The 144,179-nt window shown below is 35.7% G+C and overlaps 3 protein-coding genes across 4 annotated transcripts; 1 reads left to right on the top strand and 2 right to left on the bottom strand.

Annotated features, from left to right (window-relative positions):
- Positions 1-40,648: 40,648 nt before the first annotated feature.
- LOC149816941 (uncharacterized) lies at positions 40,649-88,779 on the bottom strand. 2 transcript variants are annotated; one of them, XR_016427578.1, is made up of 3 exons: positions 86,415-88,779; positions 85,217-85,339; positions 40,649-40,859 (listed from the first exon to the last, which is right to left on the bottom strand). XR_016427578.1 is itself a non-coding variant. In XM_089986753.1 (2 exons), the coding sequence occupies exons 1-2, from the start codon at positions 88,172-88,174 to the stop codon at positions 85,333-85,335; spliced, it is 1,767 nt and encodes a 588-aa protein (XP_089842879.1). In that variant the 5' UTR covers positions 88,175-88,773; the 3' UTR covers positions 84,536-85,332. The 2 variants fall into 2 exon arrangements, 1 of the variants encoding a protein (XP_089842879.1); XM_089986753.1 differs by lacking the exon at positions 40,649-40,859 and having other exon boundaries at positions 84,536-85,339; positions 86,415-88,773.
- LOC149816942 (uncharacterized) lies at positions 55,102-67,189 on the top strand. Its single transcript, XM_089986988.1, has 6 exons — positions 55,102-55,390; positions 63,363-63,643; positions 63,764-64,633; positions 64,721-64,805; positions 65,484-66,482; positions 66,624-67,189. Exons 1-6 carry the CDS (start codon positions 55,102-55,104, stop codon positions 67,187-67,189), a joined length of 3,090 nt encoding a protein of 1,029 aa, XP_089843114.1.
- A 20,310-nt stretch (positions 88,780-109,089) lies between the features above and the next one.
- LOC149816940 (protein trichome birefringence-like 36) lies at positions 109,090-114,308 on the bottom strand. The gene is made up of 5 exons (XM_089986987.1): positions 113,914-114,308; positions 113,159-113,330; positions 112,670-112,851; positions 110,911-111,060; positions 109,090-109,396 (listed from the first exon to the last, which is right to left on the bottom strand). Exons 1-5 carry the CDS (start codon positions 114,306-114,308, stop codon positions 109,090-109,092), a joined length of 1,206 nt encoding a protein of 401 aa, XP_089843113.1.
- Between the last annotated feature and the right edge of the window lie 29,871 nt (positions 114,309-144,179).

Below are 144,179 nucleotides of genomic sequence, written 5' to 3'. Positions count from 1 at the left end.
AATAAAAGGAAAAGAATTGGGAAGATACCTCATGACCAGCTACAAGCTTCTCTATACAAAGATACTAGAGGACTAGCTCACCCTCTTCAGTCTCGCCTATAGGTCAAACTTGTCTCCCTAGAAAGGTAGAAGGAGGCCCCTCGATCACTAATGTTGTTGCTATGCATTTCTTGGGCTTTGCCTTTCCCAAAATCTCAAACACTATATCAACATATGCCTCCTACTTGCCATCCTTATCACCCATCATGCCTCCCTCACTGGTCGACATGTTGCCCTCTAGTCCACCTCCAAATAAGCCATCTGCTTCTAGGGCATCCATGGGGTTCACTACCCTGACTTGAGATCTTAAATGACCTAGGTAGATGCAAGCATACCAGTCGAGGTACTCTCCATTGTGTTGAGCTCCATGTTGTTGATCTCCTTTGATAACCCTGTCAACTCACTTTCTCCACTTCATCATAGGCGTCTTTAACTTTTTGTCCATTGATCCGATAGGGATTGCTAGTGAACCTCTACCTCTCCAAGTTAGGAGGAGCCATAATCTGAGGATGTAACCAAAACTACCGTAATACTCGATCGAGACAGTAATACTTCACATGACGATCAAACATGATCACTGTAGGTGTAACACCCTCAATTTGTGAGCCTTAGACTTCTTGCATTTTTTTCTCATATTTTTTGAGTTTCGTGTTGGTTTTGGTGTGTTGGGGTTCTTTGAATCTTGAGCAGATCCAAAACCCATGCAATTTGGGTTTGTATAAGTATTTGGATCATGTTTGAATCAAGATCCAGATTCGGATCCGTGTGTGAGGGCATTGTTTTGACTTGGGCCGGTGAGAAGGGTAGTTTGGAGATGAAAAGGGCATAAGAGATATTCTTTTTTGTTGTAAGGCTAGAGTTGGTAGTTTGCATGGAAAGGAGACAATGAGGGCTGCCACATGTCTAGCCACCCCTCTCCTCTTCTTGCCACCTCACCCCTTGCAGTGTTACCCCCCTCTTTTCCCTCCTTTTTTCCTTTCTCTCTTTCTCCACCTCATCCAACACCCTCCTCTTTCTTCTCTCATTTCACTTTTACTCCCTTTGTCCCCTCACACTCCTCTTATTCTCACTCTCCTTATCTTCTCACTTGTCTCCCTACAACTCTCATCCCTACCTACTTCACTCTAACTTATCATTATTGGAGCCTCTTTTGGTGGAGCTTTGTACACGTTGGTTTCTTGTATTTTGATGCAGCTACGTATTTGGAGTGGCATAATTAGTTTATTGTGGATTTTAACTTTTACATAAGGTATGTACTCTATGGCTTAGCTTGGATCATTGCATGAACATGTGTAGAAAAAATGATTTTTGTATATATGCATGCATGTGATTTTGGTATGTATGTATGCATGTATGTTATTAGGAGATTTATATGATTAAATCATGATAAATTGATTTTTTATATGTATACATGCATGTGATTTCAGTATGTATGTATGTATGCATGCATGTAATTATGATATTTGTATGATTAAATCATGATAAAATGATTTTTGCATGTATGTATGTTTGTATATGATTTTAGTATGTATATATGCTTGTATGTCATTTATAGAATTTGTATGATTAAATCATGATAAAATAAAAAAAAATTTATGTATGTATTCTTGCATGTGATTTTGATATGTATGTATGAATGCATGTCATGATGTGATTTATATGATTAAATCATGATAAAAATAAATTTTTGTATGTATGTATGTATGCATGCATATCATTATGGAATTTATACGATTAAATAATGATAAAATGTTTTTTTGTATGTATGTATGAATGCATGTGATTTTACTATGTATTTATGTACGCATGTCATTATGAGATTTGTATGATTAAATCATTATAAAATAATGTTTGTATATATGTATGCATGCATGTGATTTTGGTATATATGCATATATGTCATTTATGAGATTTGTATGATAAATCATGATAAAATGATTTTTTGTATGCATGTATGGCATTTATGAGATTTATACAATTAAATCATGATAAAATGATTTTTTATGTATGTATGCATGCATCTGATTTCAATATGTATGTATGCACGCATGTGATTATGAGATTTGTATGATTAAATCATGATAAAATGATTTTTTTATGTATGTATGCATGTATGTAATTTTGGTATGTTATGAGATTTGTACGATAAAATCATGATAACAAGATTTTTTGTATGTATGTATGTATGTATGCATGCATGTGATTTTGGTATGTATGCATGTTATTTATGAAATTTATATGATTAAATCGTGATAAAATGGTTTTTTGTATGTATGTATGCATGCATGTGATTTTTGGTTGAATATATATGCATGCTTAATCTCCAATTTAAATTGGGCATATACATATATTTTGTTTGATTAAAAAATAACCAAATATGAAATTTAGTTTTAACATGTGTCTATACATACATGAATCAATTCAATATATAAACCAGTTCTGTATATATATGAATCATTTCGGTTGTATTAACCTATTCATGTGTATGAACCAATTTTTGAACCAGTTTTTTTGTTTTGCATAAACCAGTTCATTGATTTTATGAAATTAATTTCAGGTTTAAAAAAAAATGGGTTTGGTATAAATCCTAACATCTATATATATATAGAGGTATAGGTTAGGTTTCAATTTTTGTTTTGGTTAAATCATTTATATGGTTTATTTATAAAAATAAAAATTAGATTTGAAACATGTATGTGTGTGGTGTTTTTATAGTAGATAAAAATTCAGATTTGAAAAATAAGTATGCATGAGGTTTTTATAGTTTCTTAAATAAGATTTCTTTTGAGTTATAAGTATGGATGAAATCATAATATACAAGTTTGATGTTTTTGTAGTTCATCTTTGAATTTTCGGTATGCATGGACTCATAATATTAAATATGATATTTTAAGATCAATTTTGGAAATTCTGATATATATACATAGTATCAAGGTATGTAAACTAGATTTTTGGAATTTGATATATACATGTCACAACATGTAATATGATAGTGTTATGATCTGAATTTTTGAAATACATGAAACTATATCATATTAAATTTGATTTCTCTATGATTCTTAAAGAAGACTAGTTTTATAACATGTACCCTTGTGTAGATTAAATTCAATTACACAATGGCATGTTGATATTGAAAATTTGATTTTAGAATTGTGATAATGTTGTGGAACATGATATAGTATCATATGGAACCTAGAAATGAAATTTTGGTTATGACTCACCTAAGAGTGAAGCCGTAACATGATCATTTTGAGTTCATGCTTACAACCAACTTTGAGAACCATGAATGAAGGATGTTATATGATATTTGGTGGCCCTGAGGTTTGGCACACACATACACACACACACACACACACACACATATATATATATATATATATTATGGAGGATGTTATATGATATATTTGGTGGCCTTGAGTTATTTGGCATGGGACCAATGGTCCCATTTGTGCAAACTAGGCAATATTTGCCTATGGAATGTGATGTATTATGTAAATTTTATTATGTGAAAAAAATATGGTTGATAGGGTGATGTACCCTAATTGCTTGATCATGTTTTTGGGTATGGACCCGAAAGTACCAATAAGGTACGATGACAACATATATGAATACACTTAATTAATTGTATTCATATATGTTGCCCTGAGTTATTTGGCATGGGACCAATGGTCCCATGCCCTGAGTTATTTGGCATGGGACCAATGGTCCCATTTGTGCAAACTAGGCAATATTTGCCTATGGAATGTGATGCATTATGTGAATTTTATTATGTGAAAAAAATATGGTTGATAGGGTGATGTACCCTAATTGCTTGATCATGTTTTTGGGTATGGACCCGAAAGTACCCATAAGGTACGATGGCAACATATATGAATACACTTAATTAATTGTCACACTCTAAAAGATAAGGTGTCTGCACCAACCTTGGGGATCTGTTTTAGACAGTTGACTAGTAGTTAGAGCATCCTGTCGCTTTGTATTTGAGGAAGTTGTCCCTGACCTTGGTGGCTTAGGAGACATCCCATAGATTTGTGTTTCTTTTAAGAGTCAAATGTGAACCCTGTTCCCAACCACGGGCATTAGGGGCAACTCCGTTGGATCTAAGGGTGGTTGACTTGCAAGTAGAAGTAGTCTCATCATTTTGTTTCAGTTGTGAACATGTTTCCTACCACAGATGAGAGGTGATCATCCTATAGATCTGTTAGTTACTTTTAAATCGAGGACCTTGTCTATGACCATGGGTATTAGAGGACCACACCTTGTAGATCTATGTTTCCTCCTCGAGTTTGAGGAACCTTGTCCCCGACCATAGTGGCTTACAAGACCACAACTTTGGTCAGTAGTTTGGATAGTGCACTACAATATTCTAGGGAGAGGGATTCCTTAACAAAGGATCCTGAACTCTAGTTCCAACCTAGGGTAAAGTGAACAAGTATGTCTGAATGAAGCTTCCTTGTGTGACCTGAGGTGTTCATAGTTAGCCATGAGGTTGGTGCCCCTTGTGGTGAGTAATCATAATAGAAATTAAAGTTGTATGAACATATTTCATTTAAATATTTTATTTAAAGCAATAATAATTAAATAAAAATATTTAATAAAATACTCATGCATAAAGTAGATCATGCATAGAGTTGTCTTTTCTTAGAATGTGACCTAAGGGCTTGATTTCTCGTTTGTTGATATGCTTTTTCTGGATGGACCTATAAGGCCGACTCTTGTGTGAAGAGGGTCAGCCTTTGCGATGTGTATCATGGATACACTAGAAGGCAATATGACTATTCTTGTATTATTTTGTCATTTTCTTTTTGTGTCCTCTGCCTTACGAGGCTTCTTGGATGTTGACTTGTATTTTTGGCCTTGTGGGTCTGACTTATTGCTAGGAGCAGAGTTTGGTCTTTGAGGGACATGTAGTAGTCTCATTCTTGAGTGTTTTATATTTTTTAGGTGTGGCCTTGGCGGATCGGCGAGGTGCACTAAGCTTAGCAGATTTTTGACCACAGATCTAGAGTTGCTTCGAAGTTTTTGAATTTTTGTGTATTGATTCATATCAGATATCATTTTATAATTATGTTGGACTTGTGGTCCATAATTCAAAAACTCTATAAACTCTTTTGAGAATGATATTGAATGAATGAATCATGTTTTGTTAAAGTGATCTTCGAAATTCTTGTCCCTTAATTTTATTGTTAAAGACTTCTATTGTCCATTGCGCACTTGAATCAATAAGAATCACTCTTGAACAATGTTCAAAATTTTGAAAGAATGAGAAAAATGGGCCCTGAAGGCTTTTTATGTTGTTTCAGCACTAACGACAAGTCGACGAGAGAGAGGTTGTCATCAACATCCTTTAGTTTGTTGTCAACATGTTGTCCTCATCATCAACATATAAATATATATTTTAATTATTTTTGAATTAGCATCATCACAACATTAATTGTCATCAACACACTATGAATTGTTGTTACTATGCATTTGAATTGTCATCATGGTTACATGAATTAGTGTTGGGGTTGGGCTGACTTGTTGTCAACATGGTTCTTTACTTAGAGTACTCCAGACCTTTTTCCAAGCACTCAAAATTGGTTTTCTTATATATTCGACCATCATAATTGCATCGAGAACATTCATCTATGAATTCATTCGTATATTTCATGAACTTATTCACATTCTGGAGGTCGGTTTAGTGAGGATCATGAAAACATAAGCTTCAACGTGTGCCATTATTGCATATGTTTTAGGCACATGAAGAATTCTTGCCATGTGGTCAAGAAGAAAGGTGAAGCAAAGGTCATCTTTACTGAGGAAAAGAACTTCAAAACTAAAGACTGGCCCTTCAGATCTGAATAACATTGGTTCTCACATTAGAGTATCTTCTATGTAAAGTCCTATTGAGCTTGAGAGTAGTACTCAATAGTAGTTATTAGAGCAGATGTAGCAAATGCACTAGTAGATTCAACAACTCCAGCGCAATCTGCTACTCTCCCCTCTACCTCTGGCCAATCTAAAGCCAAGGTAAGAGTGAAGAAAGAAATATCAAGCATCAGTGTAGGAAACAAAGTAAGGCCGATTTTTCTTCCACCAAACTTGATACTAAGGAGTGACAATAGGCTTATCACAACAGATAAAAGTGGCCATACGCTCCCAAGAGCTGATCACCATATCCAAATCTACAACCCATTGTATGGTTCCTAATTCAAACTCCTGCAGGTCATCATTCCGAAGGCGGTTGCAAGGCATACCTTGGATTTGGAAAAATGGTTGATAACAACAATCCTGGTGGTATGTAATTGGTAAAATGGTCTAGCTAGCCAAAGATTGGTCTCACAAAGAAGCGCCTTGGTAAACTTCACTCTTTGATAATGTGGAAAATGCAAGATTCCCCATGTCATATCCTTCGGTTCCATGTTTTCAAACTAGAATTGATAGAACTAAAAGTTGTCTTGATTAGTGTCACCTTCGAAGTTGCTATAGCAGTGATGAAGGCAGTGGTCTATGAGAATTTGACCCGTCCTCAACAAGGGAATGCACTCATAAAACCAAATCTTCAGAGGAACTTTTAACCCGAGAAAGTAAGAATCCCTCCTATATGCGAAATGACTAAACCCTTTATATAGGCACACCAACACCACCATACCAAGGGAGAGATGCTTTTCTTGATTAAACCATGGCTGCAACAAGTTTATGAGCCTCAAATCCATCAACTTATGAGATTCTCCAAATACAATTAAAGAAAGATTGTAAAGCATGAAACTCCCATGAAACTTCTTCTTTTGGCGATCAGAGAGATGAGCATTTGTGGGGTATACTTAAACTTCACCCATAGATCCCTCAAATAGATGCATGTGGCAACTTAGTGAGTTAATTGCTTCTAATTGGATTTGTTGGTAAGACTCCTTAGGGTTTCTTTGGGATCATAGGGTCCCATATTGAGGAGGAATTATTTATTGATTCACTTATCCCAAGGAGGAGAAATGAGATCAAGAATCTCAATGGTCTTATCAAGCATGATTATCAACAACCAAAAAGTATTCATTCTTAGGTTTCATTTCTCTCACAAAGCAGTAATTAAGTCACCTTTCACTCCAAAATCCTTTAACAAAACAACACTATGAAGATGGAAATCCTTTAAATATTCATGAGAGAAAAGCATGAACTCTTATGTTCATACATGATACCAATCTCATAAGGGAGAACAATCCATGATGCACCTCAAGTTCTAACAACAAAAAAGTGCTTCAAGATCCAAGAAAAGATGTTAAGAAGAAAGAATTTCAAAAGAAAACAGGAAGAAAAACTTACTCAAGAGCCAAATCAAATTCGATAGAACTCGTGGATGCGATTGAAAGCTCACAAAGAGGAGGAAACTTGATCTCTCAAGATTAGTTCCATGACTGATCACTAATGGAAGGAGGCCATTCAGGAAGGAGGAAGGAAGGTTTTCAACAAAAAACACAATGCTTCAGGCTTAAATACTGAGATCCATGCTCACAACAAGTGGGTTGTTGTCATGAAGTGTTTAGGTTGTCGTCAACAACAATCAAATCAAAAGCTTTCAAATGGACTATTGTCAGAACTGTCTTGTGGACAAGTCAATTATCGTTAAGATTCCATGAAGACAAGTAGGTTGTTTTCAAGATGATAACACAATTTTTGTCAATATTGGTCTGAATCTTGATATATCCTTTCATCTTCTCATGCATAATGTGCATTCCCCATAGCATTCTCATACATTTACATGCATTCTTTTGCATATTCTAACTTGTTTTTTTATAGGAACTCATTTAACCCAATAGTAAAAGCCTACCCTGTCATATCTTAGGATCATCCTATAGATAAGTCCATAGGTTAAACTACAAATTGATAGAGCAATATGATACCCAATTAACGAGCGTGTTAACCATCCTTATCTCTTAGTATGTCTGAACCAAGTCACACTCAGGATGTCTTTGTCTTGTGCTCAATGCTTTTTGCCCAAAATCCTTGTCTTTGTCCGTGTCTATGTATTTTTAAAAAAGTTTTATATTTTAAAAAAACTTCTCAGCTATCTTCTATGCACTCCTACGCGATAGGTCACTTGTTTCTTCCTTCTAACTTTGCCCAACGAAGACTTCTCACTAATCACATTCAATTCAAGAAAAAACCCTCATGTGAAATAAGATACTGGCTTAGTCTTTGATCCAACCTCGTTTGGCAAGACCTTTCTACTTATTCAGATAAGCGCCTACAAAGAGACCCTCATGTTGAGTTGTGTGCATGCCCTCATCTATGGAAAACACAATTAGTTGTCTTTGTCTTTCACATGATTTTCTTCTTTCAAAAGGCTTAGTAATAAAGCCAATCTTTTGTCTTCAAAAATCAATGTCTACTTTTGTTGGCTATCGATTGAGATTCACACACTCGACAATAAAGAGGAAAAATATATAGACACCCTATTTTGACCTAGTCATTTTATAACAATATAAATTCACTTTCAGCTATAAAATGGCATCCTAAGTTTTTGGCCAAGAAATAAGGACTGTAGCTTTCAAAGGAACCAAAAATCAATTCAATTTGATATTCCCATCAAGAGTAATGACCAAACCAAGGTAACTAGATCAGTCAAAACCATGTTTTTGGTCCTATTTAACTTAAAGTATATTTGTTGCCCTCAAAATTGAATTTGGGTTTTTGTCCAAAAGATGAATTAAAGTTCAGGAAGTTAGCTTTCCATCACACCAAAATCATATCAAACAATCATCTAGTTAAATAGTCATAACCAAAACAAATGGCCAAATCATCTCAGTAGTTAGAAGGGTTGTCAACATTCTTTGAATTGTTGTAACACTGAACTTATTGACTCAATTGTTGTCAGAGATGGATCCCTTCATGCAATTGTCGTCAGAATGACACTTGTCATCACCATCTTATCATTTGAATGACTTGTCATTAGCATTGTTCCACCACCATTTGGTCTCGGTTCACATGTCAATTAGAGATAAACCTTTGGAAAATTCCTATTTCTACCCCAGAAGCCCCAAAACTAAATTCATCAAACCTGACCTTTATTCCAAAACCCCAGAAAAGCCTATAATATATCTCCTTAGCCCAGTACCTTAGCTCCCAAAGTTTGGGAATTCACACTCTCTCAACCCTAAAATCCTAATGCCATGAATGTCAGGTTGAGATCTACATCTAGGCTTACAAAGTAGGAGGAGAGAATCCACAAATTCCTCAAACTTGGTGATCTTGCTCAGATTAGGGATTCCAAAATCAACGCTTGTTTTTACCATCTCTGAACCTCCAAGAAACTTGATCTGTCCCCCAACCCTCTTTCCCATACGATTTCTTCTCCACATCCAACATGTCTCCACCAATGATTTTCCTTGGTTCCCCTCTTCTCGAATTTTCATCTCTCAATGTCCACAAATGAAGAAGCTTCTTTCCATCTAGTAAGGTTTTGTGTGCTTGCCAAGATCGTCATCCTTTATCCCATAGTCGTCAATGTAACACTCCAAATATTTAACTTGAAAATTTTAGAATAAATTTTTTTTTCTAAACAACTGCGGAAAAACTTTATTAAATCCTTAGTCAAATTATTTGGGCAGGTTACAAGTAATAACACAGACTCCAGGCATTAAGTAAAATAAACTCTTGCATTGATATACCACAAGTTTTAAATTACAACTTAATTAATTGTTACAAGTCAGAATTCTTTTGGACATCCGAAGAAGATATGGTCACATGGCACTATCCGCAGCGACGACCGCAATTGCTCGCCATTCTGTTTCCTGAAAAAAAAATATTAATCCAGAAGGAGTCAGACTACCACGTCTGAGTAAGAAGCATAATATCCACATGAATGTGCACGGTGTCATGTGTACAAGTATATGTGCAACATGTTTAGATAGAACTAATAACCATTTAACAATTGATAAATGTACAGGTCACTAAAGTCAAGCATTTCATGATATATTCCATCAACATCAAAGCACGATCCATCATATGTATAAACCATATTCATATAAGTAATAACAACTTTGAAACTAATGTGCATGTACACCTGACTTAACTAAAGCATTTCATATAAGGTGTGCATAAAGCACAAACACCAAACATATCGTTCATAAGTTATCACAATTTTCATGTAAAGGAAAACTGATTTGTATCATGCTCTACAAGAGTTACAACTTACTCCAACAATTTCAACATCGAGCAGTATGCAACCACCTGAAGATCTTTCTTAATGCACTAACTTTATGTTTCATCTTGTTAATTACCCTGTGGGTACGCACAGGCATTCGACATCGTAGCGGACCGAGACCACACGAGGGTCTATTATTTTATAACCCGTGTGACTAGCCGTGCGGATATCCAAAGAGGATGATTCACGACCGAGAGAGTATTCCTAAATGGCTAGAACTAGAATTAGGATGCACCATGTACTTATGCAGAAGACTTGGATCTACCACCTAGGACACATTGGTAGTCCTGCCCCCTAACTCTGTGAACTGGGAATCGGGTGAGATGCCTAGCACTCACAAAAAACAAGAACGTTCATGAAGCTTGTACCACCTACCCTCTCTAAGGTAGACCATGGGTCCAGTAACATACACCATCTTTCAGGTGTACTCAGAGCCCTGAGAAACCAGTAACATATACCGTTGTCAGGTATACCCAGTATCCCGGGAAACCAATAACATATATCATCTTTCAGGTATACCCAGAATCCCACATTAAGGTTATGTGTTCATACATTATATTTTTCGTTTGTTTCTTTGTGCTAGTCATTGCACCACAAGGGATTTCCAAAATCCCAACCCACACTCGGGGTGATCTCAGTGTATGCACATTACTCATTGAATGCCCAATAGGCACCAACCAAAATTTCTCAAAATTTTGGCTCAACTCTGAGTCGAGTACTTAATTATACTTTCAACATCTTACAGTTTTATTTTTGAGCTCAGTTGTATGTTTCGTACCCCACTGATCATGCACTCATAAGTCATGTCTCAAGTATAACTTTTCATAAGTGCTCGTATGGCACTATAATGGTCTCGCAAGACCGCAAGCTCAAGCTTAGGCCTTCACATGATCATGACATGACAAATGCTCTTTATTAGGCGAATATTTGCAGAATAAGCATATATCAATCGACACAGGACATGTCATAACCTTTACATGAAATCACAATTCAATTATATGTAATTCACTTAGTATCTTATGTGCCCATTTGACACCACAAAGATTTGTCATGCTCAGTTTCAATTTGTATTATCGTGCCTTCATAGTATTTCTCAATTGTGCAATTATAACAAAATATGTATTTACCAATAAGTCACATACAAAACCATAGGCAATGTGAATACCTCATTGTTATCTTGTTAAATCCTCAATACATACATTTTTCTTCATAAACAGATAATAAAGCAATTTGTCATACTATTTAATCATGAACACTATGGTGACTTTGCCATGACTAATGTAGGTGGACCATGAGGAGTTTTGACCAACTCATGGCATGTATACTATAGTGAATTGCCAATGCAATACAAATGTATGTATAAAGTGAATTCCCTTCTTTCTTTCTTTTTCAGACATAACTACCGTAGGAGATTTAGATACACGGGTGTAGCACAATCACAAGTAGAGTGACAATCTATATTCATAATAGGTTTGGATTTGTCGATGTATGACACCTGTTAATGCGATGACTACTTTATGCCTCCAATAGATTTGCATATGTTGGAGTATGACATTTACGAATGAAATTTACAAAATTCCAAGAGTAATTAAGTTGTATATGGCAAGCGTAGCACCACCTTTAAGTTGCTGTAAGCAGTAGATGATTGTAGTACTGTAAACAAATAATGGTGCCTATATGACGGAGATGTTAGAAAATGACCTAGCAATGCATCCAAGTACAAACACGACCCATATATGTTGAGTGCAGGGTTTGCGCTAACCGCACACTACGCAATTGAGGTGCTACTCAAGAGGTAATTAAGGGCTATTTAACTTCGTTCAAATCAATATTTGAAAACAACAAATCAGCAATCAAATACCCTATCAAATCAAGTTACAAACAATATATTCATATCATTAGAGCATTTCACCAAACAGTTGGTGAGCACTACCCAAGCAACGCACGAACATTGTGTGGGTTGTCTGGGCACAACATGCAAATTTGTGAAACAATATTCTTTCCCAAACATCAATATATATCTGATTGTTTAACTCGAGAATTATTCAGATTCATATATATTTCAGAATTCATGTTAAAATCAAATGAAATGGAACCCATTTGATGCCCGAATAACTTATTGTCCAAACAGAATTTTCATAGATTCAGATAGAACACAATATCACAAGAACTAGATCATGTTCTACTCAAATTCAACAGTTTTGATCAAGCACAAAAATCAGCATGTGGACAGATTTTATTTGGCGTCAAATCAGATTTAGACCTAGTTTAAGAAATACAAAACGTCTTTGCACACAATATAGAAATATGTGACATTTTAACACGTGAAATCCATATCCAATGGGCGATAAATAATCAGATCTCTAGCACATATAAGCTTAAGCAAATGACATGGTTATCAACAATAGCAATAGAAGAAAGAGATATCAAAGGACCAAAAGTTTGGAACCAAGTGTGATTCACGGGGCCGTTGGGATGTTCCACCAGACACTTGGTAGGCGTCCCTCAGCTTGCCTAGAAACTGCACTTTGGGTGGTGTTACATCACATGAAAAAAACTCGTGAATGAAACATGTCCTAATCAGCAATTACATCTAGATAATCCTCCAAATAAAGCTAATTGAAAATTTTAGATTTAACCTATCGAACAATTGATAAACAACAAATTGCATCAATAGTGGGCTTTCACATTCATGACAGTTCATTATTGTCCAACATGCATAGGGAATCAACTTCAAAGTAGGAGGGAATATACGCAACCAGAACAGGGGAGATATTGGCAGACTTTGAGCTAAGAGACTATACTTTTCTGTGTTTTCAATGACCACAACGTTGGTTTATACTACCCAGACATTACTGCAGTGTGCCATATTGATCTGATCAGCAACTTGAGTTGTTATTGTTGTAGCTGTGCAACACAAACTATGTAGAAATTCTTTGATGCTCAAGTGGAGGATCACAACTCATAATCATGGTCTTAAACCTACTCACATGAACCAATATATATTCCAGCACATACATGTGTTTCATAACAAAATGCACAAACACACAGAGATTTTGCCCTTACTTCGTTGAAGATTGAATCCGGAGTTTTGCGAGAGGGCTTCCTCTTGCTCCACATGTCTCCTTTCATCGTTTGGTTCAACGTCAATAAGAAGCGGAGATAGAAAGATGGTGATGGCCATGGCTGGAATGAGGAAGACGTGAAAGAGGGAGGAAGGAAGAAGATCACACGGTTGAGAAAGGAAAAATGAGAGAGAAAGGGAAAGAGTCTCCATGAAGCTCGGTTTTTTGTAAACCTCTCTCTGTTTTCATTTTTTTTCTTGTAACCCCCCACCTCCACTTTTCCTGATTTCGAAAATATGGGAAAGTGGATCTTTCCAAAGGGGAAAATAGTTGGATTTTCTCTTTTGGAAACCGCCCAGCCGTCCCCTTTGATGGTCCAACGTTTCCTCATTTAAACCCTTCTTAAATGAAGAGGTTTCCAAATCATTTTGAATTTCAAAAGGCACAATTTTTTTTCAAAGTCATTTTTAGCAAAAAGGCTCTTTGGCGCACAAGGGATTCGAACTGGGGTCCTCTTTTGTAAGGGGTAACGAGCCCCACCAGTGTGCCATACACAATTTCATTGCATATCTTTCCAACGAAATTTTATTTAACCACTTTTAGACGTTTGGTGGATTTTTTTCCAAAAACGACATCTTATGTATTTATTTCTTTTTCTCTTAGTAACCGACCTCCTTAATTGAGGTCTTGAAACTCCCCCACCCAAATTTCGAAATTTGGGTGGCTCATTATTTCCTTTGTTTTGAGACCTCCCCCATTAAGGTCTTCTTAATGGAGGAGTTATTACACAACTTGAATCTTTTTTTTTTTACAAAAACTATCTTTAATAAAAAGATAACGGCGCACAGGGGAATTTGAACATGGGTTCTCTTTTCTAAGGGGTAACGAGCTCCACCAATGCACCATACTCAATTTCGTTGCATATCTTTGCAACAAAATTTTACTTAACCTCTATTAACATTTTTGACACGTTTGGCCAAAATAACATTTTTTTTGGCAAAACCATTTGGCGCACAAGGGAATTTGAACATGGGTTGCCTCATAACTAGGCAAGACATCTTGCCTTTACACCATATCACCTTTTGTTGCATGATAGGTCTTTATTAATTCATATGTATACAGATTTGGTTCATAACGAATCTCAAATACGAGTTGGATAAAAATTATATTTTAGATCTTTTGAACCTTCTAACTAGTTTTTTGGATCTTGTTCGCAATTCAACCTTATTTGGATCTATTAAGATCCAACTGGATTCTAATTGGGTTTCGAATTCATCCAGGATCCAAATCCGTTCGTCGTACCCGAATTCAGATACTGGATCTAGTTGATCTAGTTTGGATTTCAAGATCCATTTGGATCGACTCTATATCATTTTATCATATCCATTTCCAAGAATTATAACATTTATTTATTCTAATAATTATTAAAATTTTATGGGTTTTACAGCCAATGGCTTGGTCTCGAAATTGTTCAATACTGATATAGTTGTTGTCCATTGCAAATATTTTTGAGGGGTTTTATTATTTTGATTTGTTCAATAGAAGTGGAGAATCATATGCTATAATACATTATAGAATTTTAGAAATTTAAGCAAACCATAATGAAATGAAAGTTTTGCCTCAGTGATCTTTTCTTCTTTTTGTGTGTGTGTGTATATATATATATATATATATATATATATATATATATATATATATATATATATTGGTGATCTAATTGAGATAACATTTTATGCAGTGTGGGTTCTTGCTGGTTTCAATCGTTTGCCTAAAGATTGGAAAATGGTCTGTTGTTTATCAATAGTTGAATTAGACATGTAGAGATGTATTGCGAGGAGATCACTGCCGTGTTTCAAATTTTCTTTCTCTTTTTCTGGTTTTAGTCTGTTGTAGTCCCCATAGTTTTTCATTTTTTTTAGTTAGTCATATCTAAGATTAAAGCCTAAACAACTATCTCACTGGTGCCTTTTATGGAGGCTTTGCTTGCTTATTATTTTCTTTTGAGATTTGACATAAAGTATCATGTTGACATTGATGTTTTTATATCTTGTTTGTGGTTGACTAAATAATGTTGCATATAACAATTTTTGGGAGGAAATAATAGTCTGATTCAGTCAGAATTATGCCTACTATTTAGCTATTTAGAATCACCAATATGCAAGATTTAATTTTTATTTTTTAGTTTCATACTTTTAATTTGTTGTGCTTTGTTTTAATTGTTTTTGGTGCTTTAAATTTGGAAAGAAAAATCTACTAATGACATCAATAACTATTTGTTAATGTCTTGTTCGTGGTTTATCACATAATGCAGTGTATATTATCGGGTTAGCCTTCTCTTTTTCTATTTTTTTTGCAAGGGATGCATCTTCATTTGAATTGTAGGGTTAGCCTTGCTAAATTTCTTGGATGTTTGTATTGATAGTATGTGTGTGGCTTTGTGTGTGTGTGTGTGTGTGTTCTTGTGGCTTCGTGTTCTTGTGGCTTCTATTTGATGTTAGCATGCTCACCAAGATTTTTTTTATCTCAAATGGTGCTTTGAAATATCATAGAGGTACTTATTGGCTATTGATGCAACTTTTCTTAAAAGTATTTTTAAAAGAGATTTTCAATAAAAACTGTGAGTGTAAACCATGCATCAAATTCTAAATTAATTGGTTCACACTAGTGATGAAGTCTGGGTCGAACTCAGGGAACGGGTTTAGAACCTCATACTCCAAACAAAATTATCTTTATTGCCATGAATAAAATGTAAACAAATCGTATTAACCCTATTACACTTGTCCGAGTAGAAATGAAATTATTACAACCTAATTAAATAAATAGCCTAAAGCCCCCAAAATTTAAAAATTAAAGAAAATTAAAAATGGTAGGGCTCTGTTTGCTCACGATCTGCACATGCATGGCCCTTGTTGTCGTGTTGCAATGAAAATCTAAAAGCTCATACCCACCTGTAAAACTCAAAACCAAAACAAAATGAAGACAACTAGACTACCTAATCTAATTATGGTTAGCTGCAATAAAATAATAATTAAATCTAAAAACCAAAAATCTAAATGTATCTCATTCTAAAGAAAAAAAAATCTAAAAATTAAATTTAATGCACTAATACCTAGCACTAAACTAATGAAAATAAAATAAAAAAAGACACACAAACCTAATGCAATTGTGCCCTGCTAGGATCTGATCATAGATCGGTCTGGCAAATTAAGTGGGGCTGGTAGATCGAAATCAGACCAGTTGAACACAGATTGGACTGGTATGCTGGCCATTCGGTAGACCTGATAAGATCTAGCTTGGTTTCTGTGTTGAATCAAATCTTAACAAGTAAAAAATTCATGCACTCAGATAAACTGTCAGATCTGACAAGCAAATCTAGGCTAGCCAATCAAAAAACTGATCAGTTGTAGATCAGCAGCCCTGTCACGCTGACCTGATCAAGCCTGCATTGGTCAGACCTGAGCTGGTCTGACCAACTAAGTTGGATCGGCAGATCAGAACGACCTGCTCGGCTGACAATTTTGATCAGCCAGTCTATTGATCTAAATCAAGATGGACGCAGATCGAGTCTTCAGATTAGTATGGTTCAACCGATCAGCTTTAAGTGGCCCAAATCTGTGTAACATATTTGGGCTGGCAGATTTAAATGGGCTGAATATGTTGGCAGACCAAAGATGGCCAAATCTGAGAAATCAGATTTGGTTGGCTGGACTGGCAGGTCTAACCAGACTCGATCTACTGGGCTGATTAATAGACCTGATCGGATCTGGCATACTGCCTGTCAGATCCAATGAAAGCCAATATTTCTCATAAAGCAACTATATAAGAAAAGCTTGTTATAAATAGGAGATATAAAAATTTAGGCCGGACTGTGATCGACTCGATAGATTGGGGTGGGTGATCAGACTTAGGTGGCCTGATCTGGCCTGACAGAACTACAGGTTAGATCAGGGCTGCCGATCTCAAGTCGAGCCCACTGCTAACAACATATCAGGTTTGTCGTTGATGGCAGATTTGATTTCAATATTAAAAATTTTTTCTTTATGGTTTTCAATTAAAAAAAATAAGAACATAAACTATCCTACTAAAATAACGAATAAGAACAACTAGCCTACACAAACTATATGCAGAGATTAAAGAAAACTATCTATCTACAACAAACTAAATTAAATGAAAGTATAGAAAAAAGGGGGAGCAGAAGCTTACTTGGGGTTCACCTCCAACAAACTGAGGAGAGCAGAGTGGACTTCCCTTTTCTATACTACGTATCACACACCTCTAATCAAAGAGAGGAGAAAGAAGAAGGAGAAGAGGAAGAAGAAGAAAGGAAGAAGAAGGGGGAAAGAAGAAAGAGGGGGGGGGGGCATTATTTTCAAGGAGAGAAGACGCTCCCCTAGCCTCAAAAAATCTATTTATGATAATGATTAGGGTTGAGAGGGCTGTTTTAGAAATTTTCAAAAAAGATATTCTAATTTCCAAGAATTTCAAAAAGCCTCTTTTTAAAAAAATAATTTCTGAAACCTGTAAGAAAAACTAAAATTTTCTAAAATGCAAGTTGGCCAATCTGGAGTTTAATATTTATCTGATCCATTCACTCCAAATTGCTTCTTTTTCACTTTAATTATGATAAAACACGACATACTCTCTCTTACAGAGCAATACATAAAAATCGACAAAACACAGGTTTTAAACACTGAATGTATGCCATATCATGCATAAAACCTATATAAAATTATAAATAAAATATGCATAATCAGCTATGATGCTGGTGGTGTGGATGGTGGTGAAGGTAATGGTAGTAGTTGTTAGATGTGGACCTTGTCAAATATTTTGGAGACTTTTGTCCTCAAATATTTGATTATCAATGATTGGGATATGATTTTGGTTATACTTATGTACCCTCATCTTTGAAAGAAGCTTATTGATTGGATTAAGTTTTTCACACTTTGTCTACAACATCAAAATAAGCTTCAATGGCATTGGCAAGTCAAGGGATTTGTCTTCCCAAGTAAGAGCCTTGTTGTCTTTTATTTTTAATAAATTATTGATTGTTATTATGTGAATTGCCTTTTAAAAGTAAAAATTTTTTATTATAAAGAATGGTTTTTAATGAGGCATGTGACTAATTTTTGTATGCTTTGATAAAAAATGCAGATTAGATATCGACCATGAAGAATTGATCAATTGGATAACTTATGGTCGAAAGTGATGGATGTTAGATGTCAGATGGTTGTGGCTATTTTAAATGGTGTAATGAAAGCAAATATTGGGACAAAGAAGACAATAATGACAACTTTTTACTAAAGTTAGTTAATAGTGCTCAAGACATTGAAAGTAATGCTGACATTAATCATATGATATCCTGGGTTGATGGGATAAACACAAATACTACTCTCAATATGAATTATAGGGGTATTTTTTCTTGACATATCTTGTAAAACACAAACACCACTTTATTGATCTTGTTGCAAAATGAATGTAGTAGAACTTTTTATTTCATATGTCATAGTGAATACTTGGTACACAGAAGATGGTGGTTGCAATTATGAAGGCGGTATACAAAGGAATGATGCAGTTGATGATGTTCTTTTTGTCATTAAAATCACTTGGCCAAGCATTTTTAGTTGGTGTCTCTTTTATAGGTTTTTCAAATTCAAGAGTAATTCAGATGGTGGTTTTGGACCATTCACATTAAATGATTGTGTCCATGGCCGATCATGTTTAATTTATGATACTGCCATGAGGGATAAGCAATGGGTTTTTGTGACATTATTATGCTTGCCGCATAAGTTCTAACATACACATATTTGCATATTTGCATATGTACTTCATTATATTGTGTTTACCTACAAGATTCCCATTGGACCTGAAGAATAGCTATACTAAAGCATGCTAGACCGAGTTGATTGGAAAATGTATGAACTCTGGGCACGAACCAGCTTGAGCATCCACTAAATACTAGGTTTGAATGTGCTGAAGCTCCAATTTTGTTACCAGAATTAGGGTATTTGCTTACCACTATCAAAGATGACATTTATGTAATCTTTGTGGTGGTTCCACCCTTTTATTTAGTGTTAAGATAACATGTCCTGATCCAAACTCGGAGTCCAACATGATCTTAGATGTTAAGACTCCCAATGTGATTCCATCTCCCAAGACTCCTAATGTGACACCATATCTCTCACCTCCCAATGTGAAGAAGTCATCCATAGTGAGGACTCCTCCCAATGTGAAGACGTCTCCCACTATGAGGGCTCCTCCCAATGATAAATCAAATATAGAAGGCCCAATCAACATGGACTCGAAAATAGAAGGAAATTGTAGAGTCCTTTCTACAACTGGATATATCTTTGAGAGGCCCAATTGTATTAGCAACCTCTCTCATACAGGCCTTGTAAATTATTATAAATATAAAGAGAGACCTCTCTTCTCTGTCGTGTGAAAGAGAGACAATGGATGTAGATCATTGTTGGACCGAACCACTTTAAAATTTCCATGCATTTTTTTCCTGTTTGTGTGTGCATGTGTTTACGTTCTCAAGTGAGTTTTGCACCTTTACATGGTATCAGAGCCTATTGGCTCCATCGAGTTAGGTTGTCCAATTGGTGTCATTCGGTGGTGATGGCATCAAGCTCGACCACCCTCATTCCCAATCCATCAACACAATCGAATACATTTTCTTTCCTAGGATCAATTAAATTGGATAGAAACAATTACTTGTTATGGTGTTTTACAAATAGAATCAATTATGTATAATCGAAATCTCATTAAGTACATTAATGGATCATACTCGGTGCCAACTGAGTATGTAATAGAAGGTGAGCTCCTTAAAACTAATCAAGTATATTGTTTGGAAGGGGGGTGATTTTAGTGATTTTTTTAATCTCTTAATCAAGAGAAGAAACTCCAAATATTGAATCCTAAACCTCATCAACAAGCTGAAACATCTACGATAACCTTCTTATATCAGAAAGGGCATAGTTGAGGTTGTGGTGGCCATAGGGTAAACAAGTTGAGCCTAAACATGGTGTGTTAAGTTCATTTAGCTCGTTTACCAGCCCTACTCTCTCTCGAGATGAAATGAACTTCATCCATGCCTTACGTCAAAATACCTACTTTTTGGATGTTGAATAAACTGTTTAGGGCATGTTTAAAACATATGACGAACGGGGGCTCCGCTTGTCTGGTAGGAGCAACTAGTGCATGTCACCTTGTGTTGGGGTATTGCAAGTTTGAATCTCAATCCATCTACACAAATAGGGGTGCACACGAGCCGAGTTTGAACCAAAACTAAGTTGTTTGAACTCAACTCGCTCAGAAACACCCCATTCAAGCCCAAAGTCGAGCCGAGCTTGATCTGAGTTTTAAAAAGTTTTTTTGATCCCCAACCTCTCCAAAATGAACTAACTGTGTCACCGTTAGGCCAAAATGCCAATGTTTTTATTTTTATTCACTTTTATCCATGCAGATAGGAGAGGGTGGTATGTGTTCTCCCCGAAACACAAATTTGCATGTTCCTGTGTGTACGGAGGAATATCTTGGGACCCACGATAATTCATATGCCAATGTTGCCCACGATGACTTTATAATAAAATAACATATAAAAAAGATAGATATGCTTTTGACGAAAATGTCCTCCCGTAAGATAGATATGCGTTGGATGAAAATGTCCTCCCATAAGATAGATATGTGTTGGATGAAAATGTTCTCCCACTCTCCGTAAATAGATTTGCACATTTTGCCTTTGTTTTTAGCTTGTGTTACAACACATGGCTACCTTCTTGTTCTCGCCTGATAAGTTATAGAGCCTGATTCATAGTTTTTTTCCTTACAGAAAGGGGTCTGAGGGTTCCCCTCAGCGTGGGTCCCGTTGTGCAGTCAGCGAGCGGGGGTCCAGGGGGGTCGTGGGGGGCAGCACCCCCTGAAACAATTTTTTTTGGGCTTATATTTGAGACTCTGTTTCTTATGGATCAGACCCAACTCGTTTAGGTTTAGGGTTGTCGCCCTTGCCTCGTATAAATTCTTTCTCTCTTGTAACTGTTGACAAGAACAATAAGATTTCTCTCTGAGCAGCTATGTTTTTTTTTATTCTCTCTCTGTTGAAAAGAGCGATTTACAATAGAAATCAAATCAGAGAGTAGCGATTTACAGTAGAAATCAAATCAGAGAGTAGCGATTTACAATGAAAATCAGATCAGAGAGTAGTGATTTATAGTAGAAATCAAATTAGAGAGTAGCGATTTACAATAGAAATCAGATCAAAGAGTAGCGATTTACAGTAAAAATCAGATCAGAGAGTAGCGATTTATAATAGAAATCAGATCAGAGAGTAACGATTTACAATAGAAATCATATCAGAGAGTAGCGATTTACAGTAGAAATCGGATCGTCATTCGATTTGCAACATCCTTCAGCAAATCGTTGTTTGATTTGCAGTGTCCTTTAGCAAATCGTTATTCAACTTGCTACTTTCTTTAGCAAATCGCTATTTTGATTTATGGTGTCCTTCGACAAATCACCATTGTGATTTGTAGTCCTCTTTAGCAAATCGTCATTCGGTTTGTGACATTCTTCGATAAATTACAATTGCGATTTATGATTTTATTTAGTAAATCACAATTGCAATTTACAGTGTCTCTTAGTAAATCGTTGTGCGATTTATAATTGTTTTCAGTAAATCACTATTGCGATTTACAGTGTTTTCAGTAAATCGCTATTGCAATTTACAGTATCTACAACAAATCGCAATTGCGATTTATGGTGTTATTCAGGAAATCGCTATTCAAATAAGGGCCAACTTGTCGGAGGCGTATCTCCCTAACTGAAGATCGTATTTACGATCCATAAAAAGTGATATCTTTGTGATTGAATCTAGTTTATTTATATCAATTTGTAGTGATTTTTATGGTAATTTCATGCCCCCATTTTGATTAAAAACTAGACCCCTATCATTCTACATTATTTATATTGCACATATTTTAGTCTATTTTCCCAGAGTTATGTCTCCCCAATGGAAGATTATTTTCCAGATCTGTAAAAAGAGTTGTATTTTTTTATGTGTCTAGTTTATTATTGTTATTTTTTATAAATTTTTATATCTATTTGTTATTTTAATTTTGTTAAAATTTGGAACTGGTTACAAAACTTCAGGTTTTGTAATAGGCGCATTTCCTGAAACAGAATGGTGACTTCCTAAAGTCACCATTTCTAAACCAGAACTGATTTCCCCATTTTGTAACTTGAAAAAGTTTACTAATCATGTTAGAAAACATTTTCCATAAATTTGGTATAATTTGAATTCGTATGGCCTTTGAAATGTCTAAATTATAGAAGTTTGTTCACTTTTTTTCAAATTCCTGTTTTTGACAAAAGGCCTTCAATTTTGAATTTTCCTTCCATGATTTCTCAAAAATATTCAATCTTAAGTGGGTTTAAGATAAATTCAGAGTCTTCATAACAATTATGAGTATTTTGATACATCATTTATTTCATTTTGCTTAATTTTTCTTATTTTGGAGCTTGAAAGGGCTATTTTGGATGATTTCCTTCATTTTTCCAATATTAAAGGAAAATCCGACTAAGCCTACATTTATTACTAATATGTTTGCTCAATTTTGCAGGTATTTTATTTTCTTTGTTATTTTTCTTTTTAGTTGTTGTATTCAATTCGAGGGTTGTAATTAAATACTCAATGAGAATTTTTACTTTATGCTTAGTTTAGGAATGAATGAGCATTTAGTTTAAGCTTAATTTCATGATTACATTATTCTATTTCTTTTTATTTTATTTCAAATACACAATGGAAAAACATGAATGACATTTGCATCATTCTAATAAGAGGTAAATAACCCTAAGTAAATGATTCACATTGATGGCCATAGTCAAAATGTGAATAATACTTAGGATTTTTATCTTTTATGGGATAAAATTTGACCTTCACTTTAGGTTCCTTTTTTAAAATCATCATACTTCTCTAAAATAAATTTCTGTTTCTTCCTCTATCAGAATTTAAGATATAAATAAATTTGAGATATATTTGTGGCCATAGTCATGAATATATTGAAAATTAATTTTGTTTTAAACCTATAAAGGTCCAAAAATTTATTTTATTCTTTGTTAGAATTCAAATGAAGATTAGACTAAAATATATTTGTGACCCTCATGAATATATTGAAATTCAATCTTTGTTTTTAATTCTATTATAGAATGAAATTTGCTTTTAATTTCAAATTTAAATAAATTCTTTTAATGCATTCATCAATTAAGATAGAATCACAACATTATTTTTCATCTTTTTCAAATTATTTCAAGTTATTTTCAAATTTCAAAGTGATTTTTGAAATAAATTTTAAAAAATAATTTTTATTTCTAAATTCAAAGTCATTTTTTATTTCCAATTATAAATTCAAATTTATCTTTTTATTTTATTTTTTAATTTTATTTTCAATTTCATTCAAATTTAAATCTTATAAAGGCCCAAAAAATTATTTTATTCTTTGTTAAAATTCAAATGAATATTGAACTAGAATATATTTGTGACTATAGTCATGAATATATTGAAATTTAATCTTTGTTTTTAATTCTATTAAAGAATAAAATTTGCTTTTAATTCTAACTTTAAATAAATTTCTTTTAATGCATTCATCAATTAAGATAGAATTGCATCATTATTTTTCATCCTTTTCAAATTATTTCAAGTTATTTTTAAATTTTCAAGTGATTTTTGAAATAAGTTTTCAAAAACAATTTTCATTTCTAAATTCAAAGTCATTTTTTATTTCCAATTATAAATTCAAATTTATCTTTTTATTTCATTTTTCAATTTCATTCAATTTTAAATCCCGTCTCTCCATTTAGGACTTAGAATAATCACTTAGATAAATTTAGGCAAAGCAAAGGCATAAATTCGATCCTTGGTTCAATTACCTCTGGTAAAGGCACCAAGAACGGTTGAGCCTCATACCGACGAGCGAATCCCGCCTCTCTTTTTTTTTCCGCAAAATTTCAAAATGGAGGTGAGTAATTCCAAAACATCTTTTTCAAAATGTCAAGTGCGACCTTGCAAAGAGTTTCTCTTCTCTCTTCTGTTTTTTTCCCTAAAAAGGAAGAAAGGGAAAAGATAAAAATTTTGCAACGATCACAACCCCATCCATGTTAGGGCAGTAAACTCATACCGGGAGAACCCTAACAGACCGGTTCGAATGCATCCTCTACTTGCAGTAGTTGGGTTCAATCCTTAGATCTTAAGGATAATCATGACCTCAAACCCCTTGAGTGGCCGAGGTCCCATTGAACTCTGTCAGGTTTATAATCAAATACATGTCACTCGGGTTGTACCATCACCGTCTGCCACGATGAGCGTTAGTCCTGAAGGGGTCCGTTGGTCTAACCGTTACTTGTTAGATATGTTCTTGCCATTCGGACAAGCCAGTGCATCTCACACTGAGGATATATGTACCCAACCCCATTCACTAATCACCCCTAACATGGCCATCTGTCATGGGGTTCATTAGACATTTAAGTCTGATTCATATGCATGCTTTACTGAGCTCTCGGCACTACGGCCATCACGAGCACCTCACCTCCTTTGGGTGAACAACGTACTCTGGCACAACGGTCCTTACGAGTCTAGTTGTATAACAGTATCCATGAGCATGCATATAACTCAATCTTAATGGATCGAATACTCGGCGTGAATCATCGTCACAAGTGAAAGTGCAGTAGGATCGAGGCAACGAGCACTAGAGGGGGGGGGGGAGGTGAATAGTGCTTTTAAAAATTGTCTGCGGAATATAAACGTATTTTGCAATTTGAAAAGCAATCACACAAAGGAACATAAGATTTTATCCTGGTTCGGTCTTTCCCGACCTACATCCAATCCCCAAGCAAAACCCGCTTGAGATTTTCACTATCAACCTTGTATAACTACAAGATCATACAGACCAAATCCGGTCCCACTTCCAGTAACACTCCTACTGAAAGCAAACAACTCCTTTAAACCAAGGAGTCCTTCCTTTTACAGAAAATAAGTAACAACTTACAATACAACCTATGAGCCCTTCTTTTGAATGCAAATAAGATGCAATTGGCTTTTGAGGTTGTTGAAATACTCTACTCATGAAGTCACTATCTCTCAAAGGATTTTGAGTGAAAAACTGAAGTGAAAATATCACGTGAGTGAGAAAATGAATATGAGTGAAAAGCAAAAAGAAATTGATTCAAATTGATTGAATTGAAGTGCTTTTGAGTGTAAAATACACTCATATTTATAGTTGAAAGTTTCCATACGTTGAGGGTATGAAAGGGTGTCAAAACAGTCCATTTTGAACGATCAAAACGTTTGAAAAACGAAAAGACACACCTTTTTGAAGTTTCAGGAAAAACGGCAAAATTAGTCGACTGAAACAGTAGTTAGTCGACTAATAGTTAGTTATTAGTAGACTGACAGTTATCGTCGGTCGACTGATATGTTTATCGAACCATTTGAAAATCTTAACATTTGAAACTTAGTCGACTAGAGATAAAATTAGTCGACTGATAATATCATCAGTAGACTGAAAAACCTTTCAGTCGACTGCTGCTAAAATCTACTGAAAAACATTCATTCTGTCTGGTCGACTGATAAAGCCTTCGATCGACTAATTTGACAAAAATGACTTTTTAGAAAATATGGCGCGAAAGGATTAGTTGACTGGTAAGTCTATTGGTCGACTAATAAACACGAAAATTTAAGAAAAGAGTTTTCTAAAAAGATTTTCAAGAGAGGTTCTTTTAGAAAAGTTTTTCTAAAGACTTTTTAGGTAAAATGCAACCTAAATATGCACTCTAAGTAAGGCTCTTACAAGAATCTAAGACTTTTAATGAATTTAACATTTGCACACTAGTCTTCAAAGATTCTTCATCGAATTCTTCAATGTCTTCATTGCCTTAGCTGAAATGCAGTTGATTTCACTTGCTCATCATCAAAACCTTGTACTTGAAGTATCATGTATGACTTCATTGTCGTAACAATCTCCCCCTTTTTTATGATGACAAACTTAATCAAAGATGAAGCATTTAGATGCATAGATGGGATTTTACTCCCCCTATCAATATGCTGCAAAACATTAAAAGGTAGCACATTTAAAGCACATATATCACATATTGATTGGTTTGCATTTCCATGCTTTCTTTTTCTCTTAATTTCGCAATTCTAATGCAAGAATAAGGGCAGAAATGCTATCTTTTATCTTTTTCCCCCCCTTTGTCATAATAAAAAAGAATAAGGGCAGAAATAGCATAAGCAAAATGGAGATACAAGTTTAAAATATTACAACCCATAAAGTATCAAAGTTTAGTAAAGACAGATCATAAAGATCAGAAAAGTTGGTTGAGCAAATCCTTAATTGCAGTCACATCTTTGTGAATCGAAGAAAGTTGTTGAGTCACATCTTCACGAAAAGTGTGTTGATGCAGCTTCAATGCTTCCAGTCGCTGCAAAACTTCATCATTGTCTTGACTTGTAGAAAATTTCTTTCTTTTTGCATGAGATGAAGGTGTCACAGAAGGTGAAGGTTCAAAAATTGATGGTTCAGTAGGATCAGATGGTTCAGTTTGATCAACATTTAAAGGAGGCAGATATTTAATTTTCATTCTTTTAAAAATAGTTTGATCAAAGAACTCTTTTTGCTCAATATATTTTTCATTTGTTAAAGGAACTTTGAAATGTCTAAAAATACGAGTTAGAAGACATCCATAAGGAAGAAATGGTTTTTGTTTCCACAAATTTGTAAAATACACATTGGCCCAATTTACATAAATATTTCCAAATAAAACATAAAGAGCCGTAGAAAGATCTGTGGAATAGTAATCAAAAGAATCAGTTTTAGGTAGAACATTGTGGGCAAGGATTCGTCCAGCAATGCGTGCACGAGTTTGAAGATTAGTATTTTTGAAAGGAGGGCAGTGAGGTGCACCTGGAAGAAGAATTTGTTCAAAAATTCTCTCATCATTCAGTTCAAGAGTATTGAAAAGAGTGTCTGAAGATGGAATTTCTAGGATTTTTCCAAGTAGTTTTGAATCAAACTCGATTTCAACATCACGAACAAGAGAAGACAAAACTCCAATTTCATGATCAATATGTAAATTCGTATAAAACAAGTGAATCAGAAAAGGATAGTGAAGGGTATCTGCACAAGCATAAAAAAGATGTGAAATTCCTGGAAATAATTCTCTTATTTTATAACGAGAAAACAAGTGAAACAGTACATTTCGGCCTGGTAGAATAGGTAGGGCAGAAATTGATCCAAATGTATCATATAAGAGAGGATTTCAAAGTAATCTGAGTGAAAATCCATGTCTTGAAGAAGGTGTAGGAGGAGGAGAACCTAAACCTTTTGCAGATGCAGACTTCGAACGAGGCATGGTTAAAAAACAAAACAGATTTACCAAAAAAAAATGTCGGCTTCCAAACGATGTCTGACAGAAAGAAAAAGTTGTTCAGCGTTGTGAAACAGAAACAAAGGAAGATACGGTGGCTGACGGCGAGTGTGAAGGCTGCCACAAGGGGATTCCGGCGATGGCTGAAAATACACCGTCACAGCAAGAGGGTTCCGGCGAGTTTTGAAGATGCGCCAGTTACTGCAAGAGGATTCCGACGTTTCCCGATCACGGCCAGAAGATTCCGGCGTCTCTCTGTCACGGCAAGAAAATCTCGACGAGGATAGGATCGAACGGTACTCCGAGGGTTTTTCGGAAGAAAGAGAGGAAAGAGAGAGAAAGAGGGTTTTCGTTTTAAGGGTTTCGTTTTTAAGAAAAACGAAAAGGTGTGAAAATAAAATGAAACGATGCCTTTTTTTTTAAAAAAAACGGGTGTTAAAAAAAAATCCAAGGGGTATCGGGTCCGTTCAGTTAAAATTTAAAAAAAAAATTTAGTCGATTAAAACTTTATCGGTCGACTAAGAATGTGCGACTCATTCTAAACATCAGTCGACTAGAAATATATCGGTCGACTAATATGGTGCGATTCATTCTAAAATTTTAAAGCATCAGTCGACTAAGATTTTATCGGTTGACTAATATAGTGCAATTTTGAGATTTTGTTCAAAAATCAGCATTTTTATAAATCCAAAAAAGAGCAAATACCTAGTTCTCTCCTAATTCTCATAAAATCTTCATTTTTAAGAGGTTTAGTGAAGATATCAGCATGTTGTTCTTTAGTGAAAATAAAATTTAATGAAATATCTCCTTTTAACACATGATCTCTTAAAAAATGATGTCTAACTTCAATATGCTTAGTTTTTGAGTTCTGAACAGGATTTTTCGAAAGATTTATAGCACTAGTGTTATCACAATAAATAGTTGTTGTGGAGTAATTCAAACCAAAATCTTTTAAGGTTTGTTTCATCCATAGTACTTGTGAACACGCTAAACTAGCTGCTATATATTCTGCTTCAGTTGTTGAGAGTGACACTGAATTTTGCTTTTTACTAAACCAAGAGACTAAGAAATTTTCTAAGAAATGACAAGTTCCACTAGTACTCTTGTGATCAGATTTACTTCCTGCAAAATCTGCATCACTATATGAAACTAAATCAGAAGAAGATGAATTTGGGTAAAACAAACCGAAATCTAAAGTATCTTTCAAATAACGAAGAATTTGTTTTACTGCAGTTAAATGAGATTCCTTTGGATTAGCTTGAAATCTTGCACACATACAAACACTAAACATAATATCAGGTCGACTAGCAGTTAAGTATAATAGACATCCGATCATACCTCTGTAGAGCTTAGTATCTACACTTTTACCATTTTCATCTTTATCAAGAGAAGTAGTTGTACTCATAGGATTCCTTCTTGATTTCGATGAGTCTATTCCAAATCTCTTGAGAAGTTCTTCTGTATACTTAGGCCGATTGATGAAGATTCCTTCTTCAGTTTGCTTTATTTGAAGTCCAAGGAAGTAGTTTAATTCGCCCATTAAACTCATTTCAAACTCTTCCTGCATAGCTTTAGCAAATTCTTTACAAAGAGAATCATTAGTAGAACCAAATATTATGTCATCAACATAAATTTGCACAATAAGAATATCTGAATTAAGATTTTTAATAAATAAAGTAGAGTCTACCCGACCAATGGAAAAACCAGATTGTTCTAGAAAATTTTGTAGTCTTTCATACCACGCTCTTGGTGCTTGTTTAAGTCCGTACAAAGCTCTTTTTAATTTGTAGACTTTTTCTGAATATTTCTCATTTTCAAAGCCTGGAGGTTGCTCTACATAAACTTCTTCATTGATGTGTTCATTTAAGAATGCACTCTTAACATCAGTTTGATATAACTTGAAGTTCATGTAACTAGCAAAAACAAGTATCATTCGAATTTACTCTAATCGAGCCATTGGTGCATAGGTTTCATCAAAATATATGCCTTCTTCTTCATTATAGCCTTGTGCTACTAGCCTTGCTTTGTTTCGAATGACTTCACCATTTTCGTCCAGCTTATTTCGGAAGACCCATCTTGTTCCAATTACTGGATGATCCTTTAGTCTATCAACTAGATCCCAAACATCATTCCTAGTAAATTGGTTAAGTTCTTCAGACATGGCCAAAAGCCAAAATTCATCACCACAAGCCTCATTGATATTCCTTGGTTCTATTTTAGATATGAAAGCAACATTTGCAATATATTTTTCTAATTGCCTTATAGTTTGAACACCACTTTTTATTTCTCCAATAACTTGTTCATGTGGATGATTAGGAACTTCTTTCCAAACAGGTTGAAGAGGAATATTTTCTTGAGAAGTATTCTCTATCAAGGGTTCTTCTTGAAGTCTTTCTTCTTCTCCTTCGCTTAGAGGTATAATCTGCTCACAATTCTCATCAAATGCAACATGTAAAGATTCTTCAATGCAAGATGTTCTTTTATTGAAAATACGATAAGCTTTACTACTAGAAGAATATCCAAGAAATATTGATTCATCTGATTTTGAATCAAACTTATCAAGATTATCTTTGGTATTTAACAAGAACCATTTACTACCAAAAATTTTGAAATATGAGATCTTTGGTATACAATCATAATACAATTCAAAACATGTTTTATGTAAGATTGGTTGAATAAGAACATGGTTTAAAACATAACATGTTGTATTTCTTGCTTCAGCCCAAAAGTATTTTGGTAAATTTTTATCTTGAAGCATGGTTCTAGCACATTCTTGCAAAGTTCTATTCTTTCTTTCAACAACTCCATTTTGTGGAGCCGCTCTAGGAAAAGCAAAGTTGTGAGATATACCATGTAAATGACAAAACTTTAGAAAAGATTCATTTTCAAATTCACCACCATGATCACTACGAATTTTAATTATAGATATAGATTTTTCATTTGTAATTCTTCTACAAAGTTTAGAAAATTCTGAAAAAGCATCATTTTTACTTTTTAGAAAAATCACCTACGTAAATCAAGAATAATCATCTACTATAACAAAAGCATACTTGCTACCATTCAAACTTTGAATTTTAGATGGTCCAAATAGATCTAAATGTAAAAGTTCAAGAGGACGTTTTGTTGAAACTATATCTTTTGCTTTAAAAGAACTCTTGATTTGTTTACCCCTTTGGCAAGCATCACATAAGTGATTTTTCTTATATGGTATTCTAGGTAGGCCTTTTACAAGATCATTCTTGGATAACTTGGAAATAATTTTAAAGTTAACATGTCCAAGTCTCTCGTGCCATAACTATTGAATTTCATTTGAAACAATAAGACATTTTTCATTAAAAATGGGTAACTCATCTAGATATAGTTCATACACATTGTTCCTTCTTTTACCTTTAAAAATGATCTTTTTAGATTGAAAATCAGAAATTAAGCATAAATCATTTTCAAAAGAAACATGAAAACCTTTATCACATAATTGACTAATAGAAAATAAATTATGCATTAAACCATCTACTAAAAGAACATTTTCTATCAAGAGAAATTTTGGATTACCAATATTACCAATACCTATTACTTTTCCCTTGTTATTGTCACTAAAGGTGACGGTTCCTCCATCCTTACTTTGGAGGGTGGAAAATAACTTCGGCCTTCCTGTCATATGTTTGGAACAACCGCTGTCCAATATCCATTTGCTCTTTATTTTGTGTACCTACAATAAAATTAGAAGACAAAGCATTTGACCCCTTTCTATTTTCGGGTCCATGAGAGTTAGTCTTAGGAACCCATATCCATTTGGATTTTGGTTTCCTTTGATAATAAATATTCTTTCTATAAAAAGATTTAGCATTTCTAGAGTAATCATGTCTAGCATTATAAGCTTTATAAGTTCCATGATTAGATGCATTTCTAGAAAATTTAGCTCTTTGAACAAATGGTTGAAAATATTGTCTTTGATTTTTCACCACATAGTTTGGTCTATTTTGAGTATCAAAGAAATTATATCCCAATCCAGTTTTATTAACCGTGCATCTTTGAGAACCAAGAAGTCTTTCTAGATTATCTTTTCCATTTGTGAATTTGGTTACAATAGAAAGAAGATCATTTGATTTTTCTTTTAGACTAATTATTTCTTTTTGTAAGAGATTGGTTCTAATTCCAATTTATTTTGTCTCAAATGCTTGGCAAGAGTTTTCCTTCTTGAGATCTTCTATCTCTTGAAGTAACACTTTGTTTTGAGAGTCAAGAGTTAAATTTGCAGTTTTTAACTCCTTGTTTTTAGAACTTAGACTTTTAAATTTAGCATATAAATCATTAAATGTTTCTAATAACTCATCATAGTCGAATTGACTTACCGAATCTTCTTGTGCTACAAAACACATGTTGGCGTCTTCTTCATTTGATTCTTCATCGGAAGAGGAGTCACTATCATCCCAACACGCTTGAAATGCCTTTTTCTTCTTAAATTGGTCCTTGGGCTTGATTTTGAGAAGAGGACAATCTTTCTTGATATGTCCTGCCTTTTTGCAGTTAAAGCACTTGACTTCATTTGGATTGGAAGAATCCACTTTCTTTACCTTTCTTTGAATTCTTCCCTTTTTGATGAATCTTCTGAATTGCCTTATAATGAATGCAATATTTTCATCTTCTTCTGAATTTTCTGAGTCAGAAGTAGCCTTAAAAGCAAGAGATTTCTTCTTAGGCTCTTCTTCTTGTCTGTTTTGAAGTTGGACTTCATATGCCATAAGGTTACCAACCAAATCTTCAAAAGTGAGAGTGTTAAGATCATTTGCCTCTTCAATAACAGTGGTTTTTATCTCCCATTCAGGAGTTAAACACCTTAGGATCTTTTTGACTAAATCCACTTGTGAATATTCTTTTCCAAGGGATTTCAGAGTGTTCGTTATATCGGTCATTCTTGTTACCATGTCCGATATAGATTCATTTTGCTTCATTTTAAACAATTCAAATTTATGAACTAAAGAAGTAATTTTGGATTCCTTTACCTTTGACGTACCTTCGTGAGTCACGAAAAGAGTATGTCAGATTTCATTTGTTGTAGAGCATTGAGAGATGCGATTGAACTCTACCTTGTCAACGGCACAATACAATGCATTCATTGCCTTGGCATTAAGTGAAGCAGTCTTCTTTTTTTTATCGGTCCATTGGTTGAAATCAGTTGATGGAGTTTGGTATTTCTCTGAAACAACTCTCCAAATATCGAGATCCATGGATTGCAAGAATATTGTCATTCTCACTTTCCAGTATCCATAGTTTGTTCCGTCGAAGAGAGGAGGACGAACAGAGGAGCTTCCTTCTTTGTGCTGAGATGTTGTAGTTGTCATGCTAGATGATGATCAAATAAAAAAATAGCAAACCTGCTCTGATACCAATTGAAAGTGCAGTATGATCGAGGCAACGAGCACTAGAGGGGGGGGTGTGAATAGTGCTTTTAAAAATTGTCTGCGGAATATAAATGTATTTTGCAATTTGAAAAGCAATCACACAAAGGAACACAAGATTTTATCCTGGTTTGGTCTTTCCCGACCTACATCCAATCCCCAAGCAAAACCCGCTTGAGATTTCCACTATCAACCTTGTGTAACTACAAGATCATACAGACCAAATCCGGTCCCACTTTCAGTAACACTCCTACTGAAAGCAAACAACTCCTTTAAACCAAGGATTCCTTCCTTTTACAGAAAATAAGTAATAACTTACAATACAACCTATGAGCCCTTCTTTTGAATGCAAATAAGATGCAATTGGCTTTTGAGGTTGTTGAAATACTCTACTCACGAATTCACTATCTCTCAAACGATTTTGAGTGAAAAACTGAAGTGAAAATATCACGTGAGTGAGAAAATGAATATGAGTGAAAAGCAAAGTTAAATTTATTCAAATTGAGTGAATTGAAGTGCTTTTGAGTGTAAAATGCACTCATATTTATAGTTGAAAGTTTCCATACATTGAGGGTATGAAAGTGTGTCAAAACAGTCCATTTTGAACGATCAAAACGTTTAAAAAACGAAAAGACACGCATTTTTGAAGTTTCAGGAAAAATGACAAAATTAGTCGACTGAAACAGTAGTTAGTCGACTAATAGTTAGTTATTAGTAGACTGACAGTTATCGTCGGTCGACTGATCTGTTTATTGAGCTGTTTGAAAATCTAAACTTTTGAAACTTAGTCGACTAGAGATAAAATTAGTCGACTGATAATATCATCAGTAGATTGAAAAACTTTTTAGTCGACTGCTGCTAAAATCTACTGAAAAACATACATTCTATCCGGTCGACTGATAAAACCTTCGATCGACTAATTTGACAAAAATGAGTTTTTAGAAAATATGGCGCGAAAGGATTAGTCGACTGGTAAGTCTATTGGTCGACTAATAAACACAAAAATTTAAGAAAAGAGTTTTCTAAAAAGATTTTCAAGAGAGGTTCTTTTAGAAAAGTTTTTCTAAAGACTTTTTAGGTAAAATGCAACCTAAATATGCACTCTAAGTAAGGCTCTTACAAGAATCTAAGACTTTTAATGAATTTAACATTTGCACACTAGTCTTCAAAGATTCTTCATCGAATTCTTCAATGTCTTCATTGCCTTAGCTGAAATGCAGTTGATTTCACTTTCTCATCATCAAAACCTTGTACTTGAAGTATCATGTATGACTTCATTGTCGTAACAACAAGCACTTGGCCTATTCATGGTACAACAACTGCTCTGGCTCTGCGGCTCTTACGAGCAATGGCCTAGTCAAGGTGCAACAACTACTCTGGCTCTGCGGCCCTTACAAGAAAAGTGCCCTTACAGGTGAAACATAGAAACGGGCCATTCTGGTAGCGTTCCAACAACATGGCATCCTTGTGCCATTCAACTGGTTCCGACAGCTTTTCTGCCAACCATTTTGACAACACTTCCCCTGCTTCAACGACATGAGTAAGTCAAATCTTTCTACGTTGTAGAAAGTACTTGACGGAATATGGGCAACACGTCATCTATATGATAGAGTAACATGCTACGCTCTTTTCGAGCTTGGTTGAGCTTCTTCAGAATTTTCTGCAGCACTTCCTCTTTTTATCTGAAGAAGTGTGTGTTTCCTTTAAGCTGATGAATATTTTTTCAGAATTCCAGCAGCACTTTCCCTCTTTGACGGAGAAATCACTATGCTTTAACTCAGGAATGGATGTGCACCGTTGTACGTACTTTGCATTCATCAAGGTTCGATAGAACCTTGGGCCATATCCAGACCAAGCACAAGTGACTTAGTTCTTACGAAAAAGCAGTTTTGCGCAAAGGCGAAGCCTTTTCAATAGGGGCTTTAAATTGAATAAATTTGAAAATGAAATTGAAAATGAAATAAAAAGATAAATTTGAATTTATAATTGAAAATAAAAAATGACTTTGAATTTAGAAATGAAAATTGTTTTTGAAAACTTATTTCGAAAATCACTTAAAAAATTGAAAATAACTTGAAATAATTTGAAAAAGATGAAAAATAATGATGCAATTCTATCTTAATTGATGAATACACAATGTTTTTCCATTGTGCATTTGAAATAAAATAAAAAAATAGAACAAGGTAATCATGAAATTAAGCTTAAACTAAATGCTTATTCATTCCTAAACTAAGCATAAAGTTAAAATTCACATTGAGTATTTAATTACAACCCTCGAATTGAATAGAACAACTCAAAAGGAAAATAATAAAGAAAATTAAATTTCTGCAAAATTGAGCAAACATTTTAGTAATAAATGTAAGCTTAGTCAAATTTTCCTTCAATATTAGAAAATTGAAGGAAATCATCCAAAATAGGCCTTTCAAGCTCCAAAATAAGAAAAAATAAGCAAAATAAAATAAATGATGTATCAAAATACTCATAATCGTTATGAAGACTCTGAACTTATCTTAAAACCATTTAAGATTGAAGATTTTTGAAAAATCATGGAAGAAAAATTCGAAATTGAAGGTCTTTTATCAAAAACAAGAATTTGAGAAAAAGTGAACAAAAATATGTAATTTAGATATTTTAGAGGCCATACGAATTCAAATTGTACCAAATTTGTGAGAAAAGTTTTCTAACATGATTAGAAAACTTTACCAAGTTACAGAATGAGAAAATCAGTTCTGGTTTAGAAATGGTGACTTCGGAAAGTCACCATTATGTTTTAGGAAATGAACCTATTACAGAATATGAAGTTATGTAACCAATTCCAAATTTTAACAGAATTAAAATAACAAATAGATATAAAAATTGACAAAAAATAAACTAGACACATAAAGAAAAACAACTCTTTTTACAGATTTGGAAAATGATCTCCCATTAGGGAGATATGACTCTAGGAAAATAGACTAAAATCTGTGCAATATAAATAATGCAGAATGATAAGGGTCTGGTTTTTAATCAAAATAAAGCATGAAATGATCATAGAAATCACTACAAATTGGCAAAAATAAACTATATTCAATCACAAAGATGCCTTTTTTACGGATCGAAAATACGATCTCCGGTTAGGGAGATACGCCTTCGCCAAGTTGGCCCTGATTTGAATAACGATTTGCTGAATAACACCATAAATCGCAATAGCGATTTGCTGAAGACACTGTAAATCGCAATAGCAATTTACTGAAGACACTGTAAATCGCAATAGCGATTTACTGAAGACAATTGTAAATCGCACAACGATTTACTAAGAGACACTGTAAATCGCAATTGCGATTTACTAAATAAAATTATAAATCGTAATTGTGATTTATTGTAGAATATTGCAAATTGAATGGCGATTTGCTAAAGAGGACTACAAATCGCAGTGGTGATTTGTCGAAGGACATCACAAATTGAAATAGCGATTTGCTAAAGAAAGTAGCAAGTTGAATGACGATTTGTTGAAGGACACTAGAAATCGAACAACGGTTTGCTGAAGGATGTTGCAAATCGAATGTCGATCTGATTTCTACTGTAAATCGCTACTCTCTGATCTGATTTCTACTGTAAATCGCTACTCTCTGATCTGATTTCTACTGTAAATCCCTACTCTCTGATTTGATTTCTATTGTAAATCGTTACTCTACTCAGTTTGACGTTGCCACCATTATCTCTGTTGTAAATCATTATTCTCTGTCTACTTAGTTCGATGTTTGCACTTTGGTATCATGATGAACAATAGACAAAATACTGATTTTTCTGGTAGTTTAACGAACATACGACGACAAAGGGTGCTTCGGCAATAATAGACGACGACGACGACGATAAAAGGTGCTCCGACGATAGCAGACGACGACAAAGGGTACTCTGACGACAGTAGACAACGACAAAGGGTGCTCTGGCGGTAGCAGACGACGGCAAAGGGTGCATCGTCAATTGAAGCTTCTGTTACAATAGATGGTGCATCGTCAAAGGGTGATCTGGAATGTTTAGGGTGACATATTGCGAGGAGCTCCTGTTAAAGCAGAGGAGTTTACTCCTTAGGGTGAAAACGATGATGATTTTAACTCTTTCTGGCGGGAGGACATTTTTGTAATTTCCTCAAAACATCATTTTATGACGCTAATAGTGGGAAAGGGTACTTAAGTCTTTGCAAATGCACCAAACTCCGATGCTAAGTGATGCCGACACACACAGGGAAATGAGCCCCATGTGATTACATACGTGGCACTCATTCAGACCCAAGAACATGCACCTACGTGTTCCGAGGGAGAACATATAACCTGCTTCGATGCAGATAGGGGGTGCACATGAGCCGAGTTCGAACCAAGCCTAAGTTGTTCGAACTTGGCTCGCTTAGAAACACCCCTGTTCAAGCCCAGAATCGAGCCGAGTTGAGATTGATCTGAGTTTTAAATTTTTTTTTGATCCCCAACCTCTCCAAAAAAAACTAACTGCATCACTGTTGGGCCAAAATGCCATTTTGATTACTTTGGTGATAAAAAATGCAGGTACTCTAAAACAACGAGCTACATGAAAAGTCTTAAAAGGAGATTGGGACTCGCTACTTTCGTGGAGATGTCCAAAACATTTACTCATTAGAGAAACAATTAACTTTTGTTTTTTTTCTTGCAAACATATTTATATATAGTAGTTTTACAAGCTTTATCGAATTTACAGCCCAAAAACTCGAAAGTAGGCGCCTGTGAAACTTAGAAGCCTATTGCAAGTGAAATGGGGTTTTCAGGATGTTTTTCATAAATCTGACCCCATGGATGCGTTTGGCATGGTCGATTTGCTAGAATAAAATTTGGATCATGCTTTTCATTGAAAAAATAAAAATTTCAGCTTGAATAATTATGAATTTTGTAGACTGTCAATCTTCAAACACTACAAAAACTTACCCACATGTCAGAATTGAACCATCAGAGAGTCCATTTTTATAAAATCAAGTCGCATCTATACAGACATAATTGAGAAAAATGTGAAAAACGCACCTTCAGAAGGTCGGTAGGCACATATCAGAGCAAGCAACGACCCCCCTACTCTTGTATCGTCCGACATGCAAGTAAGGTTTTATAAGGTTCAAAAATCGATGGTGTAATTTTTTTATAAATAATTAAGGTTTAAAAATCAATTTTTTATAAAAAAGTATTATCCAAATGTCATTTTCTAGCATATCAACCATGTCAAACACATCTACAGAATCATATTTGCCAAAACAACCTGAAAGTGTTTGCTCTCTGCCACTTTTCACACACACACACACACACACACATATATATATATATATATAAAGTCACAAGGACACATTATTTTTGTTCAATTTTCTTTTAAAAATAGTATACAAAGGGACACACATGAGGGCGTAAAAGAATCCCTGTAACATATATATATATATATATATATATATATATATATATATATAGAGAGAGAGAGAGAGAGAGAGTATATACATATAGAGAGAGGTGGTAGTTGCTAAACTAACCGCCCTGATAACTGGGCTTTTGATTTATGTTTTTCTTAAATTTGACCATACTGATGCGTTCTACATGGTTGATTTTATAGGAAACGACTCTTGGGTCATCCGATTCCAATACTACATTAGGTTTTTATAAGGTTTCAAAAATTGATGGTCTAATTTCCTAAAAATGTTGTTTTTCATAAAAAAAATAATCCAAGTGTCATTTTCCAGTAAATTGAGTGTGCACGTGTACGGTCATATTTAATTAATACATAGAAAAACCCTTCAAAAGCTCGGTTAACACGATGGTTAGTAGCTACCAGCTTCTCTCTCTCTCTCTCTCTATCTATATATATATATATATTGAGGAGTAAGCTCCCCTTTGTCTGGTAGAAGCAGCTAGTGCACGTCACATTGTGTTGAGAAGTTGCAAGTTCGAATCCCAATGGTAAAAAAGTTGGGAGCTTATAACAAGCAAATGGGGTTTTTGAGGTATTTTTCGCAAATCTATCCCTGCTGATGCATTCAGCATTGTCGATTTGCCAGAAAATAACACTTGGATGATGTTTTTTCGATTAAAAGTTGTGAGCTTTTCAGCTTGAATATTTATGCAATTTATAGATGGTCGATTCTTATATAAAAATCTATTCATGTATTGGAATAGGATGATCCAAGCGTCCATTCCTCAAGCATCTAGAATACATCTATGCATTCAGATTTGAGAAAAGCATGAAAAAGACCTTTCAAAAGCCCAGCAAGCTGACAATAGTCATAGATCGGAGTAAGCAGACATCCCCATCTGGCCTACCATAGCCAATGAGCGTGCGGCGTCCATCATACCTGCGATGCACAGAGGCTGTGTCCATCATCTGCAATGTACAGCCCTGGTGTGTTGGCCCGCGTAGTAGTGTGTGTGTTTCTTGACTTTATTCTATAAAGTTAAAACGGAATTAAATCCACCCATGCTATCCCCTTTTTTCTGCCATTTTTTTCATCCTGTAAAACTTATTAATTATGTATTTATTAAACATTTTTTTTCTGCAGGACAGGGTGTTCCCACATGGACCCCACAGTGCATATCAAACACAGGACAACCACGCCCCACCAATGCTTGAGTCCCATTTCAGCGGGGCAAAAAGATTGACACCCCTTCTTTTGCCAAGACACACTCGTCCCATGTGTCCCACGTATCAAACGTGGCCCCCATGTCGTTGGGTATTGTTTTCCCCTGAATTTTATGCATTGCATACCCATATTTCCCTGAAAGATGTAGAAAGGGCATCCCTAAAATTTAAACCAAGAATACCGCTTCAGATATGAGATGAAATATGAATTTAGTGCTGGTAAACTAGTCGAATGAGAGCACAGCTGAGCATCACTTTACAAAAAAACTGAACAAGCCTAAGCTTGAATGAGTTGTTATGAACATGAGCTGGCTCATTTGAAGGGGAAAAACAATAGACAAGAAGAAAGATTAAACCTTATGGCTTGTTAATACAAATGTGGGCTTTTTGAAAGAATGATAAAAAGTGAAGAAGCGAAGTCCCAACCTCTTTGTATCTATAGACATGCCTGGCAACAAATTGCAAAATATAGAAAGTGATCTTCACATGCTGAACCGAGCTGAATAGCCCATGTTCAAACTTGGCTCATTTATCTAACAAATATCATATTGGATTACGAGTTTTATTTTACAAACCCAAACAAGAACATTGCTAAACTCAACTGAGCTGAATTACAAGCAGATTAGTTAATTTACCGGCCGGCCCATCCCGCAATTATGGTTACTGTAGGTGAAACAGAATTCTCCATTCCAAGTAATGGGCTTTCAAAACCAAAAGCCAAACACGCTGCAAGTGTGCTTTCTCCGGACTACGTCTAGGCATGTATGTCCTGAGCTTTAAGACACTGTTACCAAATACTCAGTCTGTGCCATAAGCTATTTTGATGCAGCAAGATCAGTAAGGACTCCTTCATTGGGCCAAACTTGTCGACTAGGCAGACTGGAGGTTTCGACCATGCAACCACAGTGGATTTGAAGAACAAAACAGTCTTTTGATCATTTTTATGTATATTGTTTTCAGCTTAGTGAACTGTTACAAACATGATGGCAGACAAAAAAATCTTCGATAATATAAGTTACAAAAATCTGCGCAATACAATCACCTTGTACTTTCTCCCCATGAAGATGACTTGAATGAAGAAGGTAAATAACACAATTTCAGCTCATTATATTGCAATCCAGTGAATCCCATATCCCTTTTCACATGAATCTGAAGCATAAGAAATGATCAAGCTAATGTCAGTAAAGTTCTTGAACATGGTTCTTTTATAACTAGCATGGCATTAGACCTTGCAACTGAGAATAGCCTGACAGATTTAACCTAGTACCTTGGAATACTGTGGAGAAAAAAAAAACTAATTTATTGCCAACATCCAATCAATCAGACCGCTCCCTCACATAATCTCATAAAATTATCTATGGAATAAATGAAATATTGCGATTTGTCCTTCATTGCTTTGAGATGGAATACAACGTTCCAAGTTAGGAAGCTCAAGACTGACAACGCCAGACTGGACATGTGGTTTCTGAAGCCTTATAGTTTTGTTCCCTATCATGGTTGGCATTTTCAGAACTTGGTATTAAACAGAGTTGCCAGTCGAGGAAGCGATACGGAAAGCGGAAGCAGGAAGAGAGGCACTTTCAAAATTTTAGGAAGCAGAAGCGTGGGACGACTTAGAAGTGAACCAAGAGTCGTCTCGGAACCGACCCAGAAAGCGAACCAGAAGCGAGGGGGAAGCAAAAAAGAGAAAAAAATAAAAATAAAAATACAAAAAAAAATGAAAAAAGGAGGAAGCGCGCTTCCCCAAAATGAAAAGTGTAACAACAACAACAACAACAACAACTACGCCTTCATCCTAAAACAATTGGGGTCAGCGATATGAACCAAAAAAGAAATTCATTTTGGGTCTTCCACATGAATCCTTTTCCTCCAATCATTTCTATCCAACGCCATGTCCTCGGTGAGGTTCAAAGCATTCATATCCTTTCCTATCATCTCCATCCAAGTCTTCCTAGGCCTACCCCGACCTCTTTTAACTAATATATTTTCCCATTTCACCAACCTTCTAACTGGAGCATCATTAGGCCTTCGCCGAATATGTCCAAACCACCGTAAACGATTCTCTCGCATCTTATTTTCAATGGGTGCAACACCTACCTTCTTACGTATCTCTTCGTTCCGAATCTTATCTTTTATTGTATTTCCACACATCCATCTAAGCATCCGCATCTCAGCTACACTCATTTTTTGAATATGATGTCTCTTGGCAACCCAACATTCCGTACCATATAGTAAAGCGGGTCTAATAGTCGTCCTATAAAACTTTCCCTTCAACCGCAATGGCATTCTACGATCGCACAGCACTCCAGTAGCACTTTTCCATTTCATCCACCCAACCTTTATCCTATGATTTACATCTCCATCAATTTCTCCATACTTTTGAATGATGGATCCCAAATATTTGAAATAATCATTCACCGGTATATCTTGCTCACCAAGCTTCACTACACTCCCATCACTACTTCGTTGCTTACTAAACCGACATTCCATATATTCAGTCTTACTCTTACTCAACTTAAAACCTCTAGCTTCCAATGTCTGTCTCCATAATTCTAACTTAGCATTAACCCCAGCTCTAGACTCATCAATCAAAACAATATCATCAGCAAACAACATACACCACGGTACATTTTCTTGAATTGATCTCGTAAGCTCATCCATCACTATCGCAAATAGGAAAGGGCTTAAAGCAGATCCTTGATGTAACCCAACCGTTATCGGAAAATTGGTTGTCACCCCTCCACAAGTGCGGACATTGGTTACTACTCCTTCATACATATCTTTAATTATACTAATGTACTTGAGAGAAACACCTTTCTTCATCATTGTCCACCAGAGAACGTCCCTAGGTACTCTATCGTATGCCTTCTCTAAATCAATAAAAACCATATGCAAATCTTTGTTCCTCTCTCTATATCTTTCAATAAGTTGTCTAAGAAGATGTATAGCTTCCAAAATGAAAAGTGTGCTTCCCCTAAATTGGAAAGCATGATTTCCATTTTTTAGGTGCGCTTCCCAACACGTTTCACACTTCCAAAACGCGTTTCGAAGAAGCGCGCTTCCAGTAACCTTGGTATTAAATGAGCCACACCCAACTTGGTGACTCGGGCAAGTCAAGGCTCTTCATTTAATTTATTTATGTATATAATACATTATATATAATACATGCACACACACACACACACACACATATATATATATATATATTAAAGCAAGATATTTGAATATTTTAGTATCTCCTAAGATTTTTCACACAAGTATATATGAGGTCAAAATTGCAAAGAAAACATAGGAAAATCTGAAAACTCATTTAGCATGATACACACATATATGTTAAATATTCTAATTTTCTCATATTTATATTATATATATATTATGTATGTATATACTTATAGTAATAGTAGAATGTATTTAGGGCTTAATGTATTTTTTATTTTTTCTTGTTTTCTTTTTTTTTTTGTTTTTTGTATTTCAATTGCAAGGACAGACTTGGCCCTTGTGTATATAAAATGGGATCTCCCCATTCTCTCTTTTATGCATTATTCTTGATGAACTTTAAGTTGATAAAATAATTATTTTTTAAGTGCTCTCTCTCTCTCTCTCTCTCTCTCTCTCTTTTGTGATTCTTGTGAGTGCTTTGTTGCAGTTGTATTCTTGCCCATAAGAGGCATTTGAGCTCCTATCTTTGTACACCATATCAAAGTCTTGAGCTCTTGATCCTTGGTGACATTGGTGGTCGTGCTTGTGTGTTTGTGGGCTAGTTGAGATTGAATCTCTCTCTATATATACCAAGGATGACAAGAAAGTTGTGGACTTCCTCTTTTATAAACTCAACTCATTCAACCATGTGATGTGGATCAACTCCATGAAACATCAGATATATGTAAGGTTTGTGGGGATTGGTTGAAGGTTCTGAAAAAGAACCTCAATTAATCCTTACATAAATAGAGAATGAGAAAACCGTGGAGCTCCAAGGGGATAAAAAGACTAAAGTCATTGCAGAATATGAGATAAAGTGAAAGGAATGGAAGATGTGTCATTCAAAGGTTATGATATGGCCCATTAATAGCATGGACATCATGGTGTGTTCCAATCTTGCCAAATTTGATTATTCCAAACAAGCATGGGACTTTATCAAAAGGATGTTCTCCATGTGAGATATTTCCCATATATATCTATAAAACAAGGTTCGGTCCATGCAACAAGGAAGAATGACCATAAGGGGAATACTATAGGGCATGTTTGGAAGCAAGAAAAACTCATAGGAAAAGAAAATTCTCCTATGAGAAGTTTTGATATGATAATTTTTCTAAATGAATTTTTTTCACTTGTTTAGAAAAATAAAGGGAAAAATGAAGGGAAGAAAAAGAAGAGGAATTGGTGGTGGTGGTTCTTCTTCGCCTTCTTATCCTCTCGCCTTCTTTCTTCCTTCTTTCCTTTGCAAATTCCAACGCCATCATCGCTGGAATGATGACTGTCTGAGCGTGGTTCTCTCAGACCTGCAGTCGGGATGAGCAGCGTGTTTCTCTGCTGCCTGACTCCCTTTGCAGCAGCCAACGTTCTCTGCAATTGACGTCTGCTGCTGAATTCTGGCCAATTCAGTAGGCCAGAATTCCCTGCTGGATCACCCTCTGTTAAGAGCGCCCAACTCGGTTTGAGGGAAGGCCTGGGTCACTGATCAGAATGTGGGATTCCTCCGCCTGCAATCGGTATAGAATCTTATCATCTCTCTCAATTGAATTCTGTAATTTAGCTGACCTGCAAATTCAGATTTTTATCTCCGCTACTATATTTTTGGGGGCTTCGATAATTTGCCCAGGTCAGCAGGTCAAGCTCCACCCGGAGTTCCCTGCTAGTCGGGTCATTCAAACCTCCAAGGCCGCCAAAATTCTTGGTTGTGATTCTTCCTTTTAGTTCTCTATTGGTTTAAGCCCTGGGTAATCACGTCTGCCTGCGTGGCTAACGCTGGTTCTCTTGCCGAGTTGAGCAGTCTGGGGGGTCGCCGGCAGATCCCCTTGTCGGTGCACTCCAGCGTCGCTCCAACATTACCATCCTTGTGTATATTCAGACGTCCTGTAGCCGCTGCCGGCTGTTGCTCGCCGACAGTCAGAGCACGATCAGGATCTGATCTCTGTCAGATTCAGTTCTGTCTTCTCTCCTCTGCTAATTCCGGCATTCAAGCCGGAATTCTCTTGATCGTGAACTTTGATAGGTGGTGATGGTTAGATGGTGGGTGGTGGTAGTGAGATGCGGTGAGATGAGTAGTGGGGAGTGTAAATCACCATTTTCCCTTGGTAGAAAACATTCTTCCACCCTGGAGGAATGTTTCCTATAAAAAAATGCACATTTTAGAAAAACTCTTAGAGAAAATTTCTCTCGTTTGGAAAGATAGGAAAATCCGTACATTTTTCCTTCCTACCTTCACTTTTCCTAAATCTTTCTCACTTTCAAACATGCCCATAGTATTTTTACCCAACTTTGGGACGAGCTTGCGATGTTGGAGCCTAAGTGGCATTGCTTACTTGATGTAGAGCTTCGCTAAAAGAAAATTAAGGCGAAGCAATTCTTTTAATTCATCATTGGCCTTCGATTTGAGTATGATCAAGTGAAGGCCTCTTTATTACATAGAGGGAACATTCCATCCATCGATGAGACGTTGGAGGAGAATATATTAAAAAAATTTAGATCTTCCAGCAGTGGAGGAGATTCTGTTCTAACGGTATCTAGGTGCGGCTCCAACACCAAAACCTTCTAAGTCCCCTCACTTCTTCAAGCAAGGCAATGAGTATGAACCCAAAAAGAAAATTGTGTTTCACCATTGCAATGAACCGGGGCATATTAAACCATATTGACCCAAATTGAGTAAGAAAGTAGAAAAAATGGTTATGGTAGAAACTTTTTAATAGTCAAAGGCGAGAGAAGAAAGTAAAGCAAATATGTCAATTAGGAACATGTCTTCTCACCATCTTGTAGTTTTTCAACCTTTACTCAAAATATCTTCCTTTACTGGGTGTAAACACCCTAAAATTTGCAGGTCCGTTCCGGACATCTCTTTTCGCAGATGCCAAACCCCTGCAGGGCAGTGTCGAGTCTCACCCCTAGGTTTACCCCAGTCTAGAGATCAGTCTACCCTCAATTTGTCAATAAAATTATCATTTTACCCCAGAGTCACCCTTAGCCTTTCTGTCAGTCAGACCTAGCCAAGCTCATTTTAAGTTCAGAATTGTTAGAATGTCTGTCATTTCTAGCTCTCTTGAGCTCACGATGAGCGAACCTTGATCATTTCTGACCATTTCAGCTAAAATTAATTTATTTCTCAAGAAATGGGCTCATTTTTAGCTCAAAATTTAACCAAACTGTCCCCAAGTCAGTTAAACCCAGAAGATCTTATTCCCATGAGTCTAATATGAGTTCATCAAGACTTTAAATGGTCCGGTTCTAGTTCAAAATGACTTTCTGCATTCTCAGACCTTCATTTTAGCTCATTTTAGCTCGTTTGAGCTCAATTCAGTCCAAATTGAGCTAACCTCAGTCAGTTGAGGTAGTGTTTTAGCTCTGAATTTAGTTCACCTGAGTATAATTGACTTTCAATTTAGTTTATTTTGATTTTATCCAATTCAAATTAGTTCAGACCAGTACTGCACCGTATTTCTACCCCTGCAGGGCAAAAAAAATATCCGAGATCCAATCCATTTCAATTCGGATATCGGATCCAATGCTGGATCTGGTGTCCAACTTTCATCCCGGACCTGGATTTCTCATCTGATTTATTTTATAATCCATATCCAGAGTCCAATCTATTCATTGAACCTGAAATATCCCATCAGATATCCAGGATTCAATTAATCATTTCAAATCCATTTTCATCTGAATCCACCTTCCTATCCATTCAGAACGATAATTGAATCAATTTCTGAGTTTTGAACTCAGACTCAGATCCACTTCATCATCTGACATCTGAAATCTATGTTTATTTCTTGGATTCTAATCCAGATTCAATTCCATCCACTGAGTTTGATCCAAGATCCAAAATCCAAATCCCAATTTTCATCGTGAATTTGGGGTTTTCATTTCAATTTTCAAAAATCCATATTCAGGGTTCGATTGCCATTTCAGATCAATTTCCTTCTATCAAGATCCATATCCAATTTTTATTCAAATCCTTAGATCCAGATATTTTTCAAAATTCAATTTTTATCCTAATTTCAAAATCAATTTTTGAATTTCAAATTCAAATCCATCTTTTGAAAAATACCCTAGATTTTGAAATATCAAAATGGATCCAGATCCAAATTCAACATCCAATTTTTATTCAAAATCAATTCTTGGATTTCAAATTCAAAATTCAATTTTTATCTCAATTTCAAAAATAATCTTTGAATTTCAAATCCAAATTCAATATTTTTGCAAAATTTCTCAAAATTCAATCTGGATCCAATTTTAACTCAATTTGGATTTCGAAAATCAAAATTGAATCTTAAATCCAATTGAAATCCGTTATTTTCAAATTCCCCTTTTATTTCTCATCTTTTTCACTTGTATTTTTAAACCTTTCATCTTAATTTTAAAATAAAAAAGAAAAAATACATTTTTCAAAGAAGGGGGTGCCACTTGGCATTTTCAAAATTAAATCAAATTTGTTTTTAAATCTACTTTTAAAACCCCCCCTTTTTGCTTTTAAAAACACACATGGGCATCACTTGCAAAGTGATGTCATGTGTCAAGGTTTTAATCAACTGCCCATTTTACCCATTTATGAAACTTGGAAAAGACCCACATGGGCACCCACTTGCAAAGGGGTGCCATGTGTCAAAATTTTCCAAAGTGGCAATTTTTCCCATTTAAAAAAATGAAAATGCCCCACATGGGGTTGGCGCCAATCTTGAGATATTTTCTAAGTTTTTGATGCCCAAAAATACCCCCAAGTTGGGCTATAAATAAGACCCCTTGAGGGTCTCTTTCCATAACTTGAAAGAAATTGAGAACTCCCTTGAAAGTAGTAGTTCTCTTTCTTTCTCTCCTCTCTCTCCCCTCTCTCCTTGGAGTTGGCGCCACCCTTGGAGCTTCTCCTCTCCTTCTTCCTCATTTGGTGCAAGGTAATCCTCTTCTCCTTCTTTGTTTGATTTGATTTATATTTTGTAGTTTCTATTTTCTTTTGCTTTTTTTTTAAGCCATCAAGAAGATGGAATTTGATCTTCCATAGATCAAATTCTCCTTCAATTGGCAATATCAAATAGATCTAATGCATTGTTTTATTTAATTTTTACATTAGATGATGTTTCTTTTTCAAAATTATATCATCCATGAATGTAATTTGCTTTGATCATGTTCAATTACCTTCAATCCATATTTTCAATGTTGGCCTATTCAATCTGAGTTGATTTGACCCCTTTTAAAAATCGGTATAGATTTGAGCCATAAATAGGCCCTTTATCTTCAAATTTTCATGAGTATTCACTTTGTCAAGGGACAACAACTAAGCAAAAATCCTTGTTGCAGGAGATGGTCTCCAACCCTATAAATCATTTTTTAGCAAGAAAGCCATACCAAGTTCAAGAAGGTAACAAACAGGTCCAATAGAAAGTCTGAGTAACATTATCATCTTGGTCACTCGTTTAGAAGTGAGAAACCGGATCTATGAGTGCCATGCATTCATTAATTTCATCTTCTTTAGATTCCCTCAAAAGGTGGCACTGCAACCTGCTCTATATTCTACCATTGGCTAACCATGAAGCTTGAATCTCTAGCACTTCTCAAAAGGCTTGGAAATTTTATCAAGAAAGGTATTTATCACACCATTAGTCCCTCCAAAAAACTAGTTCACTCTACCATCCTAATTTGACTCACACACGCTACTAGAACTCAGCTAAGGCACCTAGCAAACATTTCCAAAGCCCAAAACTTCTCTTCCAATCACCATATGTTTCCCTTTCCATGACCTATCTCCTACAACATATTTCCTCCTTATGAGTTGAACAAAAAGATGACAAATAAAAGGTAATTGAACACGATCAAAGCAAATTACATTCATGGATGATATTTTTCAAAAGATGGTTTCTATAGATCTCATCGAAGTCATTTTTATCTGAAAATTGTATTGTATCTTCATGCATATGTTTTTAGGATCTCCACAAAAAATCAGATCAATCTGACTTGATTTGACCCCTTTTAAAAATCAGGATTCGGACCCTGTCATTCTGGACCGTCCAGATTTTACCTGAAATTAGACCAACTTGCGAGAGTGATTTCTCATTAACGAGAGATGATCTCTCTGATCCGTAAAAAGTTGTGTCTCCAGCATTGAATTTAGTTTGTTCATGCCAATTTTTAGCAATTTCTAAAGTGTTTTCATACCTGATTTTGGTCAAAAACCATGACCCTATCACATTATATCATTTTAATGACTCAGATTTTAGTCATTTTGTCAGAGTCAAATCTCCCTAATGGGAGATCATTTTCGAGATCGGTAAAAAAGATCTTTATATGCATGTCTAATTCATCTATGTAAAATTTCAACAATTTTTATGGTGATTTCTATTTCTTTTGCATTTAAAACCGAGACCCTATCTGTTTGCAATCTCAGGCATTGTTCAGACCTAGGATTGATTTGCTGCAATCATATCTCCCTAATGGGAGATCATTTTCCAGATCTATAAAAAGGAGTTTCTCCCTTACAATGTTTAGTTTATACATGCTAATTTTCATAAATTTTTATTTTCTTTTCATCTACCATTTAGATAAAAAATCAGAACCCTGTCATTTTTTTTTTGTCAGGCTTTACACAGGTTTTAGGCCAACTTGATTGGATTGAATCTCTCCAATGGAATATTTTTAAGATCTGTAAAAAGGATTTTTCTCCTTTGCATGTCTAATTTACCTTTGTAAATTTTTATCAATTTCTATGGATATTTCATATTTGATTCTAATCGAAAATCAGAACCCTATCATTTTGCCTCATTAAGCATTACTTAAATCTTATCTCATTTTGTTTAGATTAGCTCTCTCTAATGAAAAATCATTTTCAAAATTTGTAAAAAGGGTTTTTCTCCATTTTGTGTCTAGTTTATCCATCTTAAATTTCATAAACTTTCATATTCATTTAATATTCCAATTCTGCTAAAAACCAAGACTGGTTACAGAACTTCAAGTTTTGTAACAAGACCATTTCTTGAAATAGAACAGTGGCTTCTCGAAGTCACCATTTCCAAACCAGTATTGATTTTTCATTTCTGTAAATTAGAGTTGTTGCTTGGTTGAATTGAGCAGCTTTTCCCACAAATTTGGGAGAAATTGAGTCGGTTTAACCTCTGAAACACTCAAATTACAGAAACTTGTCTGCTAAAATCTAATTCTTTATTTCTAAAATTAATTCTCTACAATTTCAATTTCAATTTCAACTTCAACTTCAACTTCAACTTCAACTTCAACTTCAACTTCAACTTCAACTTCAACTTCAACTTCAACTTCAACTTCAACTTCAACTTCAACTTCAACTTCAACTTCAGTTTGGATTCTAAATCTCAATTTCAATTCTAAACTTCAATTTGAACTTTCAATTCCAAATCTCAATTTCAGGTTGATTTCGAAAACCATTTCTATCTTCAAAGTTATTTCAAGTTATTATTTTTTTTTAAAGTTGACCCAATTTCGAAGTATTTTCAAGAATATTTCATTTTTTTAAGTACTTTTCAAGTTAATTTGTCAATCATTTCTGAATTATTTTAGTTTAATATCAAGTCATTTTTAAAATTCAATTTTGAAGTATTTTCAATAATTACTTCATTCAATTTTCATACAATTTTCAAATTCATTTCCAATCATTTTTTTCAAGTTATTTTCAATTCAATTTTCAAAGCAATTTCAGAATTCAGAGTAATTTTTCGAATTCATTTCAAAATGATTTCGAAAATTTCTAAAGCATTTCATTCACAAAGGTTTTCTAAATATTTTCTAAACCAATTTCGAAATTCACTTGAAACAAAATTTCGAAACATTTTTCTAAGTATTTTCAAAACAAAACAATTTTCCAAAGCATGCATAGTATTTTTCAAAGTTAAATTCATAGCACAAGCATGATTCTATATGCATTTAGGACTTAGAATAATCTCTTAGGCAAATTTGGGCAAAGCAAAGGCATAAATTCGATTCTTGGTTCAATTACCCCTGGTAAAAGTGCTAGGAACGGTTGAATCTCGTACCGACGAGCGAGCCCCGTCTCCCAGTTTTCTCGCATTTTCAAAAAATCGTGGCAAGTTATTTTCAAAAATCTTTTTCCAAAGGTCAAGTGGACCTTGCGAGAATTCTCCTTCCCTAAAAAGCAGAGAATTTTTTGCAATGATCACACTGGGGCAGCTATTTTTTCTTCATTTCCTCCAGGTATGTCTTCTTGGCTTTTAGATTCCAATACTTCTTTTCATATGACTCCAAACATTAATTTTCTTTACGAATGTTATATTGATTCAAAAGCTTAACTGATGAAACTTGCCTTAATATTAAAGGGATAGAAAATTTTGAAAATACAAATTAGATTTATTCTAAAATTAAACCTAAATCTTATTTTCGTTTCTCAAATCACTGACCATGATTGTAAGAACACATTCTCATCACATGATTGTTACATGCATGATCGCCAGTCGAAGGGGCTGATTGAGGAAGGCCTCTACATCATAGATTTTCTTCATTTACCAAAGAATGCATTTTGTTGTAATGTCCAAAATTTTGATGTAAACTTGCGGCATAAACTTTTAGGACATCCAAGTGTATCAAAACTTTCTCAATTTTCAAATTTGGGAAATTTTTGTAATGTTGAAGTTTTTCATTGTATTGATTACATCCTTGGTAAAATGAAAAGTTTACATTTTAGACAAAAAACGTGTATCTTCTAAGCGTTTTGAATTAATACATTCAGATGTTTGGGGTCCCACACCAATTACTATGTTATCTTTGTGAATGACTTTTCAAGATATACTTAGATTTATTTTCTTAGGCATAAATCGAATGTGTTTAACACTTTCAAAACCTTTCATAATCTTGTAAAGAATATGTTAGAAAACGTTATTTGTATCTTTCGCTAGGATTCAAGGAGAAAAATTTTATCAATTGAATTTAAAAATTATTTAGACACAAATGGGATTACTCACCAAAGATCTTGACCACACACACCTCAATTAAATGGACTTGCAGAACGAAAACATAGACATATCATTGAGATCACAAGGACATTACTTATTTCAAACAATTTACCAAAAAAAAATTGGGTCGAAGTTGTGTTAACCATTGTTTACCTAATTAATAAGATGCCTTCAATTTCTCTAAAAAATATTTCACCTATTGAAAAGCTTTTTAAAATAACCCCATATTACAATAGGTTTAGAACCCTTGGTTGCAAATGTTTTGTCTTGAATGACAGGTGACAAACTCTCCCCTAATGATTTCTTGGGCTATGTTGAAAATCAAAAGGGGTATAGATGTTTTGATCCCAAAACTGATAAATTATGTCTCAAGAAATGTTACTTTCATTGAAAAGGCATCTTATTATGATTTGTAAAAGCCTAAGAAAGAAACTGTGTACTCTTTCTTGTTTGATTTTCTGTTTAAAAATATAGATTGTGATGTTAGTAATGAATAGACATTGATAATGTTGATGATTCTATTGTGGAGAATATCAATAATGATGAAGTCAATATTGAAGAATCTCAATATAAGTGCTAGATGTGGTCACGAGAAGCCTCAATGTGCTTTAAAAAAATATATGAACCAATCTATGGAAGCTACCAGTGTTAGATGATCTACTGGGGTCACTAGATCACCTACAAAATTTGTTATGAATCCTTCTCACCCAAATATAGAGTTTGCTTTGCCTTAATTCACTCGTACATTGAACCAAACACATACTATCAAGATAAAGAGTACCCAAAATGGATTGAGGCCATGAAAACTAAGTTAAATGCTTTAGAAAGGGCAAAGACATGGGATATTCAAGACTTACCTCTAGGCAAAAAACATATAGGATGTAGGTGGGTGTACAAAGTTAAAACCAGGAGTGACGGAATCCTAGAAAGATATAAAACTAGGCTAGTGGCTAAGAGGTATTCTCAAGGGTATGGGAGTAAATTATGAGAAAACATTTGCACCTGTAGCACATCAAACTACTTAATAGACCTTAATAGTCAGCCTCCACTAAGAATTGGCCTATTTACCAAATGGATGTTAAAAACACATTTCTAAATGGTGACTTAAAGAAGGAGATTTACATGGAGGTTCCACCAGGTTTGAACATCTCTAAGGATAAGATATTATACTTGCATAAGGCATTGTATGGCTTGAAACATGAGCTTAAAGCCTGATATGATAGATTTAGTGGCTTAATGATAATGCTTAGTTTTAAATCATGTTATACTGTTATTGCTTCGTTTGTTAAGAACTCCAATGCACATAATGTTATTTTGTTATTATACGTAGATGATATGATCATCACTTGAGAAGACAAGAAGGGAGTGAATGATATTAAATTAGTTCTTAAGAAAAGTGTGCCCCCAAGCAAGGTGCAACACACTTTGCTGCAATGTGCATGTATAAAGCGCATGATGGTATGGGGCGTGCGCCTCATACGCAGTGAGGCACACTTTTTATGTGAGGCATGCCTCATGCATGAGGTGCACGCCTCGTATATAAGGTGGTAAACTGGGGTCAAACGCCCATTCGACCACCTTATTGTTATAAAAAAACATATTTTTTTTTATAAAAAACGTGAAAATGGAAGATCAGAAGGGTTAGCGCATTGTCTCCCCTTCTCACCTCTTGCATGAGGCGCACGCCTCGTATATAAGGTGGTAAACTGGGGTCAAACGCCCCATTCGACCACCTTATTGTTATAAAAAAACAGAATTTTTTTTTTATAAAAAACGTGAAAAGGAAAGATCAGAAGGGTTAGGGCATTGTCTCCCCTTCTCACCTCTTCTACCTAGCTTCCACCGGCGACCAACCGACTGATGGTACTCTCTCTCTCTCTCTCTTTGTTCTGGCAAGATTTTCTGGTGACTAACGGTACTCTCTCTCTCTCTCTGTGTGTTCAAACGAGATTTTCCGGCGACTGACTGGAAAATCTAGATGGTGGTTCATTCTTCTTTTTCTTTTTTACCTTTTTTCTTCTTTTTCCCCTTTCTTCTGTTGCCTACAGATTGTATGGTACTCAATACATGTTCTTGTTCCTTAGTGTCCCTGCCATAACTTATGCATGCTCTAGTTAATGCAAGTCATGATTTTCACCAATTTGTCATGCATGTTATATCCTTTTCCAATGTGATGCTTTTTGGTTTTTGGTTTTCAATGTTTGGGTTTATTTTTTATGTTGTTTATTTTTTCCCTTGATGCTTTCCTGTTTGTGACATTTGCAAGAATCATTGATCTGACTTCATTTTGAGAAGAAAAACTTACTCAGTTTGTCTGCTTGAGGTTATTGTAATTGATAACTATTTCAAATTCCCTTTAGGGACTGTTTGGATGACATATACCAAAACTTGGTTTTTCAAAAAACTAATCTTGTTTAACATTTTGTATGGGAAAACCTAGTAAAATAGGTTTATTCTTTTCATTGTTTTAGGCATTGTCTGGCCACCAACAGGTGGCAGGTGACCACAGTTGTTGCTCATGTTGAACAGCTAGACTCCAGCCATTTCTGGCTGTAGGATGGCTGGAAAAAGAAGCAAGAGCAGAAAAAGTAGAAAACCTTTGTTTTCTGATGACCCAGCTGCTGGAAGACAGCCTGCCTTAGTACCATCCACACTGGAAGGCACCAACTGGCCGTGTTCTGGCCATAGTTGACAAACCCGGCGAGTCGACTCGGGAATAGACCGAATCAACCCAGATAGGACCCCAACTGGGTCACGATTCAGGACTGCCGATCTAACCCATTAAATAAATTTTTTTATCATGTATTTTATTATTTTAATGCATAATTCTTATATAAAGTCACTTGTTATGAAACATTTAATATTGTTCAATGAAAAAAGTTAATCATGTATAATTATATGTTTTTGTAATTTAGCTATTGACATATTAGCTTGAAGCTTAGTTATTTTCATGTCTTATTCATGTGCCTACTGACTCGTCCGAGTCAACAAGTCAACCCACTGATTTAATGACCCAGTAGGGGTTCGATCCGAGCCCGAGTCACGAGTTTGCCAACTATGGTTCTGGGCATTGGATGGCTGAAAAATGGAAGGCAATATGTTTATGTAGAATCTGTACATATTGAGCAATATGTTTCTGCCTTAATAGCACATAAATGATGCATATTTGTTTTTTGTTTTTTTATTTAGTTGATTTTTAAATAGTTTTTGCGAAGCATACACTTTACGCCTTGCTTCACGAGCGGGTCTTATGCCTCGCTATGCCTCAATGCTATTCACAACATTGGCATGGATATTTGTTATCTCAAACTAAGTTTGCTGCAGATATTATTGCTAGGTTTGAGATAACTGATAATAAAGTGGTGGAGACTCTAGAGATGATAAAGGACAAGATAAGTGATGAGGAACCATTGGAGAATCCTACTCCTTATCAACAATTAGTTGGAGTCCTTACATACTTGTTGATCACGAGACCTGACATTGCAGACGTAGTTCATAAAAGTCAGTTTCAACATGCACCTACTTCAATTCATATGGATGTTGTGCTGGGTATAGTGAGATATATCAAGAACTCAATCAACAAAGGGCTTTTCTTATCCTCTACCTCGCCTTTAAATCTAATTGCATATACTGATTCTGACTAGGGGGTGATCCAAATAACTCTCTCAACCATTGGTTTTTGTGTTTTTGTAGGTGACTCCTTAGTTTCGTGGAAGTGTAAAAGGCAACATAATGTATCTATATCATCAACCAAAGCGGAATATCGCACTATGACTTCTACCACTTTGGAACTTGTGTGGCTGAGACAACTATTTAAAGACATGGAACTTCATTTGATGGAACAGTTAAGATTAACGTAATATAAGTATATATACATATATATATATTGTTTAATATATATATAATAATAATATATATAATATAATAACATATAGAATATATATGTGGGAGACAAGTCAAACTAGCTTTGACTCGCTCCAAACGGCTAGAACTCTAGCCGTTGGGAGCTAGTCAAAGTAGCTTGACTGGTTCTCAACAGCTAGAATTCTAGCCGTTGGGAGCTCTCTCCCACATATGAAGGCTTTCCCTCTTTTCACTTCTTCTCTCCTTCTCTTCTCTACCTTTCTTTATAAATATGGGTGGGTGGGTGATGGGTAGTATTACAGTTGTGTATTATTTTTCTTTGAGTGCATTATAGTGAGGTTTTAATGTATTTTTATTTTGTGTTTCTTTTAATGTCCATTATAAATAAAATTATTTATTTACATTTGATATGTGCCTTTTAATTCTTAAGTTTGTTGTTTAAATGTATAATGTTTTGAGTTTTGGAGATCATCATGGAGTGCATTGGAATCTGCACCATTTCGTGACATGGTATCAGAATGAGGCATTGGTCTTGGAAAGGATTCATATTAATAAATGAAATGGATTCAAAGAATTCACATTCCGGTATGTATCTTTGGCTTCTTGTTTTTTATATGTATGATAAGTTTTAAAAATGAGTTATATTAAAAATAAATATCTTTATGAAGTATGTGAAAATTATGGTGTTTTGATATGTCTTAGATTATAGATATGCGTAGTGAAAATCTATATTTTGCATATGCTTTTAGACACTCATTTCATTTGATCAAAAATATTTATTTTTGGATTGTGCCTTATTGTGTATCCTCTTGTGTAGTTTGTGATTGTTTTCTTTTAGAACACGTCTTTTTGGTTCCCTTTGTGGGTATTGTGAGTGTGTTCTCTAGAGAACACCTATATAGTTATCCACTCAAGTTGAATATATGGCATCTTATAATATTATGTGTTTTAAAAAATACTAAAATTTATATTTTTTGACATATGTATGGACTCTTTGAAATTTTTTAATATATTATGATATGATCAAGCATAATCTTTTATCGTGATCTATTTTTAATGCGGCCTTTTTTAATATGTTATATATTTGAGCAATATTGCTCTATTAAGTAAAGATTATTTTCAAATGACATGTGTTTGATTAAGATTTTCTTTTTTTATATGCCCTTATTATTGAAAGGCATAAACATGACTTGTTATCGTATAAAAAATGTGATTTCTCTCTTGCGTATTGATATTCTACAACATGCTTATTAAAAAATGTTTCATTATAAGAAAAATCTCTTGTTTAGTGTGATCATATATATGTGGATCTATATAGCTCTTTGGGAATCTCCATTTGATTATCTTCAATTGCTTCATAATAAGCTTATAATTTAGCTCTAACTTCTTAGTCATATGTGTTCTAGTCTCTTTAATGAGATTTATTAATCTTTTATATAAGATTTACTTAGTACACTTGGTTCTCATTGATGGATTTATGATCTTTTGGGAAATTCTCAAACTTTATAATTCTGCCACCTCTATGAAGAGTGCTTATATTAGGCATGACTCGTTATTTGCTTATTCAAGATTATGAACATTGTCATGAGACATCTTGTATTGCATATAATTGCATTCATTGACATATTGTTGTGCATATGATTGCACTGATTTTTATACTAATGTTTTTACCTAACTTTTTTGGATTTGACTTAAAACTTGTCTTTTCAAATTAGATATTTGATATGAACTCACCTATTTAGAAATTGAATTATGTGAGTATCTATTGCCTTTTTTATGGCATTTTGATTTGTCCATCACAAAATTTTACATGATCCATCATTTATCTTGGCCTTGTTGTTGGGTCAAGGTTAGCCGTTGAGGTGAGTTGTGTATGCACCTCATGTCATCTTATCAATCTACAATTATCAAAGTTTATGTGTGTCGTGTTGACCCCAATCTTGGATCTAATTGATAATTGATTGGCCTCTGAATCCATATATGCTTTTGTTGATTCAAAGATGTTTGTTGAGGTGAGTTGTGTGCACCTCATTTTATGTCAATTTAGATTGTCAATTTATGATTTGACTCTAATTAAAAGTTGTTTGATCTCTGGATCTAAGTATGGTGTTTCACTCATTTGTTATAAGGCCATTATTATCTGTGATGGCTATCTATTTTTGAAACTATGGTGTTTCGAAAGATTGTTAAAATTGATATTTTTATTGATGACATTAGTGTGTTTCCATTACAAGCCTTCTTACCTCGGGTGGCTTCTCCTTTTTATGCTTCTTATCTAAGTGTCATTATATGTAGACAAGAGACGTTTATTCACACCTTCGTGTGTGTTTTTAGCCCATTGTTGACATTATACTCTTGATCTAGTTGCTGATACACTTGTTTTTTGAATGTCATTATATGTAGACAAGAGATGTTTATTCACACCTTCGTGTGTGATTTTAGTTCATTGTTGGCATTATACTCTTAATCTAGTCGTTGATACACTTGTTTTTAAGTGTCATTATATGTAGACAAGAGATGTTTATACACTTATTTTTTATTGTCATTATATGTACACAAGAGATGTTTATTCACACCTTCGTGTGTGATTTTATCCCTTCGTTGGCATTATATTCTTGTTCTAGTTGTTGATCCACTTGTTTTTAAGTGTCATTATATGTAGACAAGAGAGGTTTATACACACTTTCGTATGTGTCTTTGGAATTTTAATGGCATGATGATTATGTTGTTGCTCTAGTCGCCGATACACTTGATATTTGAGATTTGGATGCCTAAAAGATGATTGTTTGTGGTGGTTAAATCAATGTTTTTAATTTGCAAAATTCATTCATTATGATGTATGAGATTTTTTAAAATCTATTCGTAATTTGTCTAAACTCATTTTCTCTTTTATGAGAAATGGTTGTTAAAATATTTTCATGCATTTTGCATTGTATATGCTATAGTTGCATGAGTTATCCCATGATTAATTTGTCTTACAGAATTTGCATAAAGTTATGTGTTTTCCAAACATATATTCAATAAACAAATATATATATTTTTTTTTCTTATGTTGCCCTTTGTTGGCTCTGTGTATTGTCCCATATTGGACTTGTGCTTATGCACTTTTGTGCTTGTATTGTGCCTTCATATCTTTGGGTTATCAATGCTTGGACTTATATGTGCTTTTGCACTTTGTTTTTTGTAAATTCAATATATTTCATTACATGCATTTCCAAGCATTTCATTAGTAAAATATGGTACGTGTGCCTATAGTCGCTATTATGTGCATTTGATTGCTTTTGAGTGCTTGGGCACTTATATTGTATTTGTTTGATTCTTCATTGGGATTCATTTATTTTTTGCTTATTTTCAAGCATGTGCTCTTGAAAGATTGTTTATTGATTATTGGTTCATACGTGAATTCTTCATTGGTTTTAAATTATTACATAGTTCATTCATATATGCATTAGTTGTTAGTTTAAATATTGCTTCTTATTGATCTGTGCCTATTTATATCTTCCGTTGTGTCCAGATGATTTGTTATTAAGTTATTCCTTCATAGTATAAATAACGATGAAAATCTATGATTGTTATACATTAATGTCTTTTGTGATAAATAAATATGTGCATGATTTTCATTGTTTGTGTCTCTCTTAATATTATTCTATTATGGTCAAGTTTGTCAATTTGTAGTTAATGACTGTTTAAATTTTTTGCTTTAAATGATTTTGAAAAATGTTAAATTGACTTATTTTGTACATATCTTATGTTTGTGTGTTTGGCCATCCTCTCTCCATAATATATATATAGTTATTTCTTGTTAGATTGCTCTTGTTTTGCGCTCTTTATAGGTTCTTCAAATATTGGCGGTATGATTGATTTTAAAAGACATTTCGAGAATATCAAGGCTTGATGATATTGAAGATCCTTTATATAATGAAGCATATAATTGAGCACCCCTTGAAGAGGCGCCAAATGAAAAAACTTGATGAAGTCTACGAAGACATCTTGTGTAATGGGTTTCTTCTTTTGTAATTTCAAACTCACAACGAGCCACTGTAAGTTTGAGGGAGGGTGTTAAGATTAATGTAATATAAGTATATATATACATATATTGTTCAATATATATTGTCATAATAATATATATAAAATAATAATATATATTATATATATCATAAATATATATATATGGGAGACAAGTAAAACTAGCTTTGACTTGCTCCCAACAGCTAGAACTCTAGTCGTTGAGAGCTAGTCAAAGTAGCTTGACTTGCTCTCAACGGCTAGAATTCTAGCCGTTGGGAGCTCTCTCCCACGTATGAAGGCTTTCCCTCTTTTTCACTTCTCTCTTTCTCTTCTCTACCTTTTTCTATAAATATGGGTGGGTGGGTGCCTTTGTAAAATGAGAATGATGGGTAGTATTAGGGTTGTATATTATTTTCTTTGAGTGCATTGTAGTGAGGCTTTAATGTATTTTTATTTTGTACTTTTTTAATGTTCATTATGAATAAAATTATATATTTACATTTGATGTGTCATTTAATTCTTAAGTTTGTTGTTTAAATGTATAATGTTTTGAGTCTTGGAGATCATCATGGAGTATTGGAATCCACACCATTTCATGACAGGACCCTTCTAAGTTTTGTTGTGACAACAAGAGTACAATTTATATCGTGAGCAATCATATATTTTATGAAACAACAAAGCATATAGAAATGGATCGTCATTATGTTCGTGAAGAGTTCTTGAAGAGGACTATTTTTCTATCATATTTGAACTCGAAGCATTAATTAGGATACTTCTTTACCAAGGCTCTTCCTTCTCTTAGATTTAATTTTCTCCTTAGCAAACTTTTGGTTGTGACACTGTAAGTTTGAGGAGTGCTAAATATTGTAATTTTCTCATATGTATATATATTATGTCTATAAATATATGTATATACATATATCATATATGTAGGTATACACATAGTAAATATAGTAATAGTAGAATGTATTTAGGGCTTAATGTATTTTTTTATTTTTTCTTGTTTATTTTGTATTTCAATTGCAAGGACAGACTAGCCTAGCCGTTAGACTAGTCTAAAGCTAACTCTTTGGCCCTTATGTATATAAAATAATTGTTTTTAAGTGCTCTCTCTCTCTCTCTTTGTGATTCTTGCGAGTGTTTTGTTGTACTCAGTTTTAAAACCCGGTGACTCGCTACTTGGCTCGTCCTTGAGTGACTTATGACTCAGTTGGGTCAACTCGATGACTCTGTCGGGTCATGTTAAGTTTATATTTTATATAAAATATATAAATATATATATAATATGTATATTTTATAGTATGTTATCAATATATTATATATAATATGCTTAAGATATTTTTTATAATATGTTTAATGTATAATATTATTAATGCATGTATAACCATGTTACTAACAGAGAATTTCATGTTTTTCAGAAACATGATATGTATAATGTATTGACAAATTTGTGCCTTAATTGAAATCTAGAATTATGTTTTTAACGAAACATGTACTTGGATAACCATGATATATAAAAACAAAAAAAGAACATAATACAGACACATGCTTACACAAAATTCATAAAATGCCTTAACAGAATCATGTTTTTACACTTTTACCAAAACATGCATTTAAATTTCATAGAAACATAGAAACAGAAAATTCAGAAATATGGTTATATATATTTTAACACAAAATTCATAATATATATCTTCTCTCTCACTCAGCCAAAAAAGAAGAAGAGGAGACAAGGAAAAAAAGAAGAAAATAAGAAAAGGGGGCAGAACAGGGGAGACATGAGAAAAAAGAAGAGGAACAGGAAGAAAAAGAAAAGGGGACAACAGAGAGGAGACAAGAGAAAAAGAGAAGAAAAGAGAGGGGTGAAAAGAGGGGTGAGTCTGGTGGCAGGTGAGGAAAAGGAGGAGAAAGAGAAGGGAAAAGCTGAGAGAGAGAGAGGCGTACCTAGCACCTGAGATGCAAAGATACACCTTGCAAACACCGGAGGGAGGAAGAAGGCATTGTTGCCACCGGAGGGAGTAGGAATGGATGGAAGGGTTCGCTTGGGATGAAAAGCCCCAAAAAAGGGGCAGAAACCCTAATGTCGGGTTTCCTCGACCATTTTAAAGGGGCAAGTTTAAAAAAAAACTTAATTTTTTTTGTTAGTTACAGTCAGCCAGAGCCATAGTGACAAAAGTTTAAAATGGCAAAATATCAGCAATGAAAAACTCAGAAGATTTTGAATTTTTTCATAAATCTTGTATTTTTTCGACAAAATCTTAGCAATAAAAATTAAATTAAAAAATATAAAAAATATTTTTATAAGAAAATATAAATAAAATACATTTAAAAATAAAAAACTCGGGGGTTTTCATGATAAATATTTGTTAAAAATGTAAATCTTGTGATATTTGTCACACTTTGAAAATCTTGAGAGAAATTGTCGTTTTAAACTTTCAAGCAATTTCTCGCGATATTATCACGAGATTTTTATAAATCTTGCGATATTTGTCACAGAGGTCAGAACAAGACTCAGTCGAGTCCTCATTGCCTCAGTTGACTTCCCCGAGTCTCAGCCGAATTTGTGCTCAGAACGAGTTTGTCACTTGGGTTGACCCAGTAACTGGGCGATCTGGTATGAGTCAACGAGTTGACCCAACGAGTTTTCAAACCATGTGATGCACTTTAAGTTAATAAAATAATTATTTTTAAAGTGCTCTCTCTCTCTTTTTGTGATTCTTGTGAGTGTTTTGTTGCACTTGTATTTGAGCTCCTATCTATGCACATTGTGTGTGTATAATATATATATTGTTAAAAGTAATATTCATATGTCTTGAGGTGGTCATACGTAATTAAGCATAATTACATATGCTTACTTGTAATTGTGTTACACCTAATCACCTCTTTAAATAGGTGATTAGGGTTAATGAATCGAGAACTCTCTCTCTCCTTGAAATCGAGCATAGGGCTGAAAGAAAGTAACATGGTATCAGAGCAGGTCTCCCTTCTGAGATGACGCTGCTGCCGCCGAACATGAAGAAGGACTGGATGCCGTAGATGGGGCGACGCAGTTGAAGAAAAAAAAAATTGTGCTGCCGTGGTCGTGTTTTTTTTAGGTCATTTTCCTATCGTGATCGTGTGCTGGTGTTGATCGTGGAGAAGCTGCTGAAACAGTGATCGTGTCGTGTGCTGGTGTTGATCGTGGATCGTGTTTTTTTCTGGCGTGGAGGTCACTTACCGATCGTGATCGTGTGCTGGTGTTGATCGTTGAGAAGCTGCTGCAATCGTGAACTGATTGTGGGTTGAAGACGCTACAACTGCTGATTGTAGATTGCGTCTGTAGACCTCGACTGGACAAAAAAAAAATGATCAAGGTTAGATCGTTTTGATATCGTCTTGGGTTTAGAATTATTTTTAATGGATGCAGTTGAAATATTGCAGTCTGCGATCAGTTTTAAAAATAGGGATCAGTCACTGTTGCATGTCTGGGAACAGATCTTTGCTTTGGAAGATTAAATGGTAGTTGTTTTCAATCTCAAGTTGATAGTCGTTGTGTATCCTTTGGTGTCGTGGTAGTGATCTGATCACTATTTTGATTTGAAACAAAGTATGCAGGAGATTATTGTTTCACATAAATAGTTGGTTGGCTAAATTTTTTTGGTTGCCCCAGGTGAAAAAAAAATTTACATGGCTGAGTCACGTGCTTTAGATAATCATAAAAAAGGAGAGGTCATTGGTGAATATAAGGCCTTTGCAAATCCATTTTCATATGGATGTTCAATTAAGCTAGATGATTCGAATTATGCGAGGTGGTCTCGCACCTTCATAATGTCTATTTCCGGTCATCGGAAAAAGCATGTCTTGTTGGAATTTGAGCCCACTGAAAGAATAGGAAAATATGCCACTTGGGATGAAGACAATGACATCGTGATGTCATGGATAATGAACAGTGTACAACCACATATAGCTGATGGACTGATTTATAAAACCTCAGCTAAACAAATGTGGGACAATCTCCGTGATACATATTCTCATGAAACTAATGTGAGTCGTATTCTACAAGTTGAGCAGGAGATTTATCAGTTGCAACAAGGAGATCAAATTTTAACGCAATACTATGCCTTAGTTAAATCTGCTTTTGAGAGGCTAAATGCACAGAGACCCTTATGTTGCACCAAACAGAAGATCCATCAGGAGAAGACTATGGTTGCTCGTTTTCTTACAGGGTTGTCATCGAAATTCTCGGTTGCCAAAGTCCAAATGCTAACAAGTTCAGATGTTCCTACTCTAGCAGAATCCTATAATCGTCTGAGTAGGCTTGCCATCACTCTTCCTCAAACTCATTCTGAATCACAAGCATCTACCCTAGCAATCACCTCAAGTCGTGGAAGAGGTACTTTCTTGAGTTTTCGAGGAAGAGGTCGAGGTCGTAGCACTGGAGGTAGAGGCAGACCTCAATGTACATATTGTGGTAAAATTGGACATCTTGAAGATAGGTGTTGGGATAAGACTGGTCGTCCTCCTATTCCATCACCTAAACCGAATGCATCCAAGGCTCAAGTTGTTAATCTCGAGGCAGAGAACCACACCACCTCCTCCAGCGATTCGGTTATTCTCAGTCGTGCAGAGTATAATGAACTGATGTCTCACCAGCTTCCCAGTTTGAGTGCCCCTATGCCTGTTGCGGATGTGGCATGCTCTACAGGTGATAGCCTGAGTTATCAAAGTAGTAGATGGATTATTGATTATGGTGCCTCTAGACATTTGTGTGGGATTTCCCATAATTTTTCTAAGCTACATCCTATTGCAGAACCTCGCAATGTTATACTTGCTGATGGGAGATCTTCTCCTGTTGTAGGCCAAGGAAACATTCATATATCCCCCACACTTCAATTGACTAATGTCCTTCATGCTCCTTCATTTCCTCAGAACTTACTATCTGTTAGTCGTATTGCTAAGGAGAATAATTGTAGGGTGATATTTGATCATGTGTGTTGCATTTTTCAGGACTTGCTGACGGTGAAGCAGATTGGTGGAGGCCATGAGGAGAGTGGTGTCGATTATCTACATCAGCTGGTTGGATCCATGAATTCTGTGTCTGAGCCATCTTCCAGTACCTATCAGTGGCATCTCCGTCTTGGTCATGTTCTTTTGCCAAAGCTTCATAGACTTATTCCTCATATTTCTCCATTTGATTCATTCCAGTGTGACGCCTGTCAATTGGGCAAACATCACAGAAGCTCCTTTCCTTCTCGTCAGAGTCCATCGAGTCAAACAATGTTTGAGATTTTGCATGTTGATGTATGGGGACCTAGTAGAGTTCCTAGTCGGTCTCAGTGTCGTTATTACTTAGTTATTGTTGATGATTTTTCCAGATTGTCATGGGTTTTCTTAATAAAAGAAAGGTCTGAGGTTGCCTCCATTCTTATATCTTTAATTATTGAAATAAAGACTCAGTTTCAGTCTCTCGTCAAGATTATCCGCACAGATAATGCTCTTGAGTTCAAATCCAATGAATTGTTACAATTTTATCGAAGCCGTGGCATTCGTCCTCAAACTACTTGTGCCCATACATCTCAGCAAAATGGCATTGCTGAAAAAAAACATAGGCATCTTCTAGATGTAGCTCGCACCCTTATGTTGCAATCAAATATGCCACCCTCATACTGGGGGGACGTTGTTCTCACCGCTTGTTATCTCATTAATCGTATGCCATCTTCATCTTTGGAAGAACAAATTCCCTTGCACATTCTCTAAACTAATGCTCCTTTGTTCCCAATTGCTCCCAAAGTATTTGGATGTGTTTCCTTTGTTCATAAACTTGGACCTAACCGTGATAAATTGTCTGCCCAAGCTATCAAATGTGTATTTCTTGGATATCCGAAAAATCAAAAAGGCTACTGGTGCTATGATCCCATCTCTCGGCGAGAGTATGTTAGTGCAGATGTATCTTTCTTTGAATATGTTCCTTATTTTTCTACCACTGCATCCAGACTGCATGTTGAACATGGTGATACCTTGCCTCTTTCCATTCCTCCTTTTCCTTTGGAGTCATTTTCTAAGTCTATCTCTCATTCTCAGTCTCTCACATTTGCTCGATACCAGCATCCTCCTCTGGTGTACACTCGCAGATCACCACCTGAATCAGCACCTACACCATCGCCTTCTTCAGAAGTGAGTTCTCCTGAAAATATTACGATGTCTAATGTTGATGATGACAGACTTATTGCTCTCAAAAAAGGTAAAAGGCAATGCACATTACATCCTATCTCCAAGTTTGTTATTGAGGCACGACTTGGGGTTCACATGAGGAATTTTATCTCTGCTTTATCTGCCACTTCTGTCCCACTTAATCATCAACACACATTATTAGATCCTAAGTGGAAGCAAGCAATGCAGGTCGAGATGGATGCATTGCTCTCACGTGACACATGGGATTTGGTTGTTCCTCCCACTGATGCAGATATTGTTGGATGTAAGTGGGTCTACACCATTAAGTACAACTCGGATGGCTCAATTGAAAGGTACAAGGCCCGGTTGGTCGCTAAAGGGTATACTCAAACATATGGAGTTGACTTTTTTGAGACCTTTTCTCCAGTAGCCCATCTTGGGACTATTCGGTTGGTCATATCTGTAGCTGTCCATTATGGATGGAGTTTATGTCAGTTAGATGTGAAAAACGCCTTCTTATATGGAGATCTATCTGAGACAGTGTACATGCAGCAACCTCCCGGGTTTGAGGTTCAGAGGGAGTGTAGCAAGGTGTGCAAACTGAAGAAAGCTATATACGGTCTCAAACAAAGTCCACGTGCATGGTTTCAGAAGTTATTTGAAATTATGTTTGCATTTGGCTTCAACAGGTCATCTTCAGATCACTCCTTGTTTATCAAGAAAATCTTCGTTGGTATTGTGGTTATGGTTGTATATGTAGATGATATTATACTTACAGGGAGTAGTGCAAAGGATATCTCAGACACAAAGATTCATCTTCAGAAGCATTTTGTCACAAAAGATCTCTGTTCTCTTAGATATTTCTTGGGCATAGAAGTGGCCAGAAACAGTGAGGGGTTAGTCCTATCACAAAGAAAGTATGTACTTGATCTACTGCAGGAAACAGGGATGTTAGGCGCCAAACCAGCCAATATATCAATGGATCCTAAACTGCATATGTATGATGAAGAAGCAGAACCTATTGACAGTGGAAGTTTTAGATCCCTGGTTGGCAAACTTTTATATGTCACTGTAACACGGCCAGATATCTCCTTAGCAGTGAGTAAGATAAGCCAATTCATGGACAAACCTACTCGAGTGCATTGGCAGGCAACTATGATGATTCTCAGGTATTTGAAATCTTCTCCTGGAAAGGGATTGCTATATGAACAAGGCTCCAACCTTGATATAATTGCATACTCAGATGCAGACTATGCAGGGGCCATCGATGATAGAAAGTCCACCACATGGTTCTGCGTGTTTGTCGGAGGAAACTTAATTACTTAGAGAAGTAAGAAACATATTATGGTAGCTCGTTCTAGTGTTGAATCAGAATATAGAGCTATGACTCAAACTGTTGCTGAAATGATGTGGGTTAGGTCCATTCTAAAAGATCTACAAGTGTTGATTCCATCCCCAATGTTGATGATGTGTGATAATCGAGCAACTACCCATATAACTAACAATCCTGTTTTTCATGAGAGAACGAAACACATTGAAGTTGATTGTCACTATATACGTGACTTAGTGCAGGCGGGGCATATTTCTACTAGTCATGTGACGTCTGAAGAGCAAGTTGCAGACGTCTTCACCAAGTCTCTCGCAAGTGCAGGTTTCTCAAGATGTTGCAGCAAGCTGAGCATGATAGATATATATGCTCCAGCTTGAGGGGGAGTATTAAAAGTAATATTCATATGTCTTGAGGTGGTCATACGTAATTAAGCATAATTACGTATGCCTACTTGTAATTGTGTTACACCTAATCACCTCTTTAAATAGGTGATTAGGGATAATGAATCGAGAACTCTCTCTCTCTCTCTCTCTCTCTCTCTCTCTCTCTCTCGTCTCCTTGAAATCGAGCATAGGGCTGAAAGAAAGTAACATATATATATATATATATATAAATATATATAAATATATATATATATAAATATATATATATATATAAATATATATAGAGAGAGAGAGAGAGATGGTCCACCCATTGTCCTCCCCTTCAAAATCTGAATGTTAAATATGTTTTTTGGCAAATCTGATCATATGGATGTGATCCCCATAATTGAAAACATATGAAGACTCTTACATCAAACTTTTTCGATGTGTACAAAGGATTTTACAAAATTCTGAAAGTCAACAATTCTGAAATTATTGAAAATTTTCATATTATAAAATCTTACCTACATATCAAAAAACTTTGATAGAATGTAATTGAAAGTGCACCTCGCCTCAAGACGAGGCACCTTGTGCCTTGAGGTGCACTTAAAAAGCGTAAAGCCCCCGAGGCGCGCCTCGGGATGAGGCGTGCACCTTAGTCGAATGGGGCCCCCATTTGACCTTAAATATGAGAGGAGGCCCGATACTTAGGGCACTCTCCCCTCTTAACTCTCTCTGCCTCTCCCTCTCGTTCTCTCTCATTCTCTCTCGTCTCTCACTCTCCCTCTCCCTCTCTTTCTTTCTCGTCTCTCGCTCTCCCTCTCTATGTCTTTATCTCTCCCTATCGTTGTCTCTCTCGTCTCTCTCCCTCTCACCATCTCTCGCTCTCCTTCTCACTCTATGTCTCTCCCTCTCGTTGTTTGTTGTCTCATCTCTCCCTCTCCCTCTTTTTGTCTCTCTCTCTCTCGAAAGGAAGAAGAAAATTGCCTCTCTCTGCCGATAGGTATTCTCTGTCTTTAGAGTTAGTTCCAGTTTTTCTTTTGCTATTCTTTTTTTTTTATTTTAGTCATTCTTTTTTTTCTTTTATGTTAGCCATTCTTTTTCTTAATGCTATTGAGAATTTGATTGTTAAAGATTTTGTTACTTATTTTTTTATTAAATGCTCATATTTTATTTATTAGATACTTATAGAGATCAAGTTGTTGCATTAATGTTATTTTTACATGTTAATCTCATATTTTACGATATTTATTTGAGATTTTCTATTTCTTATTGGTTGTTGCTTCATCAATAAATCATTTTTTATTTATTTATACTTTTAGATATTTTTTTAAATTTTTTTTTTAAGTTAACAAAAAATGAGACTTACATTTACTCTAATGAAATACAAGTGCCAAAAACAATGTCACAAAGCGACTACAAGAAGGCACAATCACATAAACACAATGTCTATAATGAGCAAGATATAATATGCCCCAAAGGACAAATAAGAAACATACACAAAGGAGAAGAGAACTTGAAATAATATAGGAGCCTTTATTGAAATGCTTAAACAAACATTGAAAATAATGGGGGAGAAGTCCCCTTTAAATACACCACAAGAGGGGGACAAGGGGAGCTCCCAAAAGAGTCGTTGGGAGCTCCCCAGTCGTCACAAATGAGGGTCCCAACGATCCTTAAGGGCGCCCTTTTTTACCCCTTTAACAAACCAAAAAGAAAAGAAAAAAAATACAAAAATGTCATTAATGGACATGAATATTTACAAAAAGATGAAAAGACCAAATTGACCTTAATGGGCATTACAAAAGATATATATATTTTAATACCCCCCTTCAAACCGCCGGTGAGATCACCGAGAGTTTGCTTAGAAGAAAGTAGAAACGAGGTGATGGCAAGGCTTTGGTGAGGAAATTTGCGAGCTAATACTCTGAAGTAACATATGGTAGTTGAATAGTGCCCATAAAAAATCATCTCGAACATAATGACAGTCCATCTCGATGTGCTTTGTTCGTTCATAGAAGGTGTGATTACTAGAAATGTAGATGACACTCTTATTGTCGCAACACAACTTCGAAGGAGTAGAAATAATGACTCCCATATCCTTAAGCAAACTTTTCAACCAGACAAGTTTAGTCGTAGTTGTAGTCATCACCTTATACTCAGCTTCCGTGGAAGATAGAGACACCTTCTGTTGTTTTTTACATCTCCAAGAGATTAATGATTCTCCAAGAAAAATGCAATAGCCTGTTGTACAAATACGATCATTGGGGTTAACACCCCAATTAGAATCAGTATAAGCAATTAAATTAGGAGATGAAGAAGAAGATAAAAATAGTCCTTTGGTTATAGTTTTCTTTAAATATCTGATAATTCGCATGACGGCAGTCATGTAAATAGTAGTAGGAGCATTTTGAAATTGACTTGTACTGTGAATAGCATGAGCAATATCTGGTCTGATAATAGACAAATATGTTAGTGATTTAATCAATTGACGATAAAGAGTAGGATCTTCTAAAGGAGTTTCATCATCGACTCTCATTTTAGTGTTGATTACTTCTAGAATCTTCACTTTCTTTCTGTCAATTAAGTCAAACTCAGCAATAATATCTGATGCAAGATTTATGGCAGACAGAACATATCCCCGAGTAGAATATGCAACTTTGATCTCTAAAAAAATACCTTAGAAATCCAAGGTTAGACATATCAAAATTGCTTTCAAGAATATTTTTAATAAACTCAATGCCCTTTTTATCATTCTCAGTGATGATCATGTCATTAACATATAATAATAAAATAGTTACGTGATCATCTACCTACTTAACAAAAAGAACAACATCAGTATAACAAGAGGTAAAACCATTATCAAGAACAACTTTACTAAAGTGATCATACCAAGCTTTTAAAGCTTGTTTAAAACCATAAAGAGCTCTAATAAGTTTAAGATTTTTTTTTTTAATTTCAAGAACCGACAGGGGATCCATATAGTCTTCTTCACAAAGATTCTCATTTAAAAATGCATTTTTGATGTCTAATTGATAGATAGGTCCTTGTTTAATAGACGCTAAAGCTATTAAGGTTCTTATATTAGTCATCCTAACAACCGGAACAAAGGTTTTTTCATAATCAATTTCATATTCTTGTTCGCATCCATTAACAACCAACCTAGCTTTGTATCTTTCTAATGTCTCATCACTCTTAGTTTTAACTTTATAAACCCATCTATATCCAATAGCATTTTTTTCCTAAAGGGAGACCTACAATTGTCCAAGTGTTAGCTTTGATGAGTGCTTCTAACTCAAGTCTCATAGCATCAATCAATTGTGGATGTTGCTTAGCTTCTTTAAAATTAGAAGGCTCGTGATAGGTGTGGATCATCATTAGACAAGCTCTATAATTTAAGAAAAAAGAATCATATGACACAAATTTTTTAAGAGGTCCACTATTCTTAGAAGATCACTTGGGTAGGGATTCTTCAACTTAATCTTCTACAGAAATGTCATGAGAATATATACTGAAAGCATTTTGATGTTCATTTTTCACTCGCCGAATATACACATGTATATCATTGTGATTCTTATTGTGAGAATCATCATTTTAATGCAACAAAGCATAATTTTGATGAGAATTGTCATCACAAATAGTATTATTAAAATCTTTAAACTTATTTCTAGGCAATAAGTCAAAGAGAAAAGAATAATCAACCTCTTAGATTTTTGAAATTCAAATCCATTTTGTTCTTCAAGAAAGGTCACATTTCTTGAAACATAAAGCTTGTTATTTTTAATATCGTAACACCTATACCTCTTTTGATTTTCACCATAGCCAATAAAAGCGCATTCAAGAGCTTTTGGTGAAAGTTTATCTTGTCTTTGAAAAAGAACAAAGCATTTACAACAAAAAATTCTTAATCTTTTAAAATTCGAAGACATTTTGAACCATTTCTCAAAAGCAAAATCAATTTTTAAGGATGAGGAAGGCATCTGATTTATAAGATAAGTTGCGAAAAGAGCGTCTTCGGCCCAAAAGTTCTTTAGAACATTTTGAGACAAGAAGAATTTTTGTTGTTTCAAAAAAATGCTTATGTTTTCTTTGGGCAAAAACATTTTGTTGAGAAGTTTTAGGACAAGATCTTTGATGGATAATGTCATTTTGTTTAAGATGGTTTTGAAATTCATTTGATATGTATTCATCTCTGGAATCAAATCTAAAAAAGGATATGTTGTTTTAAAATTGATTTTGAGTAAGGATATGAAATTCTTTAAAAATAGAGAAAATAATGAATTTGTTTTTAATAAAAAAAACTCAAGTGTATCTAGTAAAATCATCAATAAAGACTGAATATCCTCCTTTAGACATAACGAGTGTTGGTCTCCGTACATCCAAATGCACTAATTCAAATGGTCGCTTGGAAATAAAGTTGCTATGTGGATAAGAAAGAGAATGTATATTTCCAAGGATACAATCCTTGCATGTAAAATTTTTTTATTACAAAAAATTTTCAAAAAAGATACAGCTTAAAAATACTAGAGTGATCAAGCCTCTTGTGCCAAGTACCAATATCTTTAAATTAGGTATGATTACAAAATGATTTGGATGGCAAAGACAAAAAACTCATGTAATAAAGGTCTCCTCTTTTATGGCCTTGCCCAATCCGCTTCTCAGACAGGAGATCCTGCATATAACAATTAGTTGGTAAAAAAGAAACACTACATCCACAATCGGTTATTTGAGAAACAGAAAAGAGATTTAAGTTAAGTTTTAGAATAATCCTAATTTTTGGAATATAAAATTCTTTACTAATTTTTTTTAAAGGTTTCTCATCCCTTCAACATCTAATGATGTTCCATTAGCCATGTAAATGAATAATTTAAAAGAATTAAGACTTAGTTTGGATAAAAGAGATGCATTTGGAGTCATATGAAAGGAGGCACCCGAATCAAGGATCCAAGAGGACATACTGGGAGTTGACGAGATCGCAACACCAAAGGTGAAAAGTATGGAAGAGTTGATTCTTATAAATTGTTGGAGAGTTTTAGTAAGTTGAGCAATGGAGTCATTTATGTCTTCATCTCTCTTTGATTCTTCACTTGAATTGCTTGGACTATCTCCAACGAAAATCACCTTCTTTTTAAGCTTAGGACAATCGGGTCTAAGGTGACTCGGTTCATTACAATGATAACAAATATTTTTTCTTCCTCTACCATTGTTATTTTTCTAAAAATGAGGAGGTTTATATGACTTTATGTTATTTTCCAGTCTAGATACTGCATGGACCTCATCAAAGTCTTTTTTTTAAGAGCCAAGCGAATTTCTTCTTGGCATAAGTCGGCAAGGATTTCACTGAGAAGAGTAAAAGCCTTATAAAGAAGGGATTCTCATAGTTGTTCAAATTCGAAACGAATCCCATAAATAAATTGAAAAAATCTTTCCCTCCATTTGCTCTTGCCTCATGGCAATAGCGTTTGCTTCTCATTGTGGTTCAAGGAGAGCAACTTCATCCCATAGAGGGGATAGAGTATCATAATAGTCTTTAATACGCATATCCCCTTGCCTTATTTCTCTTATTTTTTCTTGTAAAAAGAAATGTCTAGCAAGGTCCTTCAGAGTGTACATACCTTTCATGAACAACCACGCTTCATTTGCTTTTTTTAAATTTGGCTAGATTAGCACAAATATTGAGTTTCACATTATTCATAAACTATGTCAATATTTTGGTATGCTCGCTTTCCCAATCTTCAACTTTAGATTGGTATTCTTGAATAGCTTTGGCCTTTTCTTCATTACTCAAAGCTTTTTCTTCATTGTCCACATTCTTGGTGAGCTTCAATTGTGGTTCTGAAATGGTTCAACATATATATCTCCAAAATTTCTTACCCTTGAGGTTGTTTTCTATATCGGCCACCTACATTCTATAGATTTAAATGAAAAGTCGATCTTTGCATCTTTGTCGACCATCGTGGAAGAGTTGAAGAAGATTCCAACACCTAGTGGCTTTGATACCATGTAATGAAATACAAGTGCAAAAAACAATGTCACAAAGTGACTACAAGAAAGCACAATCACATAAACACAATGTCTCTATCGGACAAGATACAATATGTCACTAAGCGCAAACAAAAAACATACACAAGGGAGATGAGAACTTGAAATAATATAGGAGCCTTTATTGAAATGCTTAAACAAGCATTGAAAATAACGGGGGAGACGTTCCCTTTAAATACACCACAAGAGGGGGCCAAGGGAAGCTCTCAAAAGAGTAGTTGGGAGCTCCCCAACGTGACCATTGGGGAGGGTCCCAACGATTCTTAAGGGAGCCCCTTTTTACCCCTTTAACAAACAAAAAAGAAAATAAAAAAAATGTCCCTAATGGACATGAATATTTACAAAAAGATGAAAAAACCAAATTACCCTTAATGGGCATTACAAAAGATATATGTATATAACATCCATATATTTTAGCATTTACGCCCAGCTATGCCTCAACAATTTTCACAACATTGCATTGATACAGGAGTCTATTCATATGTTTTCAACCATAGAGATCAATCCATACAGTCAGATTTGCCAAAAAACATATTTAACATATAAATTTTGAAGGGTAGGACAAGGGGTGAACCATCCACCTTCTCATATATATATATATATATATATATATATATATATATATATATATATATATATATCGTGATATTATAGGTTTGGTGATAAATCTCAGGAAAATCTTTGGGCTTTAAAAAAATTAAAATAAATTTAAAAATAACAAAAATAAGTAAGAAAATATCAAGTTTAGATAATAAAATACATATATAATAAAACAAATAAGTAGAAATGCAAAATAAAGAAGAAAAACACATTTAAGATGAAGAAAATAAATAAAAACAGTAACAATAATTGATAATATTGCGATATTATCAAATTGGCAATATTTTCAAAAATATCATGATATTTTACCTATAATATCGTTCACTAAAAAATACAATGACAATATCGCGATATTTTCACTAACCATGTTTTGGGCGCACCACAAGCAGACACGCACCTGCACGACGTGCGTCCATTTTTTTTCCACCGAAAACTGGCTTTAGCAACGCTTGCAGCCACCGCTAAAAGTCATTTTTGTGACTTTCGCACAAGATCTAAAGGTCATGACGAGAAGATGGTTAGCAGCTACCACCTTCTCTCTCTCACTATATATATATATATACTACACACGCCCTTCCACCTAAGTTTTTTTAAGTGAAAATTTCATTTCAGGCAAACCTTTTGCTCCTAATTCCAAATATTGGTTTACAAGGGCCTGCATTTATTGTTGTCCTTTAACTCAAGTTAAATCATAAGTCAAATTACAACAGTGACCATCATTAAGAGTTTAAACTATTTACTTTTTTTTACTAGGATGAATGAGTACTTTTCAATTTTCAAGGGACAATACAAGAAAACCAAAAAAGACTCACATTTTCTAATATGATGGATGTTAACCTGAGGTACCTACTTGACTTTTTCAGGAAAAGTTTAGCCCATATTTGAAATTCCAGAAATGTGAGGCCCATATTTGGAAGTTGATTGGCGTCTCGAGGAGGATTCTGAATCAACGTGGAATAAGATAGCGGGTGGCATGAGAAAGGTGGCTAAGGAGGTATTGGGTGAGTCTAAAGGCGGTGCACCGCTAGGTAAGGATACATTATGGTGGAACGAGGATGTCAAATTAGCTATTAAGGTTAAAAGAGAGTGTTATAGAAATCTAAGAGTCGTGATAATGAAAATTTGAAGAAGTATATGATAGCAAAGAAGGAAGCTAAAAAAGTAGTTCGAAACGCGAGGGATAAGGTATATAAGAAGGTTTATGACAAGTTGGATACCAAAGAGTGCGAGAAGGATATTTATAGGCTTGCAAAGATGAGAGATAGGAAATCGAGGGATCTGGGTATGGTTAGATATATCAAAGATGAAATGCAAAGGGTTTTAGTCAAAGATGTGGAGATTAAGGAGAGATGAAAAGATTATTTTGATAAGCTATTTAATGGAACTCATGCTCAGGATCTTGGAGACTTCTCCATTCCTTTTCATGAGATGAATCGTGACTTCATGCGCAAGATTCAAAGAAAGAAATTGCAGAGGCTTTGAAGAAAATGAAATCAAGAAGGGCAGTTGGCCCAGATGGTATACCTATCAAAGCTTGGAAATGCTTGGGTGAGAAAGGTTTAGAATGGTTGACAAATCTTTTTAACAAGATTTGGCGGACAAATAAGATGCCTAATGAGTGGAGGAAGAGTATTTTGGTGCCTATATATAAGAATAAGGGTGATATACAAGATTGCACAAACTATCGTAGTATAAAACTCATGAGTCATACTATGAAACTTTGGGAGAGGGTGATTGAGTATAGGTTGAGGAAGGTTGTCATGATATCGGAGAATCAATTTGGTTTTATGACTGGAAGATCAACTATGGAAGCAATACATCTTCTTAGACAACTTATTGAGAGATATAGAGAGAGGAACAAAGATTTGTAATAAAATGGTGGTCTTCAACAAATGCACAAATAACTCACAAACAAGTGTCTATTGGAGACACTACAAGCATGACCCTTGAAAGGGTATAAAGGGAAGAACACTTGAAAAATAAATAATACTTTATTCATGAACAAAATGCTTAAGAAGCATGGTTATATACATTGAAGGGGTTTACCCCTATATATACAAAAAAATGGGAGAAAGAGGAGAGCTCATTTTGAGCTCTCCAAAAAGAGACGCTGGATTCCAACGTCTCTTAATATAGTTGTTGGACTACAGTCCAACAGCATTTATTATTATAGCTGTTGGACTATAGTCCAAAAACATTTATTATAGTTGTTGGACTAAAGTCCAACAGCTACTTGCACAGTCAAGTTCCAACAGGAACTTGACTGGATCAAAATATCTAGTTTCTATTGAACTAGATGCTAAAAAAAGAAAATAAAAAAATAGAAAAAGAAAATAATAAAAGAAAATATAATAATATTAAATAATATATATATATATATATATATTGCAGTTTACATTTTAACACTCCCCTTCAAACTTACGGTACAATGAGCGAAAGTTTGTCTAAGAGAAAGTGAAATCTGGGAGCAGCGAGAGGCTTGGTGAAGAAGTCTGCTAATTGATATTCTGATGTAACATATGGCAGATCAATGGTTCCATGTAAGTATTCCTCTCTGACATAGTGACAGTCCATCTCAATGTGTTTAGTGCGCTCATGGAATGTCCGGTTGCTTGCAATGTAGATCGCACTTTTGTTGTCACAGCACATCTTTGAAGCTTGCGTTGCTTTAGCTCCCATATCCGCTAGCAATCGTCTGAGCCAAACAACCTCCATAGTGGTGGTTGCCATGGCTCTGTATTCAGCTTCGGTGGAGGAAAGAGAGACTTTCTGCTGCTTCTTGCACCTCCACGAAATTAAGGTTTCACCTAGGAACACACAAAAACCAGTAGTTGAGTGTCTATTATTGGGATCACCTCCCCAGTCAGCATCAGTATATGCAATTAAATTTAATGAAGATGAAGCAGACAAGAAGAGTCCTCGTGAAAGAGAGGATTTTAAGTATCTAATAATACGCAAAATCGCTCCCATGTGCACGGAGGTGGGAGCATGCTGAAACTGACTGACTGTATGAACCGCATGAGTTATATCTGGCCTAGTAATGGAAAGATAAGAAAGAGCTCCAACAAGTTGTCTATAAGGAGTAGGATCATCAAGAAGTTCTCCATCATCAATTTTCATTTTAACATTGACAACTTCTGGAGTGTCTACTTTCTTATCATCTGTAATTCCAGACCTGGAAACGATATCAAAAGCAAATTTAGATTGAGATATCAAATACCCTCGAGGGGAATAAGCAACTTCAATGCCTAAAAAATATCTTAATAAACCTAAGTCAGTCATTTCAAAGTGAGTTTTAAGAAGAGATTTGATATTTGCAACTCCCTGTTTGTCGCCTCCGGTGATGATCATATCGTCCACATAGAGAAGAAGAATAATGATGCCTGCATCAGATTTCTTAACAAACAAAGCAGTGTCAGTTAAACAAGGTTGAAAACCAATATCAAGCATAACATGACTAAATCGGTCATACCAGGCTTTTGGAGCCTGTTTAAGACCATAAAGAGCTTTTTCTAGACGAAGAGCTTTACCCTTAGGGATACTAATACCAGGTGGGGCTTCCATGTATACTTCTTCAACGAGATTCCCATTCAGGAAAGCATTTTTGACATCTAATTGAAAGATAGGCCATGTTCTAATGGAGGCCAAGGCTATTAAAGTTCTAACAGTGGTCATACGGGCCACAGGAGCAAATGTTTCTTCATAATCGATGCCATACTCTTGGGCATATCCTTTTGCTACTAAACGGGCCTTATATCTTTTCAGGGTCCCATCACTTTTGGTTTTGACTTTGTATACCCACCTACAACCTATAGGTTTCTTACCTGGAGGAATATCTTGTATCGTCCAAGTATTGGCCTTTTCTAGTGCATCCAATTCTATTTTCATGGCTTCTATCCATTCTATATGATTTTTTGCTTGAGAATAGGATGATGGTTCAACATATGATTGTATTAATGTAATGGCGGCCCTATACGTGGGTGAAAAAGATTCATAAGACACAAATTTTTCTGGAGGTTTAGAGATTCTAGACGTTCTTCTAGGTGAGACTTCAGAGTATTTTTGTAATGCACATGGAAGATTTTGCTCTCTACGTCTTGAATATTGTAGACTAACATCCCTATGGATTTGCTCTTCATTATCATCATTTTCAACAACAATAGGACTTTGATCATTGTCAAGGTCACATCCAACATCACATTCATTGGATTTTGAAGTTGGATCAATTAAAAACGAGTATTCAGTGACATCCTTGGATTTTTCAAATTCAAAGAAGCTTTCTTTTTCCAAAAAAGATACATTTCTTGACACATATAATTTGTCATTTTGAAAATCGAAACACCTGTAGCCTTTTTTTATTATCAGCATATCCTAAAAAGGCACATGGGATTGCACGAGGAGAGAGTTTATCATTTCTGTTGATGAAAACAAAACATTTGCATCCAAAGACTCTTAATCTAGAATAATCTGGAGTTAAATTAACAAGCTTTTCTATTGGAGTTGTATTCTTTAATGAGGAAGATGGCATCCTATTAATGAGGTAGGTGGCAGTTAGGACCGCTTCAGCCCAAAAACTTTTTGGAACTTGATTTGCAATTAGCAATGTCCTAGTAGTTTCCATAATGTGCCGATGTTTGCGTTCGGCTAGGCCATTCTGTTGTGGAGTGTGTGGACATGATCTTTGATGTGTAATACCATGTAAATTGAGATAGTCTTTGAATTCGTTGGACATAAATTCTCCCCCTGAATCAGTGCGAAAAACAGAAATATCATTTTGAAACTTATTTTTAACCATTTTATGAAATATTTGAAAGTTAGCAAAGACATCAGATTTATGTTTAAGAAAATAAATCCAAGTATGTCTAGAAAAGTCATCAACAAAAATGACATAATATGTATAACCACCTTTGGAAATAACTGGTGCGGGGCCCCAAACATCCGAATGTATTAACTCAAGTGGTCGTGAGGAAACAAAAGTTCTACTAAGAAATGGTAACCTTTTCATTTTGCCAAGAATGCAGTCTTTACAAGAAAAATTTTCAGAATTACAAAATTTTTCCAAACTTGGAAAATATTGAATTTTAGACATATGAGGATGGCCAAGCCTTTTGTGCCATAAATCCAATTCTAATTTCTGAATATTATAACAAAATGCATTCTTGGGTAATTCCAAAAAGTCCATGTAATAAAGTCCTCCTTCTCTATGGCCTTCCCCAATCAGCTTCCCTGACTGGCGATCCTGTACCCAACAACCATGAGAAGAGAAGGAGATATTACATCCATAATCAGATATTTGCGAGACAGATAAGAGATTCAAATTAAGTTTAGGGATATATCTAACTTCTGGGATAAAAAAATCTTTTGGATTTTTGAAGATTTTCAAAACATCCTATTCCTTTTACTTCGAGAGATGTGCCATCGGCTGTAAAAACCTTTGACACACTTGAGTTATTTTTAAGACATTCGGATAGACTATTAACATTTGGGGTCATATGAAAAGAAGCACCAGAATCTAAAAGCCAAGGAAAGTTACCTGGACCGGAGAAAGATGCAACTGCCGCTCCAGTTGAGGCTTCGGTTGAGGAGGATACCCCTTTGAGAAGAGGTTGAAGGATTTCCATCAGTTGAGCCATAGACACAGGTGCATCTTGATCTTTTGACTCAGATTCAACAGATGCAACTCTTTTTTCTTCTCTTCTTTTTAACTTTGGACATTGAGGCCTATAGTGCCCCGGTTCATGACAATGATGACAAATAACTTTTCTTTTATCAAAGTCGCCGTTTTGCCTTCCAAAATGAGGCGGTTTGTAAGTACGAGTATGATTCCCCGGTCTAGATACAGCTAAAACGGAGTCATCATCAACTTTTGAAGTACTTTTTCTAAGTCTATTTTCCTCCATAGTGAGCTCTTCTATAGTATCAACAATAGAAGGAATTTTTCCACGATGTAAAAGGGCCGATTTGGTGGATTCAAACTCCGGCCTTAGACCATTCACAAATTGATAGAAATGTTCTATATCGAGTTGCTTTTGGCGAAGCTCGATGTCTTCGGCACAATGCCATTTGGGCTCAAGAAGAGCCAACTCTTCCCAAAGTTCGGACAACTCATTATAATATTCTCGAATAGTTTTATCTTTTTGAGTCATTGTCCGAACTTTATCTTGTAAATTGCATACATGTGCAATATCTTTAAGGGAATACATGTTTTTGAGGTATTCCCAAGCCTTATCGGCATGCTCAAACTTAGTTAGACTAGAGCATTTTTTAATGTCTATGCTATTGATGAGCCATGACATAATTTTTGCATGCCCTATCCTCCATTCTTTCCATTTCTTTTCATAAGTGGCTAACGCCTTACTCTTCTCTTCTTCCGTTAGAGGAACCTCTTTATCACCCTCTTTCTTGGTAAGAGATAGTTTAGGTTCCAAATCGGAACCATCCACTATACCCCATAAACCTTTTCCCCAAATGTGGTGCTTCATAATCGAAGCCCACATTACATAGTTAGTATCATTTAGCTTCATAGGAATGATGGTGATCTTATCATTGTCATCCATCTTTTACAAGGGTAAGAGAGGAATAAATAGGAGGAGAGAGAGAGAGAAAAATAAAAAGAAAAGAAAAAGAGTAGACAAAGGAATAAGAGAGGATACAAAACCAAATTTTTTTGTAGCACAAGTTCGCCTTTCTTCAAACAAATCTTCTTGAGCCAAGAACAAGGTGATGAAACACCTTTTGTAAATGTGGCACGGAAATCGAGGTGAAAGCACTTCAAGATCTAAGGATTTCGTAGCTCTGATACCATGTAATAAAATGGTGGTCTTCAACAAATGCACAAATAACTCACAAACAAGTGTCTATTGGAGACACTACAAGCATGACCCTTGAAAGGGTATAAAGGGAAGAACACTTGAAAAATAAATAATACTTTATTCATGAACAAAATGCTTAAGAAGCATGGTTATATACATTGAAGGGGTTCACCCCTATATATACAAAAAAATGGGAGAGAGAGGAGAGCTCATTTTGAGCTCTCTAAAAAGAGACGTTGGATTCCAACGTCTCTTAATATAGCTGTTGGACTACAGTCCAACAACATTTATTATTATAGCTGTTGGACTATAGTCCAACAACATTCATTATAGTTGTTGGACTAAAGTCCAACAGGAACTTGACTGGATCAAAATATCTAGTTTCTATTGAACTAGATGCTAAAAAAAGAAAATAAAAAAATAGAAAAAGAAAATAATAAAAGAAAATATAATAATATTAAATAATATATATATATTGCAGTTTACATTTTAACAAGATTTGCATATGGTTTTTATTGATTTGGAGAAGGCATACGATAGAGTACCTAGGGATGTTCTCTGGTGAACAATGATGAAAAAAGGTGTTTCTCTAAAGTACATTAGTATAATTAAAGATATGCACGAAGGAGTAGTAACCAATGTCCATACTTGTGGAGGGGTGACAACCAATTTTCCTATAACGGTTGGGTTACATCAAGGATCTGCATTAAGCCTTTTCCTATTTGCTATAGTGATGGATGAGCTTACGAGATCAATTCAAGAAAATGTGTCGTAGTGTATGTTGTTTGTTGATGATATTGTTTTGATTGATGAGTCTAGAGTTGGGGTTAATGCTAAGTTAGAATTATGGAGACAGACATTGGAAGCAAGAGGTTTTAAGTTGAGTAATAGTAAGACAAAATATATGGAATGTCGGTTTAGTAAGCAACGAAGTAGTGATGGGAGTGTAGTGAAGCTTGGTGAGCAAAAAATACCGGTGGATAACTATTTCAAATATTTGGGATCTATCATTCAAAAGTATGGGGAAATTGATGGAGATGTAAATCATAGGATAAAGGTTGGGTGGATGAAATAGAAAAGTGCAACTGGAGTGTTGTGCGATGGTAGAATGTCATTGCGGTTGAAGGGAAAGTTTTATAGGACGACAATTAGGCCCGCTTTACTATATGGTACAGAATGTTGGGCTGCCAAGAGACATCATATTAAAAAAATGAGTGTAGTTGAGATTTGTATGCTTAGATGGATGTGTGGAAATACAATAAAAGATAAGATTCGAAATGAGGAGATACGTAAGAAGGTAGGCGTTGCATCCATTGAAAATAAGATGAGAGAGAATCATTTACGGTGGTTTGGACATATTCGGCGAAGGCCTAATGATGCTCCGGTTAGAAGGATGGAGAAATGGGAAAATATATTAGTTAAAAGAGGTCGGGGTAGGCCTAAGAAGACTTGGATGGAGATGATAGGAAAGGATATGAATGCTTTGAACCTCACCAAGGACATGGCATTGGATAGAAATGATTGGAGGAGAAGGATTCATGTGGAAGACCCAGAATGATTTTCTTTTTTGGTTCATATCGCCGACCCCAATTGTTTTGGGATGAAGGCGTAGTTGTTATGTGGCACCCACGCCTGCATCTGCACCCACACCTATGTGACATAGGTAAATTATTTTTTATTTTTTATTTTTTATTTTTTATTTTGAGTGATTTTTATATTTTTGGAAAATGATTTCTTATTTATGTTTAGATAAGACTTCGTTGAGTGGGCCATCTTTATGATAAAACTCAGTTGTCTCAGCAATAAAGAGAGACATTGTGTCAGATCCTCAACCCAAGGCCCACACCTACTTTAGAGAGCAATTCGGATCATGGACCACTATTTGGTATTGTTTAGGTTTGGGGAAGTTATATCCATTGTAATTGGGAAAGACTCTTGCATATAAAACTTCTTAAGGAAGCCATTCATGGGTTCTGCTTTTAGGAGAAGATATTTATTGGGAGTAAAGTCAAAGGGATGATTATATTAACCTAGATTGCATGAAGCTAGCTAAGAGGAAAGATAATTGGGAGACTTATGAATGGGCTTGGCTTCCTTAAGAGGCTAATAAAGGGGGTTGAACCAAGGGTAGCTTCTAGGAGAAGTCCCTCATGCCTATACACATGAGATAATTGGTGTAATTCTCTAACTAATGAACTAATGAATAAATCGTGCTATTTAGAGGATTTCTCGTCCTGAGTGTTCTTGGAAGGAGTTTACTACCTCCCATGTCACAATGATATAGGTCATGTGTACATGACTCGCTTATGTGACACAAATTTGTCAATTTTCTAAAAATTTAAATATGGTAACACATTTATGTGTCTTTTATATGTAAATCTTTTAATATATTCATTTAAAAGTTCATGTAAGTGAAGGTATTTCGGTGACATTTATAAAGTTGAGGGTACCTAGTACAAAAGTGTTTTTAATATAATACATTTAAAAGTTCATGTAATTGAGGGTATTCTGGTGATATTTAGAAAGTTGAGGGTAGCTATAGTACAGAAGATTATATATATATATATATATATATAGAGAGAGAGAGAGAGAGAGAGCTTGGTATCAGGATTCTCAAACCATACTGAAATAGTAAAAAGTAAAAAAGGAAAGGACAGCTGCTATGAGGATTGTCAAACAATAAATGTGAAACACATGCAAAAAGTAATATTAAATCACAGAAAACGATATTTAAAACAAAAAAAATTATTTTATTTTGGGCAATAATGGCTTGAGATATGGTCAAAGTACCTGACACGGCTTTGACCATGTCCCAAGCGTGCCGGTTGGCAAACCATGTCCGAACTCATATCAGAACGTATCAGCCATTTTGGCATGTCACTAGACATTGAAAGTAGTGAAGGGAGGTCTCACTACCTCTGATTATTGAGGACTCCTATGGCCAGTACTTTCTAGTTATAGGAGAATAAACTCCCGAAAGAAAGTACCTTAAAACACTCTAAGCCTAGCCTAAACCCATTCTAAACCATAATTAGCCCAAAGACACCCTTACCTAAGCCTAAACCCTACTTTAAGATAGCCGTCCGGTAATAAATAGCCCAAATCGGATTATTTATCTAGTTAACTCCATATCTCACAATAAACCTACACCTGTGATTGTAAACCACATTCACAACACTTTGTCAAGGTCCTGATCACAATCACAACACTTTTTCAAGGTTAGTGAAACATGAGAAAAGTACAAGTTGTGATTGTGATTGCTAGTAGTGATTGTTTTTGGCTTGAATCTTGTGAAAATTGGCCACAAGATTGACCTTGTTAGCTTCTACTTTCTCAGCTGTAATTGTTCATCCCCATCTGTGACCAAAGCAAACATGCTCTAAGTTTCAGAATATAAACCACATATGATAAGGATGGGACAATGTTTTTCACCTTATTTGAAACAAAAGTATCTTCTCCAAAGTAAACCTGAATAGATACCTATCTCACAATGAACTAAGGTGGCTCAGTACTGACCAAGAGGATCTAAGTCACAAATAAAACTTGACCATTCATCAGGTACAAAAGATAACATATCAAATACATTCAGCTTAGTGAGCATTTGTTCATTACATGAGTTTTTATGCCACTGAAAACTTGCAGTCACGAGTTTTTCTTATTCAATCTACAACTATACATGCAAACAGCAGCACAGATCAGTATCTGTGGTTTAATGTCCCTGATTCTCTCAAATCCATTACAGAAATGCCCAAGTTGGGTCTATTTTATATTTTAGAATGAAATATTTACAGAATCAAGTAGACGTGATGGGAATAAAACTGCCAGCAACAAATAATCAAGTTGATATTTCATGTCCAAAGTATGGGACAGTATAAGAGTGGGTGAAATATTTAAGAAAACTCTCTACAACATTCAGTCTTGAGAACCAGATACTTGTATTCTTTCTAAACAAATAGGCAAATAAGCAACTGTGTTGCAACTGAGTATACAACTTCGCAGAATCCAGTAAGCAGCTCATCAGACTCCACCAACTACTACTATTTACTATTTTTCATATGGAGTAACCATTCAATAGTTCACTCTAACAGGAACAGGCACTAATAACACTTTAAAAGAAATCATAACTGAAGGAAAGGATATGGTAAGACTGACATCCTACGAATTTTGAACACAAGTACAACAGACTACTTTACATCCAGGTGCTTACACGACACAATTTGTTCCAACTTTCTCACCATTGGACAGGCTCAACTGGACACCCTTTTTTTCAAAACTTTGGAAAGGCACTGATATGACCTTGAACTCAACCCACCAGCATAGACATCAGTCCCTGCACACAGGAAAAAAGAAGAGTTACTATTAATCAACAAATACGTCACCACATCTAGAAATCACAGAAATGAAGCCACAAGCAAAACGTAGACAATGAAGCAGGAACTAAAACAGTAAATTTTGCATAGGGGAGATATGTATCATCACAGTACAAAATTAACTCCAATGCCATCTTGATGGAAATGCGATTTTACACAAAAAAGAGGAGGAAATGTTTCAATGTCAACACGATGTTCACCTTTTATGCGTAGCAATGCATAGGCAAGAAGCTAGCCTTAGCCCATGCTGTGATATAAAAAATTATGCATTCCAAAAGACAAAAAGAATTCTGGTCAATGAAGCAAACAGGCAAACCAAACTTTAGATGATGATATTATAGCATCAAGGAGAGACATTATCAAAGTGCTATCAATGAATGTTTGGTGACGTTTTAACAAGTGGTGAAAACAGTTAAGAAGCTCTGACTTAATTAGTTTCATCCTTCTCAAACTAAATAAGAAAATTTTCATCACACTCGCTGTATGAAGAGGTACTTTCAGTTTTCTCCATCTGATATTAAAAGATCTCAGTTATATACATAATGCAGATCCTTCTACTTCTATTTGCAATACTAAATGGTTCGATTGCACAGGACAGGGCTGATAAATGTTATAATCACCATATTCCTACAACACATCATTTCCAGAACTACATCGATTTGTTTAGAGTTGGTGCTGATAAGCTCCCAAGCACCTTCTTGCCATCTTAGAGCAAAAAAATTATTGCAAGAAAACAGATGGATCTGAAAATACCATGTGGGCAACCAAAGAATTAAAGTAATTGCAGAAAAGACATAGGGGGAGAAAAACCAAACGACAATCTTAAGGTCAACTGAGAAAAATGTCCAACTGTAGACAGAAATCTACCTACAAGTGCAGAAGCTTAGACAAGGAAAAGTCACAATCTGCATCGCAAATGTTGATGGAATTCAAAAACATTCAACTTTTTATATGACAACACAAACAACAAGGAACGACCTACTACTTCAAGGAAGCCATTTTATGGTAATAAGTGCAAGAATGACAGCATCATACCAATACTTGATCATTCCATCCCAGCCACATGTAGCAACTTTGCTTTGCTCCAAAGGATGCCACTCACAACCGATGCATACACCTTCATGACATTTTAGAGTTCGGAAAACTTTGCAACTCTTCCAGTCCCAAAACCAGCATTTACCTTCCCCATCTCCAGACATAACAAACCGTCCATCAGGTGAGAAATTTACCTGACAAGCATACCCAGCAACAATATGCCCAGCGAATCTCTTTTTCTTGTTCAGCTGAAACCTCTCTCTTGTATTATATATCAGTATCTGATTATCCAAGCTCTGAGCAGCAAGCCAATTACCATTTGGATGAAGTGAGATGGATGGCATTGAATGCATATGAGGCTCACTGATATACTTTATAACAACGGGAATTCCAAATTCCCACACTCTTAGGGATTTGTCATCACTAGAAGTAACAAATCGTCTGTTATTGTCAACAAAGGTGATCGTGTTAACAGCACCAAGGTGCTGATCATATTCCTGAGTGATCTCTCCAGTATTCATGTCCCACTGAACAATCTTTTTATCACTCGTTCCTGCAAGAAGCATGTTCTGCTTATCTTCGTCGGGATTGAGCTTAACCACATACGGCACTTTGCCCGTAGAGAAAGTGGAGATCACCTTCCCAGTCTCCGTATCCCATAACTTGATGTTCTTGTCATAGCCAGCACTCAGAAATTTCGTACCATCATTCGAAAAAGTGATATCGCGAACAGCCTTCGCGTGGCCCATGTACGTTCTCATGCATTTCCCAGAGTTGAAGACATCCCAAATTTTCACTTTGGTATCCATACCAGCAGAGAGAAGAAGATGCCCGTGTTTTGGGAAGAACCTGATGGCCGAGACACCCTTTGTGTGCCCACTCCAAGTGTGCACCCACCTTTTCGGGATGTAACAATGATCGTTCGTGGCCTTGACATCCTTGGGAGGAAGGATCCAAGATCGCCCCTGATAATCCCGTTCTTCCTTCCCGTGAAAGGTGCTCTTTTCCGTGAATTCTGTGACCCCACTCTTCTCCCTCTCCGCTGCTGCTTTCTTCTGTGCATACTCTTCTGCGTATTTCTTCTGCTCCTCCGTTAGTTCGGTCTGCAACTCCTCTTTCTTTCCCGCCCACGGGCTCTTCCGGTTCTTCAAAAGCCATTCCTTAGTCTCTGGGTTGTCAACTTCAGGACCCGAATCTTCCTTCTCCTCCTCTTCATCATTCTTCTGCAACTCCATCTTCCTCCTCTTCTTCTGTTCATTCTGCGGAATGTTGTACACAGACAAGCCGTTGTTCTTCTGTAAAGCCTCCAGATCGCCTATATATTTGCTGCCAACATACCCCGAAGGGTCTGCAGCGTAACCATACTTGTGGAAGGTGTTATATTGCTCATCAAAGAGGAACGGCTCGATCGACGCGTTCTCCACGAACCCTAATTTATGGTTCCTCATCCCCTCTGCAACCCCATCCTTCGCGTAGGGGTGCGAAGGGCCATAGATGGGCGCCCAGAGTTGATCGAAGGTAGGGTTGAAGGAAACCACGTGTTGAACCGGATCGATGGGTTTCTGGAAATTACGGGAAACGTTAGGATCGGCGACTCCTAAGGCAACAACGGCATCATCTACCTGAGGAGCGCAGGTCTTGGGGAGCAACGACAGCCTTAACGGCGAAGAATCCGGCGAGGAGGGCGGCGAACTGGAACCCGGCTCCCGTTCGGGGCTCGATTCTTCATTGTTCTCTTTGTAATTTCGTAACAGATCCATGGCTGCCGAGAGAAACACAACCAACAGTGGAAATCTACAGGAACGAGAAAAGAAACCCCAGAACCGTACAAGAATCAAACATCAAACAGAAACAAATCAACAGGAGCCCTAGCAGTCCGGGAACTAAAATTCCGACGTTTGGCAGAGCGGAAAAAGCACCCGCCAGAAACCCAATTCCGCAGAATAAGACTTATTGGTACGTGCTCGAACGGTTAGAAAATCTGAAAGGCTCAAGGAAGAATTCCGAGCTCTGTGGAGAAAGGGATTCCGGGGAAAGAAAACCCTGTAATCGGGCGAAAGAGGAATTTCTCAAATGTTAATTCCGAGTAAAACCCACACTTCTCAGATCTTCTTAGAAAAGTGAAATCATAAAAGTACAGACATATCGAGCCTCTGGAAAAGAAAAGCCCCAGTTTGGTAAAAAGAATTCTCAGACAACCTCGCCAAGAAGAAAACCCTAACTCCCGAGGAGATCAACGTTGATACGAAATCCGAGAAAGAGGAAAACAAAAATAGAGAGAACAATTCGAATTCAAAGGAACGACTGGAAGACCAGGGAGTAGAAGACAACCCTAACACCTAAAATTTACAGAGACACTTTGTCCGGGAAACTCCCGACAGAGAAGAAGAAAGAGGCGTCACGTATCGTTCGCAAACGAAAAACCCTAAAATTTCCGGTTCTCGTTCGGTAACTCACGAACCCTCTTTCTTTTCTTTGTGGCATTTTCTGACGGGACCCGAGACGACTAAGAAGACTTGGTGGTTTCGTAACGGGTTCCGCCCGAGTCGAACACCTTCAGGAGTCGGGAGCCAGCAGAGTCGGCGGTGAAGTTGGGTCGGGCCCGATTTCAACAGATTCGGATGAGGTCCAATCCAAGTGCTCGTTCGGTAGCGGGGATCATGATTTGACAAGACAAACTATTCATCCTTTTTTTCTTTTTTTTTCTTTTTCCTTGTACGAAACCCTTTTGACGATCAAGTCCAAACAATTTTATTTAAGAAAAATTTACAAAAATGGCTGACAATATTTGGCATATTTACAAAAGATGATCAAATTTTTAAAAATTACAAATGACTACTAAGTTAACAAAGATAATTCCAAACAGCCTCCTTTTCTAAATAAGGTGACCAGCATTTTCAAAAACAGGCTTTGAGGTACAAAAGATGCGCCTCGCCTTGAGGTGAGACCCTCTGCACCTCAAGGCACCAACCCGAGGTGTGAGGTGCAAAAAAAAAAAAGACATAAGAAGAAGAAAACAAAAGTGTTTTATAGGACATTATATTAATTAGTTTATTTTACTTTTTATATGTTAATCTCATATTTTTTGGTAATTATTTGAGATTTTCTATAAAAAAGAAATTGTAATTAGTAAGTTTGGTTGTTGCTTGCTTCATAGGACATTATATTAATTAGTTTATTTTGCTTTTTATATGTTAATCTCATTTTTTTAGTACTTTTTTAAGATTTTCTATTGCTTATTGGTTGTTGCTTTATAGGATATTATGTTTTCCAATTATATAATTAGTTTTCTAGTTATGTAATCAGTTTCATAGTTACTTTTATATGTTAATCTTATATTTTTTAGTACTGAATTGTATTTTTCTATTTCATTGTTACTTCATCAATAAAGTATTTCTTTATTTATTTATATTTTTAGATATTTTTTATAATTTTTTTTTTAAGTTTTCAAAAAAAAATTTGAGGCTTACGCTTTATGTCTTGCCTTAGCTTTTTGTGGAGCACCTCGCTACGCCTCAACGCTTTTTACAACACTGAAAGTGACCATAGTCTGGCAATGTAAAAATGCATCGTTGCCCTTGAAACCCACTTTTACATACATGCCTTCTCTCCCTTTTCGGTTTAAGCCAAGTTTTGAGGTTTGTATGAGAAAACATTTTTCACAAGAGGGTTTGTTGAGTCCCGATTGGGTGTAATATGATTGTACAAAAATTGTGCATTAAGTACCCGATCACCCTCTATCAAGTCTTGGGCCCCGCACTTGACAGGGCTTGTCCTCACAATGGAGGGTGATCGATTGCTTAGTACACAAATATTTATGCAATGTGGTGTTGTGTTGGGCCTACCAACATCGTTCCCAACACATTTTTTAATCCATATGAGACTCGAGTATGCCTAGATCCAAGTCCAACTTGAGTATTTATGCGTCCAATTTGACTCAAAATTTCAGAGTGATCACTCTAAAATTTTACCTTTTATGTTTTTAACCAAAAATAGTGAGACCTAATTGGAACTCTATTGGAAACAAATTTGGTATGAATTTTATAAACCATAGTTTTTCTTATGATGAGGAACCCTCACCTAAGCTAAAAAAAATCTCGGGTGGGGTCCCATGACCACCATGCCTTACATGGCCTACTTCTGAAAGCTATGAACATACTTGTGCGCTTATGGAGTTTGATCTAAGGTCTTCAACTCAACACCTTCATAACTACCCTGCTGGACAGGCAAACGACCCCTACAGAGGTTAAACCATAGTTGAGTCCATATGCCAACTGTTATGGGCTTCACTCAAATAACTCTTGTTATTATTACTTTTTTTATGACCATGGACTCTTGCTATTATTATTTTTTTACAACAAGGAATTCTCATCAAGAATCAGAGCACTTACTATAGGCATGCCCCCTCTACAAGGTGAACCCCAAGTGGAGTCATCGATAACCAAGCCCTTATGGAACCTACTAGTTAAAGACACCCAAACACTTGGCAAGAGTTGAACTTGGAACAAAAGGATCATCACCTTCTCCCCAACCCCATTTCTACTCGTCTGATCCCGGTGGAAAAAGAGAGGCATGTAACAACCCCAACTCATACACGTTAAAAAGAGATTTTTTTTTTAAACATTTGCAAAAACATTCTTAGATACCCAAGGCCTTTACAATCATAATCAATCTATATCCACAAGGGATCTTACACTACCATCATCCAAACCAAACCAACTTTATTAATCAAAAGCATAGAGTCTGAGAACAAGATATAAAGGAATATAAATGAATAAAAAAGTGAAGCCATGTTGTCTTTAAGTAAAACTGTCAAGTAGTCTTGTAGGTCTCATAGCTCCTCATAATAGCAGGTCCCCTCCCTATGCCTTAGAGGCTATAAAAAACACAAAAATAAGGGTGTCAAAATAAAAGATTTTGTATACAGGTTTTTTTAATGAATCAAATAAGTAAAAAGAACATAAATAATATTCAACCAATATTTTAGAAAGCTATAATTACAATAAAATTATTATTTAATTAATCATTCATGTAATAGATAATAATTATTAAGCAAGATGGAACAATTATTAAACAATAAGGATCACTATTAAGCAATAGAGAATATTTATTATGCATTAAGGAGAAAATATCATGCAATCATTAATTTAGCACAAGGTAACAAGTAAATATGTATGATCTAATGATAACAGAAGTATGCATGATATCAATACTCATGCATGAATAAATGATTATATTTTATCAGAGTTTTCTTTTATATGCATGTCCCTATGTAAGGCACACAAACTTTAGTTCTTTTTATTATCATTGCCTACAGATACTCAAAATGGGTAAACAATTCTCGATGTCAAGTTAGGTTTTCAATTGTATCTTAACACACTCCTCGATCGATATCAGAAATCAACATCATCTATCGAAACATTTGAAATCAATATCTAATGCCGAGACATTATGAAAATCAATATCTACTAACACTATAAAAAAATGTGACATAGCGACGGATTTTTTTCGTCGCAACTTTGTGTCAGATTAGTGAGAGAATCTAATCTGTCTCTAAGATTTGTAATATTGATGGATGTAGTGACTAAAAACCTTTCGTCGCTAAATTCGTCGCTATGTAGCGACAGAGTAGCGACAACACATTTTTGTCGCAACACACACGACAATTAGCAACAGATTTAGCGACAGAAGGTTTTTTGTCGCTACTTAGCGACGATGTGAGCGACAAAAATATTTCGTCGCTAACGGCTTCTGGAAATTTACAATGGCTTGGCGACGGAATAATTATGTCACCAAAGTCGTCGCTAATTTTTGCGTAAATCCCTAACTAAAGCCTTTTTACCTCTTTTCCTGTTTCCTCTCCCGTGCCCTCCCGACGTCGCTCGATGCCTTCATCCGCTGCCCAGCCCGTCACCCCGCCGCCCGACGCATTCCTCCGCCGCCCGACGCACTCCCCAGCCCGTCGCTCTGTCGCCCCTCGTTCCGCCCGGCCTGACGCCTTCCTCCGCCGCCCGGCGCACTCCCTGGCCCGTCGCCCTGTCGCCCCTCGTTCCGCCCGGCCTGTCGCCCCACCGACCGTCGCTCCCCGGTTCGTCGCCCGTCACCCCCCGTTCTGTCACACCCCGCCCGTCGCACCCCGCCCGCTGTAGGTAAAGTGTTTTTTTTTTTCAGCAGGGGGGTCGCCCCCCGCCTGCCCCTTTTATTTTTTTCCGGCAGGGGGCTCGCCCGTCGCACCCTGCCTGCCCCTTCTATTTTTTTTCCGGCAGAGGGGTCGCCCCCTACCGCGTTCGTTCTATTTTTTTCCGGTAGGGGGTCGCCCCTTGCCGCATTTTGTTTTTTCCGGCAAAGGGTCGACTCTCCTGCCTCGTTTCTTTTTTTCGGCAAGGGGGCGACCCCGCCGCGTTTTGTTTTTCCCGGCAGGGGGTGTGGACCCCCTGTCTCGTTGTTTTATTCGGGCAGGGGTCGACCCCCCTGCCTCATTGTTTTATTCGGGCAAGGGGTCGCTCCCTGCTTTTCCGGCAGGGGGTCGCCCTCCTGCCACTTTTTTTTTCCGGCAGGGGGGCGACCCCCTGCTTCATTTTTTTTTGGCAGGGGGTCGCCCCCCTGCCTCGTTTTTTTATTCGGGCAGAGGGTCACCCCCGTGCCTCATTTTTTTTCGGCAGGGGGTCGCCCCCCTACCTCATTTTTTTATTCGAGCAGAGGGTTGCCCCTGTGCCTCTTTTTTTTTTGGCAGGGGGCGACCCCTGCCTCGTTTGTTTTTTTTTCGGTAGGGGTCACTCTCATGCCTTGTTTTTTTATTCGGTAGGGGGACGCCCTCCTGCCGTTTTTTTTATTCGGTAGGGGGACGCCCTCCTGCCGTTTTTTTTATTCGGGCAAGGGGTTGCCCCCCAACCCCCTGCTTTTTCGGCAGGAGGGCGACCTTGCCTCAATTTTTTTTCGTCAGGTGGTGACTTCATTTTAACACAGTGTCTCTTGCAGATTTCTTAACGGAACCCGCTTGTACCCCGTCACTCGTGGTAAGTAAGTGACAAAAACAATGCAAATCGGGTAAATACCTGTGGTGAGTAAGTGATGCAAGCGCATCACATTTTATTTAATTTATTGGATGCAACACTTTACTGTTCACACACTCACTTAGTTGTTGATATCTAGGACTGCTTTGTTGGAGTTTGGAGATCATGGTGAGCATGATTTTAATGTATAAAAATAGAAGTGTTCTTATTTTTGGAGAATGGATTCCATGCTAGGCATGGTAGTAGCTAGCGGGATATTGAAGTGTGTTTGCTGCAGGTACATGTTTGACATTTGTTTGATATGAATGATTTTGATATATTGCAATGTTTGATGTGATTGTATTCATGCTTGCATGTAGTTACTTTCAATTTGATTATGACTTCCATATGAAATTGTATAATGAAAACATGCTTCAAATGAATGTATCTTGTCATGAATAGTTTGCACATGAAAATATGAAGTTATCAATGCATGCATCATAATTCTTGTGATTGTATGACATCATATATTGCATGATAAATTTGATATTTTCTTCATCATAGCATTCTGATGGTTCTCTTTTAACTGGTTAGGATACTATTCGTAACATCATATGACAAAACGACTGCAAACCGTGAATGGATGTACCGTAGGATAGTTGACAATGAGTTATCGCATGAATATATGGATGGTGTTGAAAGTTTTATTGAATTTGCAACAACAAGTATCAGTACAGTGGATCTCACAGGTCGGATTAGGTGTCTCTGCAAGATTTGTAAGAATAATTGATTTGTAGAACCTCATGGCGTTAGACATCACCTATACAGGAAGGGTTTTGTGAGTGATTATCAGAATTGGATGTTTCATGGAGAAGAATTTAGAAACAATTTTGATGCACAGATGAATTTGGTGCACGATAATCCATATATGGATTTGATATTTGATGCCGCAGGAACAGAACTGGGTTCTGCTATAAGTCCCAGTGATGTAAGAACTGTAGTAGATGAAGAATCACCAAACGATGCAGCTAATAGATTTTATGATTTACTTAGAGATGCTGATGAACCACTTTGAAACGGTTGCAAGAGTCACACTATCTTGTCTGCAGTTCTTCAACTAATGAATTTGAAGTCCGAGTATAATTTGAGTCAATTATGTTTTGACCGTTTGTGCATGATTGTGAAGAGTATGTTGCCCAAAGATGAGAAATTGCCACAAAATTTCTATCGTGCGAAAGATTTTGAGAAGGATCACAATTCATTAGTTGGATTTGACAAGGATTTGGGAAGGATCACAATTCATTATTAACAGATGCCCGCAGTCTGACACCCTTCCTTGGATTTGGGAAGGATTAGAATTGGACAAAGAAATCTGTTTTTTGGGAACTACCATATTAGCTGACCCTATTGATACAACATAATTTGGATGTGATGCATGTGGAGAAAAATGTGTTTGATAATGTGTTCAATACAGTAATGAATGTTAAAGGAAAAATGAAGGATAATCCGAAGGCCCATATGGATTTAAAAGTAATATGTAAAAGACCAGAATCGGAACTCAAAGAGTATAATGGCAAAGTACTGAAACCAAAGGCAAAGTACTGAAACCAAAGGCAAAGTACATGTTTGGACCTGTTCAAATAAAGCAGGTATGTCAATGGTTGAGATAGTTGAGATTTCCATATGGATATGTCTCTAACATTGCTCGGGCTGTGAAGATTGACAATGGACAGTTATATGGGTTAAAGAGTCATGATTGTCATATCTTTATGCAACGATTGATACCCCTAGCATTCCATGATATGTTAGACAAACCTATATGGGGGGTATTGTCTGAGTTGAGTGGATTTTTTAGAATATTGTACGCATCGGAAGTCGTAGTATCTGATGTAAAGAATCTCGAGGACTCTGTCATCACTACTGTTTGTCTGCTAGAAAAGATTTTTCTGCCAGCATTTTTCGATGTTATGGAACATTTGATCATACATTTGCCATATGAACTAAGGGTTGGTGGTCCTGTGCAATATCGGTGGATGTACCCATTTGAAAGGTATATGTTTTCTTATATTTGTCTCTTTAATGAGAGATATTTCAAATTTGAAATGTATATTTTTGACATATGCATATTTGACCTCAAAAAAAAGGTTCGTAATAAAGCAAGAGTAGAAGGCTCTATTTGTGAGGCATACACTTTAGAAGAGATTTCAAATTTCTCATCTATGTACTTTGAACATCACATTTCAACACGTTACACATGTCTGCCTCATAATGATGATGGAGAACAATTTACTGTAGCTGACAAGATATCGATATTTCAACCACTTGGGCTTGGACATGCATTTGGTAGTTGCCGATCAAGACTCTTGATAGATGGAGAGCAAGACACAACACATATCTATATTCTTTTTAATTGCTCAGCGATTGACCCATACATCGAGTAAGTATATATAGACGCAACACAATTATAAATCCTTTTATGTTCTATACGTGCATATATGGTTTAGTAATATAAGTATTTGTGGTTTGCAGACGATTTGATCTGGAGTTGCGAAGAGAAGTTTCACATCTCACTGATGCAGAAGTACAAAAAAAATGTGAAACTAAGTTTGTGGAGTGGTTAAAACAGTTGGTAAGGACACTAACATAAATTGTGTACTTGTAAACAACACTAAGTTACTTAATTGCTCGTGATCACAATCATTGTTTATATTTGTGTGTAGGTCCATCATGGTGATGTTAAAGATCAAGGAATATGTGATTTAGAAAATGGTCCAACCAAAGTTGTGCAATGTTACAATGAGTACATCGTAAATGGTTATCAATTTCATACAAAAGATTACAGTATAAACAAATCAACGATGAATAGTGGCGTAAGGGTAGCAACTACAGTGAAAATGAACATGATTACTATGGTGTTATAGAGGAAATAATGGAGTTGACTTACTTAGGCATAAATAATAGGGTAACTTTATTCAAGTGTCATTGGTTTGATCCAACTGCAGCAAGACTTGGCAAAGCCTCAAGCATTGTGGAGGTGAATCATAAATCAATGTTTGGAACATATGAACCATTCATATTAGCCTCGCAAGCTCAACAAGTTTATTATACTTCATATCTGAGTACAAAAAAGTTAGATAGAAATAAATGATGGGCAGTTTATAAAGTGAAGTCCAAACTATACCATGAGTATGATCAGTTACAGGAAGATAAGTTAGCTAAAGACAGTGATTACTATCAATTAGATGATATCTATGACTTCTCTTATGGTCACGATGTTGCGCATGATATGCATGTCATATCTTCATTGGTCGATGAAACATTCATAGAAGAATGTGATCCAATTGATATACCAAGTGGATGGGCAAACAATGAAGAAGAAGAAAAAGAATATGAAAGTCAAACAAGTGATGAAGAAGAATTCTCAAGCTAGTGAGCAAAATCTTGTAATACAAACATCTATTTGAATATATTGCAATACTCGATATGAATGATTTAAATGTATTGTAATACTTGATGCGAATGAATGAGTTGTATTGCAATACTTGATGTGAATGATTTGAATGTATTGTAATACTTGATGTGAATGATTTGAATGTATTGCAATACTTGATGTGAATGATTTGAATGATTTGAATATATTATAATACTTGATGCGAATGATTTGAATGTATTGCAATACTTGATGTGAATGATTTGAATGTATTACAATGATGTGAATGATTTGCAAGCATTTCAATGATTTGAATTATTTGAATGTATTGTAATACTTGATGCGAATTATTTGAATGTATTGTATGACATTTTTTATTTGTTAGAATATGGTTCGTGAAGCTTACAGTGGTTGTTTATTCAGTAGTAGCCAGACCCAGCTTTCATCTTCATGGGCTCCTGTGATAGGTATATCATTTAACTAATTGGATGCTTGATTAGTTGAAATGCGCATTCTGAGAATTTCTAACGTATTTTTTTACAGATGATGTTTCGCCTGTACATGACCCACCTACACCAGTTGATCATACAAGTTAGGAGCCAACACAGGATACAGAGTCTTCTCAGTCTGGCACAAGAAGACTCATTTAAATAGTGTATATCGATAATCGACCGTAAGTATTTTGTTTTCACTTATTGCATATCTTATAAATATTTTATATTGATATTTACTATATACCAATTCATGTGCAACACGAGGTTTGAGCCACAAGAAGTAGTACACGAGATTAGGAATTCACTTCTTCAACATCTACCAGGACCGATCGCTCAATGAAAAGAGTATCCAAAAGAGGTGATAGACAGATTGTGGTCCTCATTCACGGTATAGAGTTGTTTGTCATAGTTAATGTATTTCATATTTAAATTTTTTTATAGTCATGTCTACTAACTTTCTAAAAATATATATAGGTTTCGAATCGCTTCGCAACTATGGTGGAGGAACATGATACAAGGAAGGTGTGCAGAAGGTGGCTGTCAATCGATTTGCAGACATGCTGCACAATATGAAGATTGCCGCAAAAAAAACATCTAACGGAATAAATGATCCACTACAGTGGAAGGGTCATGGCCATATTACTATCAGAAGAGATTACTGGGAGGGAATGTGCGACAAGTGGGCGGGGGATGCATTTCAAAATTGCTCTGCGAAGGCTGCACAAAATCGAGCGAAAATGCCCGAAGCCCATCTACACACAGGTGGATCTAAGACTTTTGCGAGCCACCTGAAGAAAATGGTAACTCATCAATATATATATTATCAATTTTATAAGTATTGTTGCAAACCTGTTAACCAAATCTTTTATCATTTAACTTCGCAGAAAGCAGAAAAAGGAAGCATTGTATCATATAAGGATGTGTTTGTTGAAACACATAAACGGAAAACCACGGGAGACTTCGTATCAGAGAAGGCGAGAACAACAACTGTATGTATTTATTCTATTAATAATCATTATAATATACAAGTTATCATAAACATTGTAATTCTTAATTATTAATGCATACTGTAAACATTATTTTGTAGGAGGCATATAAGCAACAAATGGTAGAGCGATATGGTGATGACTCTACTCAGCATCCATCATTTGATCCTGCAGCATGGGTGACTGCAGCAGGTGAATCCAAAAAAGGTCGTGTGTTCAGGTTTGAGAGTAATATGAATACCTCACCTGTCGTTGCTTCCTCCAATCACGGCTCACAGACTTCTTCCGTCGACATAAGCTCCAAGCATCATATTTTTTCTGGTGATGATGTACGTCAGATTGTTAAGGGCACAATGCATGACTACTTTCATGAAACCATCACCGACGTTCTCCGAGCTGAGTTCAACAGTTTTTTGCTGAACTGAGGAACTTCGATTGCAGGTGCCTCTTAGGTATGAAAGTTTCATGCGATATATTGCATGTCGTTAGATTTCGTATAACTTTGATTGCCTTAACTTAGGTGCATTGGATATAATTTATTTCAGTATAATATTTTTACTGCCTTTGAACACATATACAACTTTTTACTGCCTTAGAGCACATATGAGCATGGTAGAATCACATATAGAGTTTTTATGACTGTTTTAGAATACATATGAGCATGATATAATCACATATACAGTTTTTTGCTTGCCTTAGAACACATATGAGCATGATAGAATCACATATAAAGTTTTTGCCTGCCTTAGAGCACATATGAGCATGATAGAATCACATATACAAATTTTTTGACTGCCTTAGAACACATATGAGCATGATATAATCACATATTCAATTTTTTGACTGCCTTAGAACACATATGAGCATGATAGAATCACATATACAAATTTTTGCCTGCCTTAGAGCACATATGAGCATGGTAGAATCACATATAGAGTTTTTTTTGATTGCCTTAAAACACATATGAGCATGATATAGTCACATATAGAGTTTTCTTACTGCCTTAGAACACATATCATTCATGATAGAATCACATATAGTGTATAATTTATTTTAATATATTTTGTTTATCAATACTGACCTTTCTTTTCTTGTGTAGGTTGCTGGCGATAATCAGCGTAGTGGAGCTGAAGAGACAAATCAAGGCAATGAACAAGAAGACGCACAAAATCTTGGCGATGATTAGATTAATGTGTTGAATTTGTTCTATTTTCTTTTTGTCTCAAAAATGTAAATGTTGAATTATAAATAATTAAAACTTGCGAATTTTAAAGTTGAACAATTAATTGTTTTAGTTTCCTTTTATATGTATTTTTATATGTACTTTGTTTTGTATTCACAGAAAATATAAATTATACAGGAAATATAAATTATACAGGAAATATAAATTGTAGCACGAGAATTTTTTTCTCGATATTTAATTTTCAAATATAATTTTTTAATTTTTTCCTTGTTTGTGACAGATTAGCGACGAATATATCCATTGCTATTTATTATTACCGTTAAAGTTAGCGACAGATTAGCGACAATAGTAAATCCGTCGCCAAACTGAAGTCGTTGTTTAGTAACGACGGCCTTGCGACGGAAGTTGTCATTCGTTATTCTGTCTTAACTTAGCAACAGAACTGGCGACAAATCCAGTATGTCGCTACTTAGCGACGGATATATGTCGTCACTTATTAGCGTTGAAAAATTCACGATGGAAGATATCTGTCGCTAAGCCGTCGCTAATCTGGTTAGCGACAGATTTAGGTCGTCGCTACTCCACTGGTTTGTTGTAGTGTAACACCACTTTCTTGGTATACCAAAAACAATAACTGTGTTTACACACGACCCCCATGCAAAGTGGCCGAGAGGTGAAGCACCCAGTTGGGTTCAGGGACACAACAACACACACAGAGTTTTAGTATTCTCATGGGTCCCCAAAATTGCAGCTCTATGATTCCCACGCTAAAGAAGGGACATCCAGAAAAATATGAATTATATTATTATCTTCTTTTTATCTTTTATTATTTCATTTTCTTTAGTTTGCAAATTAACATGTGAAACTCATCATGGGACCACAGTCAATGGCACAAGAAACTGGGTAATTAATTCAATAAATATTAAGTTGATTTTTGTGATGCATAACAAAACTAAACATGGAGCAACACCTACTCAAGGCCCACACGGCCTATGATGATCTACTTTTGACCACTAATATATCCAATGCAAAAACCATAATGAATATGCCACTTATGCATTCATTTCACATAATTTTAAATGCATATTCACACATGCTAAACAAGGATGTACATGAATAACAATTTTCATATGCATGTGTTCACATGATCATGCAAAATACATGTTTCTTTTCATGAATCATCTCAAACTTAACATGCGAACACTCATGCAAATACGCATATGCGAAACAATATCAATTTAAGGATTTACACATGCTCACTACATGCCTATGTAAGTAACATAGCATTAAAATAGCATGATCATGCTTCAACAATAATTCTTCTAGCTATTTTGGTAAGCTTGGGGTACCATGCACGTAACCACTGTGTCCAATCTATGTTGTCCGCACACGGGACAACATTGGCAAGCATGAGAATACATTCAAATATTACCATAAAAATATAACTAACAGTGCGATAATGAACATGCAAAATTCTACACATGTACAGTTATGCAAAACAATATATTTAAAATAAGCATAAGTTTATATTTCTACTGAAAGCTAAACTTTTAACATATTCAAATCTAGATATAACATGGACATTTTACATGTAAAGGTCAAGACATAATTGTGGAGTATCTAACATGTATGAATTTGAACACATCATGTCTTTAACATACATTCTTGTTTTCATGGTTCATCTTATGCATATCATTCAAATGTGCTCATTACCATGTTAATGTGACATTAACTTCAAAATTTAAGTGTTCATGATATGCACGACTAGGCTAACATGATCTTTATATTCATGAGCATTCACAACCAATATCATAGTATGTTGTGTGCAATCCGTTATAGAAAATCAGCACCTCAAAATGGATAGCCAACATCAAAAGAACCCTTTGGACAAATCTACACTAGATCTGTCCAGGGAAAAAATATCGTGACAGACTTGTATCAAATTCAGCCTTGAATAGTTTCATAAACTTGGATTTTGTCTTTAGTTAAAAAAAAACCCATATTTGAACCCACTCTATTAGCTCTTACTTCAATGCTTATTAAAAACAGATTATAACATAAGCAACTTAACTTTAATTAAAAATTCAGACTCAAGTCTCATTTAGGTGAAATCTCGGGTTCACTTACTCAGGTCCTGAGTTAAATCTGTTTAAACCAACATAAGGTTATATAGCTAATCTCTAACTCATATTTAAGGTTTAAAACCCACTATTGATTTACTTAAACCCTTATCGTACTAAGGAGGTTCAAAACACATGGCTATAAGAATCAATTTTTTTTCTAAGTAAACAAGGCCTGCCCAGTCGAACCAGGTTGGTTAGGCTGACAGTGTCTGCACCTGACCAGCCAAATTGGATGGGCCTGGTAGGTCCTTCTAGCCAGCCCAACAACAAAATAAAAGAATTTGTTTTTTTATCAAAAAGCCTGCTGGCTGGGCCTGCATCTGCCCAATCGAACTGGCTTTGCCTGACAAGTCCTAAGCCTGCCCAATCGAGCTCAGTTCGGCTGGGCTGCCAGACAAGCCAACAAAACAAAAATACATTTTTTTGTCCATGAAGTTTTAATTTCAGTTTTCTGTTTTGCCTTCGTGTGCCAGCCCTAGCTGACCAGTCGGTTGGGACTGAACTGTCTCAAGCTCAGTCGAGCCGATTCAATCAGCTAGAGTTCGCTATATATATATATATATATATATATATATATATATATATATGTGTGTGTGTGTGTGTGTGTGTGTGTGTGTGTGTGTGTGTGTGTGTGTTTTCTTTTTTTTAACAGAGGTCTAGTCCCAAATCTGGACAGTCATTTGGGACTGGACAACAAACTCTCTAGGCTGGAATTGGATCCATCCCGCCCTGAATAAAAAAAACATAAAAATCTAAATTTTTCTATTTAACTGAATATGCATATTTTTTTCTTCTTCCATGGATTAGGTTCTTTTTCAGGAACCATAGTCTCGTGTTTATTTGTCTAGAGATACACACCTGTCTAGCGAACATATCTGTCCAAAATAGATAGAATAGACAGGATGGACAAGGACTCAGATCTGGCCATCATCATGATGGCCACATTTGTCCGCTATACACATGGGACAAAATCTATCTGGATGAATCCAAAGTGTCCTTGGAGACACATATATGTCCACTAAACACAAAAACATGCAAAAATAGTGTAAAAAATCAAATCTCACATATTCTAGTCCTACCTACATCAATTTTCATGGATTAAATAATGAAAAATCAATATAAAATCCATGCCTCCTTACAAAAACATTGCATAAAGCCTATTTAGGCTCCTTTTCTCATTCGAGATAAGAGAGAACACTCGTACTTTGTTGACGTTAAAAAAGAGAGATGTATTAAACATCCGATAGTTGGAGAAAAAGATGCTATCTTCTTCTTCTTTCTCCTTCTTTTCCTTCTTCCCTCTATCTTTCTCATTCCTTCTTATTTTTTTTTGACCCTTTTATAGAAAAATAGACCCTTATCCTTCCAGCCCCTTCTAATGTGGGCTGGAGAGAGGACTACCCCATTTGGGAGTCCCTCTCACCCACTTTCCAAAAATTTTAAAATTATATATATATTGACTTTTTCACCTCCTTTTCCAATTCATATAGTCTTTCTTCCTTTCTAGATTTCTTTACCTTTCTCAACTAGTAAGGACTCTTCTAAAAAGTCCCAAATTAGTTAACAAATGTTGAAATTCAGAATTAATTATAATTTAATCATTAATTAATTAATTAATTAATTAATAATTAAATATCCAAAAACTTTCATAGGATACCGTATACCTCTAGGAGTCTTTTTAACTCTAGTTAACCTTAATTTAAATATAAATATTAAATTTAAAGATGTATTTTCGTTGAACATGGATTTTGGATCTATATCTGAATCCAAGATCCCAATCCATATCTAAAATCCAATCAGATCCCAAGCTGGATTAGTTCTAATTTAATATGGGTCTTGGATTGAGTCTAGATCCATATTAATTTGGATCATGCATATTGGATCTAGTCCGATCCAAATCTGGACCCAGCCCATAGAGGCCATTTTTTTTGAAAAATTAAGATTTTTGGGCCAACCGTATCCCAAATTTGAAAAAGTAAAATACCGTTGAACTTAGAATTTTGAGACGCATCTAACGGTATGTACTTCCAAAATTTCCTTCAAAATTAGCTTGCATTTAACTCAATTTTTTCTTGGATTTCACTTAAATTTAATGGTTAAAATAAAACTTTTTATCACTTTTTAATTGGCTCATTTTGATCTCGTTGATGAGACTTGGGCCAAGCCCAGACTCAATTATCCTATTCTTAATATCGAGCATTTACCGATTTTTCTTCTATACTTAGCCAAAATTTCAGAAATCTCTAATTTAACTATGTATAAAAATACGCAACATTACAAGGCATGTTGTGTAATACATGCAATTTTTTTTATAATTATTCAATGAATAAAGATGATTTTTCATGTATCAAAATTTGGTTGAATTGCTATTTGAATTAGAATTTAATTTGGATTTTAATTTGAGTTTGAATCTCAAGTTAATTTGGATTTCAATTTAATTTGAATTTCATTTGAGATTTAATTTTACTTTAGACTTGAATTTCATTTAAGATTTAATTTTAATTTGAATTTAAATTTTATTTGAGATTTAATTCTAATTTAAATTTGAATTAAATATGAATTTGAATTATAATGTGAATTTAATTTGGTAGTAAAATTGTATTTGGATTTGAATTGAATTTGAAAAATAATTTTAATTTTGAATTTGAACTTAGTTTGGATTAGAATTTAAGTTAAATTTAAAAATCTATTATGAATTAATTATGGAAATAGAATCCATAGGGTGGGACACCCACCATGTGGGCCCCTCCTAGTCCATGATCTTCTATTTTTCCAACTATGAATTACCTAGAAGTCTCCTACTTTGGTTAAAGTCAAAATAGCTAATTAGTTTTCATATTTCTAAAAAGTCTTAGTTATCTAATGTGATTATTTATTTCTTATTTCTTGTAGAAGTCCTAATTAACCTAGGATTTTATACACCTACGTGAAATAAAATTAAAATTTATTTGCGGTATGAATGAAAGTGATTTTCTAATGAGATTAGGAAATATCTCAAGGCATTATAAAAGGATCCCCTCACATGACTCCCTATCGCTTTCTCTCCTTTGGTTATTCTCTTTCTCTTTCTCTATCTTTGTCTGTTCCTTCTTCCTCCTACACAACATCCCTTTGAGAGGTGCTGATCTTAGTGTTTGTGTGATTGTTCCTTAATTAGTGGTGCAATCGGTGGAAGAAGGTGAACAAGTAGGTAAATGGTACCACTACACCAATGTTTTTGGAGGGTGACCTTTATTCCAATGATTTTGTGATGTAAGTGCACTCTAACTATGGATGTATGCATGGTGCTAAAGTGCATATGCATGCTACAAATAATTTCAGATGTATATTAACCATGGTTCATACAATAACTGATATTATATTAAGGATTGAAGGTTTTAAAAACTCCAATACAGTTTTTGATAAAAATGTTTTTGAAGAAGTAACATAAATCAAGTTGTTCTACTTAAAAAATGTTTTATATGATTCTTGATTTATATTTCATGTTAGATTTATACATGAGCAACATGTATTCAATTAAATTCATGTAAGGACTGACATTATATTGTCTAAGGAGGATTTAAAACTCTAAATTTGTATTATGAAAATAGTGTTTGTGGAAAACATATTCTCTATAGAGAAACATTGGATTTAGATGTTAATTCATGATATAAGTTGTGTTTGTGTATTTTTAGCATGCATAGATGTGTACATAAATGTATATGATGTGTTTATGTTGAATCAAAATCATTAGATGCATGTTTTTTGTATATCTTTATAAAGATCACAAAGTTCTTTATGTGCTTGAAAACACATGTTATCCTATATTTTTATTCAAAACAACTTTAAAGATAATTATGGTTCTCCAAAATGATGAACCCATAATTCCTAAGATTTTATGGAGATATTTTAGACATATATAAGCAATTTCAGAAAAAAATTTGGGCTCAAATAATTTTGGATTGAGATATACGACATCTGCAAGTCGACATAAATTTTTTATCCTTGATAAAAATTCGGTGTAGACTGCACATTTTTGTAAAATTCATTACTCTCAGAATATTTAGGATTTATGATTGAAATTTTATGTGTGTTAGTTAGTATATTGAAAACACCAAAAAAAAATCTTGTGTATTGATTCATTATGATTTGGAAATAAAAATCATGAAAGTTTGGTCTAGAACTTGAAATTTTTGGAACACAGACGGTCAAAGTACATAAATAGCTATAGTACATGATTTTTAATTCTCTGCTGAAAGGAGTTTTGTTTTGATTTTTTTGGAGCTTGTGTTAGACACACCAAACTAACTACAATAAAAATTCCTGAATTTATTTCATTATGTATAATTGTTGGCTAATGTTTCTTCGAAAAGACCAAATCGAACAAAGCTTTTTATATGAATAGAAAACAGGTTGCACTTATAACTTTTTTATTCTTTGATCCAAAAAGAGTTTGGACTTAGGTTTTTTTTGTATACAACTAACACATGTGTGCAACTATAGTAAAAATCTTATATTTAAATGTATTTTATTCAGGTCATAACATAATTTCTACTAACTAAAAAATTCTTTCCATATAGTCCTGAATTTGGAACTTGGGTTTTTAAGCATGTCATGGTTTTAAAAATGAACTGGTTGAACATGATTTGGTTCAAGAGTTGAACTAGATGGGTACATGACTTGTAGGTGTATTGTATGTGGGCATATTGAGGTTGAGCAAATATGTAAATACTTGTAAATAATTGTTGAATGCTATACTTAAAATTTTGTTATAATGCTTTAATGGGTTGCATGAAGTGTTAATGTATAATATGATATGTTACATGTGCAATATGATGTTATTATATGTAACATTATGTTATATGTTATTATGTAGTGCTATAAGACATGAAATGCATGCATGCATGCACATGTTAATGCTCATGAATGAGCTTGTAGTTCAATAAACAAATGTGATGCTATAAGTGCATGAATTTGATATGTTGCATATGATTATGTTGTTATATGCTATAAGACATGAAATGCATGAATGTATATGTTGATGAATGAACTTGCAATTTAAAGGAACCAACGTGGTGCCTTGAATGTACAAATTTGTATTTGTGTAGCATATGATAATGATGTGTTGTAAGACATAAAAATCATGTATGCACATGGAATCACTCATGATTGAGCAATGAATTGAAAGAACCTATTGGGTGATAAAAGTACACCAAGTCGTAGAATGAATCACTCATGTCTTTGTGTATATATTTTTATATTACTAAAGAGCTGAAACTAATATGGTTGATTATATAGGCTGTGCATCAAATTCAACAAACATATGCACACACACAGTTGGGAAATAAACTGAGGAGCTTGTGGCTACCCTCACGTAACTATTCTAGTTCGTAAAAGATGCTCTATGAGCCGGGCGCGAGCAAACTCATGTAAATTATCAACTTAACCATAAAAATTGCTTGGTTCAGCTCACCTCAATTCATGTAAGGTCATTAAAAAGATATTTAAGTGTTATTCATGTGATCAGCTACTATAATATCAAACAATTGGTCGAGGTTTTTGGCTTGCAAGGAGAAGGCCTAGGGTTTGATTTTTTTTTTATGACAAAGGAACCCTCACTGAGAACCCAGTCACATAATGAGACTGCCTCCCTGTGAGGTAGAACTCTGGGTTGAGGGCATGACCACCCAGCCATACGTGCCCTAACCATGATAAAGCATAAACACCACCCATACGCCAGACCCCGCCTTCGACCCTAGGCCTTTAGCGTGCCACAAGACCCTGCTGTCCACATGGATTAGCACCATGGACGATGTCCGATTCATTCTTACCGGTGTTCCCATTCGATCGCTGATTCATGTTTTTGGAATTCATGAAAGATGGTCACGCAGGTATCATGCTCTGATACAAACGATAGTAGAATCAGTAAGATGAAAATTAGAGTTGATAGAGAAACTGAATCAGAACTTCACGATCTATCCACTTGGACAAAAATATAAATACAAAGTGCAAATCCCTTAAATTCAGCTAGAAAGAATTGACGGACTAAAATCAAGGAACAAAAATAGGAAATCTTATCCTAACAATCCTAAGAGGATATACACGACAGATGTTACAACTTTTACTTTACATTTTTACAATATGGAAACTCGGACAAAACCATGTGGAAATAGCAGTATTAGTTTACCTAAAAGCACGGGTTGAACACCAAGCGAGTTTCACCAAATAATACTGTTACTGTTACAAACCCACAGGGTTAGGTTATTTCTTGGTCCTCCCATCTCTTCATGGTGAAATAGGGTGCTTGCCAAAAAAGAAACATCGCTTACCTGGAGATTCGGGTTGTATGCTACATTTATTTTAGAGCATCGAATTAAAGACGACCTGTAATAATGAATGACAAATTCTTTTGTTCTCTTTGCTTCTTCATGATAAAATATGGTAGTGCTTACCAGCTTCATACTTTTTACTTTCACAACCAAAGCCCTGTATATAGGCTGGTAGATGAATCAAAGGATCCGACTTTGGGCTTCTTCAACCTGTCTTATTTCGGCCGAACCAATGCTTGAGCTCTGGCCTGGGATTTTAGTTAGCCTAGCTGAGCTTGAGCTCATGAAAAGTCTAAGCTAGTCGAGCTGAGCTCAAGCTGGATCTTTTTTAGAATATATACTTTTATTATGGAGTGAATAGAAAACAAACCCTAGATCATCATGGTGGTAATCCATGTGGACAGCAGGGCCTTGTGGCACACTAAAGGCCTAGGGTCGAAGGCGGGGTCTGGCGCATGGGTGTTGTTGTTGCTTTATCATGGTTGGGGGACGTAAGGCTGGGTGGTCATGTCCTCAACCCAGAGTTCTACCTCACAGGGAGGCAGTTTCATTATGTGACTGGGTTCTCAGTGAGGGTTCCTTAGTCATAAAAAAAAATCAAACCCTAGGCCTTCTCCTTGCAAGCCAAAAACCTCGACCAATTGTTTGATATTATAGTAGCTGACATGCATGAATAACACTTAAATATCTTTTTAATGAACTTACATGAATTGAGGTGAGTTGAACCAAGCAATTTTTATGGTTAAGTTGATAATTTACATAATTATGCTCGTGCTTGGCTCATCGAGCATCTTTTACTAACTAGAATAGTTATGTGAGATGAACAGAGCTTAGCCACAAGCTCCCGCAGTTTATTTCCCAACTGTGTGTGTGTGCATATGTTTGTTGAATTTGATGCACAGCCTATATAAACAACCACATTAGTTTCAGCTCTCTAGTAATACAAAAATATATACACAAAAGACATCAGGAAATCCAAATACAAGTAGTAAGTGTTATGCCAATGCACGCTATCCTATGGTTATTGATAACAAAGAATAACAAGATCCCCTTTGCTATCAATTTATTTCATGCTCATGTCACAGACATGACAGACTAACTCCTAACCTAAACAAAGGCCTCTGATTCATCTTTAGAGTAGCGACTCTGCATATACAAGTCACTCAGATAGAGATGCATGCAACATTTCATTCCATATATCAGGCACCCCAGGTAAGCACCAATGACTGCAATCCAGGCCATGGAGATTAAGGTGCTGCCTTTCTTGCTCACTCAGCATGTGAGTGTACAACGATGGGTGCCCATCCTTGCGAAGTTGAGACATTTTTGTGATATCTTGAAGGTACACGGGGAACCTCATTGTCTTCACCACATGTTGTAGCACTAGCAGTTGCACCGGCAAGCGACGTCGCATCCCGAACCAGAGTGATGGTTCCTTCTGGTTGTAGCATTTATCTCCATTTCGCCTATGCCTCAAAAACTCGCAATGAATAAGGTGATCGATGATGCATTCATGGAGGTTTTGATGTGGATAAAGTTGAACAATTGAATGTTATTGTAGCATTCTCTTTGAAACAAATTGACCATATATAATCTAATGGCAAAAGAACGAGAATTTCAATTTACATCATAATAGAATTTTGAAAATGCCAAATTAATGGTTGATTGAAACTATACCCCGTTCTTTTGCATTTGTTAATTGTATATTAACTTGCTTTTATATCGAGCAGAAAAAGGAGAAATCTTTTTTTTTTTTCCAACAATGGGAAGAAATAATCACTTTTCTTTGGACTTCCTAATAAAAACAAGAGGGGACATAGGTTTTTGCAGTGCTCCAGAGGCTCTCCTCCCACCCACAGGAGGGAGGATCAGATGCAATGTAATTGCACACTCTTAGTGTGCTGCTGCACCTGATCACCAACCATCTTTAGGGTATTGCCTGCGAGCTGTGGGGCCCAACAGCAGATGGTTGGTGATTAGGTGGAGCAGCACACTTAAAGTGGGCAATCGCATCGCACCTGATCTCAATTCTCACCTATTAGTTTCAGCCTGGTAGCCAGGGAAACATGCCTCGAGTATCAAGCTCTTGACATACCAGAAGCTTCTTGCTACATGGGAAGGCTCGCTTTGGAGGTGGAAAACTCTTCGCTTCCTAGAAAGGAGAGGAAACTTTGGGAAACCTGCTTCCAAAATATGATAAACTCGATTCCTTTTACTGGGAAGCCCACTTCCTCCTCATTTTTCAATTTAATTTTATTTAGCTTTCTTAGCGTTTCCCTCTCGTTTCTTCTCACTCACTTTTCCCTCACTTCTTATTCTTTATAATTTTCATGATAGCAAGCTTGCATATTGATTTTATATAGTTTTATGTGTTAACATCATTTCTTATTTGCTTTTGCATGAACTTCTTTTTCATTTTGTATAATCACTTTGCCATCTTTTCGTGATTCCTGCTTCATATTACTTTCTAACACTCGCTTCCTTGTTTCCTGCATGCATCGCTTCTAGTATAGATTTTGTTTCTTGGTAACTATGGTTCAACTTTAATGTCTTAAGCTGACCGTCTAGTAAGATGGTGGAGCTCTTGTGGGTGAGAGAAAAAATCTTGGTTTTCAAACGGCCAGACACTATTAATGGCCTTAGACTAGATGTTATTAACGTGTTATGTTTTGCAATTAACAAAATCTGTTCTTGTCAAGATTGTAGAAAAGGAGCATTGTGTGGACCCACGTGTGTGGGTGTGTGCACAACTTGGACCGTTGATTAATTAACTCATCACCTATTTGTGCTCAGCTAATCACTTGGCAGCACTCCATGCAGGCCCCACCCGAAATGCTGCCATATGATTGACATTCCACATAGGAGGAGTTAAGAGACCAGTAAATCTTGGTTGTAGAGAGAGAGTGTGTGTGTGCGAGAGAGAGAGAGAGAGAGAGAGAGAGAGAGAGAGAGTCAAGTCAGAAGGGTTTACCCGTTATGCAAAGGAGAGACGCTTCTGAAAATGACTCGATTTGTTTTTGGGTTCAAGTTTAGGTCCACCCATCTGGCCCACATGGCTAGTCCCTTTTGGTAAGCAACCATTGGGTTCAGGCTAGTGTAGACCTTATTTCCTTCCATGATAATATCCCACCTGCAAGAGAGAGAGAGAGAGAGAGAGAGAGAGAGAGAGAGAGAGAGAGAGAGAGAGAGAGAGTTATATGGTAAGTCATGAGGCTAGGCTAAGTTCTACCGTTTCTTAACCAAGAAGCAGAAAGGCTTTAGTATAAGGAGAAAAATCGTCATAACACCCAGATGGATTCCACGGACACTAGAACGGTAGAACCTATTAACCAGTCCACACATTACAAGTCATGACGGATTTGGTTGATTTGGATCAAATTTCTCTCATTTAAGGGTGGACATCGGGCCAGTATCCGGGCCAAGAAATAAACAAAGCATTCGGCCCATACAAGCCCCAGTGTGATGGGCCTAGGCCGTTCGGCGCACTGTTTAGGTTCAAATCCCATGAGCACCACTCTCTTGTGCTGGCTGAAGCAAGGCGACTCCCTGAGAGCAAGGAATAAACCCACAGGGTTTTACATTACTAGAACAATGACCATAAGTACGGCAAGCTAAGCCTGACTTGGTCTCTAATCCCGAGGGCAGTTTCTTTAATAAATTGATAAAATAACAAACAACAGAAAATGGACAGATGAGTTATACTCATCCCCTATGTCATCTCCCATCTTCATACCCTTAAATTTTATGACGCACGTTGTTCCAGCATGCCAATTTAATAAGAATTGGCTCTTGAATCATACTTTTTTCAATAAAAAAAGATTTTTTAGATCACAAAATTGTGTGTTTTCTCAACCATTGGTTTTTTAACCGTAAAAAAACTGTAGTTAAGTCGGATTTCGTCAATTTAAATTTCGATCTCACGAAATGAATGATGTAGATCACATGTGCAAGGTCGGATTTGATCAACACAACTTGAATCAATGAAATCCCAAGAAGGGGTACGAAGATAGGAATGTCATATGGGATATGAGTGGAACCAATTTGGAAAATTGCTGTGGAACGATTTTCTGTTTTTTGCATTAAGCCACACAAGTGATTGTCTGTGTTTTGCGCGAGCAGGTTATATGTTCTCCCCAGGAACACACACTGTAGCTACAGTGCATGTTCCTGGGTCCCCACTGAGCGCCGCGTGGTGCTCAGTTGGGTGCACGGGGGAGCTCCGTACATCCTGCAGGCTGATGTACAACGGTGTACGGCTCCCCCCTAACACCCCACTTAGCGCCATACGGAGCTCAGTGGGGACCCTGGATGCAACACCCTCTCGTGTTTTGCGTGGGGCAACTTTGTTAAGTACTTGGCCTCGGGCACTGGATCTGCTCTCGGTACCAAATGGGCTTCCACATACCTGCCCTGAAATGGGCTGGACTTTGTCCAATTAACCTGAGGCTACGGCCAAGCTAACATAAAAATATGTCTGAAAGACATATTAGCCAGGCCAGACCTAGTCAGGTTCGACCATTGCCTTGCCTGAACAGGTTCTTGGCCTAAGCCTGGTCCACGTGAAAGCCGTGCCATGCACCAAGATCCATTGGCTCAAGTTGGGTCGCAACTATGTCAAACCAAGGTCCAACTTAAAAAAAGTTTTAATCCAACTCTAGGACCTGGACAAGTCCAGCCATTAAATTACTTTTTGAGTTGAATCAATTCGAGAGCTAGCATATAATGTGTTAGTCCCTTACGATTTCCACTTGCCCGTGTGCAACCACCAGTGAGCAGAGTCAAAAACAAGGATGTCCACTCCCCTCCAGTACTCTGCATTCCCTTCAATGGCATCCAAATGCAGTATCCTCTTATTTTCTGCTCCTACCCTTAACTCCACCAGAAATGGAGCCCATAAGAACTCAATTGATGCCTCAAAATCCTGCAAATTACAAACATTCTCTCAAAGAAAATCAAATGCAGGCACTCCTCCATGTATTCCAAAATCATGAACATGGACTTGTTATGTGAAACATCCAAATGCAGAAGTTTAGACCTAAGAGCCAAGTCTTCCTGAATCATGAGGTTCTGCCTCGAGAAGAAAGGACCTGGTTCAGCTTTGATGACAGTGGACTAGTCAAAGTCTAAAGTGGACTATGAGGGTTGTTACACATCACTCTGCTAGCGACCCATTGAGTCATGCCTCATCCGGGTCAGACTCTTAAAGAAGAGAAGAATGAGTATCTTACCAAAGCATGGAAAGCCATGGAGGACCCATGGAAGGACAGAGTTTTTCTGTCGTTGGGGATCACTGCTTCGACCATGCATACCAGTGATTCCCATTGGTTTCTGATGATGGAGTCTCCAACCAGCATTATCCTTTTCCTTCTCATTCTTCCAAGGAAATCCAATGAGTTGAACCTAAGTCAACACAGAAATTCAAATAAATCTCTCTCTCTCTCTCTCTCTCTCTCTATATATATATATATATATATATCCCACAAAACTAGTACATAAACGATAATACTTAGGATATAACATACATGGGCTTCATATATCTAGTTTGGTCTAGGTCCAAAATGCAACTCATGTTAAACTCAATAACAGACTCCCACGCCCGTATCCAAAGATGAGATACTGGAACCCGAAAGAATCGAGTAAGGGTGCTCCCATCTAAGTATGGTAAAAGAATCCAAGCATGATAACATATATGATGCTATATCCCAATTTTTCCATGTCTCAGAAATGGCCAGACAACTATCCTCCATATTTTGAGACAGACACATGATGATAGGACCAAGTAGCCCAAGCCAAAGCGACATGACTCCCTGCGGGCAAGGGGTAATCCCACGGAGTTTTACACTGTCAGGACAGTGACCATAAGTACAGCAGGCAGAGCCAGCATGGTGGGGACGGTTTCTACGTGTAAATATCAAAAAAAAAAATTGGTTAGATCTTTAGTAGCACAACCCTTGTTTCACAAGATGAGACCTTACAAAGTTACCTAGGAATGGAGCAACTGCTTGGTTTCCACTTCCATCTCTGATAATCAGAATCCGGCCGCCCGTTTCTCCAGCAATTCACGGTAGAACTAAGGTAAGGACAGCTTGCATAGTACAACGGGTATGTTGGATCATAAACCCAGTTACCAATTGACAAGTCACATCTTTGCCTGTAGGTTTGGCTATTCATTACAAGATTGCCTTCTTTTTCTTCTTCCTCATCTTCCAGCCATTGTGATAAGTTGTCAGAGCCATCCAAGCTAGTAGGGCTTTGTGTCTCTAGGCCATGGCTTAAGTGAAGACCTTCTGCATGAGAGCTTCTTAAAATGATGAAGGAGAAGCAAAACAATAGGAGAAAACAGAGAGAATGGAGAGATGGAGCTGAAATGCTAGCCATTGTGGATAGAAAGTGTGTGGTAACAAGTAACAACTGAACTAATGTAAAGGCTTAAGAGGTGGTGGGTGGGGTAAAGGTGGGTCTCAGTTTAGCAATTTCAAGATGTGCACCTTGTTTGTGTAAAACATAGTCAAAGTAATTTAAAAAAGTTTAGAGGGCTTTTGAGTATCAAAGGAGAGGCAGGAGCACAATGCTGATCAGAGAAAGTGCATGGGAACGTAAAGTTGATCACTTTTTCACAATTCTTACTCCTGATGACAGCCTTACCTTGCTAGGTAATCATCAAGACAAGGGCTGTTTTGGCAGTTGATGGGGTTACTGTTTGCATGTGGTCACGGCTTGACTCTCGGAAAGGTGGGCCAGGTTGTTCACTGATGCATGCGATGCTGACGGTGATGATGCTTAAGTACTCAAGGGTGTCTATGTTTTCTCTTCATTGTGCTTGCCACGAGCTTCAATCTCTCTCTCTCTCTCTCTCTATATATATATATATATATATATATAATGTATGTATGTTTTCTCTTCATTGTGCTTGACACTAGCTTCAACGAAAGAATCTCTCTCTCTCTCTCTCTCTCTCTCTATATATATATATATATATATATATATATATATATATATATATATATATATGTTGTCTCTTCATTGTGCTTGCCACGAGCTTCAATGAAAGAATCTCTCTCTCTCTCTCTCTGTCTGTCTCTCAACTAGCAGACTATAAATATATATATATATATGTTGTCTCTTCATTGTGCTTGCCACGAGCTTCAATGAAAGAATCTCTCTCTCTCTCTCTCTGTCTGTCTCTCTCTCTCTCTCTATCTCTCTCTTTGTCTCTCTTTGTCTCTCTCTCTGTCTGTCTCTCAACTAGCAGACTATGAAAGAATCTCTCTCTCTCTCTGTCTGCCACGAGCTTCAATGAAAGAATCTCTCTCTCTCTCTCTCTATCTATCTATCTATCTCTCTATCTATATATATATATATATATATATATATATATATATATATATATATATATATATATATGTTGTCTCTTCATTGTGCTTGCCACGAGCTTCAATGAAAGAATCTCTCTCTCTCTCTCTCTCTTTCTCTCTCTCTCTCTCTCTCTATATATATATATATATATATATATATATATATATATATATATATATATATATATATATATATAATGTATGTATGTTTTCTCTTCATTGTGCTTGCCACTAGCTTCAACGAAAGAATCTCTCTCTCTCTCTCTCTATCTATCTATCTATCTATCTATCTATCTATATATATATATGTTGTCTCTTCATTGTGCTTGCCACGAGCTTCAATGAAAGAATCTCTCTCTCTCTCTCTCTCTCTGTCTCTCAACTAGCAGACTATAAATGGGTCAACCGATCCTATCCTAAATTGGTGTGCTTTGTATGAACCGAACAGGGACTGCTCGGGCTCAGTTCATTTTATAGCCAGGTACTATTCATTCTTTTAGGCTCGAGCTGGCTCATTTAAGAACAGTATTTTTTATCAAACGATCCGCAGTGAAAATGGAATTCCTGATCTAGTGGTTACAATATCCATCCAACCGTTGAATTATTATGCTTCTTTTAACATTATGATACATATACACTATATAACTATCTAAATGAGCCTATACTCGTGCTCGACTCAACAATCTATAACAAGTGAGCTCAAGATTGGCTCACCATCTGAACAACCTGAGCATGAACAAGCTTGGAATATGCTGAACCTAGCTGTGCTAAGAGCCGATCAGTTCATTTATCAACCCTAGGCGTCTCTGAACCTCATTTGGGTTGGATGTCTATATGTAAATTGTAGAATGAACTGCAATCTGTAAGATTATGGGGGGTGGAGCAATATCCATCTAATTAGGTTTCTAGAAGGTCAGGCTAATGCTCAGTCCCAATGGGATCGTATATTACAGTAGATGGAAATGTTAACCGACTACAAAGGCCATGAGAAATTTTTAACTGGTGTGGAAGTGTATCTAGTCAACCCGTGAAAATGAAATTGACAATGTGACAAGGACCAACCAAATTGAATGCACGCTTTAAAGTCACAAGACTTTGGTTCTAGCTTTTCCTTTCGTTTTTTGACTTTCTCCAAAGTTTTGAAGTAATTTTGGGTCGTATTGCCTAAATTTGAATTTAGTGTGATGGAGTAGACTAATAATTAAACAAGACACTTTCTATACTGTAATTCCATGACCTTGATTCATCTGTTTGGGTGTCTTGAATTGGAGGTGTGATCTCCAATACTCACTGTTATTTGGGGGCAGTAGTATTGCCAAAACAATGGTAGGGATGGAGTTGCTAGCCCAACACCATGTTTATTTTCAATGCTTATTTCTAATGCATGTGCATTAAAGTGTGTCTGGCATGTAATGATGTGCAGATGCGGTATGAATAATATTTGATGCTCATGAATGAATGAATGTCAATGTATATAATGAGTATACATGATATGAAAGTGACACCGACATTGAATCATGCATCGAAGTGCTCAAATTGAAGGCACAAATTCGAGAGATAGATTCTTTTTGTGTGCATAAAAACAATAAAATTAATGTAATTAAATTTTTTTTATGTTAACATTAATTTTATTGAAGCTTACAATAAGAGGGTAAGCGGTAGTCCAAGCTTCATCAAAACATGTTTTGAGCACAAAAAATTGCACATCCTCAACCATAAATAGGAAAAGTCTCCACAATAACCGCATGGTAGTAGGTAAAAAACTCATGAGTGAAGTATGATGCATCAGGTTAGAGGTGTTAAGAGTTCTCTCTCGATTTGGTCGTCCTTCACCCAGAACTAGTGAAATGTGCCTGACCAAGAGTAAGCCACTTATTTGAAAATATCCCTTCTGTATCGTAGCCTTGATCCAGGTTAAGCTTGTGTAGTACCCACAAGGCTAAGAAGTGAAACAAGAATTGTATATACATTAATTTAGTCATAGCATGCATCATTCAAAAAGAAAATTTAAATAAAGTTAAAGTCACTCATGTATGAAAGATTCATTATTTTGCATTGATAAGCACATGCATAAAATTATTATTGGCTTCTGAAATTTTATCTTATTATGCAATTGTGATATCATGCATATCTGAAATGAATATTTGTCTGAATTGATGTTTGAATTCGTTAGAGTATGTTTCATGTATATTAATTTTAGTTTACCTATGCTGGTTTAATACCTTCGAGCTCAATGAGTTTGAACCCAAAATTTCATGAAGGTACTAATTGAGGAGGCATTGCAATGATGGGATATTGCAACGGGTCGAGAGCCAATCTTTTTCCTTTCTTGGGGATTTTTGAATTGACAACTATGATATTACTTTAAATTCATGGGGCTGAATTAAGTTATCTATGCAATTGATAAATTCAATTTAATTCAATGTATGGTTTAATAGATATGTAACCTGCCCAATCTTTTTAACAAATGATTTTAGCTATTAATTTTAAAAGTATTCAAAAAAAATTCTCGTAAATTTTCAGTTAAAATTTTAGGGTGTTACAATGTCAAGGCCTTATCGATGTATGAGAAGAAAATGCTCGTCATCATATTGGCGCTTGTGAAATGAACACCATATTTACTTGAGAGGCACTTCATGATCTGCACCGACTATAAGAGCCTTAAGTATCTCATGAAACAACGCGTCTTAACCCCACTTCAACAAAAATGGTCCACCAAAATGATGAGGTACAATTTTAAACTCTAATGCAAAAAGAGTCTAAAAAGTTGTGCCGCCGATGCCTAATCTCAACGAATGAAGAAAGCAAAATTGAATATTTTTTTTGTTGTAACTTGCAATATGTGGATCAAAGCATATATGTTGCAAAAAGATGGTGAAAAATACAGAAATTGAAGAGGACTGTCGAGGAGGATCCAAGTAGTCACACCAACTACTAACTGAAGGGTGAAGTAGTCTTCTACAAGGAAAGGTTCTTACTTCCTAATGATGTTGAGATCATCTCCAATCTCCTTCACCATTGCCACTCATCCCCTTTGGGTAATCATGAAGGGGTCTTTAAGATACAACAAAGGATGAAGGGTAAATTCTACTATTCTAAAATGAAAGAGCATGTGATAAAGTTCATTAAGGAATGCCTCACTTGCCGAGCCAACAGAAACAAGACCATCAAGCCTACCGACTATCTCCACCCCTTGCTCATACCTTATCGAGTATGATATTTTCATGGATTTCATTAAAGGCCTACCTCTCTCTAGCAGAAGAAGTCATATATGTTGTAGTTGACAGACTTACCAAATTCTCACTTCATGGCCTTACCTCGAAAATACTCAACACAAACCGTAGTTAAAGCTTTTCACCAAAACATAAAAAAACTCTATGAAATGCCCAAATCTATAGTATGCAACCAAAATTTTCTTTTTACCAACTATTTTTCAAAAGAGTACTTCAATATTTTAAGAACTAAGATGGAGTATAACATAATATACCACTCTCAAACTGATGGCCAAACCGAAGTTGTTAGCCGAACTGTAGAAACCTACCTCCATTACTTTTCCAGCAAAAAACCTAAGTCTTGAACAAACTTATCATGGGCCAAATGGTTCTACAATACCTCCTTTATTCCTCTACCCAAATAACCCCCTATGAAGTCCTTCATGGCCAACCTACACCTAAAACATTGACCTATGAAGGAGGAAGTGTTAAATTCCTTGAAGTGAACCAACAACTAAGGACAAGAGACGAACTACTGCGAGATCTCAAGGATAACTTGGCCAAAGCACAAAATCAGATGCGGAAAATTCATGACAAGAACTGTAAGGATAAGAAATTTCAACCCGGGGAATGGGTTTGGTTAAAAAGAACTCAAAGGCAAGTACCAGAGCAAGAACAAATTGTTCACAAGCTTACTCCTTGTTACTATGGTTTGTACCAAATTCTGGAGTGGATTGGATCAACTATGTACAAACTCAAGTTACCACCATTCACCAAGATCCATCTCGTATTTCATGTATCAAGGCTAAAGGCATATCACAGAAACCTTCCTGAAAAAGTAATGAATACCCTAAATAAGGTGAAACCCAAGAAGCCAATTCGAGTTCTCAAAACAAGAAAGTTATGAATCAATGAGCAAAGAGTCAAGAAGCACCTTATGGAATGAGATGATGAGAGAGCACTAATCTGGGAATTTGACTATAATTTCGAAATCAGTATTTTGAATTTTTGCTTAGTGGACTAAGCAAAACTCAAGGAAGAGGGGATGATACAGATCACAGATCCAAGGACCCAATAAGCTAGGACAACTGAGCTTAGTTGGACCCACACATATAGCATCCCTTACTTTTGGCCATGCTAGAGGGGCGTAAAACCCTCTTAAACAATGAATTATAAGGGTGCTAAGAATGGAAAAATATAGTTCTCTCTATTTCTCTCTCTCTCTCTCTTTATCTCTCCCTCTCTCATTCTTGCTCTCCCCTCTATTCTCTTTAGATATCTGACCTCCCGTAGGTCATGAGAAGCTTCAATTTAGTCTTTAGGTGTTGCGTAAGGTCCATCCAAGTCTATGCACTGTCAAGCTCATAGAACTGGTGTGATCCTGTTGTTCCAAGCCTCCCCTGGTGAAGTAGACCTCATCCACTGGCTTCAACCTTTTTCAAAGTTTCTTGCTTGGTCCTAGAAGTCTGAGTAAGTCTAAATCCCCTTCCCTCATCACTTAGTTGAGATTGAACCCGTTGTGACCCAATTAAGCTTACCTAAATCCTGCAATCCTTATAAAACATCTCAAACCTAAAAAAAAAAATCCTAGATTAAATTGTGAAAAATTTGGACCTGATTTTTAGACCTAAGGTACTTCAGACTGTCCTTAAACAACCTTTCAATTTTCAAGGTTATTTGAGTCTCCAATACTAATAACTAAATTTTATATTCTAGGCTGCATGAACCATAACCATCTTGTCCCTGTGTAGACTTGAATGTTTCGACCACTTTAAAAATGTGTACCTCCATGTTCCTGCATCCTCTCCTCTGAACCTAAAATTTGGATAGAGCCTACCTTAAGGTGTTATGAACCAACTAACAAAAGTTTGGATTTTTCTGTTTACCATTAGGGAGAAAATAGAATTTTCTCCCAAACCCTATCTGAACTAAGCCACCTTGTCTACCCGAGTTAACCAACGTTAGTTGATCATTCATACATTTTATATTTTATTCATCTTATTTTATGCACGATCCATGATAAAATCGTACAAAAAACTCATTTTTATTGTTAGTTTTGAGAAACTGCATTGAAATAGAAATTATAAAAAAATCATGAATTTTGAGCCTTGCCTTGCATTTTTAGTGTTTTTATTAGTTTAATTTTTTAATTATATTTTAATTAGATTAGGTTTTAATTAACTAACATTAATTAGTTTAGGAACTCTGAATTTTGAGAAACATATTTTTTCTAAACAAGGCCTTTGTTGAAAATTATTAAAAATTCTTGGACTTGTTTTGAAAAAAAATATGTTGACCTAATTAAAGTAATATAAATAAGAGTTTTCAGAAGTAGAAGACGTTTTTCCAGCATTGGAAAACACACCCCTCTCTCTCTCTATCTCCCTTGCTCTTTCTCTCTTTTTTCTGATTTCTTTCTCTACCTCTTCTCCTCCTTTTTCTTCTTTTTCCTCCTTTTCTTCTTGCTTCGAACCCTTATCATCATCAGCAACTTCTTCTTCTTCATCGAGGAGGCATGTGTTCAGCTGAAAATAACCATCTTCTCATTCAATATGTTGGAAGCGATCCGCGATGTGATCTTCTTTCTCCCCCATTTCACTGTAGTTTTAGTTTTGCATAGCATCACATGTAATTTCATTTGACCATTGCAAATTCATCATATTTAGATTAGATTAGTTTATTTTTATTATCTGAAAATATAAAAATATATTTCAATCTAGTTTAGCCATTTTTCTTGATTTGTGCATAGGATAATATTATTTTATTCTAATCGATAGACTTAACATAGAGTTTTCTAATATTTTAGTGATTTTTAATTTAGTCCATGTTAGATTTAGTTTAGGTTAGTTTAGATTACATTTTTTAAATTATTTAGATTAAATCTAGTTATATTTTTCAAGTAGACGATTAGGGTTTTCATTGATTTTTATTCTTTTTAGTTATATTTTTTATTCAGTCGATTAGATTAATTAGTTTTATTCTTTCTATTAGTTAGTTAGGTTTGTTTCATCTTTAAAATTTTTACTTTTTGTAGTTAGATTATAAATTAGTTAGTTAGTTATCAATTATCGTTTTTAATTTTTAGCCATTTTAAATATTATCATTTATTTTTTTATTCTTTTTAATTACCAATTTTTATTTACGTCAATTCTTGTTGCTTTTATGTTAATTAGAGTAGTATTAGTTTAGTTTAATTTAATTAGATTATTTCAGATTAGTTTAGATTAAGAATAGCTTAGCCGAATTATAAATTTTTTATTATCGTTTTCCTTTAAGTTAATTAATTAATTAGTACCATATTTTTTTACCGTGATTAGTTTTAGAATAAGATCAATTTCTATTTCAGCAAGCTAGTTTTGTTTAGTTTCATGTTAGTTTTAATGTAATCTTGTAAATAGATTTAGTTTAAGAGCTAATCTTTCTTTTCCTTTAATTCATTGATTTAATTAATTTGATAAATAGTTTAATTTAGTTTTTCTTATTCTTGTTCCAGATTTGTTAATTAGCATAATTATGAAAATTTGTGTAGCACATAGCTTTAGTTAGGTTCATTTAGTTATTTTTAGTTATTGGCTTTTTAGTTAGATTGTTAGTAGTTTGTTACAATAATTGAATTTTAGTTAATTTGTTTTACTATTTTGTCTTTTAGTGTTAGGTTGTTCCAAGTAGTTCATAGGTTAGTTCATGTTATTAGTTTGCTTTAGTGAGTTTAATTCTTGATTTTGCTGATTTATTTTGTTTATTAGCTAATAAATTATTGTTTAGTTCTATTCGTACTACTTTGTTTCGTGTTTTGGATTTTTGCAGGAAAGCGTTTGGACGTGTGGTGATGCCCTTTTTGTGCCCTCAAGAAGTCCCCTTAAGCCCTCAAAAGTGCCCTCAAGGAGCCCTTAGAGGGCAAAAGAAAACATGCATTACATGTTCCATTGAGGGAACAAAGACAAAAGGACAAAGGGATGCAAATCAACTCAAGAATGAACAAAAGACTCAAGGACTGAAGCCATTTCTTTTCTTTTTAGATTAGGATTTCCTTTATTTTAATTCAATTGGGTTTGTAATAAGGCACTTTAATTATTTGTTTAAGCCCTCTACAGGGGCAACACTCTACTGTTTAGTGAGTTAATTAATTTTTTTCTTTTTCAAGGCAATAAAGCATAGTTTAGATTGTGTGTTGAATACAAAGTATTTTCCGTTCCCTGAGATCGACCTGAACTCCACCACTCGTGTGAGCTGATTTTTATTAATTTTGGTGTTTGGCTTTCACTTGATTTTCATTAAAAATATTGTTTTAAAAAGTGTTTTCATAAAACTCACACCAAATTTTTGGCATCGTTGCTGAGGAACGGTGATTTATACGAGTATTCACTTTATTGTCATTCTTTGTTCACGTTTTGTATGTTGCTAGGTTACTTTTTTTTTATTGTTTAGGTTGCTTAGTTTAATTCTTGCTTCATATTTAGGATTGTTTAGTTTTCTTTCCGTACTTAGGTTTAAAACCATGTGTTTGGACACTCTTGATACCAGTTTACCTTTCCTGCACAACCCACCTATTAAGATACCCTTAGAGGTGACTGTTTACGATTGGTACTGTGCTCATAGTTTGCTTTTCGCAAAATGTCTGTTGAGTGCAATTGTGTAGTGTTTGTCTATTTACTGCTTTCTAATTATTTTTTTCCTTTACCTGCTTTGTCGTTTGTTGTGGTTTGGCCGCACTGCACATTAGGTAGGTAGAAAACTAGCGTCTTAGGACAACTGCTACACTGGTCTACTCTGAGGTGCATGCAAGGGCGACGCTCGCTTGATCCTGAGCTTGCAAAGTTAGTTGAGGACCCCGAGTCCCTTATTAGAAGAGCTCGCAGATCCGACCCCATGGCCCAAGATTAGCAGTTGACCCATCCTCTTCGGGAGTACTTCACTCTCAATGCTTACACTCTGGCCTCCTGCATCGCGAGACCCACTATAGGAGCACCGCAGTTTGAGATTAAGGCCAACATTATACAAATGCTATCATCTTTCTATGGCCTAAACAATGAAGACCCTACCATCATCTCGATGAGTTCCTCGAGATCTGCTCTACGATGCAGATCAACAATTTTGGGGATGACACGTCGAGGTTGACATTATTACCATTCTCCCTCAAGGATAAAGCCAAGCAATGGCTGAAGGCCCTCAATACTTTTCAAATTACCACTTGGGAACACATACAATGCAAGTTTCTCAAGAAGTATTTTTCAATTGGTAAGACGAACCAGTTTAAAAAAGCCATTACCAGTTTCTCTTAGATTGAGGAAGAACAATTCCATGAGACCTATGAGAGGATGAAAGATCTTCTCCAAAAGTGTCCTCACCACCAGGTGCCCCGTTGGCAACTGGTGTAATACTTTTACTATGGCCTGATCGAAAAGGACAGGCAAATGGTTGACCCTTCGTGTGGAGGCATGTTCATGCTCAAGAGAGAGGACAAGGCATGGACCTTATTCAATATATTGAGCAAGAATGCCATACATCATGTCCTGTCCTCACAACTTGATAGGACCACACATGTTCCTAGTGGTCCTAAGAAGGAAGGGATTTACGAAGTTGGGTCCGAGCATGATTTGCAAATCAAAGTGGATCAGTTGACTAGGAAAGTAGATCAATTACTGGCCAACCCAACTTCAATAAATTCAGTAGGAAAAGTGTGCGAGCTATGCGCTAGACCTGCACACTTTGTTTTTGAGTGTCCGACAACACTACTCTATTCTGAATTCGTTCAGGAGCAAGTGAATGCTACTCAAAATTTTGCCAACCGGTGCACGATCCATACATACCCACCTATAACCCGAGATGGCGAAATCATCCCAACTTTGTGTGAAGAAATCTATAAGAGCTACCCAATATGCCTCCCCAGACACTACACTGACAAGGTAACCTCCCATAAGGTTACTCGCGTCCCATATTTCCTCAGGCCCACCCCCAGCTTAGCTTGCCTTCTCCTCATGAGCCCACATCGGGCCCATCTTTTTAGGAGAAGCTTCTTGAGGCATTCTCTGACATCAAGGCCACTCTCAGCTCTCATACACAGTTGATAGCGAAGCTAGAGACTCAGATGGGACAATTGGCTAAAGTCTTGAGCAGGCGAAGCAAGGGAAGTCTCCCGAGTCAGGTTGTCGTCAACCCGAAGGATAAGGAACCCATATATCATGACCTGCACCTCACAGAGTCCTACCATGAGCAGGTCAATTCTATTATGACCCTTCAGAGTAGGAAGGCATTCCACCCTACTCATGAGTTGACTGGTGAATCCACCGCCACACCCATTGCTCAATCAATCTCCTCCACCAGGCCCATAGAGAACGGGCAGGGCCCATGACCTGTGCTTTCTTGGTATATTCCCGCAACCCCCTTTTCTCAGGCCTTGGCCAAACCGCATGATTTTGGCAAGAAGGGTTATGCATGCACGAAATGCTTGATATATTCAAGCAGGATCACATCAACCCCCACTTGCCTGACATTGTTTATATTGATAGATATTCGGTTCTTGGCTCTCCACCATTTGAGAATAGTCTCCATGTGGAGACTAAACTCCTTCCTTCCAGTCTAGAGAGTCATCGTAGGGTGCATAGGGGTAGAGTTGAAGAAAACATAGTGTGTAGTGTCACAGATGACACCATTTTCCTTAGAACCCATGATTGAGCATGACTTCACGTCCATTGATCTCATTGACGATGAAGGGTTTCCAGAGATCCGTCTGTCTGAGGACATAAAACTCAGCTCCTTATGGGAGGCAACACATATTTGTGATGCACTATTAGTAGTCTTAATAGTTTTCTATTTTTAGTTGATTTTCTTATTTCATGAGCATGAATGATAGAGCATGTATGCATTGCATTTTTATATATTTTTATGAGTTGCATAACATTGAAACAGGTGAAACCTTTGCAGAGCCATCCACATGTCGTATCAGGTAAGGTTCCACAACGTGGATCAAATGACTTCTACTACTTTTCTCCCAGTATTTTTGTTCTCATATACATTCACTCGGTTTCATACAAACGTGGAGGAGTGCCACTGAGGACAGTGTCATTCAAGCATGGGAGAGGGTGTAGTTTGCATACCCAAACTTTTTTGTCTTTGTACTTGCATTTTTGATATAAATTCATAAAAAATGAGCTTTTAAGGAATGAGTTTGAACTTATATGAATGCTTTACATAATCTAATATTTTTAGAGAATTTTTAAGCCCTGCGAAAAAAAAATTCTGACACTGATCTAGAAAAATGTGATTGTTTATGTGAATTTCAAAGAAACGATGATAGATACATGTTAGAGTTTATTTTGAATCATAAATATGAATATGCATAATTTTATTTTTGAAAAACTAAGCAAATGAACAACATTGAAAAGAAGAGCTCAAAAAGTGAAAAGAGCAGACATTTAGTTGTTTGATATCTTCGTATTCTCCAGTAGCTGGGCTCAGACATAAGTTGAAGTGTTTGATTCCCGTGTTGAAAAGGATAATGAAGGAAGTCACTTCTTTGTCTAAGTCGATATATGTGGCCTATTTTTTTCGAGCAAGTAGAGCTTGAGGGGTGTTTACACCTGGTGCCCTAAAGCCATTTGGCTTAAGAGCCACCAACCCGAAAGCCCGTTACATGGACTTTATAGCGAGCTTAATAGATGTTGACCTTGCATATGACAGAGAAGCAAGCTATACGTAAACTAAGAAAATTGAAGGTCTAGCGACTTGAGCGATTAAGTCTGAGGGATACTCTGTATCTAGTGTCCTAAGGTCGTCTGGCTTGTGAGTCACTGACCCAAAGCTCGTTACATGAGTCACGAAAATTGAAAATTTGATATAGTGCTCAACAAAAGAAAAAAAGAAAAAAGTGTAAAAAATTGAAAATCTAGAAAAAAAAAGAGCGTAAAAGAAAAAATTCACTGCTTAGAAGCAAATATTGACAAAATCTATGTAGAAAACATATGAGTGAAGATAAGTAAATAATAACAGGTACATATTTGATTTTATGAAAATAAAGCATAAATGATTATGATATTTAGAAAAGTGAAAGAAAAAGTTTTATTCTGTGGTGACCTATAAAAGACTTTAATTATGTTTTGATAATGTAAGTGTAACGCCCCAAATATTTAACTCAAAAATTTTGGAATAATTTTTTTTCTCTAAACAATAGCGAAAATATTTTATTAATTCCTCAGCCAAATAATTTGGGCGGGTTACAGGTGATAGCACAACTCAATAACATTAGGCGAATTAAAATCTTGCCTTAAAATATTACAAGTCACAAATAATACAATTAATGAATTTAAAGTCAGAGTTCCTCGGAACATCCAAAGAAGATGTAGTCTCATGGCACTGTCCACAACGATGACTGCAATTGCCCTGATATCTTTATTTATTTCCTGAAAAATAATAATTCACATGGGGTCAGACTACACCCCGTCTGAGTAAGAAGCATAATAACAATATGAATGTGCTCAATGTCATGTGTACAAGTATATGTGCAACTTATTAATATAAAAAATGTCAAATATTCAAACAAATTTGGAAGGTACAGTTCACTCAATACAAACATTTTATGATTTATTACATAAAGAAAAATATCAATGAACGACACATCATATGAATGAATCACATTTAGGTTATCACATTTTGAATATAAAGGAAGACATTGCTAAGCTATGCATCAGATGAGTAAAACACAAACATATCATAACAAATGCAACATTAAGCATTGTGTGTATATTTGAAGACTTTTTAAAGTGTATTGACTTTATGTTTATCTCGTTAATTATCCTGTGGGTACGCACATGCATTCGACATCATAGCGGACTGAGACCACTTGGGGATTTATTATACTTTTCAAATTAATACCCCATATGACTGGCCGTACAGATATCCAAAGGAGACCTTTCATGACCGAGAGAGTACTCCCTAGTGGCTAGAATTAAAATTAGGATGCACCTTATAACTTCTGCAGAAGACTTGGATCTACCACCTAGGACGCGTTAGTAGTTCTGCCCTCCTAACTCTGAGGACTGAGGACTGGGTGAGATGCCTAGCTCTCACAAAAATGAAATTGTCCCACAGAGCTTGTACCATCTACCCTCTCCAAGGTAGACCTTTGGTCCGGTAACATACACCATCTTTCAGGTGTACTCAGAGCCCTGAGAAACCAGTAACATATACCATTTTTAGGTATACCCAGTATCTCGAGAAACCAGTAACATATACCGTCTTTCAGGTATACCCAGAATCCCATATTTAGGTTATGTGTGCATATTTTTCATTCTTGTTTTTTTTTTGTGCAAGTCATTGCACCATAGGAGATTACCAAAATCCCAACCCACTCTAGGATGATCTCAGTGTATGCACATTACCCATCGAATGCACAATAGGCATCAACCATAATTTCTCAGAATTTTGGCTCAACTCTTAGCCGAGTACTTATACTTACAACATTTTAAAGTTTCATTTCTAAGCTCGGGTGTACGTTTTGTACCCCACTGACCATGCACCTATAGGGCATGTCTCAAGTATAACTTTTCATAAGTGCTCGTATGGCACTATACCGCAAGCTCAGTTTTGAGCTTTCACATGATCACAACATGTCAAATGTCCTTTAATAGACATTTTTTTTTCAGAACAAGCATATATTAATTGGCACAAAACATGTTATACCATTTGCATACAATCACAATTCAATTTATATGTGAACCAATTAGCATAATAAGTGCCCCTATAGCACCACAAGAGTTCTGCATGCTCAATTTCAATTTTATACTATCATGTCCCTATAGTTTTTTCTTAATTGTGCCATTATAACAAAAAGTATGCATTTAACAATAGGCGGTTCATGCTTTGAACATGGGTCGTAACATTTATGTAGCAACCATATATAAAACCATTTGCAACATAAATACGCCATTGATATCTCATTCATTGGCCACATTCATCAACACATAATATTATCTTCATAAGCATATAATAAAAATCATCATGCTATTTAAACATATGCACTGCAATGAGTTTTGCCATAACCAATGTATGTGCACATTAGTGAGTTTCCTATCTACTCTGAGTATGTGCATAATAGTGAATCTCTGACATAATATATTTTTCACTTTCAGGAAAGTAACAAATACAATTGTCATTTTCTATATTTTACAAACTAAGGAAAGAGATAGACATTTGTTTTGGGAATAGTAAAATGTGCAATTTTTGCAAAAGTGTGTCTACGTACACTATGATGGCCAAAACATTCAAATTTCTATATATTTTTCTTAGTTTGTCAAAGAGAACACTTGAGTACATATACCATTGACATTTTGCGAATTCAAGTATTTATTATTTATAAGACCGTACCAAACATTTTCTCTGCTCAAAAAAAAAAATATATATATATATATATATATATATATGTATGTATGTATATATATACTCTTGAGATTGTGGTTGGGTTGCAATGAGTCATTGAAATGATGTAGATCCGCTGCAGCCACTACTGGGCAAAGGCAGATCTCTAATAGCCTTGTCGTTGCACCTGTGAAGACTACACAAAGCCACAATTGGGGTCAATGTGACCCATCCAACCATGCCCAATGGAAATACAAATTATTTTGTCTTGCATAGTGGTTGTCAGCCACAGTAGTGCACGACCAACAAGCTGAAAAACAACAAGTCAGTGATGACCTTGTGGCCACCACAACCATGAAGTTGGTGTACCAACAAAATGGTGTATCTTGCTGGTCGCCTTGGTACAAGGCAAACAGAGCTGGGATCAGGTTGATCCCAGTCTGTTGCACCTATGTAGGTTTCATCGGTTGTTGCCCCCTATTTAACATAGCAGACCAGATCTGTTGTGTTCAATAGGGCACAATGGTATGCTGCTGGATAAGATAAGCCATTGGCTGGGCGTTGAGAGGCCCAATCAGTCTGCTATATGTAGAATTCTACAACTAAAACTTGGCAGACCTCTACCAGTTATACAACTATGTACCATTGGGTTTGAACCTGAAACATCCAATTCATGACAGAAATCACTTAAGGCTAACATCACATGTATTTAAAAGTTTAAGAATTTAACTTGCAAAAAAAAAATAAGAACCCACAAGCTATTGCATACTGATGTACATTTTTAACCCATGAAACTAAGTAAAAATATACTCTTATGTGATAAACCACTTTCCTCTTTCTTTATATGTTTCTTTCAATATATTAGGGCATTTGAGCGAGCATCATCAGTCCTTATATATATATATATGACGACTAAAACCAAGACAATCTTACTAAATCATGCAAAGTATATGTTTATGTAATCAAAATGATATGAACAATATGGGATATTGTATTGTCATTTGTGCTTTTCTATTTTTTTTTTATATACTCATTATCCACATATCCAAACCTTCACGCATTCCTAATTTAGCACAAAAAATTATAAGTTAGTGTCCTGGCCATGTTGTCCTATACATCCATATAAAAGGGAAATTCTATGCTGCCAAAAAAACAATCTGATGTCTATTCGACGGACACTACAAGAAATCTGTGGATTAGCGACGACCTAAATCCATCGCTAATCCATGGCTAAACAGTTTAGCGACGGATTAGCGTCGGATAGCTTCCATCGCAATTTTTTCGACGCTAATTAGCGATGGAATATATCTGTCGCCTGTTCCGTCGCTAACTTGCAATGGATTAACGAATGCCAAAATCCGTCGCAAGGTCGACGTTATTCTGAGAAGGTCTTATTTTGAGACGGATTTCTAGCCATCGCTAATTCGTCGCTAAATTCAATGCCTGTAGCGAGGGATATATCCGTCGCTAATCCATCGCAAAAAAATAAAAAAATAAAAAAAAATATTTAAAAATTAATTATTGAGAAAAAATTTCTCGTGATACAATTTATATTTCCTGTATAATTTATATTTCTTGTGAATAAAAAACAAAGTACACATCAAAATACATATAAAAGGAAACTGAAACAATTAATCGATCCACTATAAAATTCGCAAGTTCTAATTATTTACAATTCAACATTTATAGTTTTTAAACAAAAAGAAGGTAGAACAAATTCAACACATAAATCTAATCATCGCCAAGATTTTGTTCGTCCTCTTGTTCAGTGTCTCGATCTGTCCCTTCAATTGCACTATGTTGATTATCGTCAACAACCTACACGAGAAAAGAAATGTCAGTAGTGATAAACAAAATATACTGAAATAAATTATACTCTATATGTGATTCTATCATGCTCATATGTGTTCTAAGGCAGTAAAAAAACTTTATACATGATTCTATCATCCTCATATGTGTTATAAAGCAGTAAAAAAAACTTTATATGTGATTCTATTGTGCTCATATGTGTTCAAAGGCAGTAAAAAAATTATATATGTGATTCTATCATGCTCATATGTGCTCTAAGGCAGTAAAAAAACTTTATACGTGATTCTATCATGCTCATATGTGTTCTAAGGCAGTAAAAAAACTTTATACGTGATTCTATCATGCTCATATGTATTATAAAGCAATAAAAAACTTCATACATGTTTCTATCATGCTCATATGTGTTCTAAGGCAGTAAATTTTTTTTATACATGATTCTATTATGCTCATATGTGTTATAAAGCAGTAAAAAAAACTTTATATGTGATTTTATCGTGCTCATATGTGTTATAAGGCAGTAAAAAAACTTCATACATTAAGATTTTGGCGAGGTGAGGTCGGACCAGGGATCAATAGAGACAAGAAAAGATTTGGACGCTTCATATACAAGCTTGGCGGAAGGTTGTATAGAGTTACAAATACTGACCAACATGAGTATAGAGTTGATCTACCCTCAAATGGATTAAATCCATCTGTACATAGATCGAGTCTAACATTTCTCACTTTCATTGCGAAGTTCTGATGAGTACGATCAAAGTGCTTCCAAGCTTCCGCGTCAACAGGATGCATGATCTTGTCTTCATCATGTCAAACTTTATTTGCATGCAATCTCATATGTTTAGCTGTCCTTGAAGACATATACAATCGTTGCAATCTAGGAGTGGTAAGAAAGTAGCGGAGCGACTTGTATAAAACTTCTTTTGATCTCGTGCTACCATTGCCTCTTATCTTTGGCTTGAACCGAGGATGCCCACATGACAGACATGATATGTTGTTTTCCTGATCCTTAAAATACAACATGCAGTGATTTGGACAAGCATCTATCTTTTTATACCCCATACCTAGAGCGTTGACCATAACTTTTGCACGATAAAAATTTTGTAGCAATTTCTCAGCTTTGGGCAACATACTCTTCACAATCATGCACACACGGTCAAAATATGATTGACTCAAATTATACTCGGACTTCAAATTCATTAGTTGAAGAACTACAGACAAGATAGTGCGACTCTCGCAACCGTTCCAAAGTGGCTCATCAGCATCTCTAAGTAAATCATAAAATCTACTAGCTGCATAATTTGGTGATTTTTCATCTACTGCAATTCTTACATCACTAGGACCCATAGCAGAACCGAGTTTTGTTCCTGCGGCATCAAATATTAAATCTATATATGGATTATCGTGCACCACATTCACCCGTGCATCAAAATTGTTTCTAAATTCTTCTCCATGAAATGTCCAATTATGATAATCACTCACAAAACCCTTCCTGTATAGGTGATGTCTAACGCCATGAGGTTCTACAAATCGATTATTCTTACAAATCTTGCAGGGACACCTAATCCGACCTGTGGGATCCACTGTACTGACACTTGCCGTTGCAAATTCAATAAAACTTTCAACACCATCCATATATTCATGCAATAACTCATTGTCAACCATCCTACGGTACATTCATTCATGGTTTGAGTCATTTTGTCGTATGATGTTATAAATAGTATCCTAACCAGTTAAAGAAGAATCATCAGAATGTTATGATGAAGAAAATATCAAATTTATCATGCAATATATGATGTCATACAATCACAAGAATTATGATGCATGCATTGATAACTTAATATTTTCATGTGAAAACTATTCATAACACGATACATTAATTTGAAGCATACTTTCATTATACAATTTCACATGGAAGTCATAATTAAATTGAAAGTAACTACATGCAAGCATGAATGCAATTACATCAAACATTGCAATACATGGAAATCATTCATATAAAAAAAATGTCAAACATGTACCTGCATCAAACACACTTCAATATCTCGCTAACTACTATCATCCTTGTATAGAATCTGTACTCCAAAAATAAGAACATTTCTATTCTCATACATTAAAATCATGCTCAGCATGATCTCCAAACTCCAACAAAGCAGTCCTAAATATCAACAACTAAGTGAGTGTGTGAACAGTAAAGTGTTGCATCCAATAAATTAAATAACATGTGATGTGCTTGCATCACTTACTCACCACGGGTATTTACCCAATTTGCATTGTTTTTGTTACTTAATACGGGTGGCGGGGCACAAGCCGGTTCCGTTGAGAAATCTGCAAGAGACTGTGTTAAAATGAAGTCACTCCCTGCCGAAAAAAAAACCGAGGCAAGGTCGCCCCCTTGCCCGAATAAAAAAATGACAGGGGGGCGACCCTTTGCCCAAATAAAAAAAAGAGGCATGGGGGCGACCCCTGTCGGAAAAACCAAACGAAGCAGGTGTCGCCCCCCGTGCCGAAAAAAAGAGAGGCAGGAGGTGACCCCCTGCTCGAATAAAAAAATGAGGCACGAGGGCAACCTCCTGCCGAAAACAAAAACCATGCAGGGGTCGCCCCCCTACCGGAAAAAAAAGTGGCAACGAGGCAGGGGGTCGACCCCCTACCGAAAAAAAAATGAGTGGCAGGAGGGCGACCCCCTGCCGGAAAAGCAAGGAAGCGACCCCCTGCCCGAATAATTAAACAACAAGGCAGGGGGGTCGACCCCCTGCCAGAAAAAAAACCATGGAGGGGTCGCCCCCCCTGCCGAAAAAAAAAGTGGCAACAAGGCATGAGGGGCGACCCCCTGCCGGAAAAAAAAACCATGGAGGCGTCGCCCCCCCTGCCGAAAAAAAAAGTGGCAACGAGGCAGCAGGGTCGACTCCCTACCGGGAAAAAAAAATGAGTGGGAGGGCGACCCCCTGCCGGAAAAGCAGGGGGGCGACCTCCTTGCCCGAATAAAACAATGAGGTAGGGGGGTTGACCCCCTGCCCGAATAATTAAACAACAAGGCAGGGGGGTCAACCTCCTGCCGGAAAAAACAAAACACAGGCAGGGGGTCGACCCCCTGCTAGAAAAAACAAAATAGGCAGGAGGTCGACCCCCTGGCGGAAAAAACAAAACGCAGGGCAGGCGCCCCCCCTGCCGCAGGTAAAAAAAAATTGGGATTTACCTGTGGCGGGCGGGGGGGCGACGAGCGACGGACCAAGGGGCGACGGGCCGGGCGGCGGACCGGGGAGCGACGGGCGGTGGCCAGCAAGCCGGGGAGTGCGTCGGGCGGCGGAACGGGGGGAAGACAGACGAGGCGAAACAGGGGGCAGACCAGGGGGCGATGGGCCGGGCGGAACGGGGGGCAACGGGCAGTGGAATGGGGGGCGACGACCGGTGGGCCGGGGAGTGCGTCGGGCGGCAGAGGATGGTGTCGGGCGATGGAGGGTTGCGTCGGCCGGGCGGGAGAGACTAAACAAGAAAGAGGAAAATAGACTCTGATTAGGGATTTACGCAAAAATTAGCGACGGTTTAATTTCGTCGCAACTTCATCATAAATTTACATGACCAATTAGCGATGAAAGATTTCTGTCGCTAACATCGTCTCTAGGTAGCGACGAAAAACCATTTGTCGCACTATCCGTTGCTAATCGTCGCGTGTGTTGCGACAAAAACAGGTCGCCGCTAAGCCACCGCTAAGCCACCGCTAAGTAGCAACGGATTTAGCGACTAAAGGTTTTTCGTCGCTACATCCGTCAATATTATAAATCTTAGTGACGGATAAGTTTCCGTCGCTACATCCGTCGCAAAGTTGCGACAGAAAAAATCCGTCGCTAAGATTCGTCGCTAATTGACATTTTTCTTGTGGTGGGATCTAACTTTTAACACAACCGATTCAGATGCATACTCATATTTAATAGTATATGAATATTCAGATTTAACAAGGATATGCACAAAATGAGCAGATTCATGTTTAATAACATGAGTATATGCCAGATAAAAGGAAAAAATTAAATTTACAAAATATGAAGAAACAACTTGAGACCATTCATTAGATGTATACGCTAGGTGAACCATGACCATGACCAATGGCTGGTATATGCGTATCATCATACATATATCTGGATGGTCTAGCACCTATACGTGCATGCCCCATGGAACTAGGCACATGCACATATATATCAGCCCCTTACCTTAATTTAAAGATGAAAAATCTAAATATGAGAGTGCTCGACTTCTCACGTAGTTCACATGCCCTCTTGCATCGTTCTTCTTGGAAGTAACAGAGGTGAAGAGAGAGAAACAATGGTGTCAATGACTGAAATAGGAAAAACGTGAAGAGAGGAAGATGAAACCACTCAAGCTCGATTTTTGTAAAGTCCCTTCTTCTTCCGTTTTTTTTTCTTGAAACTGTCCTTCCCCATTCAATGCCCCTTGTAATACCCCCCTTCCTTTTCAAAATTCGTGGGAATGGAGGCCTTCCCAAAGAAAAACGGTTGGGTTTCATCTTTGGGAAATTTGCCCAGCCCCTCTTACCTTGAAAACATGCTTTCCTATTAAAGCCACTTTAATGAGGAGTTACTAAAAAAATGAATTGAAATTCTTTTTCTTCAAAAAGAATCTGGCGCACAGGGGGATTTGAACTTGAGTCCTCCTCTCAAAGGGGCAACAAACCCCACTAGTGTACTACTTTCTATTTCATTGCAATTCATATCTTACTTAATTTACTTAAGTCTTTATAGACGTTAGGCGTTTTTAACAAAAAGCTACGACTTCTTGCTAAAATCCGTGAATGTGGTCAATGAGATTTGAACTCGAGTTGCCTCATAACTAGGCAATACCTCTTGCCATAACACCACTTCACCTCTTGTTGCATTATTGGTCTTTGTTAATTCATTTATATATGAATTGGTTTTTGACGAATCTCAAATACGAGTTGGATAAAAATTATATTTTAGATCTTCTGAACCTTCTAACTAGATTTTCGTATCTTGATTGCAATTCAACCATATTTGGATCCATTAAGATCCAATTGGATTCTAATTGGGCTTCAGATCCATCCAAGATCCAAATCTATTCATCATATCCGAATCCAAATACTAGATCCATTTGATCCTATTTGGATTCAAGATCCATTTGGATCAAATCCATATCATGTTACCGTATTTATTTTGAAGAATTTTAATATTAATTTATTTTGATAATTATCAAAATTTTGCAGGTTTTAAAGTAAGGGCACAAAATATTTGTAAAAACAAACTCCTTAACTGCCTAATGCTTTTGAAGTTGAATTTTTATGCATACATGACAAAGATAATTGTGGAAAGCATCATTGCAAACCCTCACGAGACCTTACTCATCCACTGGGGTAACCTAGGGGTTGAAAGAGCTTATTGCATATGCTAAATGCAACCATGGTTCCTACGAAAGTGAGTTAGACTTCTATTTTGATTAGTTTAGTATTTTTGCTTTTTGTTTCAGTTTTCTTGAAGACTAGCAAACAATAAACATGGAGGTATTTGATCATTTATACATTTTATATTTTATTTATCTTATTTTATGCATGATCCATGATAAATCATACTGAAAACTCATTTTTATCATTAGTTTTGAGAAACCACATTGAAATAAAAGTTATAAAAAAATCATGAATTTCAAGCCTTGCCCTGCATTTTTAGTGTTTTTATTAGTTTAAGAATTTTCTTAATTATATTTTAATTAGAATAGGTTTTAATTAGCTAACATTAATTAGTTTAGGAACTCTGAATTTTGAGAAACATGTGTTTTCTAAATAAGGCCTTTATTGAAAATTATTGAAAATTCTTGGACTTGTCTTAAAAAAAATTTATGTTGACTTAATTAAAGTAATATAAATAGGAGTTTTCAAAAATAGAAGACATTTTTCCAGCATTGGAAAACACACACACTCTCTCTAACTCTCTCTCCCTTGCTCTCTCTCTTTTTGCCGATTTCTTTCTCTACATCTTATCTTCCTTTTTCCTCTTTTTCTCTTGCTTCGAACCCTTATCGTCGTCGTCAACTTCTTCTTCTTCGTCAGGGAGGCATGTGTTCAGCTGGGAATAACCATCTTCTCTTCTCATCCAATCCGTCAGAAGTGATCTGCGAGGTGATCTTCTTTCTCTCCTGTTTCACTGTAGTGTTAGTTTTGCATAGCATAAAGCATAGCATCGCATGTAGTTTCATTTGATCATTGCATATTCATCGTATTTAGATCAGATTAGTTTATTTTTATTATCTGAAAATATAAAAATACATTTCAATCTAGTTTATCCATTTTTCTTGATTTGTGCATAGGATAATATTATTTTATTCTATTCGATAGACTTAACATAGAGTTTTATGATATTTTAGTGTTTTTTAATTTAGTCCATGTTAGATTTAGTTTAGGTTAGTTTAGATTAAATTTTTTAAATTATTTAGATTAAATCTAGTTATATTTTTCAATTAGCCGATTAGGGTTTTCATTGATTTTTATTCTTTTTAGTTATAATTTTTATTCAGTCGATTAGATTAATTAGTTTTATTCTTTCTATTAGTTAGTTAGGTTTGTTTCATCTTTAAAAAATTTACTTTTTGTAGTTAGATTATAAATTAGTTAGTTATCAATTATCGTTTTACATTTTTAGCCGTTTTAAATATTATAATTTATTTTTTTATTCTTTTTAATTACCAATTTTTATTTACGTCAATTCTTGTTGATTTTATGTTAATTAGACTAGTATTAGTTTAGTTTAATTTAATTAGATTATTTCAGATTAGTTTAGATTAAGAATAGCTTAGCCGAATTATAATTTTTTTATTATCGTTTTCCTTTAAGTTAATTAATTAATTAGTACCATATTTTTTTACCGTGATTAGTTTTAGAATAAGATTGATTTCTATTTCAGGAAGTTAGTTTTGTATAGTTTCATGTTAGTTTTAATGTAATCTTGTAAATAGATTTAGTTAAGAGCTAATCTTTCTTTTCCTTTAATTCATTGATTTAATTAATTTGATAAATAGTTTAATTTAGTTTTTCTTATTCTTGTTCCAGATTTGTTAATTAACATAATTCTGAAAATTTGTGCAGCACATAGCTTTAGTTAGGTTCATTTAGTTATTTTTAGTTATTGGTTTTTTAGTTAGATTGTTAGTAGTTTGTTACATTAATTGAATTTTAGTTAGTTTGTTTTACTATTTTGTCTTTTAGTGTTAGGTTGTTACAAGTAGTTCATAGGTTAGTTCATGCTATTAGTTTGTTTTAGTTAGTTTAATTCTTTATTTTACTGATTTATTTTGTTCATTAGCTAATCAATTCTTGTTTAGTTCTATTCGTACTGTTTTGTTTTGTGTTTTTTATTTTTGTAGGGAAGCGTTTGGACGTGCAATGAAGCCCTTTTCGTGCCCTCAAAGTACCCTCTGAAGTCCCATCAAGCCCTCAAAAGTGCCCTCAAAAGGCAAAAAAAAAACATACATTACCTGTTCCATTGAAGAAACAAAGAGGGAAGGACAAAGATAAACAAATCAACTCAAGAGGGAACAAAAGAATCAAGCACTGAAGCCTTTTCTTTTTAGATTAGGATTTCCTTTATTTTAATTCATTTGGGTTTGTAATAAGGCACTTTAATTATTTGATTAGCATTCTATTGTTTAGTGAGTTAATTAAATCTTTTCTTTTTCAAGGCAATAAAGCATAGTTTAGATTGTGTGCTGAATACAAAGTATTTCCCATTCTCTGAGATTGGCCCAGACTCCACCACTCGTGGTAGCCAATTTTTATTAATTTTGGTGTTTGGCTTTCACTTGATTTTCATTAAAAATATTGTTTTAAAAAGTGTTTTCATAAAACTCACACTATTAGTCTTGACCCTTTTCGTGTCTGAACTCTCAACCCACGCTCGCATCAATCTTAAAAACATGCTTAAAACATAGACACACACACACACACACACACACACACACACACACATATATATATATAATAATAATTTATTCAATGAATTGCAATACTCAACATAGTTATCTTACAAACATGATTTAGACACACACATATATAACATTTAAAACATTAAATTACAACAATCAAACTAGTTTTAAAAACATGTTGACAATTCAATGAATGTATATATTCAAACTAGTTATCCTAAAAATATGTTTTAAACATGTATATATATGATAATTTAATCAATAAATTTCAATACTCAATATAGTAATTTTACAAATATGCTTCAGACACATATATGTAGCATTTTAAACATTGAACTGTAATAATCAAACTAGTTGTCCTAAAAAATGTTTCATACACACATATCTATATGTCAATTTAATATATATATATATATATATATATATATATATATGACAATTTAATCAATAAATTACAATTCTCAACATAATTATCTTACAAACATGCTTCAGTCACACACACACACACACACACACACACACACACATATATATATATATATATATATATATATATATATATATATATATATATATATATATATAATATTTTAAACATTGAACTACAACAATCAAACTAGTTATCCAAAAAACATGTTTCACACACACACACACACACACACACACACACACACATATATATATATATATATATGATATTTTAATCAATGAATTGCAATACTCAACATAGTTATCTTCCAAATATGCTTTAGACGTACACATATATGTAGTATTTTAAATATTGATCTACAACAATCAAACTAGTTATCCTAAAATCATGTCACACACACACACATTATATATATATATATATATATATATATATATATATATATATATATATATATATATATGATAATTTAATAAATGATTAAATGCAAAATTGATAATGATTATAAACAACTTACAAACATGTATATACAAAATAACAAATGAAAAAATACTTGTCTACCAACACGAGACCTTTTTTGCCGCTGTGACCTCTTCCTCGAAGCACACACTTACTCCTCCAAAGGCTGATTTACTACTTTATTATTTGAGACCTCCACCTCATACTCCTGAAGATCCTTTTCTGATTCCTCCAGATAATCCCCCTCAGATCCTCTTGTACACTCTTCAGCTCAACCTCAACCTTTGGCTGAGCATCTGATCCAATCAAAAGACCCTCACTCTTTTTCTATCTTGAGGTCGATACCAATCTCCACATTAGCATCTTCAACTTCTCTATTCTCCACCATTATATAAATTTAAAGCTTCATATCCTCCCCTTGCTGAGGTACCTCCTCTACCTTTGTACATGTTTCTTCCCTTCTATTCTCCACACTCCCCCTCTCCATCTTGCCACTGCAGGTGGCCACATCTTCAACTTTCTCTAGCCAGGCATTGAAGTTAGCAACAACCTCAGATTAAGCTAATGACTCAAACTTTTTTACCATCGATTGTACACATGAGTTCCCTTCTCCTGCTCCTTAGATGCTTCCGGAATGTGAAACATGAATGTGGCTACAAACATCTCAACTAGATATGGGCCACATTGAAGGTGCTAGTTGCATTTTTTTACAACACAAATTTTTGGATCTCAGCTTACTGAGTCTACATTTTTGTAAAAAATATCAGACACCCAGGATTTTGGCCATGGAGCAGGGTCCCTCTCTACCAACTTGTCAAGCCTACTTTGTACTTCATATAGGAACTATCATTAAGTGTGTAAATTTTTTTATTTGGCTTTTTCTACTATGTTCCAACAGTAGCACATGATATGGGTGTGGGCCCCTCAGAGGCAGTCTCTTCAATAGTTATTTTGTAATAAACAAGTTTAGAATTTCTTATAATAACAAAATGAGGAATAAAGAAAAACATGCGAGCAACAAAAATAGAGAATAGGCTATTGAAACAACATTACAAAAAAATAAACAGAATAAGATATTGAAAATGCAAAAAAAAACACGAAAATGATGCAAGTGTTCTCTATTCATGTTTATAATACAAGATAGGCAACAAATAAACAATCAAATTTGAAGATAGAGGCATATCAATCGTTGAAAAAACAAAGTGACAAACGAACACTCACTGACAAATAATTTAAACAAAAAAAGGTTATTGAATATGCAAAGATAACTTGAAAACTATGTAATTCTTCCACAAAATAACTGACTTATGCCAATGTTTCAAAAAAAATAATTAATTCATGCTGTTTAAAAAAAATAACTGATTTGGCCGTTAAAAATGTGCTTACCGAAAAAACTCGACATCGGTGATTCTCAAAAAATCATTGATGAAGTGTCACTGATGAGTCAATGAAAATTTTTGTCAGGAGGAAGAACATTAGGAACCACAAAAAAACCTAGTTTATATGAAAATAACCCTGCAATGTAAACCATCGCTTTTATATTGAAGATCATCACATTTGATGCTCGTACAAACATAAAAAAAAAATAGAAAATTTTGCAGGCAAGTAATTCTTAAAATTTGTGAATGTTCAAAAATTCTGCAAATGAGTTAAAACTTTCACATATATAAAGCAAATTTGCAGCAACAAAATGCGAAGGGCAGGGGGAAGTCACAAAAATTATATGTGAATGTCGTTACACATTTGTGAACCACCTTGAGGATCATTTTCTCAAAGGAGATTCACACGGTAGCTTGTGAATGTCATACTATATATACGAAGGTTATACCTTATTTATAGAGATCGACCAGAGTGTGAAGGTCAAGGACATTTGCAAACATTAATATTCAAATGTCGCCACACATTTTTGCATACCTCCTTGAGGATCAACTACTTAAAGAAGATTCACATGGCAGCTCGTGAATATCATCTATATATGCGATTTTCGTACAATATTTGTAAATGTACGCAAATTTTAGTTACAAAAAGTTCAATTCATATCCATTTTCTTTAAAAAAACTAAAAAGGCCTTCTAATTGACTTATGGCAACATCAATAAAAAATTTAAGAGGGCCTTCTAATTGACTTTTGTATAACTTTAATACGAGGATACAGTTGTACAAGCTTTTCCTACAAACATCAATATGTGAATGTCGTCACACTTTTGCGGACCTCCTTGAGGATCATTTTCTTAAAGGAGATTTACATGGTAGCTTGTGAATGTCATACTATATATATAAATGTTATACCTTATTTCTAGAGATCGACCAAAGTGCAAAGGTCAAAGACATTTGCAAACATTAATATGCGAATGTCACCGCACATTTTTGCAGACCTCCTTAAGGATCAGCTACTTAAAGAAGATTCACATTATAGCTCATGAATGTCATCTAAATATGCAAATTTCGTACAGTATTTGTGAAGGTACGCAAATTTCAGTTACAAAAGGTTCAATTCATATCCATTTTCGCTAAAAAAATTAAGGTCTTCTAATTGACTTTTGTATAACTTTAACACGAGGATACAGTTGTACAAGCTTTCCCTACACATGAAGACGTTAAAGGATAAATGTAATGTAGTATTGTATGAGTAGTATGCAAAGCCAATGCTATTAAGGTCATTTCAGTACATAATTAGATGTTTAAGTCATGTGTGTACATTACTTAAGTTGGAAGGATATTTTAGTCCAACAAAGTTGAAAAAGAAGGGGTCGATTGTTTATGTATTGTATTGTCTAAAAAGAAACACGAAAACTGGTTTTCCTTCTCTCTCTCCTCTTTGTTTCTTAGCTTCAATAGAAGAGATGTGCAGATTATTAAGTTGTTTGATTTCTATGCGCTGAAGGATCCTGTTCAATAATTTATTTTTGACCTTTATCATAAAAATAAATTAGTGATGATGACGATGATAATGATGCTTACATGAGAAAGAGAGAGAGAGCCTTAGGAAAAACTAAATTATATGTCGAGTGCCAGGCACCCCAATATGCTTCTAAACCAAGTTGTAAAATGGAGGGGAAAGCAACAAAACCTTGATCTAAGAATAAGAATATACTCACTCAGTCTAAGTGCTAGAAAAAGGTCATGATAAAAACCAAAAGAAACAAGGTAGTCAATGCTTCCCAACTTTCCCTAAATAGCATGAATACTCTTTATCATTCTTAGACATGTCTCTCGTATAAAGAAAACCAGAGAGCTATCTAACAAATTCTTAATCCATAATCATGTGATAGTTTTTGTCATTGGCAACATTGATAAGGCAAGGCTATTCATGAATTTTTCTTCTGCAATGAAAATCCTCAACGAAGACCCCAGCCTACAACAAGATCCCCATTATCATTGAATGTCTCAAGCTATGCATGCTATTCCTTCATAGCCTCACTATCTTTAGGATTTACTGCACTCATAAAAGCATAACATTTCATCTTCTTTTCATTTCCATTAATGGAAGGTAGGGGACCATATATGAATCTGGCCACCACAGACACCAAAAAAGGAAAACCTTTCTCGAGCAAGGATGCTAAAGTTCTGCAACTGTTCATGACAAAAGAGTAGATCGTCTCTTTTGGAATTTCAAATATCTGCTGAAAAATGTTGACAATCGGTAACCCACTAGTAAAAATAGTCAGAGAAGAATATTAGCATTTGCTTGTTCGACCAGCCATCTAGTCTGCTATATAAGGAGTGGCATACCATGTTGGACATTTTGGGTTATGGGTCCAACCCACAGTGTGACCCGGTTTGACACCTACTAGTGGGTCACGTAAGTGGCCAAGTAATGGAGATAGTGGGTGGGAGTTACGTGAATGTGGGACCACATTCACGTAACTGCCTCATCTCCCAATACAATTAAGGGGTTAGGGGCTACAAAGATGATGAGTGTTCATAGTCATTATCCTGCCCAAATTCTATTCCGCATTCAGACTTAGCGGAAAGGGTCCTGCTCACCGTCGACCTAAGGCCTGGGCGCATTGTGGGTGTCGACCGGCTGAGGAGAACGCCAAACTTCCTACACAAACTATGGCGAATTCAGGTACGCTCCCTGTCATGTTGATTTTATAGGGTTTCGCCAACATACCATCCCAAGCAAAGCAGGACACAAGAGTTCTCCTTAGCTTCAAAGAGGAGAAGCAATGCAGAGAGTTCATCTAAGGGGCCTTGCCCGATGAGGCAGAGAGTAGTGTGCAGCCAAGGATGACTTGCCGACATTCATTCACAGAGGCAGCAATAAGCAAAATGTTAACGCAAAATTCATGATCCTATGAGATTGTTGTAACCATATAGTTGACAATGAAAGAAAACACGAGTGAGAATCTAGGGATTTTATGTAAAATTTTCCAATCCAAGGGTGTCAATTATTTCAAATGGATTGAAGAAAGCAAAAAAACATGCAATTGAATAGTAAACTTCTAATACATTTCTTTCAACGTTCCAACATGAACGCGATTTTTCAAGTGTGAAAGAAATGGAAAAAAAATGTGTGGTTCTTATGTTGGCATTCAAACTGGAGCACCCTCTACGTCATGAAGATCATAATAGATAATACTACCAGTCATCATATCTCCATCTTTTTCTGTTAGGCTAGAAGTAGAAAGATTATGACTATAGAAAAGTTTGATCTAGGATCCAAAAGCAGGAATGCAGCAGAACGCATA

This window comes from Nuphar pumila, chromosome 14 (assembly GCF_984573655.1).
Source record: "Nuphar pumila chromosome 14, dmNupPumi1.hap1.1, whole genome shotgun sequence".
NCBI classification, from domain to species: Eukaryota; Viridiplantae; Streptophyta; class Magnoliopsida; order Nymphaeales; family Nymphaeaceae; genus Nuphar; species Nuphar pumila.
This window is presented reverse-complemented; position numbering and strand designations above follow the sequence as displayed.

Excerpts from the sequence above, each read along its gene's own strand:
- LOC149816942 (XM_089986988.1), top strand. The coding sequence starts at position 55,102 with ATGCCTCAATGCTATTCACAACATTGGCATGGATATTTGTTATCTCAA. Across the intron at positions 64,634-64,720 it reads TTCCTCAGAACTTACTATCT|ATTGGTGGAGGCCATGAGGA; the intron begins GTTAGTCGTATT and ends ACGGTGAAGCAG. Across the intron at positions 64,806-65,483 it reads TGTGTCTGAGCCATCTTCCA|TATTTGGATGTGTTTCCTTT; the intron begins GTACCTATCAGT and ends TTGCTCCCAAAG.
- LOC149816941 (XM_089986753.1), bottom strand. The coding sequence starts at position 88,174 with ATGGATCTGTTACGAAATTACAAAGAGAACAATGAAGAATCGAGCCCC.
- LOC149816940 (XM_089986987.1), bottom strand. The coding sequence starts at position 114,308 with ATGGCTAGCATTTCAGCTCCATCTCTCCATTCTCTCTGTTTTCTCCTA. Across the intron at positions 113,331-113,913 it reads AGCAGTTGCTCCATTCCTAG|GTTCAACTCATTGGATTTCC; the intron begins GTAACTTTGTAA and ends GTGTTGACTTAG. Across the intron at positions 111,061-112,669 it reads CACACGGGCAAGTGGAAATC|GTGGGATATTATCATGGAAG; the intron begins GTAAGGGACTAA and ends TCTCTCTTGCAG.